The 144,179-nt window shown below is 46.0% G+C and overlaps 1 protein-coding gene and 1 non-coding gene across 3 annotated transcripts; one reads left to right on the top strand and one right to left on the bottom strand.

Moving 5' to 3' along the window:
• Positions 1-36,353: 36,353 nt before the first annotated feature.
• On the bottom strand, positions 36,354-36,460 carry LOC142847503 (U6 spliceosomal RNA). The gene has a single exon (XR_012910248.1). It is a non-coding gene; the product is annotated as a U6 spliceosomal RNA (small nuclear RNA).
• A 7,319-nt stretch (positions 36,461-43,779) lies between these two features.
• On the top strand, positions 43,780-143,787 carry Frmpd1 (FERM and PDZ domain containing 1). Of its 2 annotated transcripts, none has more exons than XM_075967299.1 (16): positions 43,780-43,909; positions 85,741-85,845; positions 98,422-98,579; positions 99,432-99,534; positions 102,902-102,947; positions 110,633-110,740; positions 114,830-114,925; positions 127,461-127,586; positions 129,300-129,419; positions 130,736-130,872; positions 132,339-132,465; positions 132,602-132,697; positions 134,583-134,765; positions 135,479-135,626; positions 138,695-139,507; positions 141,338-143,787. In XM_075967299.1, the coding sequence occupies exons 2-16, from the start codon at positions 85,745-85,747 to the stop codon at positions 143,656-143,658; spliced, it is 4,683 nt and encodes a 1,560-aa protein (XP_075823414.1). In that variant the 5' UTR covers positions 43,780-43,909; positions 85,741-85,744; the 3' UTR covers positions 143,659-143,787. The 2 variants fall into 2 exon arrangements, with proteins under 2 accessions (XP_075823414.1, XP_075823415.1); XM_075967300.1 differs by lacking the exon at positions 43,780-43,909 and adding an exon at positions 62,233-62,726.
• Positions 143,788-144,179: the final 392 nt, after the last annotated feature.

Genomic DNA, 144,179 nt, shown 5'->3' with positions numbered 1-144,179 from the left:
AGGATGTTTCCTCCAAACAGTGGGCTGTGGTTGCTCCTCAAATTGCATTACAAGGACAGGTGCTGAAAATGCAAATTATGGGCCCTGCTAACTCAGTCTCCAGGGCCTGGGCTCTGGAATCAGATTCCCATGCAGACTGAGTTTGGGAAGCGTTGGTTTAGAGAGCAAGTCCCTGGCCTCGATTCTCTTTCATGTACTAGAGCCGTGCTTGCTGAGACTGCTGTGATTATTGCCGGGCCTTCTGCCTCCCAGGCCACCTTTTCTGTGCTTACCCAGCGTGACTTGTTCCACTCGCACAGTGCCACAGGAGACTCTTGCCTTCTGTCCTAACCCCTGGCCCGACCCCCGGAACTGCAGAATGCTTCTTGCCTTCTGCTTTCTTGGTCCAGGACGCCTCCTTGCTTCCTTTTCTTGCTCGGTCTCCACCTTCTTCAGATTCTGAAATAGCTCTCCCAGCAAAATTATAAGTTTTGTTCTTTTTATCTCTGACACTATTTCATATCATTGTGGAAGTGAGCCTTAGCTGGGCAAGGGGGCACATACCTGTAGGCACAGCACTAAGGAGCTGAGGCAGGAGGATTGCTCCTAATCACTTTCATGTGGGGATGCTGGATAGCTGAGGATCCAGCCTGATCCCTGATGCTTTGATGAAGTTGCCAGGCTTTGTCTGGGATTATCTACAGCCTGTGCTGGCCACAGAGTTAATGGCAAGACGTGAGGCCCTGACGGTTACTGGCGATCCAAGTGGCCCTAAGCTCAGCTCAACTAGACTAACAGTAACGGGGATGCCTAAGCAAGGGATAGGATGAGAACCATGGTTACAAGAAAATAAAGATCAGACGAAAAAACAACACACCACCAACAAGAACAAGGACTGGCAGTTCCTAACGAGGCAGACCCCTTCGCACACGGCAGGCTCCTAAGAGACTGAGTAGCCTTCGCTCGTGCACCCTTACCACCAACTGCTGTGAACCGTGATTCCTCAGAGTTGATGGAGCTTTGGTGCTGGGCGGTGTGCAGGGGGCCAACCCAGCCTCATCCTCTTCCCCTGCCTCTGTGGTAATTGGTGGGGCTGCAGCCATGGGGTGTTTTACTGGAAAATGTGAAGACGCTTGGACTCGGGACAAAAGAGAACTTGTAAACATATCTTAGTCTTTGGGGAAATCTTCGTGCAAATTGCTCTGAAGGATGTGGACACAGAGAAGAAGGGGGAGGAAGGGGAAATGAAAACTTTAAAGCAAACAATAATAGGTTTAGATTAGGGAGTTTGTTTCATTAATTGGCCCCGTGGTCTAACAATTCTCTTTTGATCATTAGTGACTAGGTTTAAATAAGACAAACTGTGTAGGTACAGGGTGCTTATCAGAGCTCTGTTGCTTCTGCTGGGAGGTGATTTGAATGGAAGACTTTGGCTCCGGCAGCTTCTTTTTAATCTTAGTATAGGTCTTTGTCAGGTCTCCTTCCCTTTTAGCGCTCAAGGTTTTATTCCCTGACACAAAGTTTAAACCAGATTCCAGAGTGAATGTGTGGTCCCTGAGCCAGCATCAGTCAGCACCCCGTAACGACTTAATAGATGTCCACAGCGCACCATTGGAAGCTCTGGGGTGGGGCCCCGCAATCTGCCTTTTAGAAAACCCCCCTCCCCCCCACCAGGTAACTCTAAAACCCATCCAGGTTTGATACACATGCGGCGGACTCGTCAGTCTGTGTTTCTGTAGATCAAATAGTGGAAGCATCTACACGGCAGGTGTGAGAACAGAGGCAGAGACACTAATGCTCAGCTGCTGGGATAGGGCAGAACTGGGGCAGCTTCACGGGGAGAGGGTGGGGTCCTGCTCCCAGGAGACACCCTACATGCGCGCTTGGGAGTTTCTTCAGAAAACATTTGATGCTGGATGTTTTCCCGAAGACAGTAAAGCCTCGCAGGACAAGGCAGAACTTTATATTTAGCTTCTAGTTTGGTGCTTTAAAAATAACAGCAATAAAACCCAATGTCTTACTGTGTAGACCAGGCTGCCTCAGCCTCTTGAATGCTAGGATCATGGGCATGTGCCACTGTCCTCTGCTCAGCTTAGCACTTCTTTTTCTGTAATGCGGACCAGTCTCATTCCTCTGCATAAATAAACCTAGAGATAATTCAAGATTTTCTTTTATTTTTTTATAGTTCTTTCATCAAGCATTTAGATACCTCATTGCCCTTGTAAGCCGGTTGATAATTATTATTGTTATTTTATTACTGTTATTACTACTACTACTACGAGACAGTTTTACTGTAGGGAGAATTTAATTAGTCTTAATAATTAAAACCTGGAGTCAGATATAGGGATAAATGTTGGAAGATCAGAGGAACAGAGCAGCAGCCAACTCTTTACCTCTACTGAACCCTCGGGCTAAATGGGGTATCCTGTTTCTACAAGTCCTCAAATTGAATGTCTTAAACTCCTGTCTTCTCCCGTCTTATAGTCCTCTCTCCGCCCAGCCATCTCCCTTTCTGTCTCCATCTCCCTAGTGCTGGGATTAAAGGTGTGGGCCACCACTGCCTGGCCTCTGTGGTTAACTAGTGGCTCACTCCACACTCTGATCCCCAGGAAAGCTTTATTTGTTACGGCACAAACAAAATGTCTCCACATTTCAATACGTAGCTCTGGCTGGCCTGGAACTCACTATGAAGATCAGGTTGTCCTAACTCTTAGAGCCCCATCTGCCTCTGCCTCAAGGGTGCTGGACTGAATGTGTGTGCCGCTGCACCCAGTTGCAAATTAGCTCTGCACTGACGCTAGCTTCTTACAAACACATCAGTTCTTTATGTGTATGAAATGTGAGCTCGTTAAAAAAAAAAACTATAAGCAAAAGCCAAAACTGAAATGAAAGACATCACACAAAAATAAGCATTAGGAGCTGGGTGGTGATGACACACACCTTGAGTCCCAGCACTCAGGAGGCAGATTCAGGTGGAGCTCTGAGTTTGAGGCCAGCCTGATCTACAAAGCGAGTTCCAGGACAGGCAGAGCTACACAGAGAAAACCTGTCTCAGGGGGTGAAAAAAAGCTTTAAGTTTTTGAGATTACACACCTGTCCCCTCACAATTAAGATTCTTTTCCGCTGTGTATGCATGAGCTCCTTTCTACTTTGCACGTTTTACTCTACGATATGGACTGGACATATTTCATTGCATATGCATGGAACTTTCAGGCTGAACAATAACTTGGAAAAGGGTCAGACTCCAGCGAGACGCTGGTGCCAATGAAGCTATCTAAAATGAAATATCGCTCGGAAATGAAAATGAAGGAGAAACAGATCAGGAAATGCTTCTAGAAAGAAAGCAGCAGCAGACTTCCATATCAGAGAGGTTTCGAGCCCGAAGCACAGAGTTCAGGCACAGTTTCAGGGACGGCTTTACTTCCAGTACACCAGCACAAACCTAATTCTTTCTCTTCTTATCTCTCTTGTAAGCCTTTCCAGCTCATTTGCTCCTCCTGTGGTTTCTTCAGGGTGCTGGGAGCCAAACTTTGATTCTCTGGAAGAACAGTGAGTGCTCTCCTAACTGCTGAGCCATCTCTCTAGCCCCAGATGTATCTTTTATGATTTTTTTAAAGTTTTATGTATGTATGTGTGTATTTGTGGTGGTTTGAATGAAAATGGCCCCATAGGCTCATGGGGTGGTACTATTAGAAGCTGTGGCACTATTAGAAGTGTGTCACTGGGATAGACTTTGAAGTTTCAGATGCTCAAGCCAGGCCCCGAGTCACTCTCTCTTCCTGCTGCCTACTGATCCAGATGTAGAACTCTCAGCTACCTCTCCAGCACCGTGTCTGCCTGCATGCTGCCACGCTTCCCGCCATGATGATAATGAACTAAACCTCTGAACTGTAAGCCAGCCTCGATTAAATGTTTCCTTTATAAGAATTGCTATGGTCATGGTGTCTATTCACGGGATAAAACCCTAACTAAAACAGTATTGTGTGTGTGTGTGTGTGTGTGTGTGTGTGTGTGTGTGTGTGTGTGTGTAACTGCTAGAGAACAGTGTCAGAGTCCCTGCAGTTTGTGGTTGTGAGCCACCCACCATGGGTGCCAGGAACTGAACTGGGGGCTTCTGGAAGAGCAGCAAGAACTCTTAACTTTGAGCCATCTCTGCGACCACTGGAGTCTCTTTAGATACCTGAGGATTGATTCTTTCTGCAGCTTGTGGTCCGTCCTCCAAGGATAGCCTACATCTGCCTTTCATGTGTTCTGTGGCTTCGCTTCATTTCCTTCACAAGAGTCCCTCACAGCCCAGACCATCTGCAGGGCTCAATCAGGAAGTAACTCCTTTACGGAGAGGCCCTGGTGCTACTCACTGCAGACAGGAGCAGCTTCTCCTCAGTAGCTTTACTGCTGAACAGTAACTTGTATTCTGGAAGACAGTGTAGGGGTTGAAAACTCTTCACACTCGCACCCTAACCCCAAGGTGGTCATTGTAGCAGACATAACACAAATACCAACAATACAATGTAACATGCCAAGGGCTCTAACAGAGGCCAATAGAAATTCTAAGAAGGGTTAAGCTAAGTCTGTCTGGGTTTAAAAGGTGTGGCTTTATGGAGGAGGTGACCTGGACTAGCTCTTTAGAAAGAAGAGGAGGCTGCTGGGTGTGGTGATGCTAGCTTGAGGCAGAGGCAGGTGGATCTCTGTGAGTTTAAGGCCAGCCAGTGAATATATACCGCACTGCAGACCAGCCAGGAATACATAGTGAGGTAAAAAGAAGGAGGAGAACAAGGAGGTGGTGAGGACGACAAAAAACGAAGGATGGAAGGGAGGAAGGGAGGGGGGAGGGAGAAAAAAGAGGCAGAAGAGATCACTGAGTGGAGAATGAAGGGAAGTACATTGCAAAAGCACGCACGGGGATGCTGGGATGGGGCACAGCTGATAGCGTGCTTGCTTGGAGCCCTGGGAACCCATGACTAGGTATGGTACTGTGTGCCAGAAAGCATTTGAGAGGCAGGAAGTGCAGGAGTTCAAGGGTCATTCTTTGCCGCATAGTGAGTCTGAGGCTAGCCTGGGATCCATGAGAGCCTGGTTTTTGTTTTATTGTTTGCTTTTGTTTAAAGCATTTAGGATAAACTTGCGATAAGTAAAGTATACTTCAGTAAAGGCTGATTTAAAAAAAATTAAAGGAAAGAGCTCAGGCATTAAAATGCAAAACACATTGGGAAATGGCATGAGAATCTTTGCCAGTCACAGGGGTGTGTGTTTGTGAGTGGTGAGGACCGCAGAGAGGTTTGGTTGTAATCAGACAGTGTGGCTTTGGATGTCATAGAGAATTTAACTGGGAGGACATTCCGGAGACGGGAAAGCCACAAACAGAGGTGTGAAGGAGGGGTGGACCGTGAAGCTGAGAAGCTTGTTACTGGTAGAAAGAGTTGCTGTCACCTACCACTGAAAGCAAATCACGTTTTATTGACAGCTGAGGTGAAAAGAGATGCATGATGAGCTAGATAGCGTGGGTTAATGGAGAGAGAGAAGCTTGTCGGTCTGTCAGAGGAGACAAGTGCCTTCATAGCAGTAAACTCAGAAATGTTTTCAGGGCTGGTGAGATGGTGCAGAAACCAAAGCCACCAAGCCACCATGTGCTGGCTTGCTCTTTCCTTCCTTGCTTCCTTGCTTGCTTCCTTTCTTCCTTTCTTTTTTCCCCTCTTCTATTTTTATATTTATGGTTGTGAGCCTAGCCTTTAACGGCTGAGCCATCTCTCCAGCCCTCCCCTCTTCTATTTTTTCTTGTCAACTTGACACAAACCTAGACACATCTGGGAAAATGAAATCTTAATTAAGAAAGATGACTACATCAGATTGGCCTGTTGGCAAGTCCGTGGGGGCATTTTCTTGATTAACACTGGATGTGGGAGGGCCCCGGCCACTGAGGATAGTGCTACCCCCGGTGGAGTATATAAAAAATCAAACTAAGCAAACCAGTAAAGAACATTCATCCACAGTCTCTGCTCCGGTTCCTGTCTCAGGGTTTCTGCCCTGACTTCCTCAGTGATGGGCTGTTAGTTGTAAGATGGAATAAACCTTTTCCTCTTCAAGTTGCTTTTGGTCATGGTGTTTTACACAGCAGTGATAGTGCCCACATAGTGGCCCACAACCATCTGTAATCCAGTCCCAGGTGATCTGATACCCTTTTCTGACCTCTGAGGGTATCAAGTACACGTGTGGTGTACACACATACATGAAGGCAAATATATGTGTACAATAAAAGAAAATCAATCTAAAAAAGAAGAATAAGATAAAATAAAGTTGCTGGCCACACTGGTATTGATCATACACACAGAGAGAAGATTTTGTGATTTTGAAAGTAGCATTATAACTATGTCTGTTAGGATCAATTTTTGTTTTGTTTTGTTGGAACAGGATCTTGCTATAGAACTTGTGTGGGGTCAGAATTTGCTATGTAGATCAGAATGGCCTTGAAATTGTGGCAATGCTTCTGCCTCTGCTTCTGAGTCCTGGGATTATAGATTTACACCACCACATGCAGCTTTTACTTACAATATTTTAAGACTATTTTAAACAGCATTGTTCGATAATAGTGTCTGTTGTACCATCTGATGGTGGTACGATAACTTAGCAATGCCCTATTGCTAAACCAGCATGCACTTTTCTAGTATTATGTATATGTTGATGGTTATCCCTGCAAATAAGCTACGTGATTATTCATGGAGGTTTTGGCTGGGAGAGGGGATGGGGGGGGCGGAATGCCAGAAATTGGAGTCAGGTATTTAAAAGCTTTATCTATTTATTTATTTTATATCTATCAGTATTTTGCCTTTTTAGATATATGTGCACCAGAGACCGGGGGTCAGAGTCCCTGAAACTGGAGTTACAGTTGTTAGCTACCATGTGGGTGCTAAGAATTGAACTTGGGAACTTGGGGAGTGCTCTTAATGGCTGAGCCATCTCTCCAGCCCTACCTGGGACTATGCCCATCCCTGAGCCAGTCATGATGGCAGGGCCAAGCACTAGAGTTGGTGCACTGAGATCGAGTTCTGAGCCCATCAGGTGGGTGGCTCAGCTGTTCCAACATCATTCGGATAAATAAGATTACTATTGGATAAGGGAGGAGTGAGTCCTCAAAGGAAAGGATGTTGGTCAGACTCAAATCAAATTTCCTCAACTCAGATTTCTACAACAGGGCTATTTCAGCCAAAGGAAATACTTCCCGGCTCATGCACACTGTGGTTTTCTGGATGTCCTGCCGTTTCTGGTCCCACCACTGTCTGCTTCCCCTAAACTCAATGCTGCCTGGTCTCTTCTGTTTTCTTTCTTTTTCGGTTTTTTTTTATTTTATTTTTTATTTATTATTCATACAGTATTCTGTGTGTATGCCTGCAGGCCAGCAGAGGGCACCAGACCTCATTACAGATGGTTGTGAGCCACCATGTGGTTGCTGGGAATTGAACTCAGGACCTTTGGAAGAGCAGTCAGTGCTCTTAACCTCTGAGCCATCTCTCCAGCCCTCTTTTTTGGTTTTTATAAGACAGGGTTTCTCTCTGTGTAGCTTTGGAACCTGTCCTGGAACTCACTCTCTAGACCAGGTTGGCCTTGAACTCACAGAGATCCTCCTGCTTCTGCCTCTCAAGTGCTGGGTTTTCAGAGGGAGTTCCAGGACAGCCAGAGATGTTACACAGAGAAGCCCTATCCTGAGAAATCAAAAACAAACAGAACAAAACAAAACAAAAATTGTGAATTTTTCTGTTTTCTTAAATTTACCTTTTTCGTCTTGGTTTATGTTATTTTCAGCCTGTTATATTTTTCACACATGTGTGGCGTGTGTGCACCTGTGCGCATGTTCATAGGTGTGTGCGCATATGCATACAGAGGTGTGAGGTGGAGGTGCCTGTCTTCCTCCACAGCTCTCTACCTTATATATCAAAGCAGTCTTTGATGAACCCAGAGCTCAGAGTTTGCTTTGGGGGCTCACGACCTCTGTCTCACCTGTGCTGGAACCACAGACAGGCTACCACCACCCCGCTCACTCAGTTTCTAAAGCAGGCCTGGTAACTTGAACTCCAGGCCTCACATTTGCACAGGAAGCACATTATTTACTAAGCCATCTTGCTAACCTCATTCATTCATTCATTCATTCATTCATTCAAGAGACACCCTCCCAATAGTTTCCTAAGGCAAGCTGTGTGGAAGATAAATTTTGTTAAAAATTTCGTTGTTGGTGGTGTGGGGGTGGGGGTGGGGGTGTAAGGGAGGGGCCATGGTCGAGGTAGGGAGGTCAGGAGTATCTCTGTTGAATCTTTTCTCTTCATCCACTTTTACACAGTTCCCGGGGATGGAACTCACATCCCAAGGCAAGGCAAATGCCTTTGTCCACCGAGTTGTCTCACTGGACCCAATCTGAAACGTTTTAGAATATGGAAATATCTTCATTCTGTCTTCCATGTGACTGGTTGTTTGGTCCCAAGGCAAGGCAAATGCCTTTGTCCACTGAGTTGTCTCACTGGACCCAATCTGAAACGTTTTAGAATATGGAAATATCTTCATTCTGTCTTCCATGTGACTGGTTGTTTGGTTGTAAGGCATTGAATGGAAAGCGTTTTCCCAGATTTGTGGAAACCCCGTCTGTCATCGTGGGGCGCATCCTCACTCTTCAAGAGCTGCCGGAACTGCCAGTGTGAGCGCGGACAAATGACAGCTCATTTTAATCTGCATTTTAAATGAGCTGTATGATCCATATTCTGGCTGTCCCCTCTGTGCAGCCTCTGCTTTATTCTATCCCTAGCTTTGAGGAAAACACTAAAGTTTTCCTTACCTGTCCCCACTAAAGAGAAACCACACTGTAAATGTTTAATGTTCAACGTGGAGATGCGTGCTGTAGTCTAAGGGAGACGGAGGTGAAGGGTCACACTGCCTGTATTGGGCATAAAACTTATTTCCTCACTAGACTAGACTGTTCTCTCACAAACTTTTTTTTTTGATTGGTTGGTCATTTTTTTTCATTTTTAAAAATAAAGATAAAATTACATATAAAATTCACTCATAACTAGGCACGACAGGCCTATAATCCCCAGCCCTTGGAGGCTGAGGCTTGGGAACTTTAAGGTCACAATGAAGTCTTGTCTTAAAACAACAACACAGAATCGTGGTGTGGGTGTGAGTGCAAGCAGCTTGCTCGGAGGTCCAAGGACAACTTTCTGAGGTGGGTCGTCTCCTTCTATCACTGTTTTATACTAACTCTGTAAGTCAGGTAATATGAGTCCTCCAACTTTTTTGTTGTTGTTACTTGTTTGGGGGACAGGATCTCATGTAACCCAGGCTGTCCGTGATCTATCTCACTACGTAGCCAAGAATAGCCTTGAATTCTTGACCTTCTTGCCTCGACCTGACAAGACCCGGCATTATAGCACTGCACCACTGTGGTGATTTGAGAGAAAATGGCACCCAAAGGGAGTGCCACGATTAGGAATTGTGGCTTTGTTGGAGTAGGTATTGCATTGTTGGAGGCGCTGTGTCACTGTGGGGGAGGTGGGCGTTGAGGTCTCATATATGCTCAAGCCACACCCAGTGACCCAGATTACTTCCTTTTGCCTGCCTATCAAGATGTAGGACGCTCAGTTCCAGCACCATGTCTGCCTGCCCACCACCATGTCCCACCATGACGATACTGAACTAAACCTCTGAAACTGTAGGTCACCCCAAAGTTGCCATGGTCATGGTGCCTCTTCACAGCAACAGAAACCCATACTAAGATAGAAGTTGGTACCAGGGATTGGGTTATTGTGATAGGCCTGGCCATGCTTTTGTTTGAAGGAATATGGACCTTGGAGCTGTGGCTTAGAAAAGCAGTTGAATACTTTATGTGCTTCCTATGGGCCACACTAGTAGGAGAGTGGATGGTAACGGGGCTGAGGGTGATTTGAACTGTGGGATCCTGGATCAAGATATTTCAGAGGAGATTATTAGTATGTGGCCTAGAGACCAGTCCTATGATATTTTGGTGAAGAACATGGCTGCATTTTTCCCTTGTCTGAAAAGTCTGCCTGAGGCTAAAGTGAAGAGTTTTGGATTAATTCCATTGGCAGAGGAAATCTCAACACAGCCTAATATAGACTCTGTCATGTGGTTATTAGTGTTAATTCTGGTGAATATTTATAATGAAAAGGAGCAAACTGAGAAATTAAAAATACAAAATGTACAGATTGAGAAAAGAGGAATAGAGCTAAATCCTGTGTCCAAGGAGATAAATGGATTAAGAAATGGAATAAAGGGAGCGGTGACCTCAGGACAAGATCCTACCCAGCTAAGTTTCCAACTTGTGAAAAGAAGCTAAGGGAAAGTTTAGAGCTGAGTGTGGCAGTGCACACCTTGAATCCCAGCACTGGGAAGTCAGAAGCTGAAAGATCTCTGAGTTTGTGGCTAGCCTGGTCTACAGAGCAAGCTCCAGAACAGCCAAGCTTGAGTAATGAAGAAATCTATGAAAAACAGAAAGCTGGTGAAGATGCAGTTGACTGAGGGGACCATGTTCCAGCTCCAGCAAGCAGCAGAACTTGGCAGCTTTGGCTGCATGGTTCTGGCTTTAGAATCAAGCATAGAAAGAAGGGACTATTTAGAAACCATAGCTAAGACAGCTACCATGTCCAACTTCAAGTTTTAAAAAATATTTATTTTGTACATATATTATATATATATATATATATGGGGTGTATGTGTACATAGTCATACATGTGGATGTAAATACCACATGGAATCAGAGGACAGCCTAGGGTGTCAGCCCTGGCCTTTCCACTTGCTTTGAGGCAGGGTCTCTCGTTTCTTGCTGGCTGTGAGCTTATGGAGAACTCTGTCTCCTCCTCCACAGTTGCAGGAGCAATGGGGTCACAATGCCACATGCTGCTTTGTGTGGCTTCTAGGGAGCTCCAACATCAACCATGAATTTTGCACAAGTACTTTTACCTGCTGTGCTTTCTCCTGGCCCTTAACTTTGGTCTTTTTTTTTTTAAAGTTTGTTTTTGTTTCTAATTTCGTAGTCATTTTAGTATCAATCTGATGATTTCTACAGAAATCCAGCTGGGGTGTTGGTTTTAAGACACTGATTCCACATGTCTATCTGAGAGAACCGACATCTTGGCGTTTAGTATCCCCGCCTCTGGCAGGGGCTATCATTTCTTCTGTTCATCTCCTTTCGTCCCCATCAGTGTTTGACAGTTGCTAGTGCTCAGACTTGCACATACTTAGAAATTTAACCTTATGTTTTTATTTTTGGTGGCATTATAAATGTTACTTTTAGTCTGAACTTTTCACTCTTTCCATGGCTAGTGTAGTGTAAGGCCGGTTTTTAAAATACTGATCTTTGAGTCCAGTGTCCTTATGACTTATTAGAGCTAATAGCTTTTTTGTACAACCCTAGGAATTATCTATGTAAAGAACATGTAATCTACAAATAAATATAGTTTTCTTTCTTTCTTTCTTTCTTCCTAGGGTTAACTTTTTTCTCTTTTTCTTATCTTATATCACTAGTCAGAACTGCTAGCAGGTTTTGGGCAGAGTAGTGAAAACACTCTACCTTTAGGAAGAAAACACTGTGTATTTAAGTATTTGGTGTGATGTTAGCAGTGGTTTATCATGAATGTCTTTTATTAAGTAGAGGTGATTTATTTCTAGGCTTAGTTTACTGAGAATGTTTATCAGCAATAGATGTCTTAGTCAGCTTTTGGTTACTGTAACAAATACCCCGGAGAAACCCACTTACAGAGAGAAAAGGTTTATTTTGGCCCAGAGCTTCAGAGGCTCTGCTCTGTTACTAATTGGCCTTGATGCTTTAGGCCTGCTGTGCCTCTGGTAAGAGGAATGCCGGACCAGAGCTAATTACTTCATGGATGGCCTGAGAGAGACTAGTGTCCTAATTAAGTCCCGTTAGATGGCATACTCCCAGAGACCTGAAACCTGCTGGCTCCCCCCACCCTATCACTCAGGCTTTCCCATACCTGCTACCAGCGCCAAGCTGGGGCCCTGACCTTTAACACATGGCCTTTGGGGACACTTCCGACCCAAACTGTGCCAGATGTCAAACTTTATCAAATTCCTTTTCTGTGTCGAGATGAACATTTGTTTTTCTTTCTTTTTTAGCTTTCTAATATGTTGTATTATTGATTTTCCCCCCAAATGTTGTGCCAGACTTGTATGCCCAAATAAAACTTGATGGAATCATGAATTATTATTATATTACAACCATAAAATTTCAAAATTATTTTTGTGTAAGAGTGTTTGCCTGCATGCATGAATACCATGTATGGGCATGGTGTCCTGGTGACTGTGGAAGCCAGAAAGGGTGTCAGATCCCCTGGAACTGGAGTTACAGATGATTTTGAGTGTCATGTGGGTACTGGGAATCGAGCCTGGACTCCTTTGGAAGAGCAGCCAGTGCTCTTAGGAGCTGAGCCATCTCTCTAGACCCTTACCATTTTTTTTAAGGTTTGATTTTATTTTTAGTTATGTGTCTGTCTGTGAGGGGGGCATTTGAACATGAGTGTGTTTTCAGAGGCCCGCAAAGGGCATCACATTGCCTGGAATGGAGTTATAGGTGCACCTAGTGTGGGTACTGGCAGCCAGCTCAGGTCCTCTGCAAGAGTATATGCTCTTAAGCTCTGAGCCAGCTCCAGTCTCTACCTCTTTTTTTTCCCTTAGAATATCTTGCTTTATAGCCCAGGCTAGTCTTAAACTCACTGTCCTGTCTCATCTTTTAGAATGCTGGGATTGCACACCACCCTTAGCCTGAATTAGCGTTTTATATCATTGTACCCCTGCCCAGTTCCCTTTTCCTCTCCCTGGACAATACTTACTTTGCTCTCTCTGGATTTCTATGCTTTGGGATCCTCTCCAGTTTCTCTCATTTCCATGTAAGAAATTTAGCTTCCTTATGGCTCCTCGAAGCAGAAATGTTGGTATCTATCCCACCTCTCACCAACTAAAGGACCCCAAACCAAAATGGGCCTGCTAAGAAAGGAGATGGCAGGAGGGAGGTACAGGCTTTTTATTCATTTAGGAGTCTTATTGTGAATTATTTATCCATTTTTTATTGGATAGTTATCTGGTTCTTATTTATTTATAAGAGCTCTTTATTAAATCAAATTTCTACAAAATTATTTCTATGGAGCAGCAAGATGCTGTCTCTTTCTTGTGGGCTGCACTGATGCAGAGGCAAGGCTTAGAGAATTTGAGGATGAGTGAATTCTCTCAGTCTTTACCTTTTGTAAAGTAAACCTGTCGTTCTCAAAGGCACACTGACCTTCATGGTTGCTTGGTGGAGACAGACACTCGCTCTGTTTCTTAAAATTGTTCGTTATTGCCGGGCGGTGGTGGCGCACGCCTTTAATCCCAGCACTTGGGAGGCAGAGGCAGGCGGATCTCTGTGAGTTCGAGACCAGCCTGGTCTACAAGAGCTAGTTCCAGGACAGGCTCCAAAGCCACAGAGAAACCCTGTCTCGAAAAACCAAAAAAAAAAATTGTTCGTTATTATCATGTGTGTGGTGCCCACATACCATGGCACACATGGTCGTCAGACTTGGCAGCAAGCCTTTACCTGCTAAGCCCTCTTCCAGGTCCTGGCAGTCTGGGTTTGAAGAGAGGCGGAACTGGGTGGCAGTAGCTGTTCACAGCCCTGTAAGATCCAGGAGTGGAGTGCTCTTGGGGACATCTAAAGCCAGTGCAAATATCACAAGGGTGAACTGAGCCAACCCCAAGGTCTGAAGAGATGGAGCTACAAACTCCAGACTGGAAATGCCAGATCAGAGACCAGCTCAGAGGCCAGGATGGGACTGAGAGCACAGGGAAGCCAGAGGACCAGAGCAGACAGAACCATGGAGACAGGGTGGCTCAGAACGTCATGGGGAGGCACCAACTGAAGCTTGAGGACAGACTAAGCATCCGTCTGTCCTTGATGTCTCTGGTGAGGGAGGCTCACCCTGCTGACGCTTCTGTTGTTGCTAAGGAAGCCTTCTTCATCTGTCACCTAGAACATGGCAACTATGGAACTCAGCTCGATGACCCCACAAGCTCAGCTCAGTGTATGCTGATAGGAGGACAGAATGATTTTGAGACCAGGGCTTGGTGCTCGGTAGCCTTTGCTTCCCGGAGAAGAGGTTGGTCCAACCCCCAGCAATAGGCACCTACGTGCCGTTCAGGACCATTGGGCCAGGCCACAGCACAGGCAGCTTGTCAGGAAACCTTGGGTTCAGTTGGGCTGCAGATGATCCAGGATCAGCCATGAGGACATCACATCTCTATGCATTCATTTTTCCTCTTCTGTGTTCACTCAATGAATTCACCCCTGAGACCAGCAGTGTGGCAAGAAGTCAGCTAAGCTGAACGCTCTTTGCCTCCTTCCAGTTCTGTGACCTACTTAAGTATAGCTAATGTCTTTCCCTGAAGAAGATGCAGCTTTGCCTGGATTTGAATTTTCTTAAATGAAGTAACTGTATGTATTGTTCTGGTTAGTGTCTGTCAACAAACGTGTGCCCTTGGGAATAAGGAACCTCAGATTGGCCTGTGGGCATTGTCTCAGTTGCTTATTGATGGGGAAGGACCCAGCTCACACTGTGGTGCTACCTACCCCGTGATGGAGGTCCTGGGTTCTATAAGAAAGCAGGCTGAGCAAGCCAGGGGGAGCAAATCAAAAAGCAGCTCTCCTCCATGGTCTATGGTCAGCTCCTGCCTGCAGCTTCCTGCTTGAGTTCCACCCCAGCTTCCCTTCATGATGGACTGTAACCTGTAAGCAACCCTTCTTCTCCAGTCACAGGGTCTGTCACAGTGACAGAAAGCAGAGAAGCACACACACCTTGTATTGTTTATCATTACTTTGATGAGTGTAGCTAAAGGGTACAGTGTGATAATCAGATGTGTGTATTCAGTATGTAATGAGAAAATGAGGGTGGTGGGTACTTCCTTATTCTCCCCCGCCCCCCCATAGGGGGTTTCTCTGTGTAGCACTGGCTGTCCTGGAACTTGCTTTGTACACCAGGCTGGCCTTGAACTCAGAGATCTGCCTGCCTCTGCCTCCTAAGTGCTGGGATTAAGGGTGTGTGCCACCACCATCCAGCCCATTTATTTTCTTGTCTTCCTTCCTTCCTTCCTTCCTTCCTTCCTTCCTTCCTTCCTTCCTTCCTTTCTTCTAATATATATATATGTGTGTATGTATATGTATACATGTATATATATACATATATATGCACATACGTTTGGGTGTACACTGTGTGCCTGGTGCCCTAGGAAACCACAAGACGACATTAGCTCCCTAGAACTGGAGTTATAGACAGTTTTGAGTCACCATGTGTTTGCTGGGAATTGAACCTGCATCCTCTGGAAGAGCAGTCTGTTCTTAATCACTGCCATCTCCCTAACCTACAACTTAATCTCCTTAAAAGTATTCTCCTGAGTTTTTTTCTTTGTGAGATATTTATTTTTTCGTCAGGTTCTCACTCTGTAGTTCAGAACAGCCTGGAATCACTATATATACCCCATGTTGTCTTGAATTCATGACAATCTCTTTGCCTCAACCTCTTGAATTCTGGGTTCTGGGCACAAACCACTGTTGACTGGCTCCTCTCACTTTAGAGATTGTATATACATATATGAACCAATAATGATTAAAGAAGAGGTAATGGATTTGAAAGGTGATATAGCGGGGGGCACAGGAGAAACTAGAGGGAGAGGGAAGGATGGAAAGGGCATAAACACAGTATCCATGTTCGAGATTTTCCCCAAATTTATAAACTCGAATTTGTGCCACGGCATGTGGGCACCATGCACATGATAATAACGAACAATTTTAAGAAACAGAGCGAGCGTCTGTCTCCACCAAGCAACCATGAAGGTCAGTGATATAGTGTCACTGCTTTAGTATAGACGCAACTGTAAGTCAAATTCTTGATGGCTCCATTGAGGAGAGATGGGATGACAGGTGGGGAAAGCATCCAGGAGTTGTTCTCTTCAGCCAGGCGGTGAAGTGAGGACCAGTGGGGGGGTGGTGGTGATGGATTGACCACAAGTCAGAGCTCAGTAATATAACTGTTAATACATGTTGACTTTCTATGTCAGGTGAGGAAATCGGGCATTCAGGGATTCTGGGCACCCGGATGTGAGGAGAGCTGGATACAATACCATTGGACGGGGACTAGTCTTCTTGTCAATGGTTCAAAGTCAGGCACCACCACTGTTGCTAGGCAACTTGGCTGAGCCCCTTTCTGACCTCTCCTTGTCCAGGAGAGGAGGCCCTTGGCGACCCCCCTGCCCAGGGAGCCTTGGTGTTAGGTGTCTGAGCTTTAATGCCTAGGAGGAAAGTGAAGACCTTCTCTATGTGCCCCTCCAAAGCATCCTTGCTTGGAAACATCAAAGCCTGGCTGAATACCTACTGGTCTCCTTTCCATTAACTCCAGATCTATTTCCTGACCACTTCATCCTTCTCTTCACACCCTGATTCCCCTAGACATGTACTGATGCCAGTGTGCCTAAGAAAGCACAGCTCTAACCTAATTCCCCTCCTGTGAAAAACCTTCGAGGAACTTGTTCATCCATTCATTCCAAATTTATTCGTAAAAAAAAAAACCCTGATTGCCAGCTAAGTGTTCTATCACTTGGAATATAACGAAAATGATAAAGAGAACAGATATTGCTCTCATTTTGTGACATGTTCAGTCTGTCTTATATTCATGAGCCTCCCCCAAAATGACATGCCCATCATTCTCAGTTTCTCCCTGTATCTTCTCCACAGGAGGATTCTAAAGGGCCTTATATCACACGGGCTTCCAGAGAGCTGAGAACAACCATCACCTCCCTCTTGGTCTGATTGATCCCCTCTGTCTGAAACAAGGCCTTCAGCAGAGGCAAACGTCCCATCACACAGTGACACAATGGCTGCTGGGATTTCCCCAAGCCCACCCCCACTCCCGTCCCGGGGCCCCATCTCCACAGCTCTTTTCTGGGTCAGCCGAGCAGGATCTGTCATGAATGACCTCAGGGATGACTGTGTGGATCTCCTTGGATAGGGTCATGCTTAGAACCCTTGTTGTTTGGGTACTGTCTACTCTAAGTGGCCATTGCAGACTAATAGCCGTAACTTGCCCCTCCTCCCAAGAGTCGTTTCCCTTGGAGACAGAAACAGTAACTGTAGCTAAGGTCCTCTGCCCCAAGAATCTCAGTGGCCTCTTTTGTAAAGTGATGGAGATGTCCTTGAGACATTTGAGCCTGCTTCAAATTCCAGAACAATTGAGTCTGGAGCCGGAGACTGAGCAAACAACAGTATGCAGGCATTCCAACTCCAGTCCAGAACTAAGTGAATGCCTCTTGGATCAGTTACTGCTTGTGCCTGTAACCTCAGTATCTGATGTTGGCAGGTTATGGTGTAAAAACCCAAACGAAGACGGTCCTGCAGCTACTGTGCCACTACAGGACTGGTTCTCGAGCCAGGAACTGGCCTGGAGACTTAAAAACACACGCACACACAGACAGGGACACAGGGACAGAGGTCATCCTTGACACAAGAGTGCCAAATGCCCCCTTTATTGTGCTCAGGGGCAGCTTATATAGGGATCCTTAGCCACACCCAGTTCTCGGGATCTTTCAGCTGCAGGTCTCCTTGGCCTGCAATCAGAGTCTCAAACTCCGAGCAGCTGCAGGCAGAGAAAGTCAGGGACGACCAGGGATCTGCAACTTGTAACACACGGGGGTGAAGATTCACTGTGGTTCAGTTTCAGAAGGTTTAGTTGTGGACTTTTGGTACCACGAATTAGGCTTCACGTTGGCAGGAGCATGTAGTAGAGGGGACCTGGTCGATTCCCTGCCAACCAGAGCTGAGAACAAGGAGCAGCCGGGATAATAGTGGTCTGCCTGTCCCCAGTCACCTGATTCCCTCAGCCAGGCCTCCACAGTGGGAGTTTCTATAGCCTTGAAAAATGGCACTACCAGCTGGGGACCAATCTCTGAGATGTGAACCAGTAGGGAGGAGGACCAAATCCTCACCTGGCCTCTTCACCTGGTCTCACCCAGAATGAAAGGGAAAGTGTCTTCAGGCCTTTTCAAATGGTCTGATTTTCTCACTTCTAGAGAGCACTTGATATTATCACAACTTAATAGTAAATCCATCTTCTGAAATAACTTCATCTCGGAACCCTTGCCAGCTCTGTTCACCTCCTGAAGGAGCGTGGAAAGTACTAGAACCTGCAGATCCTAACAGGCAGGCAACTGTTTAGACACCTGTGGGCTTGGAGGACATAACCACACGAGGTACCCATAAACAACCTTCATGACAGCCATGAGAATATTTCCCGAGTTTTGACAGCGGTAATATTCAGCGGCCACTATGAACGGATTGTGGTGGTTTGAGTGAGAATTGTCCCCCAAAGTCCGGGGTATTTGACCCTTGGTTTGCAGCTGGAGGTGCTGTTTGGGAGGTGTGGCTTGGTGGAGGAAGTCTGTCTCTGGAGGTGGATGTAGGGATAAGTCCCGCCCCTTGTGGGGCGTGTTCGCCTCGGGCTAATGTTTGCCTATAAATTTGGCGAGCGTGCTCCCAGCCTTGCTCCTGAGACCAGGAAAAGAAGAAGCAGCAAGGGCTGGGAGCACGCTCGCCAAATTTATAGGCAAACATTAGCCCGAGGCGGACATGCCCCCCAAGGGGCGGGACTTATCCCTACAGGTGGACTTTGAGAGTTAAAGGTTGGCACCATTTTGAGTTTGCTCTCTCTGCTTCCGGCTTGTGGTTCAGGATGTGAGCTCTCGGCTTCCAGCTCCATTCCCCACACTTGCTTCCGGCCACACTTCCCTGCCATGTCAGACTCTTATCCTCTGGGCCATAAGCCAAATAACCCTCCCTCCTCTAAGTCCCCTTGGTCCTGGTGTTTATCACGGCTATAGAAGAGTAACTAACACACGGCTTTCTGAAACCTACCTAACATCCAGCTATCTGTAAAAAAATCACTGTCATTGCCGGGCGGTGGTGGCGCACGCCTTTAATCCCAGCACTCGGGAGGCAGAGGCAGGCGGATCTCTGGGAGTTCGAGGCCAGCCTGGTCTACAAGAGCTAGTTCTGGGACAGGCACCAAAGCTACAGAGAAACCCTGTCTCAAAAAACCAATAATAATAATAATAATCACTGTCATTATCCGTAACTGCTTCTTGCCCTGTTCTTCCTGGTTAGATTACAGATGTACACAGATAATTCATACGAGAATATCTAATATTGGGCTAACAGGATGGCCTAGGAGGTAAAAGTACTACCTATTTCGGCCTCAATACCTGCATTAGAGCCCCTCTATCCCATTGTGGCGAGGACCAGCTCCTAAAAGTAATCTTCTGCCCCCCCCCCCATGTACACATACATACGCATGCGCGCACACACTCACACTAAACACAAAAAATAAATGAAATAAAATTTAAAAATAATTTCAAATATCAATAAATACGTATAGATTAAATAACTAAATACGTATAGATAAAAAGTTAATGTATGAGTTGACATGTGTACCTACTTAATTAGCAACACTTTTTAAATGATAATCTCTGTCTGTAGAAGATGAGATGAAATGGGAATCCATATATATTCACAATAAATTCATATAGCCCTACTGGAACACATTTTAGTTTTGAGATCGGGTATCTCTGTGTAGCCCTGGCTGTCCTGGAACTCACTCTGTAGACCAGTGGCTGGCCTCAAACTCAGAGATCCACCTGCCTCTGCCTCCAGGGTGCTGGGATTAAAGGTGTGCACCACCATCTCCCAGCTAACAAGTCCTTTGACTCAGGAATTTTGCCTTTAGAGTTTACTGAAAAATAATCAGGAAAGCAGATACTGACATGGTCATCAAAGTGGTGTTTAGGGAAAAGTAGAAAATAAAATATCAAAAATAGTTGAATGGTTGAATCTATATCTTAATGAAAAGCCATCCTGAAATAGGACAATCATCTGTTTGAAAAACCATTAACACAAAGAAATATTAGGCTATGATAATTCAGCTGGAAGGTCTGAATGTAAAATTATACCAGTCACTAAATTTTGTAAGAAAATAAAATAGAAAAAATGATGACTTGTGGTAAGATTGAATATTCTTTTCTAAAGTTTTCTGTATTTTCGAAATTGTGTCCTATAATATTGTTCCCCCCAGAGATCACATCAGGTTGCACTCCCACCAACGAACCATACAGGAGTTCGTGTGTGTCTGCGGATCCTCGACAATACAGTGTGGTTTGGGATATGTTTGCTCTTTGTTTTTATAACTGATAACACATGACAGCTCAAAGTCTCTTTGACTCGAAGAAAATGTTAATTTACTTGATTTGGGTGAATGTTTTGCCTGCAGGTATGTCTGTGTACCACCTGCTTGCTGCGGCTGTGAGCCCAAAAGGGAGTGTCTGACCCCTGGGGACTAGTTACAGACAGTTATGAGCCACCATGCGGATTAGAGCCTACATCCTCTGGGAGAGCAGCCACTGAGCCCTCTCTCCAGCCCTGACCTGAAACTTTTTATGAATGAGGTTGGGCACATCTACAGTTACTAGAGCCCCTCTTAATTGTTTCACTATAAACTATTTCCTGTTGTTTGACCCTTTCCATTTTCTTCTTTTTACATTTTAGTCCCTGTGTGTGTGTTCAAGGACAACTTGGGCACAGACAGTTTGCGGGATTGGAGTCAGTTTTCTCTTCCCACCACGTGAATTCTGGGGATTGAACTCAGGCCAGGCTCAGTGGCAGGCACCTGTACTGGTGGAGCGATCTTGCCAGCCCTGATTGTTTTTCGGATGGATTGGTTGTTAATCTTTTCATTTTGGTTATTGCAAACTGGTCGGTTTAAGAGTAACTTCTCCAAGCCACTCTGAACTCTGCCCACACAGCAGAGGGCATCTGGCGTGTCCTCTGGCCCTTGACTCAGCAGCGTTCCACTGCCTAGACTCTCACTAAACAACCGTCCCAGGAGCCAGTAATTGGGACAGAGTACATGGGGGCGACTTGACTCCATTATGTGTCATCCTGGGCCTCACCTGGGAAGACGCGGGCTGGTGGTTGATACCCTGAACCCCTAATCAGATATGTGGAAAACTGGCTCGCACTGCCTGGGGAGAGCCAGTGGGCACTCTACCCTACATTCCTCTTGGTGGCAACTTTAAGTCTTGAGACCAGCCAGTTCCATACAGTATGAAAACTGGCAAAGACTCTTTCAAAAGCCAGCGCTATACTGACGAAGAAGCGTGCCTGCTCACACGCTGACTGGGTTGGGATTCCAACTGAGTGGAAGGGTGGCCTCTCACGGAAGGTCTCTGGGGAAGCTGGCCTGCACCTCACAGCACTGATGAGGCTCCTAGTGTGAAGAGCCTTGGGACGCCAGTCAGAAGCGAGACTCATTCTGGTACCCTGACTTGGTCAGTTACATAGCATCATTCTTAGGGTAGCCACGAGGCTGCTCAGATTTGTGGGGCGGAGGTGGACATGTCTCTTCTGCTCATAGGGAATGTCAAGTCACATTAGCAGTCTGTGGGGTGGGGAAATTTGCCCTAGAAAACGCTCTCTTATGACTCTTCATGCTTCTGGAAACCTAAAAATTTTCTAGGTGCCGCAGGAAACAAAGTATTTTGAGACCTTCATGTATTCCTTTCTGTGCTTGTTCTCTCTGCGTCTTTGCCTTTGTCTTACTTTCCTATTGCTCTGAAGAGACACCGTGACCAAGGCAACTTATGAAAAGGCATTTAACTGGGGGCTTGCTTACAGTTTCAGAGAGTGAGGTTACGGCCATCATGGTGGAGAGCGTGCCTGAAGGCATGGTACTGACGCAGAGGCTGAGAGCACACACCTGATCTGTAGATTAGAGGCAGTGGGGAGAACTGCCTGGCATGGGCTTTTAAAACCTCAAATCTCTCCTCAGTGACACCCCCCCCCCAGTAAGCCACACCTCTTAATCCTTCCCCAAACAGCCCACCAACTAGGGACCAAGCATCCAAATATATGAGCGTATGGGGGGGGTCTTCTCACTCAAACTGCCACGCCCTTTAGTGGGTCATACCAGCGGGTGCCGGCTGTGACCAATCCCTGATGAAATCAGTTTAAGGGATGAAGGATTTATTTGGGCTCATGGTTCAGGGAGACAGTCCATTATGGTGGGGAAGATACGGTCACTGGTACCTCATTCTGTGACAGTGGGAGCATGAGCTTGTTACCCAGAAGCCTGAGCTGGAGTCAGGAGCGGAGTTGGCCCGTAACCTGCCAAATGTTCAACCAGTCCGCATCCAAAATGTAATAGTGAGAAGTATGCCTGTTTATTGAGGAGACACCCCTTCTCTCCTGCCCACCCTTTTCTGCTTTGTGAGTGTGGCCTTTCATAAAGCGCTCAGTAACTGGTAGAGGGAGTGGGAAAATTTCAGGAAGTCAGTCTCTCCAGGTCTCGCTTTGCTCATCTGTGAAATGGCTACATCAGCACACTCCTCTGCTTTCCAGATTTCTCATGAGAATGGAAAGATGCACCGGGTGTGGAAGTCAGAAGGATAAGGTGCTACTCAGGGGCAAGCGATGGCCCTGAGGGAGGATGAGTGGAAATGAATTGAAGAGAAAAGAGGTCATTGGATGCTGGCTTTTAAACAGACCACAATATCTGTGGGTTTTTTTTTTTTTAGTTTTAAAGAATTTTTATTTTGTGTGTGCTTTCCTGGTGCCTGTGAAGTCAGAGACCCTCAGCTCCTTCAGACATGGTTGTGAGCCGCTCTGCCGTGCTGGGCACCAAACAACAGTGCTCTGTGAGAACAAGTTCTCATAACAACAGAGCCATCTCGCCAACCCCATATCTGTGTTCTTTTGTTTTGTCATTTGTTTGTTTTCTTGAGACAGGGCTTCTCTGTATAACAGCCCTAACTGTCCCGGAACTCACTCTGTAGACCAGGCTGGCCTCGAACTCACAGAGATCCGCCTGCCTCTGCCTCCAGAGTGCTGGGATTAAAGGTGTAGCCACCACCACCCGGCCTTGTCTATGTTTTTAATGAAAGGATTTACACTCCAGGCAGCCTTGCCTGTGTGGCCAAGTAAAAATGAATAACTAGGTTTCATATATGATGCAGTTAGACCCAAAACTGTACTACTACAGTTTTGTAGTATTAGTTATTTAAGTCCTAGTAACTCTTAGGGAAAACAGTGCAATCCATTCAAAACGTTTTATCTCATTTTTTAACTTAAAAAATATGCATATGTGTGTGGTGGGCGGCGTGGGCACATGTGTGCAAGGGTCTTTTAGGGCTGGAGTAACAGGTTGGAATGGAGCCAGGGACCCTGGCCACCTGCTCCTAAGTGCTGAGCCATCTCTCCAGCCTGTTTTATCCCACTTTTTTTTTTTCGGTTTTTCGAGACAGGGTTTCTCTGTGGCTTTGGAGCCTGTCCTGGAACTAGCTCTGTAGACCAGGCTGGTCTCGAACTCACAGAGATCCGCCTGCCTCTGCCTCCCAAGTGCTGGGATTAAAGGCGTGCGCCACCATCGCCTGGTTTATCCCACTTTAAAGTCACCATTTATTAATGGGATTGTGTGTCTGTCGGAGCGTCGTACTGTCTTAAGCTCCAGAGTTTGACTGGCTGTTGCTTTGATTTCCTGTTCCATTCTGTCAGAGCAATCAACAAAAATCCAGTTTTTACAGCGACACAATCGCCTAGGAAGACGGGCGTGACCAGTGTTGAAATGGGGAAGTCCCTGGAGCTATTAGTTCACACAGGTCCTGTAGATCGTGAGTGCTGACGTGTTGCCTTTGAAAACGGAAAACGTCCTCTAGTAACTGGGTAAATCAGCTCCCCCATTCTGGGAGCCACAACTGCGGTTTGGCCACAGTTCCCCTGTTCCGCCCGTGACAATGGCTGTATTCTGCTCCTGTGAAAGCTACCTGAAAACACAGATTGTGTTTCTCGTCACAGCCTTTGAAAGGTCAGGGCCATGTCTAATTGGTCTCTGTGCCCTCCGCAGCACCTCTCAGTGACAGTAGCTAGCATTTAGTGACCTTTACCAGGGGCAGGACATACAGGCCACATGAATCCAAACCCCATTCTCTTCCTAGGACACAGCTTGCTCTACCTCGGCGAGCTAGCATAGTACCTTGCTCATAACACCTAGTCAATTTTACTTAAAGAAACCTGTGTGTGCTTGGGGTAATGTTTTGTTTGTGCACTAACAAATAAAGCTTGCCTGAAGATCAGAGGGCGGAGCTAGCCACTAGTTAACTGTAGAGGCCAGGCAGTGGTGACACACACCTTTAATCCCAGCACTTGGGAGGTAGAAACAGGAAGACCAGTTTAAGGCCACACTGGGCTACGTGAGATTTAACCAGTCTAAAAGAGAAACAGAGCTCACACACTTGATCCCAGCACTTGGGATTTCAGCACTAGGGAGGTGGAGACAGGAAGTGATATGGCTGGGCAGGGAGATGAATATAAGGTGGGAGAAGACAGGAGCTCCCCCCCTCTTGGGTCTCAGGATTTAGCAGAGGTAAGATGTCTCTCTAGTGGCTAACTTCTTTACTTCTCTGATCTTTCAGCATTTACCACGATATCTGACTCCAATTAAAATTCGTTCTACATGTGCTTGCTTTGGTCCATACCTCAATTCCTTCCAACACAGCAGAGCAATTCGTAGGTCCCAGTCAGGGGAGCCGATGCCTCTACACATCAAGTGTGAGGTGGGGCTCAGCACGCTGGATATGGCTCCTCCCTCGCTTCTGCATTCAAGTGAGCATTTCCACTGTTCCTCGTCTAGGAAGGAAGTGTGGTAACAGTACGGAGGTCTGTAAAGCTGAAGGCGATGCTGCCTGCCCAAGGGCTTTGAAGGACATCCAAGTGGTGGACCTTAAAGGATTACAGCTCAGCTGTGCACCCACAATCACGGACACACCCTACCCATGTCTTCCTGATTGGATTGATGGAGGAGGGGAAGACTAAACGGAAGGGACTAGTGGGGAGGGGGCAGGCCTATAAGTAGCTATTTCTGATTCCCAAGTGGCCATGCTTTAGGCTTAGGCTGAAATTCCCCGTGAGCTGCACTAATGGAGAAATTAGTATCAGTTGACAGAGGAGCATATGCTCTGAAATGTTCTCCCATTAAGCTTCATGAGAAAATGGCAGGAATTCCTGGTCCATTATAGGAAATCTGCCGCGATGCTAGCCTCTGGGAAAGATGCCCTGATGTCCCCTAGGATCTGGAAAGTCAGCTGGTAACTCCAACTTCTGGAGGATGCACAGAGCTTTGCTATTTTAATTGGATATTGTATTATTTCTTTACAGTTCCATACAATGTGTTTTGATCATATTTGCCCTCCCTCCCCAACTCCTCCCAGATCTACCCCTCCTAACCCGAGTGCACATCCTCTTTGTCATTCTTGTAAGAGTCCAGCTAGTCCAGTTTGTGCTGCCCAAATGCTCTTGGGTGTCGGGCCGTCCCCTGGTCACCCTACCAGGTGACATTACCCTTAAAACTGGCTCACCCTCTCACCAAAGCTACCAATTGCCTGCAGTTCCTTTTCCCATGGTTGGACTTCATGCCATGCTGGGATTTTGTCCAGCTCGAGCTCGGGCAAGTCTTGTGCTTGCTGTCAACGGGAGGGAGTCCACACGTGCAACTACCCTATGGGTGTCTGGAAAACATGGCTCCACTGGAGTCCACCGCTGCCTCTGGATTTGACGATCTTTCTGTGCCCTCCTCTGGGGGAGTCCCTGAGCACTGGAGGAGGGGATGTGCTATAGATGTCCTAGTTAAGGCTGAACCCTCTGCAGTGTCTTGTTGTCTGTATTGTGGACCTGTTACGGGTCCCTGATGAGGGTTGGGAGATGCACTAAGCCATGGGTATAATGATGAGTCATTGGGAGTTAGTTTACTACTATATTCATTTGACAGAATAATAGTAGCAGGTTTGTCTCTAGCAGCTACGACCTGCCCAGCTTCTCAAGGCTCAAAATCTGGGAAAGAAAGTCGTCTTTGCGTATTAACACAAAACTGGCCAAAACAACCCTTATTTTTTGGAGGAAAAAAAATACTGTTTTAGTGGAAATGAACATTCCAAAGCAAATGTTATTCGGACAGCTTTGTGAACGCTGCTATTTGTTTTCAAGCTAGTCGGCATGTGTGATAATGACTGGCCAGTCCTGACATTTTAAAAACATGGCTTCACTGTCATGGGTAAGTGTGTGCCCTTTCATGGACCAACAGTTCTATCATGGAACCATTAGCACCGATTTGCAAAAGGGTCCATCTCTTTTGATACTGGTAAGAATGTGTAAACAAAGAAGGAAGAAGGAAAGACACAAGCCTTACAGGCTGCAAGGCAGACAAATGCCGTGAGGACCCAGGAGCCTGAAAAAAACAAAATAATAGCTGCTGTTTAGGGAAAGCCCAAGGCATTCCAGCTCCACAAGGGGGCCGCTCACCCTCCTGAACCCTAAGGGCTTCCTCAAGGCCTGCATCATCTCTATGTTAGGATGAAAAACCGAGCCCGCAAGGACACGATGCTTGAAAGGGCTTGAGTTAAGATTCAAGCCATGTCTGACCCAGCAGCCCAGATCCTTTCTAGAACATTCCTCTGATTCAAAGAGCAGGCTGAAACACAGTGTCACAGTGCATCGTGACCACACACGAACAAAGCCTTGTTTTTAAGAAAATCTAGGTCACCCTCCTTTCTTCTGTTCTACAGAGAAGATAGGAGAAAACAGTCACCATGCTGGGGGTTTCTCTGGGCCCAGCTCTCAGAACTTAGGGAGAGACACTAGCCCATTCCCCTAGTTGAGACCGGCCCAGTTTGCACCTGTCTTTGTCACCAAGTGGAGGGGCCCAGCTCTCAGAATGTAGGGTTAAGGAGGTTCCTTCCTTCCTTCCTTCCCTCCCTCCCTTCCTTCCTTTCCTTCCCTTTTCTTGTTTTCCTTCTTTCTTTCCTTTTTTTAAAGACATATTTTTATTTACATGGTTACATGTGTGTCTGTGCACAGGTGCCTGTACACAGGTGTCTGTGTCTGTGTGCACCTGCATGCTGGTGCCAGTGGAGGTCAGAAGAGGGTGTCAGAGCCCCTGGGGCTAGAGTTACAGGTGCCCATGAGCCCTCTGACATGGGTGCCGGGAACAAACCTCTGATCTTCTGGAAGAGTAGTGCGTGCTTGTTTGCTTAGGGCTTCTTTGTGTAACAGCCCTGACTGTCAGGGAACTCACTCTTTAGACCAGGCTGGCCTCGAACTCACAGAGATCAGCCTGCCTCTGCCGTGCTGGGATTAAAGGTGTGCGCCACCACACCTGGGGTAATGTGTGCTCTTAACCACTGAGCAGTTTCTCCAGCCCCTTCCTTGAGGTCTCACTTTCTGGGCCATTATAGAGCAACTAATGACAATGACAATCCTGTGGGGACGTACCCCAAGGCCATTCTAGCCTGTGATCTATCAGGGTGCCACGGAGAACCAAATTTAAATTGTGACTCCTTAGCCTGCTGCCTGGGTGGTCTTGCTTAACCTTGCTGAGTCTCTTCATCCACAAGCTAGACACTGTAATGCCTGCTTGTTGGAGCTTTGTGAAAGTTAATAGCGTATTGAAAACATACCACACAGGTGAGGTTTCTTTCATTCCTCAGAGCCTCCAATAGGCTCTTTGTTCTCTGCCTGGAAGGCGTATCTCTTCTCTCTCTTCAGGTGGCTAAGTTGGCTGCACTTGTTTAGTATCCTTCCGTAGACAGCCAGAAGGCGCTCTGCTACTGACTAGTCGAAAGACCTCGATAAGGTTGGCATTAGTTTTATCGTCTCTAAGATAGAGAGAGGGCTCAGCTAGTAAGGCACCTGCTGACCCAGCGTGAGGACCAGGGTTTGAATTACCAGAACCCACGTGAAATGCCAGGTGTGGTGGCATCTGTAACCTCAGATTGGGAGGGGGTGGGGGGGAAGGAGTTGGAGACGATTCCCTAGAGCTCATAGCTCACTGAGCCTTGCTGAATCACTGAGATCCTGCCTCAGAAACTAAGGTGGATGGAATGGGTGTGGTGGCGTATGCTTTGTTTGCTTGTTTGTTTGGCTTTTGTTTTGTTTTCCAAGACAGGGTTTCTCTGTGTAATAGTCCTTGCTGTCCTGGAACTCACACTGTAGACCAGGCTGGTCTTGAACTCACAGAGATCCTCCTGCCTCTGCCTCCTAAGTGCTGGGATTAAAGACAGGAACCTACAAGCAAGTTTTTTCCTAATTATTCTATTTTTAATTGCTTGCAAGGGGGCAGTTAGTGCACATGACATAGGTGCCTGCAGAGGCTGGAGGTTGCTGGACTCCTGAGCTGGAGTTACAGGTCATTGTGACCCTGGTGTGAGTGCTAAGATCCACACTCCAGTCTCCGGGCAGAGCAGAAGGAACTCTTGGCCTTCTCTGCAGCCTGCCTGTGGATTCTAGAACATCTGCTTGGATCTCCACAGCTGTTTTTTCCCAGGGGTGAGGGGAGCAGGGGCTGGCATTGTGCGTTTTCATTTATTTCAGAGAAGTCCTAAATGTATGTTGAGCATTTTCAAGACAACCCCAACACCTAGCAAACGTGCATCTCGGCATCTGCTCTCTGTCTTTTCTTATCCAAACTGAAATTGTTCTTGTTTTTGTTATGGGGGTTATCTTTTTTTTAAAGCTAGATCTTGGACATTTAAGTTTTATCCTGAGATCTGAATCTCACCTCAGCCTCTATTGCAGCAGGTGATGATTGGCTGTCAGGGGAAGGAGAATATCACCACAATGTCACCAGGTGGGAAGAGTGGTTGGCTGCCCCATCAGGTCACCCTGGTGCGGTGTGCAAAGCAGAACCAATCGTAAGGAAGGAAGGGGAACCTCCCACTGACCAGGGCAGAGGAGTAGCAGGAAAAGGGTGTGGGCAACTTTTCCCGTGGTATTAGGCTGGAATTGGGGTATTATCACCAACCTTTCTGTCTTCTTAGGCTCCTTTCCCATCACTTTGGCTACAGAGAGCAGAGTCTGTCTCTCTTTCTGTCTCTCTGTGTGTGTCTCTCTCACACACACACCCTGCTTGTTGGTTTCTTTAGTGCTCTGTCTGGAATTTGTAGGAAAGAATTTATCACTCTGAGTCCACAAGTTCTCTGCTCTTTTGCCTTCTCTCTGTAGTGTTCAGTGTCTTCATGTGCTGTTTATATATTATCCTTAGGGGTTTTAGCTGTATCTAGAAGGAAAAGGGGGGTCTCTCATTTTCTCTGGGACTAGACATCCTAGGGTTGTGATTTTCAATTAATACAGTGACCTTTTATCTGGTAACTCAAGTTTCCTAAAACCCTCCCGTTTTTCCTCTGTGTGACGACTCTGCATCCTTGTTAGCTTTGCTCTGGTTTAGATTCCTGTTGTTGGCAGGTCTCTGGCTACAGCACATCTGTCGATGCCTGCACTGACAGTTTGCTTGGCTTTGTACCTTGCTTGCACCGTGAGATGCTTCTCCTTTCCTCCTTCCAGATCCCCGAGTTAGTCTTCGGTGGTGTCCACTCAGATTTTCACTTCTGCATTTGAAGTGGTGAGGTTTTTATTTTTATATTTTGATGGCTCAAGTTGAACTCCAGCTCACGATCCTACTACCTTGGTCTTCTGAATATTTGAATTATAGTTGCATGTTGCCGAGATGTTTACATTTAGGAATTACCTGTTGGGGGCTGGAGAGATAACTTAGTAGTTAGAAGCACTTGCTGGTTTTGTTTGTTGTTTTAATGTATCCCTTTGCCGGGTGTAGTGGCGCAGCACTTGGGAGACAGAAGCAGGAAAACGACACAAATTCAGTGTCAGCCTTGGCTATAGAGCAGATTCCAGGCTAGCCTGGGCTGTGTGGGACCCTGTCTTAAGAACAAAATCAAACCAAACTGCTCTTTCTTTACGGGACAGGATATCTATCTCCACGTGGTCCTAGTTACCGCCTCTCCCCTAGACACCAGCTTGGTGTTATCCCTTCAAGGACTTGACTCCCCTCAGTGTTACTGCCCTGCCTCGCCTGTTCCCATCAGTCCCTGTGTAGGCCAGCCTGTTGTGGCCTCTTTGTAGCAGTGTTGAATTATGGAGCCGTGGGGCTACTTTCCCAGCACCCGGCCGCCCGCATGGCTAAGAGCGGCAGGTCAGGCTGTGTCCCGCCACCCGGCTAGCTTTACCCCAAATAATTACACGGAAACTGTATTCTTTTAAACACTGCTTGGCCCATTATATTTAGCCTCTTCTCGGCTAACTCTCGCACCTGGACTAGCCCATTTCCAATCAGGTATGTAGCACCCCAAGGTGGGCTTACCGGGAAGATTCTAGCCTACGTCCATCCTGGGTCGGAGCTGAATCGCATCTCCCCGGGAGAGCGGAGCATGGCGTCTCTGTCTGAGGCATCTTACCACGAGAGGAGAGCTGTCCAGTCTGAGCTCACTTCCTCTTCCTCCCAACATTCTGTTCTGCTTACTCCACCCACCTATGTTCTAACCTATGAGGGCCAGCCAAGCAGTTTCTTTATTTTTTTAACCAATGACCTTCCTCCATCATAGCAGCAGTTCAGAATCAAGAAAGGGAAGAAAGACACTATTTCTTCAGTGGTTTAGTGGGGAGCAAGGTGTTTTGTGAACCCACTAGGCTAAGACGCAGTTGGAGAGACTTCTAGGGTCTCCAGACAGTGCCCGGATGAGTGGGCAGAGGCTGGCCACTGTGTGCCACCGTACTGTCTGCTTGACAAGGGCACCTGGTCAAGTGTACGGGCAGGAGCTAAAGCCAACTTGCTAAACTGGGTACCCTGGTGAAGGCGTAAGTCACAAAACAATCCCACACCAGTTTGGAATTATGATTATAAATAAAATGGTTATTTATTTAAAGGAAAAACTTTCAGATCACCATCCTAGACAACAGCCCTCTGCAGGACCAGGAAAAGGGGTCTAGTAGCCAGAAGCAGAGTCCTAAGAAAGCGAGAGCTGCAGGGTTACGGTTGCTTTAAAAAGCAGCAGAGACCACGCCCAAGTGGGCTGGTATCTTAAAGGCTATTGGCTGAAGGAGTGGAAGAAGCTCCCGCAGCACCCGGAGCTGTATTGGCCTAAAGGAAGGGAGCTTTATCAGCTCATTTGCACAAAGGCATCTAAGAGTGAATGCCTTCGCTTTTTCATTTTTGTGTGTATGCGTGTCTGCATGTGTGTATACGATGAGTGTCGGGGGGTGGTGCCTGTGGAGGCCTATGGAGGCCAAAAGAAGTGGTTGGATCCCCTGGAGTTGGAAATACAAGTGATTGTGAGCTACCCAATGTGGGTGCCAGAAACAAACTCAGCTCCACTGGAAGAGCAGCAAGAGCTCCTAACCGCAGAGCCAGCTCTCCAGCCCCTGGATACCCTTTTGTAATCCACATAAAGATGCTGTGCACGCTGGCAGTGGCTCTGGGAAAGGCGGTTTTGCCCCCTGGTAACACTTCCCTCTTGGGAGGCAGGTTGCAGTAGAGTCATGCTCACAAGAGGACAGGGCCGTCTCTTCGTTCGTTCTTGTTAATAGTCCATCTCAGTTGGAATAGGTTGGGCCCCTGGACTGCTCTAAGATCGACAGCTTTCACTCCAAGCATACTAGCGAGGTAGGGCACTGTCTAGTTACTTTTCTAGCGCTATAATAAAACACCATGGCCAAGGCAACTTCTAAAAGAAAGCATTTAATTTGGGGCTTACTGTTATAAAGGGTTAGAGCCATGACCATCATGGCAGGGAGCATGGCATTAAGCAGGCAGGCATGGTGCTGGAGCAATAGCTGAGAGATTACATCTAGATCCACAAGTTTGAACAGAGACAGCTAACTGGGAATGACATGGGCTTCTGAAACCTCAAAGCCTGCCTCTAGTGACACACACTTCCTCCAACAAGGCCACACCTCCTAATCCTTCCCAAATAGTTCCAACTAGGTTCCAAGCATTCAAATATATAAGCCTGTGGGGGCCAGTTTTATTTATACCACCACAGCCATCTCCTAGGGTGATGGATCTTGATTCACCATGAAATTTCATACAGTGTGGTGTAGCAGCACATTCATCAGCCCTACAGTGACTTTCTTCCTGGGCACCCCCCCCCCAGATGTTCTGTAGTCCCCACCTACAGGCTCCAGTGTCCTGTGTCCTCTAGTCACCTCAGCTAAGCTGTGGGGAGCAAACTCCCATCTGAAGAGAATGTCCCTGGATAGTCACCCTAAGATGACTTAAGGAATGTCTCCATAATGTGATTTGGTTGCAGCCATCTTTTTCATGCACAAGATAGGGCGATGGTGGCGCACACCTTTAATCCCAGCACTCGGAGGCAGAGGCAGGCGGATCTCTGTGAGTTCAAGACCAGCCTGGTCTACAAGAGCTAGTTACAGGACAGGCTCCAAAGCCACAGAGAAACCCTGTCAGATCCCTGCTACTCAGATAAACTCAGACACTCATCATCTGGCTCAGCCCCAGGGAGAGTCTGGTGGGTCCAGCTCTGCCCTCCCCTCTTTCTGCAGAGAACTAGCAGACGAAAATTTGCCACTGTAGAAAGAGGACTATGGGTAGTGGGGAAAACCACATTAGGAACACAAGAGAGTAACCATGACCTCTAGGGCATGCATTCCTGGGAGCTGATCTCCCAAACACCAAAGTAAGAGGAAAGGGAATTTTACCAAGAAATAAAAAGGACAGCATAGGAAACACTGGATCCATTCCTCTGAGTTCAACACTGTCCCCCAAATCTATTACCAGAGGAATGAGATCAAAGTGTGCCCGGTGAAGGTCATAAAGACCTAGAATATTTTTTTAACTTGTGGGAATCATTCTCAACCCTATGCAAATGTCCAGATTTCTCCCTCGTTTCCGAGTCATTAAGTCCACTGCATTAGCAAATGATTAAAATTCCAGTGTTATCAAAGAGCATCAAGAAAAGAAATATATGCGGACAGGTTTATGTGAGAGCTAAGAAGGCAACCCTGAAAGGAGATGTGTACTCCAGACCCAAAAAGAAAGGGCAAGGAGAGCCGGGTGGTGGTTGTGCACGCCTGTAATTCCAGCACTTGGGAGGCAGAGGCAGGCGGATCTCTGTGAGTTCGAGGCCAGCTTGGTCTACAGAGAAACCCTGTCTCGAGAAAACAAAAAAGAAAAAGAAAAAAGAAAATGCAAGGAGGTCCCCATTAGTGGACGATTGTAGTAACTAGGACGGTTTGGATAGTATAGAAGACTGAGACGTCTACTAAGAAAGACCTGATGGCCAGGAATGGTGGTGCACGCCTTTCATTCCAGCACTGGGAGTCAGAGGCAGGTGGATTTCTGAATTTGAAGCAAGATTGGTCTGTAGAGCTAGTTCCAGGACAGCCAACGCTATGCAGAGAAAAATCTATCTCAAAAACAAAAACACAAGAGATATTGGACTGATTAATTTCCTATCACTGTGACCAAAATGCCCAACAGAATCAACGTAAAGAAGGAAATGCTAATTTTAACTCATAGTTTCCAAAGGTTCAGACCACAGTTGCCTGGTCTCAGATGCTTAGCAGAACAACATGGTTGCAGCAGTGTGTGACAGTGGACAGCTGTTCATATCTCTGTGGAAGAGAAAGCAGAGAGCATGCTGGAACCCGAGGCCAGCCTACAGCAGTTCCCTGCAAACAGTACCATCAGCTGGGAAATCAGCACTCAAAACACGAGTCTGCAGGGGGCATTTCCCAGTCACACCATAACAGGGATTTCTAGTCCAACTCTGTTCCTAGGACATTATGACTGGATGATTCATTCTTAAGAACGGAACAGGAACGTCTGCATCTTCGTTCTTGAGTCTGGGGAGTTAAGAGCTGCTGCTTATGATGCCAATACTTGTCCCCGCAGAGCAATAATTCCTTCTCAGGCGTTCGTGCAATCCTCTTGACGGTGCCTGGTTGGTTCCGCCTACAGAGCCCAGGAGCACCTCTTGTTGTGACTAGATAATATTAACTCTGAATTCCTTAATCTCAGAGAGCAATCGACAAAGGGCTCCCAGGGTCTTGACTGTCATCAGGTACCATTCCTTTCTTATTATTTATTTATTTTAGGGAGAAGCTGTAGCCAGAGCAGGGACTTGTCACATGGAAAGGGTCATGAACTCTGGCATAGATGTCATATAGGGTGTTTCTTTGGTTATTGTGACCTTGGGCTCCTTATCGTGCATCCTTGTGAGTTCAAGGCACAGCTGTGCTCCGCTACACCAGCATGGGACAAGCTTATTTCTCCTGCAACGTTCTTAACACTTTGTGGGTCTTAGTTCACCAGAGTCTGTTATTGGACTTTTTATTATTTTTTAACTCTTTTGACTCTTTGTGGGGGGGCACCACACAGCTCCCAAATAAATCACATGGAGACTTATTATTACTTATAAATGCCCAGCCTTAGCTTGACTTGATTCTGGCCAGCTTTTCTTAATCTGTCTACCTTTTGCCTCTGAGCTTTTACCTTTCTCTCTATATCTTTTCTTTCTTTCGTACTCTGTGTCTGGCTGTGTGTCTGGCCCCTTTTCTTGCTCCCTGATACCCTCTTCCCAGAGTTCTCCTATTTATTCTCTTTGCCTACCAGCCCTGCCTACCCTTTTTCCTGCCTGCTATTGGCCATTCAGCTCTTTATTATACCAATCAAGTGTTTTTGTCAGGCAAAGTAACACAGCTTCAGAGTTAAACAAACACAACATAAAAGAATGCAACACATCTTTGCATCATTAAACATGTTCCACAGCATAAACAAATGTAACATTTTTAATATTCCACAACAAGAGTCCCGATGCTGCAACTACCTTTATTATAGTTCATTAAAAAGAATGTGAATATTAGCCAAACTATTGAATTCTTTTATCCAGTATGGATCTATATTAAAATCATCCCGCTTTAAAGGGCTTAGGCCCATGATGGGCACTCATCAAGGCTGAAGGAGTAACGTAGAGCAGAGAGACCCGAAGCTCACTGAACCTTACTTCTCCTTTCTACTGGGTCCCCCAGCATGAGGGGATTTATGAAAGCAGAACTCTATGCCACCCTCCTTCTGTTCTACTTCAAACCACTGATGTCGTTTGCCCATCCTGTTTCTCAGTGTTTTGATATGCAGGTATTAAAATTGTCAGTATGCTTGCATTCCGGTACACAAATTAAACATTTTTAATGTCCATGAGAGTTGATCATTCTGAAGAATACTCCGTGTCCTAAATCACTGTAGACAGAAAAACTGAAATTTGAAGCAGTAAACTATTCTATTTTGGGAACAATAGTTGTGCATGAAGTCAGGAGGAGCTGGGCATTCTAAGAAGGAAATTGTATAGAAGAGCTCACTATTAAGTCAGCTCTTAGGAGTATTTGAATGCAAAGAAGGTTAATACAGAAAAAGGGAAGGTATAGGCACTTAGCAGATGACAAATGGCACCCTCGCTGCCACCGAGAGAACAAACTTTGAGCTAAAATGGTACTTATGGGAAATAAATTAAAACCTCAGATGTTTTAGTCAGGAAGCCTCATCAGGATGCGACATAGAGCCTCATTATGGGTTATTATACGGTGTCACTAAAACAGGGAGAGACATCTGAGAGGGACAAGGCACAACCGAATAGCAGTCTTGCTCTGTCTGGTTCTGTGTTAACATGGCAACATCTGATGCTGCCCTCTAATCAAAAATGACACTTCTGGATGACAGAGGAGAGGACTGAGTGATTTATATTGAAATCACATCTGTTAGGGCAAACCTCTTCTGAGTACCTTACATATATTTTATTTGCTGATTTATTCATTCGCTCAGAAGTATTTATGGCATGCCAGGAAGACAAAACCCAATAAGGTATTATCTTTTTCAAGGAGGTCCCAAGAATAGACATGCTAGCAAACATGAGTGTGGGGGTGGGGGCTTTACCTGACAGATGTGCAGGATGCACGGAGGGAGCCTGGGAGGGCTTGAGGAAGCAGAAAATAGTTAAAGGGTGTGTTTTCCTATCAGGCAAGGCAGAGGTGGGGAATTGAGGAAGCCTTCCAGTGGGCAGTGAGCACTTAGGCCAAGTCTTTAGCTGGGAGAAATTCTGAATTCCATGTGAATCTCAGGGCAGCTGCTTTAATTATTGGTAGGATATTTACTCTTTGGAGGCTCAGCTTCTTTCTCTGTGGAGTGAGCAGAGCGAGCTACACTGTTACAGGCAGTTCAAGCTTATGGCTAGAAGCATCACTCACAGCGCTGGCTCCCAAAGCTGGATTTAGATCACTGCCAGGGTGCAGGTGTTCCTGCAATGCTCCCTTTCCGGAGGAAGGAACCCAGAACCGAGGTTCTAGAACTTTCCCTATAATTACACAAGGTAAAAATGTGTGATTAAGCCTAGGTGCCTTGCCTCTAGTCTATATTTTTAGCACAAAGCTCATGTTTTTGTTTCTTTTTTTTTAAATGGAATGCTTTATGAATTTTTGTGTCATCCTTGTTCAGGGACCATGCTAATCTTCTCTGTATCTCTCCAGCTTTTTAGTATATGTGAAGCCAAAGCAAATATAGCTTGTGTCTTTTATTTCATGATGTAGCCTGGGTGTTTGGTGGGCGATAGGTAACGAGTGGCGATAGGCCTGCAGCTGTAGTAGGGCATTAAGACGTAATTACCAGGCATGGAGGCACACGCCTTTAATCTCAGTACTTGGGAGGTAGAGGCAGGCGGATCTCTGGGAGTTCCAGGTCATCCTGTCCTACATAGTGAGTTCCAGGCCAGCCAGGGCTATGTAGAGAGACCATGTCTAAAAAAGGGGGGTGGGGGAGGAATAGCAAAGGAATCTTCAGGAGAGGGGACATGTCAGATTGCGTTAGAGACCGTGGCAGCACAATGAGGATGAAGAAGAAACTGGTGAGGTAGGGATTACCACAGTTCTGGTCAGAAGCAGTGAGACTGAGCTGGGCAGACAGCGCAGTGAAGAGTGTATACTGCTCCTGCAGACGGCCTGAGTTCAGTTCCCAGGAGCCACGTCAGGTGACACAAAACAGCCTGTTATTTCACCTCCAGGGATCCAATGCTCCTGGCCTCCATGGGTATCTACATGTTCATATGTATGTTCATGCGTGTGCATGCATGTGCGTGCATGTGCGTGCGAGCATGTATGTTCATGCGCATGTGTGTATATGTACGTGCATGCACACACACTCACACACACACATATTGCAATTAATCTTTCTTTGTACCGCCAGGCCCCAAAGTATGAAAGCTTGGCTTTAGCTTAGGCTTGTTAATTTAAATTAACCCACTTATATTAACTTAGATTTTTGTCCCGTGGCTTTTTACCTTTCTTTCATCTTGTATGTCCAACTCCCTCCTAGTCTCGTTAGCATCTCTCTGCACTTCGGTTTTCTCCTCTGACTTCCTGTCTCTGTGCCTGGAAGTTCCGTCTATACCTCCTGCCTAGCTATTGGCTATTCTGCTTTTTATTACACCGATGACAGCAAACATTTTCACACAGTGTGTAAACATTCCACATCTCCCCCTTTCTGTCTAAATATAAAGGAAAAGTTTGAATTCTAACTTATAAGGAAAACTTATACAATAAGAACAATTATCAGGTAAGAATTTCATTTACAATGTCCAATCTACCTGAATTTGTCAAAGTCCAAGAAAATATACATTATGTAGCCTATCTTGGTGTGTTCAAAGTTTTGTACCTAATTTACCTTTTATCCTAATTTGTATTACCAGCCCAAAACTTCTTTTTAGATTTCAAAACATTTTCTTAGATAAACACCCTATATATTTTATATCTCTTATATAAGTTTCTTTTCTGAATTTGGTAGTAAGACAATTGTAACTAAGCCAGGCTGTGGTGGCACACACCTTTAATCCCAGAATTTGGGAGGCAGAGGCAAACAGGTCTCTGTGAGTTCAAGGCCATCCTGGTCTACAAGAGCTAGTTCTAGGACAGGCCCTAAAGCTACAGAGAAATTTTGTCTCAAAACAACAATAACAACAACAAAAAACTGTAACTGTAACTATCTTGTCTTCAACTCCATCAAAGACCCAAGAAGGATATAATATTGCCTGAGCAAACAGGAAATGCAGAACAAATAACTGCCAAAAGTATAGAAACAACAGAGATACCTGGCTCTCTGGCCAGTCACCCAGTGTTCCTCTGCAACATTGGAGCATCCATCTTCAGCCTATAGGCCTAGAACATCTGACATATTTTTCTGTGAAGCAGGAATTTTGAAGGACTGTCCTACCTTGTCTTGGCAAATTATGGCAGTCTCTTTCTTTTATGTTCTGCTTATCCAGTTGGGACATAGTCAAGGCAAAGGCAGTTTCTTTCCCAGTGGCTAGCTCTGCCACAATAAAAGTAAACTCCATATGCCCATCATCCTTTTTTGAAGTATATTGGTACTGCCAGAAGCAGATGTGTCTCACTGTCATTAAAAGTCTTAGGTTATTAAAACATCTTAAATGTCATATTCTGTAGGTCTTTGTAGTGTTTGAAGACCACTTATCCATCTAAAATATATCTGTTTAATCTTAAAAACATACCTAACATAATTACAAGTTGTATTATTATAGATGACCGACTACTAATCTATATTTCTTAGTTATATATTACATTTTTAAATGAGCAGCATAGGTACAATATCTTAAACAATAATAGAAATATATATATATACAGTATAACAAAATAACCTTAAATTGATATCAATATATAAAAATCCATATTAATGTAAAACATTTGAGACTAGTGATTACTCAAAAGTATACTAATATACAACATTTAACCCCATAATTCTATGCTATATGTACCCTTTTTCCCTTTAGAAAGAGATCCTTGAATCCAACGTCCTTTGCTTAGTTTCCTTCTTTACTATGATCAGTAACAATTTGCAGTCAACCCCCCTTAATGATCACAAACATCCATACCCCACCAAATGATCAAAACTCACCCACCCACCTCTTAGGAATGTGGGCATCATATTTCTGTTGTTTGGGGAAAGCAATGGTGTCTTTACATGACCCTAAGAAAATTGGGATAATGGTCAAGACCTGGGAAAACTAGTTGTATTGTTTGTTGTCTAGTCTGTGTGTGAAAGTACAAAACTTATCTGAAGTCTTGGATGGATAGTCTATATCTGGACCACCTCAGATAGCTGCTCTGGATACAGAATTTTGAGGAAGCTGTAACAGAGGCTGTATTACCTGGGCTACTTGTCTTCACTGGCGCTTGGCCCTTTTTTTCTTTCTGAAAACACACAAAATTTTAAAGGTAACATATATATCTGTACTAACACAAGAATGGGATGTTGGTGTGTACAAGTCAGCTAAAGATTTTATGTTTGAGCAGGTAAAGGGTATCTGCCAACTTCATAAGTCTGAACTGCATAACAAAGCGGTAATATTTATCTCCAGCCATGCCATATTTAGGGGATGGCATGCAATAATAAGTCATGAGTGCGGCGGACTTCTTGACCAGCGAGGAAGAACGACCACCACACCAGTATTCTACTCAGAACACGCTTTACTGGAGTGTCCTTGATTGATGGGGAGCAGGAAGCGAGAGGGGCAGGAAGGGAAGGGCAGGGAGTGAAGGGGAGAGAGAGCATAAAGCGAAGGGGCGAAGGGCACTGAGGCAGCTGCTTAAATAGGGAATTGGCACACGGGTCGCCCTGTGATTGGCTGCCACCAACAGCTGACACCAGACCGCATCGGGATAGGCTCAAGGACCCTTATCCACGGCGCATGCGGGAAGCACGGGACACGCAGCTCTCAAAGGCATAGCCAAATATGGAGTTGTTTATTTCCAACAAGACAGAATGTCGGCGCCATCTTGTAATGGCGATCCTGTCCGGCTCACTACACATGAGGTAGCCAACAATTTCTCATGTCTCATCCAGTCTCAGAGCTGTCCCATGTCAAGGGATCAGCATATATGTCACCTGTCCTGTAGTCTTTCTTGTTTTGTTTTTTTGTTTTGTTTTGTTTTGTTTTTCGAGACAGGGTTTCTCTGTGGCTTTGGAGCCTGTCCTGGAACTAGCTTTGTAGACCAGGCTGGTCTCGAACTCACAGAGATCCGCCTGCCTCTGCCTCCCGAGTGCTGGGATTAAAGGTGTGCGCCACCACTGCCTGGCTTCTTTCTTGGTTTTTTTCTTTATGTCTGTAGTCAAGATTTTCAGGGGGTCTTCCCTGATCAAATCTGGTCTCTATTAATTTTGAAGGAATCCACAGGTTTTCATTTCCTGTGGAAACAAAAGCATAACCTCTCCCCCAACACATTTTTCATTCTGAACTTCCATTCTGAAGACAAGACATCGCTAAAGTATATATGCTGGTTTAATTCAGCAACTCTTTCCCCAATCCAATGTCTCTGAATAGCTGTCATTTTTAGTTTATTAGCATTTAAAAAATTCAATCCTGACAAAGCATCATACAGAATCCAGAAAGCCTGTGTATTTCCCATATTTATGTGGCATTTAAAATATTACTTTACCTTCTTTTTTAAAGACTTCAGTTTATTATTTTTAATCTATTTTTATGACTGTCTATACCCATTTTCTTTCTCAGCACCTAAGCCCATTTTGTAACATACTATATCTGCTTAGAGGTTTTCTCGGTCTAGACCTGACTTTTTGTGTGTCTGCAGCGTTTTCTGACCACGAGACAAATCTTAAACTGCTAAGTGGCCACTGCCTGGCTCTGGCAGCTGGTCATGCCCCCTTGGTTTCGCGAGGGCCCAGCCTTATGTCAGAGGATACTGGGTGGGAGCTGCATTTACCACCCCAGCACAGGGGACTTTGTTGAGTCCGAGTGTCAGACATTTTTACCTAGTGCGCAGGCTGCTGCAATGCTCTACTGTGCTACAGAGACTCTTAAACGAGCCATGCATCTGTATGCTGTGAGAAGTGGGCTCTTTGTATGTGCCCCAATCGGGCACCAATTGTAATGAGTCTTTCTCTAGCCCCAGCTCCCACATAACAACAGGCAGACTTCCTATTAATTGTGACAGCTCAGCCCCAGCTTGGGCTTGTTCCACTAGCTCTGATAACTTAAAGTGACCCCCTTATATGACTCTACATTTTACCTCACAGCTTTTTACCTTTCTTACATTCTGTATGTCTGACTCCTTCCATGTCTCTGCGCTCGATTACCTCCTCCTACTTCCTGTCTGTGCCCAGAAGTCCTGCCTATACTTCCTGTCTAGCTATTGGCCATCCAGCTTTTTATGACACCACTCACACCAATACATTTTCACACAGTGTACAAATATCCCACAACTCATAATCCTTAAAACACAAACCAAGATGTACCCTGATGTAAGGGCAAGGGGGGTGAAGAGAAGGGCAGTGTGTCAAAGGGGGTAAGGAGACAGGGCGGGGTGGACCTGGTGCCCACTAGGGATGAGGTTCAGGAAGAGTAGGATGTCCCTTTGGTTTCTGGGTCTGCACAAGTAGAGACAGAGAAACATAATTGAGGGGAAAGATGTGAGTTTGGTCCTGGCTCTGTCGAGCTGGGACCGTGGAGGGGCATTTGGAAGGTGTTCAGGCAGTCATTTGGGTGTCTGGGTTTGGAACACCGAAGAGTAAGTGGACCTGAGTCACCGGGCCATAGGCATCAATGCAGAAAGACAATGTTTTCTCTTAGCTGTAATTTAGATTCCATATGTACATATAGACTTGGAAATGGGAGAGTGTCTGGGAAGATAAGGAGAACCACCTAGAAGGGAGAGGACACGAATGGGGTGGGGAATGTGGTCAGACCATGAGGTGCTTGACTGGAAATAGCCTAATGAAGCCCATCACTTTGTGCAATAAATATGTTCTAATAAAATTCATAAAGTCAGGCGGTGGAGGCACATGCCTTTAATCCCAGCACTTGGGAGGCAGAGGCAGGCGGATCTCTGGGAGTTCGAAGCCAGCCTGGTCTACATAGTGAGTTCCAGGACAGCAGGACTGTTTCACAAAGAAACCCTGTCTCAAAGAAAAAAATTAAAATAAATAAATAAATAAAATTAAGAAAAAGAATTGCTCCACAGAGTGAAAAGAGAAAGAAGTCAAGCAGGCAAATAATGGCTGGAACTGTAGGCTCTTCCGGGGAGGAACGACCCAGGATGCTGTCGGGATGGCGACCCACACAGGGTGGGGGCTCTGCAGTCAAAGGGAGCCCTGTTTGACTTCTGACCGGGGCAGCTAGGAAATTTGCGAAGGACAGGATCAGACATAATGGGAAAATTCTGTCCTTGGTGGACAACAGGGCTGGGCTCTTGTTCCCCTGTCTGACGCATGCCCTGTTTGGTGTTTAATCAGTCCTGTGGGCATAATTTAGTTATTGATCTTCATCTGTGGCATAGTCATTCAATTAAACTTTATTATAAATTGTAGGTTCCTATGCAATTGTGAAATGTATTTAATTTTCTTAAAGCCGACTTTATACCCACCATGGCTTCTGAATCTTCCATATTTACCCACTTCTCTGAGTGTTGCTTACCCTGGGGTATAACTTTGTACACCCTGTCTAGAACAGAAACAGGGAAGAAAGGCACCCGCCGGTTGAAATGGACCTTCCAAAAATGGAGCCACTCATGAGAGAGTGGCTCGGGTTTGGGACTGGAGTCTAGGGAGCTGGTGGGTACTGGGGTGTCCAGGCCCAATTGGTTTCCAAGAGCCAAGGGCTGACCTGTTGCTTCTCCCACCCGACCCTGAATTAAGGATCCCGTCTGTTTGTGCTCCATCCAATTCCCAGAATAGTCAAGCTTGGCAATCTGGTGGCGCCCCTTCCATCCTTAAAACTCCTCCTATGAACCAGCGCCACTAATAACACAATATTACAGCTTTTGGTCAGGAATAGCCTCCTCTAACTGTTCGATTCAGCTTCACTCCTGCCCCTGTTTCTGTGAAATCTATGACATCCTGGAGTCTTCATTCTGGTCCTCTAGCTGAAATGCCTGCCTTTCCACACTCTGTTGACCAACTCCACTTAGTGTTCCAGTTTGTTGTTCAGAGGGCATTCCCTCCAGCAGGCCTTCAGCAGGGGGGATGGTGCTATGGGTACCAGATCAGCGCTATACTAAGTCGGCTAGGCTGTGCGGTCTAGGAAACAAGGACCATGTTTCCTGGAGGCCTCTCCTCCAGCGTCTAGCACAACTGTAAGACTGGAAGTGTAGCTCCTGCATCTTAAGACACTTGCTTGGGGAGAGAGAGGTGGTAGGATTGTAACACAGGAGCTTGGTGACTCGGCTGGGGGAACCCAAAGAAGCATGAGTGCAGAGGCCCGGGGCACCCCAGCAGTTTATGGTTTCTAGGTTTTCTGAAGCCCCCCAGAAGAACAGAAAGATTGGGGAGTATGGCTACTCAGGGCAGAGGCAGGGGTAGTGGTCAACAGTACCTAAAGTGGGCCCACTCCCTTCTACTTTCCTTAGCAGGAGAGACTAGGGACCGAGGGTGGGAAGACATAGGGAAGAATGAAGGTCCTCTGTTTCTCCAGGGTCTTCTACCTCGAGGTAAAAGAGCTGGGAAGGCAGAGGTTAGAAAAGGTTCGTTCTGGATTCCAACTCAGTCCGCGGGTCTGGGTGACCTTGGGGTGTCCCTTTCCCCACCCGGCCTCAGTGTCCCCGCAGGGGGTGAGCTGGGGAAAACCAGTAGAGGCAGGGCCCGGGTGGGAGCAGGACCGCCCACTGCGGCGGGCCAAGACCTCCCGAGCCGGCAGGGGCTGCGCGCAGGGCTCCTCCCCCGGGGCGGGGGTCGTGGCGCCGGCAGCTGGTGGCCTCGCAGCTGCACCCTCAGCACCTGCCGCCGCCAGACGGCGCGGGCGCAGCCGGGCCGGCGTCTCTCCCCCCCCCTTCGGCTGCAGCGGCGGCGCGGGAGGCGGAGCCGGAGCCGAGCCCGAGCCGAGCCGCTGCCCGAGCCCGGCCCGCTACCGTGGCCGCCGCTGGGCGGGGCGCCCCTGTCACTGCTCCCGCCGGCTCCGCGTGCGCGCGGCGGCGCCTCCTCTGCAGGTAAGGGCGAGGCCCCCGCGCCGCTGCAAAGTTTTGGGGAGGTCCTGAGTCCCCACATTCCAGGCCTGCGCCTCCGGGAGCTACCCCTTGGCTTCTTCCGCGCCGCCCTCCACGCTGTCCTCCCGGGTGACCCGCGCCGCTCCTCATGTCCTCACTCCCAGCGCCCGTGGCTTGGCCGCCGGCTTACTTGGGACCTGCAACAGCTAACTTTGTATCTGGGATCTGTGTGCCTTAAGTTTCCTAGGTCTGCACGGTGTAGTTAGTGGGAGGAGCACCCAGCCGGGAGGCAGACCTGGGTTCAGGTGCGGTCGCTGCAGCCAGTGCCAACTTTCTGAGTGACCTCAGATGAGCCCTTCCTGTCCTCTCTCGACGGCCACATCTGGATCAGAGTGGGTTGAGCTGTTCGCCAGGGCGATCAGCTGAAGCGTCATGTTCTGTCCGTATTGCTCTGTTTTGAGTGGAGGGGCACCCAGAGAGTGTTTCAGCTCCAGGGCTCATAGGGGCATGGAGAGAAAGGTTGGAGACATCCAGAAGTCAGTATTGGGGGAAGGGGATCACGTCACTAACCCGCAGCAGCCTTGACTGAGCTTTAGGATGGGTGTGGTGACAGCCTCTGGGACTGGAGGTGCTCTAAGGGCTAGGTGTCCTGGAACGGTCTAGGCTGTGTGACCTTGGGCGAGTCCACCGATTTTGGCAGGTTTTGGTGCCTTTCTAACAGAGGGTGGAAGTAGTGATCATTGAGTGTACATTGAGATAGATTAACTATAAGGTCTACAGAGGGGGATTCTCTGAGCTCTGCTATGGAGGGTCAGTTTGGGTGGAGCCATTAATTCATCAAGAATCTATCCAGCACTTATAAATTGGTGTTTGGAAGATGAGGGAAGCATTTGGAGTTTACTCCAGGAGTCTCAAAATAGAGTGGCAAGGGTTGGTGAAAGCGCGCCTTGCCTCCTCTAGTGCATTGGCCCATCATAAAATATTCAAAGGCATAATGATTTGTTTTTAAAGTGGCTTATAGATCAGGAAATGTTTCTGTTTGTGAGGCGGTTATTTTTTGCAAAAACCTCACAAAATTGAGGGAGGAAGATAATGCACTCTTGTAGGGCCCTGAAGGTTGCTTAGGGAGGTTTATTTCCAGCCTAAGTTGAGGTTGGGATGCTTTATAATGCAGGACATGGAGACTCAGTCTAAACCAGGAGCCCCCTGGTGGGTGTGGCCTGCCCAGGGAGCTGAAGAGAGCCACAGTTCAGAAAGGACAGGTCCTGACTTCCAAGACCGATGAATTCTGGTGCAGCCAGAGCAAAGCTGAGAATGAGATACGGGACCCTGTGTGGAGGAAGGCGAGCATTGTCTCTTTGCCCAGTGTCTTGTACTGCAATTAGTCTCTCCCCCAGTGAGAGGCATCTCATGGAAGCAATTTTACTTGATTTCGTCCCTAGACATCCTGGTTTTGGGTTTCAAGCTTGAGGAAGTCAGAAGGCTGGGGGATGCGCTTTGTGCCTGGGTGGGGTTGTGATACCTAAGCTTGCCTTTCCCGAGTGATATTCTTTTTTTTTTTTTTTTTAAATATTTATTTATTTATTATATATACAGTATTGTCAGTATTCTGTTTGCATGTGTGCCTGCAGGCCAGAAGAGGGCACCAGATCTCCTTATGGATGGTTGTGAGCCACCATGTGGTTGCTGGGAATTGAACTCAGGACCTTTGGAAGAGCAGTCAGTGCTCTTAACCTCTGAGCCATCTCTCCAGCCCCCCGAGTGATATTCTTGAGTTTGAGACTAATTAGAGCCCTTTTATTCCCCAGAGGCATTCAGACTCCAGCTTGACTTCCCTTTCTTAATCCTCTAGTGCTTGGGACTCAGGTACTTTCTTACCAGTCCTTGGGAAGAAATGAGAATTCCTGACGGGTTCTCTCACCGCACCAGCTGAGGTTCTTGGGAGGTGTGCAGAATTCCACCATGGGGCTTCTGGCCTCTTTCAGCTGGGGCTTGTGAAAGTGGACTGTGAATTCGAGCTGGAGGGTGGGGGAGCCCGACTGCAGGAAGGTGGAGGGAGGGGGAGGATCGCAACAGGTGGATAAGGGGGGCCATTTTTTTTTTTTTGGTTTTTTCGAGACAGGGTTTCTCTGTGGTTTTGGAGCCTGTCCTGGAACTAGCTCTTGTTGACCAGGCTGGTCTCGAACTCACAGAGATCCGCCTGCCCCTGCCTCCCAAGTGCTGGGATTAAAGGAGTGTGCCACCACCGCCCGGCAAGGGAGGCCATTTTTAAGGCAAGGACTGGGATGATCACAGGAGAGCAAGGGTCAGGTCATGGAAGAGCAGGGAGCCTTGCGAAAGCAGGCAGAGCCCTGTGAAAGCAGAGGACGGTGGGAAGTGTGTCGGTCTCCCCCGGCTGTGGGATTTGGGTCCTCTGAGTCTTGATTTTTCTCCTTTGTCAAAGGAGAATAAAGCCGATCACCAAATGCACCAGATAGATCATATGTAAAAGCTACAAGCATGGTGTTTGTATGTAATAGGTGTTTGGTCAGAGTTGGTACCTTTTTTAGCATGGTCACAGGCAGCGGGTTCAGTGTGTTGCTGTGCGTTGGTGGGATATAAAAATGGTGTCTTTGAGCTCGTACATTGGTGTAGAACCTGTCTCCCAGGGTAGAGCTCCGGTGACAGTGTGTTCCTTCTCAGGGAGCCTCCTGATCCCAGAGACAGGCGCTTGGTATCTGGAGGGGCCTCAGATCTGATAGGGATGTCCACAGCTTCCAGTGTCCTGCAGATAGGGAAGGTGGTGGAGGCTACAGATAGAGATGGATTAATCAGAAGCCTCAATCCCTGCCCTCCCACAAGCTTATCACTGTGTGCTCAAGGACCCAGGCAGGAGGATTTGACAGTCAGTTGTGACAGCAGTTTTGTCCCTAAATGCCGGGAGCTGGGCCCTGGCTCCCTTCTGCTTTTGTGTAGGATGCTGAGCATTGACAGTGATCAGAGAAGAACAGAAGAGGGTGAAGACCAGCACTCAGTACACAGCACAACAGAGCGTCCGCCACAGTCTCTCCCTTCCTCATTCAGCAGTTATTCATAGGCTGGCTGCTGTGAACCAGAGAATTGGTCTAGGATAACAAAAGGCAAGGTCTCTCTGCCTTAGCGAAGATTATGTTCTGCTTAGAGAAACGGAAAAAAAACAGCTATATACTCAATTAAGGCAAATAAAGGTTGTGCTGGGAGGGCAATGTGAGAGAAAGTGATAGGCACAAAGCATGGGACTTTAGGGCCACTTGTCTGGGTCTCTCAATACTACAGCAAAGGAGCTAGGAAGGGCTGGGCTAAAGCTTCTTGGAAGAGAATACAGATTTGGGCCACACTACCTGGATTCGTATTCTTGTTCTGCATGTATGCTACCTTTAGGTTATTTAGTATTCAAAAATCTATTTGTTGTGTGTGTGTGTGCACAAGTGCGTGCCACAGTGCATGCGTGGAAGCCAGAGGACAACTTGTGGAAGTTGGTTCTTTCCTTCACCACCTGGGAATTGAACTCCGGTTGTCAGGCGTGGTGGCTGGAGCCAACTCACCACCTCCAGGTTATTTGAGCTTTTGAGATTCTATTTCCTAATTTGCATTCTAGAGAGAGTGTTGTACCTACTTGATAAGGCTGTTGGGAGACTTAAATGTGTTGATACCTGGAAGGTACTTAGAAGAGGGGCTCTCCAGGTAAAGGCCTGTGCTACCAAGCCTGTTCCCAGGGCCCACATGGTAGAAAGAGAGAACCAGCTCCCAAAAGTTGTCTCTGACTGCCATGTGCATGCCTCAATGTATTTACACATGTGTGTGCACACACAAATAAATCATTTATTTTATGTGTTATATATATATATATATATAGATATGATTTATGTATATGAGTATTTTGTGTTGATGTATCTATGTCTGTGTAGCATGTGTCTGCCTGGTGCCCTTAGGTCAGAAGAGGGCATTGGGTCCCCTGGAACTGGAATTGTGGAAGGTTGGGAGCTACCATGTGGATGCTGGGAATTGAACCCCAGTTCTCTTCAAGAGTATCGAGTGCTCTTAACTGCTGAGCCATCATCTCTCTAACCCCTAATTTAAAAAGAGCCCTCAGAAGAGTGGCATGTATGTGATAAACACCAAATAAAAGGGAATAAGGACCATTCCAGGTAGAGGGACCATCCAGTCCCAAAGCCTGGCGGTCTCAGCGTGTTGAGGGATAAGACAGGCTGTCTGCACAGCTGACGTTCCCACAGTTACTGAGCATGTTCTGGACCAAGCTTCTGGACCTGCAGTGGAGGACCATTCAGGAGTTAAGGAGAGGAGTCACCAGGTCGCAGCGGCTGCTGCTGCTGTGCTTGGGGAATGGCGTGGTCAGTTGACATTCTTCAGACTCTCCCGTCCTCTCCCCTTCTGTTGTCCTCCCCTCTCTTGCCCCTCTTTCTTTTCTCTTACGGCCTCCCTTTCTTTCCCTTCCTTCCTCTCCTCCCTATTTCTCTTCCATTCTCACCATAAGCCCCTCAGAGTAGTGCCCTTTGGTTGCTTCCTGATGAAGGAAGGGAAGACTTGAGTGGGGTTGCTTGCCTGGCAATACCAACCCTGATACCAGATCGCTGACCCTGCTTTCTGGCCGTAGGATGGCCATTAACCTCCTCTTCCTCCCAGGCTGGAGACTCCCAGCAGGAGAGGATGGTAGGCTGTTGCTTTGAAGATAATCATCTAGGACCTTATCTCTTGATTGTTCTCTCTTTGTTGTGGTCACCAGTCACCACGCCCTTCCAAAACTTCCAAAGTCTCAAACTTCCCATATTTCCAGTCTCTCTCTCTCTCTCTCTCTCTCTCTCTCTCTCTCTCTCTCTCTCTCTGAATATCAGGTTTCTTCCTAAAGTGTGCCTCTGATCATTTCTCATAGACTTCTTTGGATGTTGTGTGTGTTGATGTGTTGGAAGTTCAAAGTCCCCCAGCCTTGTAGACATGACGTAAACCCTTCCCCTTCACCCTCTTAGTCCCTGATCCCTTGTCTCTAGGCCTTTTCCGCGCTTACCTGGTGTCTGCCAAACACATGCCTAGCCTTAGGGGGCTTGACTCGTCCTACCCCTCAGGGAGCTCAGGGAGCGGCCACCTTCTCCGAGGTGTTCCTCAATCGCTGTTCGCACTGCCCTTGGTTGCTAGGTTTTGTGTCTGGTCGCCTCTGCTTGTAGAGAGAGCCCACAGGAAGCCCCCAGAATGGCAGCTGCAGTGTCCCACTTCTCCCCACCCAACCCTGCTGTTGCGAAGCCTGGCTGTCTGTCAACACACATGCTGTTCAAGACTGACGAAAGCCTGCGATTTTCCTGAGATCAGAGGTGACTTGAGTGAAGCCAGAAGCGTGCTGCTGCTGCTGCTGTTGCTGCTGCTGCTGCAAGGGTTGCATGTAGTCCTCTGCTGAACTCTTGCAGTTTTCCCATCTCTAAATTAGGGCCTTATTGGGTAGAGAGTTGATGCAGCCTCAAAATTAAGGAATTTTGAATTTAGCTTTTCAATGTGACTACGCTAAATAAACATGTCGTGCGTGGTTGAGCCTTCACTCCTTGAACAATATTATGAAAAGTGTTCTTTTAAAAAATTATTTATTATTGTGTATGTGGGGGGGATAGCTAAATTACCGAGTTTTCCCAGTCCTCACCCCACTGAGCCATTTTGCCAGCCCATAAAAAACATTTTTTACTATACCAAGAAAAGTCTGAGCCAGTAATCTTTCAGGTATCATCCACGCCCATCTGCTCAGCGCCATCCAAGCCGCAGTTTTGATGCATGTATGCTGCTGTAGTTTTCCTAGAGTCTAATGCAGACAGCGAGTAGATGCTCGCAAGCAGCAGCAGTAGCAGCTTGTGTTTGTTTGGGTGAGTATAGATCCCTTTTTGCAGCTCTGCAAACAGGATGGTTTGTTTTGCTTTGTTTCTAGATTAACTCTCTGCCTGAGGGACAGTGAGAAGCCTGGTGTGGCGTTCTGCCAGTGGATGGGAAGCTGTAGCTATTATTTCACTGACATGACATGATGTTTGCAGGGACTCATCTGATATTTGTGGTGGTTAAAAAGGGTTCAGGCTGCCAACCAGTTAGTGGGCCAGCTGACGAGTGATGATGGGTGGCCTCAGTGAGGGTTCTTTGGGGGAGAGAACACCCCCACCCGTCTCACTTACACACACAAACACATTCACATACACATTCACACACACATACACACACACACACACATACACACACACACACCACACACACACACACCACAGCACACACACTCACACACACAAACACATTCACATACACATTCACACACACATACACACACACACATACTCTCTCTCACACACACATACACACACAGACACACCACAACACACACACTCACACACACAAACACATTCACATACACATTCACACACACACACACATACACACACCACACACACAAACACATTCACATACACATTCACACACACATACACACACACACATACTCTCTCTCACACACACATACACACACACTACACACAGACACACCACAACACACACACTCACACACACAAACACATTCACATACACATTCACACACACACACATACTCTCTCTCTCACACACACACACATACTCTCTCACACACACACATACACACACACATACACACACACAGACACACCACAACACACACTCACACACACAAACACATTCACATACACATTCACACACACAGACACACACACACAGACACAGGCTTGAAAAGAGGTGGCAGTAAAGATGAAAGTGTATTCTTTTAACCTCTCTTGAGGAATGATCTAAGAACCCAGCAGTTTCTGTAAAAGGGCAACATGGCAAATCTTCAAAAATCCTGAATGGAAGGAGCTTCAGAGGAATTCATCCGGATGTAACAGCACTCCTCTTTCTGAGATTTTGACTTAAGAGAAGACAGATGTGCAAGCAGATGAAAAATGCTCTACTTCCCGTCCACAGCATCCAGAATATGGACCGGGTGTAGGCCACAGCCTCTTAACCTTTCCTAACAACCCACCCCCGACCCAAACACCCACCCCAAGTCTAATTCGGACATCGATATGTTAAGGTGGTGAGTTGCTTCTTTGCTGTGTTCTTAGTTGCAAATACAGAGTTCAAAATGATAGTCTACAGCCGCACTACCCTGAATGCACATGAACTCACCTTAGAAGCTAAGGAGGGTCAGGCCTGGTTAGTACGTGGATAATAGAATTCAAAAGGACGCGAAAGAAGAAGCAATTATCGAAGATGGATGTTCTTTATTTCCTCTTAAGATAACCGAGCTGTTACCTGGAGTCTGTGTTCTCTCTGCTTTTCCTGGGAAAAGAACATCAAACTCGGCTGCGCAAGGCTCCCAGGCACCTGCTCAAGTGCTGTTTGTTGGCTGCTGGTCAGGTTGGAAGCCATGTCTGTCTGCAGCTCATGCCTTTCCGCCTTCTTCCTCTCTGGGGTCAGGGAATGTTGTTTTTTTTTTTTTTTTTTTTTTTTTTGGTTTTTTCGAGACAGGGTTTCTCTGTGGCTTTGGAGCCTGTCCTGGAACTAGCTCTGTAGACCAGGCTGGTCTCGAACTCACTGAGATCCGACTGCCTCTGCCTCCCGAGTGCTGGGATTAAAGGCATGCGCCACCACCGCCCGGCTCAGGGAATGTTTTTTGTATATGGGGCAGTATATGAGTGTTTCTGGGGAGTTTCTCTGTTTAATTTTTTACAAAAGTCATGTAATAATAAAAGTGAGAATATGCTTTATGCCAAAAACCTAAATTCACACAAACTTTAAGGATATTTTAGCTATGGGTCACAGACACCAAGGACTGCCAGCTGGTGAAGTCCACCCTTTGCCTGGTGCAGGAACTGGCCTAGCATACCCAGCGATCTGCTTGGGCCTGACCTTCCTCCAGTCACTCTGATCTCACCCTTAGTCGACTCTGATTATTAGGAAGTTTTTTTGTTAATGCTGAGCCAAAAACCATCCTTGGGCAATGGACGCCCAATTGCCTTGATTCTGCTCTTTGAGCCTCCCCACCCCAACTCCCACATCTATTTCTTCATTCCTACAATAGCTGTGTAAGACATTTAGACATGCAGAGTCTGGGATCAGGTCCCCAAGTCTTCATTTCTCCAGGCAAAGTATATTAGCTTCTCTGGTGTCCCGAAAGGACTAAGCCAGGGCGCAGCTGTGCAGGGGTCTGCTCAGCCCAGGTGCAGGGTTACTCACCTTACTTCAGGGTCTGTTTTTGTGTTGTTATAGTTGGAATTAGAGTCAGGGCCTGGCTTACAGCAACCCCAGCAAGCAAGGCTCAGCCACCTGTCCTGAGACTCTAATTACAGAGATAAGGGACTGGGAAAAGCAGAGAGAATTATTTGATATAAATTGGTCCAGTGACCCTTTGTCCCAAGACCATCATTGGAACACTGACGTGGGCTTTCGGCTTAAACAAAGGAAGAACTGGGGCAAAGGGCAAGAGGTATGTGTAGTTAAGTAAGCCTGGTTTAGGTATGGTTTCAGTGGTCATAGCTTTGGTCTTGCAAGGGTGTCCAAAGAACTTCATATTGATTGAAAGGACAAGTTGTGTGCTCCACGGTGTGGCCCCGCCCTCGTGGATCATGTCCTCAATTGGGAGGTAGATTGTCCCTTGAAGTTCTCTTAATCCAATTTAACTCTAAAGGAAAAAAGATCAATGACTTACCTCCAACCTTTTACCCCCTAAAGGGGGACATTCCTTGGGTGATTTACACACAGACCTTCTCCCACTAAGCAAGTGACCCACAGTAAATGAGACACAGACCCAAAATGAAGGACTTTCTCCTGCTTTTAGCATCTTGTGGGCTCGAGAGGAGCCCATGTGGCTGACTCTCTGGGCTCAGCCTTCTCTGACTGCTTCTGAGGAGCTGTATTAGTTACCTGTGGATGCTGTAACTCCACCACACCGTGGCTTTTAAAGCTGTGGAGATCCACAGAAGGTTCCAAATGCAAAATCAAGATGTTGGTGTTGCTGTCTTCTGTGTGGAGGAGGCAGAGGCAGAAGTGGGGGTGGAGCAACCTTCCTTGCCTTTTCAACTTATGGAGGCTGTTGTGTTTCTTCTTGGAAGAATCTTATTGTTTTTGCTTTTGTTTTCTTGAGACAATGCTTCTCTGTGTAACCCTGGCTGTACGGGAACTCACTCTGTAGACCAGGCCAGTCTTGAACTCACAGAGGTCTGCCTGCCTCAGCCTCCTAGTGCTGGGATTAAAGGTCTGGCCACCACCGCCTGGCTGCTGTAGTTCTTGACTTGGCTCCCGTTTCTGCCTTCTTGACATCTGCTTTCTGTGTCCGATCTCTCAGCTTTGCTCTTAGAAGGACACTCATGATGCATCTACCTGGACATTACAGGTAAACTGTTCAACTAAAGCCCAGTAACAGAATTCTGTGTCGACGAAAAAAGACCTTTTGTTCCCAAATAAGAGAATATTACAGATTCCTTATTTTCAGATTTGCATAGATATTTCTTCTAGGGGATGCAGATTTTACTCAGCTCTTGGCTTACATTCTTTTGTTTAGGAATTTTTTAATTTATTTATTTATACAGCATCCTGCCTGTAGGTCAGAAGAGGGCACTAGATCTCATTATAGGTGGTTGTGAGCCACCACATAGTTGCTGGGAATTGAACTCAGGACTTCAGGAAGAACAGTCAGTGCTCTTAACCACTGAGCCATCTCTCCAGCCCCCTGTTTAGGAAATTTTTAAATTACATTGTGTGTGTTATCTGCATGAGGCTGTACCACGTGCATATCATACCTGGTGCCCTCTGTGAGCCACCATGGTGGTGCTAGGAATTGAACCCAGGTCCCCTGGAAGAGCTGCCAGTGCTCTTAATCACAGAGTCATCTCTCCAGCCCCCTGGTGGATATATGGTGGGATTGCTATGTAGACCAGGCTAGCCTCAAAGTTTTTGTCTCCTGTCCTGACTCAGCCTCCTGATGCTGAGATTATAGGAATGTCCCAACACACCAACCCTGTCCTTTCTGTTCCCATGTTTTCATTCTTTCCTTTGATTCAGCAACCTGGCTGCTCTTCTACTGGGTGCCTGTGCTCTTCTGATATCCATCTCCCTGTTTGGGGGTTGGGGGTGTGGCCTCTGAGGATGAGGCTGCCCAGAGAAGTGCAGGTCTTTCTGGTCCGTGCCCTCATTTCACCAGCGTGCTTGAGCTTGTCCGTGGAGTTTTATCAATGGGAAGAGGCTGCTGCTGTTCAAATATTCATCAGCAGTTCTTAGACGCACAGACGTCCCCCAGTGAGCATGCTCTGATGGAAGAGACAGGTTGGAGGAATCTATGTCCTTGTACTTTTTTCCCCCCAATTTAGTCGTTATTGAACTTGTAGAAGATCATTTGTTTTCTCGGGGCCCAAATACATATCTATTTCTATAAAACAAAGCAAAACAAAAAAGCAAAACCAGGAAGTGTTTGTTGGCAACTCCAAAAAGAGTGTTGTTGTGTGAAAACTCCTTCCCCCTTCAACACACTTCATGCAAAGCCCTATGGTCTTTTAAACGTGATTCACAGTCTGCTGCTGGCTTCTGTCTAGAGCACCCAAAAGCCTTGGGGCGAGCAGGAGAGGTGGGTTTTATATGCAGTTAGCAGAGCTGGGGGAGGCTATAATCTGAAGAGCTCCAGATTCTGCTCAGCACTGTCCCCTTTGCGCCCAAGGTTGCAGCCTCACCTCTGCCCAAAGCACCCTCCAAGGCTGCTACTCCATCCTCAGTTCACCAGGCAGGAAGCAGAGGAGGGAGAGAGAGGAGGCAGATGAATCATTCAAGTGCCTGCTGCACCTGATGCGACAGTCATTTGGCTCTGGGCAAGGTGCGATACAGAGACCCTTGGGCATGCGCTGGGGGAAGATCTCGAGAGGCTTCCAGAAGGGACTGGCATTTAAACCAAGCCTCCATGGGTGAGTAAGACAGAGAGAGAAGCAAAGCAGAACTACTACAGCCTCACCAGGGACCCAGCCTGATGTCCAGGGCCCATGGGTAGATGCCCAGGGGCCAGGGTAATGTGCAGGGGCCAGGATTATGGGCCATAGCTGGGTCATAAGAATCTCAGGTTTGAAGGAGGCCTTTGGCTCACATGGCAAGAAAGCTGTTCTCGGGGAGCTGTTTGGAGCCCAAAGGGCTGGATAGGAGCAGGGCAGAGATCTCTTCTGGTTTGGCTTGATGGTTCTAGAGGATGAGGACTTTCCATCTTGACAAGGCTTGTCTGTTGTAGCTGCTCTGAGACGGCTTCATTTTACCTGTGTCTGGGATGGGTTGCCTTTACAGGGCAGAGGGAGCCTCCCCTTCTGCCCCTTCCCAATTCAAGATGACACTCCCAGAATTGCTTGGTCATGGGGGATTTCTATAAACCCTGTACCATTTGAGGGGACCTTCTCCCAGGTAGACACTGAGCCCTGCAGGACACAGGCTCACCAACTGTGTTCATTGAAGCAATGAATGAGTGAATGCTGGTGCCTGTGACTGCTGGCCCAGCTGCATCTGCCTGGCTTCCTGCCATTCCATGGCTCATTTTATGGCCACCAGGTATGTGGGCCTCTGGGGTTTTGTGAGGTATACCTGCTCCTGGAGTCAGTTTGCCCTGTCAAGCAAGTGCTGGCAAGAACTCAGGTGGTACTTAACTGCTCCAGCCTCTCAGAGATGGAGAAACCTCAGCCTGGCTTCCAGCTTTCTGAACTATGCCTTGTTGTCCCTGTCATGGCCATGTGGTCCAGCTGGCTCCTCTTAGGGCCCCTTAGTCTTCATACTGGAGTCTGGAGGTCTGTGTGATCCAGGGGAAAGTGTGTGTGTGTGTGTGTGTGTGTGTGTGTGTGTGTGTGTGGACTTTTTACTCCATCAGGCCAGGTTTTTCAGGCTTGATGCACCAGTACCTACTGTTTAGTTGCTCATTCATCTGATTATCAGGGCATGTTACAACTATAATAAAGAAGAGTCAGTAAATTCTCATCTCCCTCTTCTATTTGAAGAGCTGTCATGGAGAAGAGAGACAAGACTTGTTTGGTTGGCAGGGCATGGTGGCACATGCCCAGGCTCCTGATTTTTCAAGCCCAAAGCATTGGTGATATTTTTGGGTTTTATTCTTTGTGTTTGTTTTGTTTTCTGAGATAGTAGCCCTGTTCATCATTCATTTTATGGTCATCATTGTTCATTCATTGCTTCAATCAACACAGTTCGCTGAGCTTGTGCCCTGGGGGGCTCAGCTTCTAGCTCCCAGAATGAGCTAGGAGGGCTTGGCACCTACCTGGGAGAAGGTCCCAGGAAAAATGGGACAGGTGATATAGAAATTCCCTTGTGACCAAGCAATTCTGGGAATGTCCTGTAGTTTTCTACGTAGCCCTGACTGTCCTGGAACTGGCTCTGTAGACCAGGCTGGCCTTGAACTCACAGGCCCTCCCAGATGCTTGGATCTTCTTCTTTCACCAGTGGGCTGTCACCAACTTCTGCGAATCTGGAGGATGCTTCCGTGTCTGGGCCCGGGTGACTTCTGGTCCTTGTAGCTTGCAGTGTTTGAGGCTGCATTTAATGCCTCAACACAGGTTGCTAATCCACTGCCCAGAGAGTTCTTCTAGGCTTGAGAAACTTAGCCTGAGGATCTCTATAGTAGAGATGAATTCCTACTCCAGGGAATCTGATGAACTTGGAGAATGCTCAGCATTTTGGCCCTTGGGGAAGAATTATCTAGACCTGTTTGCTGCCTTCAGGAAAACACAGATGGGAAAGGATTAAATTTTTGCCCTGAATTGGAATTGTCAGTGTGGAAAATCCCAGGGGAGATGGCTTGTGTTAGGGGCCTTTCTTCTTCTGACTTTCTGCAAAGGGAAAAAAATTCAAATCTCTAGAATTGATTGACCTTTGTGTGCAGAGGCTCTTGGGATGTGCAGTTCGGTTGGACAAGTGCAGCTGTGTGCCTGAGAACCGGCTGTGTAGATGCAAAATTCACACCTGAGGAAAATTACTCCACCCTTTAATACGATTGTGCTCGGAAACTAATTTTCAAAGACAGTTTCAATTTTCCCAGCTGTCTGGGCAACAGATCCATACAGTCTGTGTCCAGGCATCCCCTCTCTTGTATTTATTCTGCTCAGCTTCATTTGGTTAGATTCCCTACACGTTATAGATTGCCTCTGACGTAAGCTCAGGCGGGTGTTGAGAGCTTCAGGGTATGGGAGAATATATCACCAGCCAGCAGTCTTTTCTAGCCAGGCTCCCAAGACTTGTGCCCAAGAGTCGTGGAATAGGCCCTCTGCTCACTGGAGATTGCTGCATAGATTGGTATGCCAGCCAGAATTCCTGCCCCAGGCACTGAGGTCCGGATGGGTGGATGCTGAGGAGGGTTCTGTGGGGAGGGCTCTTAGATGAATCTGCAGCAGAGATGGGCCAGGCGGGGAGCATGAGTCTAAACTAAGATGCTGGGGAAGAGAGTGGACCACAGGCGAGGTACTCAGTACGTTTGGTCCGTGGCTGGTGCTCTAGCAAGCTTCTGGACTTTGCTCTTGCGACACCCCCCCCATCTCCCCTCTTGCTTAGCCCTATTTTTCTTCCCAAGCTCATTACTGACCCTGGCCTGCCTTCTCTCAGCACTTTGGCTATTCTTCTCTCTTAGCACGGTGCTGGTGGCGTCACAAACACCCTGCCTCCCTCCCGAGAGAGATAGCAGGGGGATAAAGAAAGGCTAAATGAAGTGACTGAACTGGCTCACCTGCTGAAACTGAAATGTTTGCCGAGAGAGGCATGGAGGTGAAAATGGTATTCTGGCCCAGAGTGGGGAGACCACTGAGGTGTCCTCGGAGGCGGGAGAAGAGCAGACTGCCAACTTCCTGAGGATAGGAAGCAATTGTAAAAATACTCCGAGGAGTGCGGTAGACACTCAGTGTTTTGGGGACATCTCCAGTAATTAGAGAACTGCAAATAAAAGCACTGACACTCCTGTATTTTTTTTCTTTCTTTCTTTTTAATTTTTTGAGACAGGGTTTCTCTGTGTAACTTTGGAGCCTGTCCTGAAACTCACTTTGTAGACCAGGCTGGTTTCGAACTCATAGAGATCCGCCTGCCTCTGCCTCCCGAGTGCTGAGATTAAAGATGTGTACCACCTCCACCCGGCTCTATTTTCTTATTTTTGAACGTCTCTGTAGCCCGTGCTGGCCTCAAACTGTCTCTGTAGCTAAGGATGACCTTGACTCTCTAATCCTTCTGCCTCCACTTCTCCAGTGTTGGGATTACAGACGTGTGCTGACGTACCTGGTTATACTCAGTGCTTGGGATCAAACCCCAGACCGCGATCATGGTGGACAAGGACCCTACCAACTGGGCTACACCCCCAACAACAATGTTCCCTTTACACGTCTGTCAAATTAAAGGACAGTGAGCATTTGGAGGAAGTGGCTCTCACAGATGAGGGTCTGTCAGCTTTCAAAACTCAGCTGGGGCCGGGCGGTGGTGGCGCACGCCTTTAATCCCAGCACTCGGGAGGCAGAGGCAGGCGGATCTCTGTGAGTTCGAGGCCAGCCTGGTCTACAAGAGCTAGTTCCAGGGCAGGAACCAAAAGCTATAGAGAAACCCTGTCTCGAAAAATCCAAAAAAAAAAAAAAAAAAAAAAACTCAGCTGGGTTTGGTGTACTTGTAATACAAGTACTCAGAGGATGTGTGCGTGTGTCTGTGAGGGTCAGGATTTAATACCATCCTTGACTACATAGCCAATTCAAAGCCAGCTTGGGCTACAAACTGTCTCCCCAAACAAAACCCAACAAAAAGCTTTCTGCACTGGCATGCAGTCTTTCACCCGGTAGGTCAGTCTTAGGACTAACCAGAGTGTATCCGGCAAAGATGTCTGTATCAGCATTGTCTGTAAGACACTGGAGAAGTACCAGGAGTCCAGCAATAGGCCACTGCTTCCTACAGGATGCTTCTACGCATAGGACATTTTAAACTGTTGCAGAATAGCCAAGGCACAGGGGAAGCCAGGTTGTAACTCATCTAAAAGAAAAATTCTCAAGTTATGTTGAAAAATGTGTTTTCAGACAAAAAGGAAGGATAATTAGTACCTTGGAGATTTTAAGAGAATATTTTCTTACTTCTAAAAAGATGAAAATTTTTTCTGCCAGGCACATGTACTGCTCTTCTAATCCGAGAGGGAAGATGATGTTATTTAAGAAGAGCAGAGACACTTTGGGGAACATGGTTTGAGCCCGGGTGCCTTGAAAGCCAGCCCAGCACGTCGTCTGTCTTGCAGATTTCCAGACAGGTAGCGTTTTCGAAGGCAGCGTGGTCCCGGGTCCATTTGTGTGTGTATTTATAGAAGTGAAAGCCTGGGGTGGGGAGGAAATAGATTGATTTTTTTTCCCCTTGAACTTTTGAAATTATTTTCTCCACTCCATTTGTAATTGAACCCGCACAGCTATTCTTATTTCTTCCTTTCTTGAGCGCTACGCTGGGCCTAAAAATATTAACTGGCTTAGGATGTGGGTTTTGCTAAAATAATTCCCCTTGAAGTCGTCATGGATCCTCTCCTGCTTCGAAATGGGACCCCAAGGAAGACTACCCTCTGACATGTATTTTGCCCGTCTACTTGATGTATTTTGACCTTCATTGTCTAGCAACCTTAGACTCTCATGAAGGAGACCAGTCCTGGATGGCTGGGATAATGGGCCCCATCAACCATAGAAGGAAGGGACCCAGGGGCTGCATAGCAGGGCTGGGCACTGTGTGTGGGCAGGTTGATGTGGGAGCCAATCTGTCATCACCTTATCCGTAGAGGTAACATCAGTCTGCAGAAAAGGAGATCAGAGGCGGGGAGTGTCTCGTTAAATATTAATTCTAGTGATGTCTTTCGCCACGCATCTTCAGAGAGTGCCGGGCATTTCACAGACATTACCTCATCATTCATTCTTGGAAGAAGTGTTCTTGGGTGAGAAGTTGATGGCAAGGGTGATGATCCTCTGTGGGGGCAAAGCATAGCAAATATTTTATTGTATTACTTTATTTATATACAAGGTGCTAATTATACTTCCAGACTTTTTATGTATATATATGTCTGTTTTTTCCCCCGCTTTACTAGTGTGTGCATGTGCCTGTGTGTAGGCATGTGCACCCCATGTAGAGGTCAAAGGGCAACTTTCAGGAATTGTTTCTCTCCTCCCATATTGGGATCTAGGGATCAAACTCGGGTCAGCATATATGCCTGGCAAGCGCTTTTACCTGCTGAGCCTTCTCCGTGGCCCAGTTTATTTTGAAACAGGGTGTCCTGTCACCTGGGTAGGCCTTGAACTCACTGTGTATCCAAGACAATGACTTTAAACTTCCGGTCCATTTGCCTCCACCACCGAAGTGTTGGGATTCTAGGCATACCCCACCACCCACAGTTTATGCTGTGCTAGGGATCAAGAACGCTAGGCAAACACCCTTCTGACTGAACTTCATCTCTAGCCCCCTGCTCTCTCTCTCTGAGATAGAGTCTTACTCTGTAGCCTTGGATGTCCAGGAACTCAAAGTCCCCCAGCCTCAGCCTCCCAGAAGGTCACTACATCTGGCCTCCCAAACTGTTAAACTTGGTCAGGACTGGGTAACAATTGATAAAACAAAGCAGAGGTGTTTTTTGTTTTGTTTGATATGCCCTCCTTCTTCAGGGTTGGGCTGCATTCCTCATGAATAAAATGGCCTCCCTGCTCTTCCCCCCACTAACATAGACAGCTGGGGTTATTCTGGGTGTAAAATTTAACCTCCTTGTTCCACACTTAGGATGTTTGTGGATTTGGCATCTCTGTAACCCCTACCCTCATGCTTTAACTCCACTCACACTCCCTTTGTTTCTCTCGCTTGTTTTTTTTTTTGTTGTTGTTTGTTTGTTTGTCTTTTTGTTTTGTTGAGACAGGGTTTCTCTGTGTAGCCCTGGCTGTCCTAGAACTCACTCTGTAGACCAGGCTGGCCTCGAACTCACAGAGATCCCTCTGTCTCTGCCTCCTGAGTGCCGGGATTAAAGACGTGCACCACCATGCCCACTACCCTTTGTTCCTTACCACCTGAACTTTGGGTTTTGAGGATAGCCCAGTGCCTTACCCTAAGTACCTTCTCTTTGCAGTGTCTTTCAGCCCAGCTCTGCAGGACTCTCTGCTATGCTGCAGAGATGGGTCTCTTCCTGCACTGGGTCTCCCTGGCATCTAACTCTACTGTGAGTCCTCATAGACTCCTGGGCTCCCTACCAGCTCTGGGCCTTGCTGCCTTTCACTTTGTGTGTTGGTATCTTGTGTGTGCTCCTTGATGACATTTTCCAGCTGGGTTTTACTGCAGAGGCAGGTTGATGTCTCTCTTAGCACCTTGCATACACTCCATATGTATGTAAGCGTTCACTGAGTACAGCGTGAAATGGCCAGTTTTATGTTGACAGAGGTTTCTGTCCCGCCCAGTCCTGCAGTCGTTAAGTCCCAAAGAATCACACAGAGGTCTACATTAATTATAAACTGGTTGTCCTATTAGCTCAGGCTTCTTATTAACTCTTTTAACTTATATTAGCCCATAATTCTTGTCTATGTTAGCCATGTGGCTTGGTGTCTTTTCCAGTGAGGCAGTCACATCTTGCTTTCTCTGTGGCTGGGTCAAAACAGCAGACTAAAACTTCCCTCTTCCCATAATTCTCATTGACCCGCCTCTACTTCCTGCCTGGCTACTGGCCAACCAGCATTTTATTAAAAATAATACAAGTGACAGGATAAAAGACCATTGTCCAACAGCAGTTTTAGGCTAGGGGTCTGTGGATTGTGCCTAGTCCCAAGGGTTGTGAAGGACAGAGGTTACCGATAGACTTCCCCTTGGCCTGACACTCCTCCTCCCATCCCATTCACGGCAGCCCTTGCCCGCTACGCAATGCTCACGTGTTGTCTGTCTTCGCTCATGGTGTTTTAGCACAGGTAAACAGACAATGAGAGCAACTCTACAGTTACCTCACATTCTTATTTTTCTATTCTTTTCCCACCTCTTGTGCTAGGCGTCCATAGTGCACAGGATCCTAGAATTTTAAAGAGCTTTATCTGGAGCCTTCTCTGTTCCTGAGAGCTGGCATGAAGGCTCCGGTGGTTCCGTGCCCCACCTGGGGCAGGCTGCGTGCGGCTGGGCAGGTCATTTAATCTTCCCGTGTCATCATTTCCCCATCTGTTAGGGAGGATAATGTGCTTGGTGGTGACCTGCCCCTCTGCGCTCCCTCCCGTGAGGCTTAGTGAACTAATGCTCCCTCGATTAACGTCAGCTGAAGGTGACTGGGCAGAACCAGCTGGGGACCGGGTGTTGGGTCCCCAGAACGGGTGTTATCGTCTGCGTCGTCCTTGACACAGGCCAGAGGAAGCCAGTGTGCCAGTCAAGAGCCTCTAAGGCTTCCTCCTCTGGCTGGCTCAAGTGGCTGAGGTCTTGGGGGTGACAATGGCATCCAGAGGACTTCCAGGCTTGGTGCACTGAAAGGAGAGAAGCCAAGCTTGTACTGAGAGCCCTGCTGCAGCCCAGCAGCAGCAGCTAGGAGGACCCAGTCTTGGGAGCAGTGGCGCCTGGGCCGGAGACTCTGCCGCTGTGCCCACATGGCCTCGCCGTTCTCTCCACTCCTCCTTATTGATGAGCTTTGGAAGCGGCATTGGGTACTCACACGCCTCTGGTTGCAATCCTGGGAATGGTGGCCTTTTTTCTTTAAGACCAGCCTGGGAGCGGTGTTCTGGGATGAAGGGGAGGTGTTCTTGTGGAGAGGAACTGAGGGATTCACGCCTTGGAGGAGCTCCTTCAGCTCAGACTGGTGAGTGGTCATTTCTCACTCAGAAACAAATCCTGTTTTCCCTAGACTGCTCTCAGAAAGGGAACCACTTTGTCTATTCTGTAAGATTCTGTACATGTGTTTAAATATATGTGTGTTTAAATAAATATCCATTTCAATAGCATGCTTGTTCTCAAACATTCCTTAAAAATCTGTCTGAGTAAAGGCCCCTTTTTAGTCTTAATGTCATTATAATTATCAAAGTTTCTTCTCAAATATATCTGGTAAATATCTTATGTCTGTGTGGCAAACACTTGTATTGTTAATCGTTTGTATGTAGATAGCATAATTATTAAATACTTATGGCACTAAATTCCTCACCGGTTTTCAAACTTATGAGATTGTGGGATGTAAATACCAAGAAGATTTTCCAGGTTCTTTCTAGGGTTCCTTTGTTTGTGTGTTTGTTGTGGGAGTGGGGCATGGGTGCCATGGGGCAATTGTGAGGGTCAGAGGGCAACTTTCCGGGAGTTGGTTTTCTCCTAACGTGGTGTGGGTTCCAGGAATCAAACTCAGGTTGTCAGGCAGCAAGCTGTCTTGCCTGCCCCCTGAACCGCTCGGTTTCAAGTTCAGATCCCCACTCTCTTGTCTACACCTCTTTAGACATTGTAGACGGCAGCCTCTGAGTTACACATAAGATGGGGAACATTCAAGGTTTTACTGAACTTTTCTCTGTGCCTTGATCTAATCATAGTGAAATTTCTAGTCTTAGGTGACCCTGCCTTACCGTAGCTAGTGCTAGTTCCCTTGACCTGACCTCGAGTCCCTGGTTGACCTGACAGTCTGCTGGGTGTGTTTTGGTAGTGGAGTTCCCTTCAGGGTCACACGCCTGTGGTTCAAGTGCTTGGGATCTGGAGCAGGAGGAGCAGGAGTTCAAGATCATTATTGGTTGCATAGTGATCTCACAGTCAGCCTAGGCTACTTGGACTGTCTCGAAAACCAAAAATAAAACAGAGGGGCAGAGAGGTGGGGAGGGGTAAGGGAGGGAGATTGGGGAGGAACTCACTATGTAAAACAGGCTAGCCTCAAAATCACAGAGATCCCCTGTGTCTGCCTCCCAAGTACTGGAATTAAAGGCGTGCGACACCATGCCTGGATGGAGAGTAGAGTTTTGCTGTGGAAGATTTGGGGCTAAGTCAGTGCGTTCTAGGCAGAGGGAGAACAGGTAAAGGCGCGGCAGGAATGCGTGGGTAGCTTTGAAGGTTCTCTGAAGGTGATGAAGAAAATGATGTGGGGTAAGCAGGCTGGTACCCAAAGCAGGAGGCTCTTGTAGCCACCTAAGAGTCGTTCCTCATCCTGGAGGCAGTAGGGAGCCGTTGAACGGTTCTCATAAACTAGGCCTGCGCAGAACTGTGTTTCCAGGGGGCTTAGCAGGCAGTGTGGGGCGGGGGAGTATGAGCGGAGCCTCTTGTTTATCTTGCTCTGTAACTTTTGCCTCCGTGTGTTGATGGATTGGAAATTGTCTTAATGTTTAATTGGAAGGTAATTGCTTTTCTTATGATGGCCACTGGACTTTGAGAGGGCATAGATTATTGTCTGGGGGAGGCAGCTCTAAATTTTATAATTGGGCATTGCGCAGGGAAATAGAAGCTGCTTAGCAGAATGACTTTGTAGGAAACGTTGATAACAAACTGCTTCCTTCCTTCTTTTCTTCCTTTTTAATATCTTCTTTTATCTTTTTGTGTTCGCTTCACCCAGTAATGATCTGGGGATGCCAGACTCCATAAAATCTGCCCGTAGTGAACACCTAAAACATGGGTTTGTTCTCCTTTTCCAACTCTTGTTCGTCTTCCCTCTCACTCAAGACTGATTGTTCGGGCGCCTGAAGGAGGCTCGCCTTGCAAGGCTCCGACACGTGGTGGTGGTGGTGGTGGTGGCTAGAATAGGAGTGGCTCAGGAGAGAATGTCATCTGTGCCATTACGGGTCATATATGTGGTGGAGATGTTACTGTTGGTCAGTTTGCACCATTGGTGCCAGTCACTCAACCAGTGTTTAATGAACATCTATCTGGCCCTGAGGAGTCATGTAACCCAGAGAATTTTGATATAAGGTATCTTGTCAGGCGTGTAATAGTTCTGAGGGAGGGGAGGTGCTGGGTACTACAGGGGCACCTTGCTCAGAGTCGGAGGTCTAAAATCATTTGGGGGTGGATTAGCAGTTGCCTAGAGTTGGGGACATGGGGTCATGGGAACACCTAATTATATGAGTCTGGGGTTGAGGGGGGAACCATGAATTGCCCTGAAGTTGATTGTGATGGCAGATGCTCAACCCCATGGCTGTGCTGAAAGCAGTGACTTGTGTAATCATGGCTCAAATAAAGCCGTCTTGGAAAAAAAAAATGACTCAGGGACTGTGGATGTAGCTCAGGAGTAAAGCGCCTGCCTAGTGTGTAAGCCTTAGCTCTACGAAAGAAACAGACAAACAGAACAATAGCAACAACGATGATGGTGAGATCTAGAGGGAGGACTATTCCCAGCTTTGAAAGGTCCCACTCTGGGAGCAGAGCAGGAGGGGCCTCAGCAGGACTGGAACTCTCTGGAATGTTAAGGGAAGAAAACGGGAGGCTGAAGAGAGACTTAAGGGGCCTGAACAGTCAGGGCCTTGACGGCCTAGAAACAATTACAGCAGCTACCGTTTGTAGCTTCTCTGCTAGGCACGGCGTGTTCTGAGCCGTTAGGCGCATTCCTTCCTGCAAGAGCACAATAGCCGCTGGGGCAGGTGCTGCTGTTATCAGCACTTTATCAGCAGGGAGTTAATCTGCCCAGAGTTGTCCCTCTAGGAAGTAGCAGGACTGAGACAGAGCCCAGGTCTGACTGCAGAGCTCACAGTGAGAACCTAATAAATCACCCGCCAAGTTTTCAGGTGGCAGTATTTTATGCAGGAGAGGAGGGACAGTGTTCGTCTTAGAAGTTCATTCCGTGATATGTGGCATAGATGACAGAAACTCCAAGGCCAGGGACCAGATACTGCAGTGGTCCACCTCCTAGGCCATGCCAGCTCCACCATGCACAGGTGGGAAGAAGCGAAACCCTGAGATGGCACATTCACAGGAGCCGAAGAGCGGCTGAATTTTGCTGATGTTCTGCTTTTTGTTGTTTGTTTTGGCAAGTCTGGAGGAGCTCAGACCCAGGGCCTCATGCTTGGTGAGCCTGCACTAACCACCAAATTATATCCACAACCCCCAAACTCTGATGGATGCCCCCACGCCTGGGTTCTGGGCTCAGAAAGTACAGTGGGGAGGGACTTTGGTTGCTGTTGGTACAGGTGCCAGGGTCCTTCCCTATGTGAGCTTACTAGCGGCTGCTTATGACAGAAATAAATTCAACATCTGACTTCTGCCCATCAGATTCTTAATGGAGGTACAGGGCTTCCAGATGTATCTATACTTTAGGGCGGAGATGAGGGTAGAGGAAGAAGGGGCCTTCTGAAGCTCCTATGGGGCGCAGAATTGGAGTAACCTGAGGTGTGTACCCGCTGCTTCTCTGATGAGCGTGCCTTCGTTTGGCACATTCGCACTCCATCCCTTCCCAGAGACCTCTCTGATCCTTAGAAGAGGGTTTCCTTGTGACACAAATAATAACAGCCATTAAAGTACACATTCCTGAAATTTACTGCTGAAACCAGAAACTCTACGTGTTAGGTCAAATCTGTGTTTCCCACTTGCCTTGGTCCAGTGCGACGTTGGGTTTGGTTCCTCCAGAAGAAAATGACCTCACAGAATGTGGTCCTATAGGTATATCGTCTATGGTTTACAGCCTGCGTTAATTCAAAGTGTTTGATTTGACAGCAGTTTCTGGAAGGCTCTGAGGGTTCTGGTTGGTAGTATTTAAGAATTCAAGAAAGAGGGTGTTCAGTGGCATGGTCAGTCACCCTTTCCTTCCTGCGTACCTCAGCGGGCATTTAGCTTCTCCCCATGGGCAGAACTGGGCACTGCCGAGGCTAGAGACAGAGCTTCACAAGGGCTGGCTTTCTACATTTCCGGGCCCTGTGGTGTGGGGGCTCTGTGAATCCCACTAGCATCCATTCATAGCCATCGGCGCCACTCCTAACGGCTGCCATCGCCCAACAGCTGACCCGATTCCCTGAATCGTTGGCTGTGAACAGTGCAGTTCTACGAGAGGGAGAAGGGTTCCGAGCAGAATACTTAATTAGGGCTTAATTAAGACAGCTAGAGTAACCCTGTGGCCTGAACCTTGTGCGGGGTCCTGATTGGCAGATGGCACCTGGCACTCTTGGCTGTCTGACAGCAACCAGGCCTCATGTAGGGATGCACAGGCCCATGCTGCCCTGAGGAGTTGCTCCTTAGCCTTTCAGGATGTGAGGCTCGCTTTTTCCTGAGGATCCCACACTCTGACTTACATTTGGCTAAGAATCATCTGTGTAGTTTTGTTATTGGTTTGGTTTTTCGAGACAGGGTCTCTCTGTGTAACTTTGGAGCCTGTCCTGGAACTCACACTCTAGACCAGGCTGGTCTCAAACTCAACAGAGATCTACCTGCCTCTGCTTCGAGTGCTGGGATTAAAGGTGCGTGCCACCACCACCCAGCCTGTATGTTTTATATTCTCTAGAACATGAGGAATTCTTCAAGCGCAGGGACCATGACTGGGTAACCTGGGTCCCTGCTACGATGCCCAGCGCAGGTCCCAGTGAAAGAGGGGGTTGATGTGGTGGAGTGAGTCATTCTGTCACACTAAGGTCCCTTTTTAAGCTTGAGATGGATAAAAACTCTTCAAACTCGAATCTAAACCCTAGGTTATGATTTAAAATATACAGATTAAGACCATGGCCAGGATCTCCTGTGGGAAGGGTACAAACTTCAGACAAGGGATCGCAGGGGGGAGTAAAGCCTTGGTGTCACCTGCCCTGGGTCATAGCCCTGTGGAGCATACCTTGGGCCAGCTCTGGAAGCCTTTGTTGCTCTGCTATGCTTAGGTTGTGGTTGGTTTTGGTCGGATAGGACTGGAAGGCCACCTAACTTCCTCGACAGACAGACGTGGAGTCACAGTGGGGTCTGCTGGAGTGGTGAGCCGTGGCTCCAGGACCCCTTGGTCGAAAGTTCCCAAGCAATGCTGTTGCAGATTTTGATTTTGGTGCTTATGGTATCAAATATGCCCAGAGGGTTTTGGAAATTTTCTGGCGCCTAGTAACATCTGATCAATCATTTCATAGGAAAAACACAGATCGAGATCTTAGTCCTCACTGCACAATTTGGTTGATTATCCCCAGGTGGTCATCAATACCTCTATCACTAATGAGAATGAAGACATTTGTAATAACCAGCGTGTCTGTGGAGAAGGAAGAGACTCTTACTCAGTGCCTGGGGGACAGCAGACACCACCAGCTCTAAAGACCGCTGTGCTGGGGAGGTCCCTGTGGACCCCTATCCCTGCTCATGGGCACTCTGTACACCTGTGTAGTATCGAGCCCTGCCCGGAAAGGTCCTGACTGCTGGGTCTGTGGTTCCTTACAGGATGGCTTTTGTTGGCTTCTTTGTATACATTTGACCTGGCCAGTTACATACTTTTTGAAATAGTCAAATGCATGACAGGAATTTACTTTTTATTCTTTCTCTCATTTCTTTCTCATTCCGTGTCTCTGTGTGTGCATGCGTGTGCACGCATGTGTGCATACACAGATGCGTGCGGAGGACAGAGAACGGATTTTGGGAGTCGGGTCTTCAGGTTTGGTGGCAGGCACCTTTACCCGCTATCTCCAGCCCTAGCCATTTTAATGGATGCAGTTTGGTGGTATTTAGATGTCTGCACAGTGTTGCATAATCATTACTGCTAACTAGTTTAAAGTTTTTAGCATCCCCCAAGTAAATCCTGTACCCAATTAAGCAGCATTTTTCAGTCCCTCCTTCCTGCCAGGCCTTGGCAGTCACCAGTCTACTTTCTGCCTCTCTATAGACTTGCTAACTCTGGACATTAAATATCTTTTGCGTCTGACTTCTTTCAGTCCTCGTGTTTTCAAGACGTATCCATGTCATAACACGTAGTGGTACTGCGTTCTAAAAAGTGACTGAAACATATTGCATTGTACGAATATGTCATGACGTCTTTATCCATTTATTCATTGATGCATTTTTGGGCTGATTCTGCCATTCAGCTATTATAAATATCGCCCCATGAACATTAGTGTACAAACTTGACCATTTGTTTTCGGTTCTTCGGTTCTTTGTATACCAAGGAGGGGACATGCTGGTCAGCATTATTCTAAGTGTAACTTACTGAGAACTCTCTAAACTGTTGATATAATCCCTTTGAACCTTCTCCTGGGTCTTCTCTAGGCTTCTCTAGTTATCAGGCTCCCTGGCTGTCTCTTCTCACTCTCTTTCATGGTGTCCAAGCTTCTTCAGCACCTGAAATGACCGTCGCACCCCTTCCTCCCTCAGCTCCACTCAATCTCCCTTGGGGGTGCCCAGTGATAGCTGTGCATTGCAGCACCCAGGGTTCCTTTAACAGCACAAGCCCACCATTGTGTATGTGATGTAATTACTGTCGGGTGGGAGAGATGTCCCATTTCTCTGGTGACAGGCTCTGGGTACCTTACGGTAATTTCCCAGCTACATGGTGGGTGAGAGTCGGGGTCCAAAGCAGGACGTCTGCTCTTGACGTGAGGGTCGCTGGGGAAGACCTCTGAGCCCAAACAGAAGGGGAAAGGTCGTGATATGACACCAGATGAGAGCATCCGAGCCCATGGAGCTGCTTGGAAGCTAGAGGTCTCCAGCAGGTAGGTGGTCCTTCTGTACCCCTCGGAACTAGGTGGTATGTTTCTCTGGCTCCTCCAGGATTGTGATTGCACGGTCTCTGTCTTGCATCCTCCTGCTGCTCCGGGTCAAAGGAAGATGTAGAAAGTAGAGCCGGCTCGGGGAGGAGGAAAGCGAAGTGGTGGTGTTTGTTGAGGCATGTCACAGCTAAGTACCCTAGTACAGACTGACCCGGAAAATTAGAAAAACAGGCAGAACCCCAGGGCTCTCTGGAGATGTACGCAGAGGAGCCGCAGTGAGATCTCAGAGTCATGGCATGCGGTGTGAAGGCACTGAGCCTGATTCCACCTCTATTCCCCTAGCATTCCATCTTGTAGCATTTCTAGATTCCTTCACTGTGCTTCGCGTAATTGGAGCCCCCATCAGAATGTATGAGGGGTTAGGGTTTTGTTCCCAGTGTGTCCCAAGCCCTAGAACAATACCTAGTACAAAGAAGATTCTGTATTCTGGATTTTCATAGGAAACTGTAAGCAGGGCTGGGCGTCAGCTCCGTAAGTTAAGAATGCTTGTGGTGCAAGCATTAAGTCCCGGGTTCAAATCCACAGCCCTCACATAAAAAGCCTGCATGGCTGAGTGCCTCTGGCCTCAGCACCGGGGGATGAAGACACCCACTCCTGTAATATAGTCATGTTTTCAGAGTTCATTCACACAAATCCTTCACTTTACGGATAGGAACACTGAGATTTGAGGGTGAAGGGGTGTGACTTGGGTCCTGTGTCTAACTGGTAACAGCACCGGGGGGGGGGGGGGGACACCTGATTGCAGTGTTTCCCTATGGAGAGTGCCCTGTCCCTCGCCCAGTAAAGACAAGGGGCTTGGCAGCTGCATGTAATTCAACAGTGACATTTGCCTAGATCTCTGAGGGTTGCCTCAGGGGCCCTAGGACAGCTGAGGTGAGGTACAGGCCACACTGGTATTCAAGTCAGCTCTTTCCCACATCCTTCCCAGGGCTCACTCTCCATCTGATAAGGAGGATGAATTGTGTGGACTAACTTCCCATCATCCCCTTGGAGTGGCCTGGGCCCCATGCCCCCAAATCACTGTTCAAAAAAAAAAAAAAAAGGCACAGCCTGAGTTCCCATCAATCCTGGCGGCTGCCTTCCTGAAGCTCCCAGAGGGCCATGCAGAGGCCATCTGCAGAGCGTTAGATAAGAAGCTCATCTCTCTCTGAGATGCCCAGTCTTGTCAGGCAGATGTGGAATCTGAGGACATGTGATCCCAGGATACCCTGGACCGTCATTTCCAAGAACACTGTGTTTACACTGCGCAGCACTGAGGATGATTTGGGGTGATGATATGAATGAATCATAGTTTCTGTTAAAATTGTTGCATGTGTATTTTTATTTGATTAGGGGAAAGTCAGGCCTGACCAGAGCATGGTTTGGTGACTATTAGTGTTTAGGGTGCCATTAACTGGGGAGGCGCCCCGCTGTCGTGTCCTCTCCACGTATCCCGTGTGCCGTCAGGACGGTGCTCTGGCAGTTTGCTCATGCCGAAAGGTCGTTTGGGAATGCTGCCACGGATTGTGGTGACTCTGGGTGCTTTCTCGAGAGCCATCTCCTGTGTCTCGTTTGCACCTGGTTCAGTGTGAGATGCCCAAGGATGCTGACGACCAGGGCCCAGTACACTCCCAAGTGTAGGGTGGGAAGTTAATCACGCAGCTTATCATGAGCATCAGATGGAAAGTGAGCCCAGGAAAGGGTGCAGGGAGGGCCGTGTCTACCACTCGTGCTACGGGGGATAAGGAAACCTAGCTAAGCAGCTGGGAGCCACTGGCTTTTCTTTGATTCACGGTAAAACTCCTGTTAGGCACTCGAAGCCCTTTTCTGTAAAACAAAACGTGTTGAGGGAGATAGTTATTGGAAAGACAAGCTGAGGAAAGGAAGATGGAGGAGCCACGGGCACGGAAGAAATGAAATAATTCCGTGCAGCTTTTCCCAGATTATTTTTATGGCCCAGGTGAAATGACTTGTGAACAGATTCTGTATCAGACCCGAGTTGACTGGGATCCTTCGAGGGAGGAGATAGGAAATGCCTTCATGGGGTCCTGGTGGCCACTGTACTAGAGCAATGTCACATGGTCTCTTCAAATTAGCGCACGAATCTGTAGGTAAAAATGTTAGTTTCTCCTCATTAGGCTTTGAGCACTGTGTCCCCTAAAAGGCTTGTGTATTGAAGCCTTCATCGCCAGGGGTGGGATTTTGTCAAGTGATTGGGTCCCCAGGCTCCAACCTAATCAATGAGTTAATCCATTGATGGAATCATATATTGGCGTTATTAGAAGGTGGAACCTCTTTGGACTAAGTAGTCACTAGAGAAGTGCTTTGAAGGACATCCTGTGTTCTCGGTGAGGTGAACAGCTGCTGTGTCTACTGCCTGTGACGTTTCAGTCTGGAGCCAGTCACGTACTGGAGACTCTGAACCCAGACAAACCCTTCCTTACAGCCCATCGTGAACTGGAAACTGAGCTCAAACCAACCCTCTCTCTCTCTCTTAAGCTGTATTCTTAGGTATTCATCAGTCATGAGAAACTAACCCACCTCTTCCCCCCAAATTTGTCATGAGAGCAATCTTTTGGTAGATGATAGAGTTATATACTTGCAAAAAGCTTAGAATTTAGAGATAAGGAACCCTAGAGGAATAAAAGGATGGCAGCATTTCAGGTCTGTGAAAATTGCTGGTGAGATTAAGCAGAGATAAGCCCGAGGCTTTGTGACTTTGCACAGAGAGCAAGCTGAGCTCGGCGCTCTCTTCAGGAGACCCCAAGTTTTATCTAAGAACCACGATAAAATGAGCAACTCTCAGACCCCACCTGACACCTCTCAGTCAGTTCTTCCTGGGCTGTGGTTCTCGTGTTTCCTCTTTTTTAAAAAGACTTCAAAAATTTTTATGTGTGTGGGTGTTTTGACTACCTGCATGTCTGTGCACCGTGTGTGCCTGGTGCACGTGGAGGGAGCTGGACTTAGAGATGTTTGTGGACTGCATGTGGATGCTGGGAACCGAACCGGGTTCTCTGGAAGAACAGGAAGTGCTACCAACCTCTGAGCCATCTCTCCAGCCACCTTCTCATCTCTTGTTCATGTTCATTTACTCCCTAGCAACTCCATTCCAGTGAATACTGTTTTATTTTCTCCTTTAAGCAAAATATTTCTACTCTTGTTTTTAAAATGGCGTAGAATCACATGGTGTTTCTATGTTGTTTGACACAAGGAAATTGGGTTAATGTAACAAGTGACCTATAGCTTACAATGTATAGTATTATATGCATTTATATTATTCTCATTTCTATTTATAAGATAAAATATATTAATAATTTTTTAGTTGAAGCTTTCTTAGGATAATACTTAATTGTGATATATAATCCCTATAATGTTGAAGTTTGTTAGCAATTTTTAAATTTTAGAACATTTATTAAGAAGAATTTTATAAAGGAAAGGAATGGGTGCAAAGAATATGATAAATGTGCATGAAAATGGCTTTGGGGAGCCATGTGTAATAAAATGTAAAGATTAAAATCTATATTAATTAAAAAAGAATAACAATTTAAATGTACACAAAAACAGAGTAATAAAGTGAACCTTATGTATCTATTTTTCAACTTAAGAAATTAACATTTTCTTACTTGGTTCCTATCTCAGAATTGTGTGAGTGATTCATGAATAAAAATTGGTTTCTATATCCTTTCTTTAGAATAATCTTGATATGACTTTAAACTTATGGTTATCCTTGCATCATTAAGGCAGCCTGGTTATATGCTCTCCTTTTCTCCGTTGAAGAATATTTTCTATTAATTCTGAGGACAGAATTTGATTTTCTTACAGTTATCATTTTGTTGTTATTTCTAGCTCTTTCCATGGGGGAACAAGGTCATTGAACTCTTCAGTTTCAGTAGATGAGGCTGAAGCTGATCGGTCCTCATGGAGCCGATTAAAGAAGTTAGTGCAAACCAGAGAAGAAATGAGCCAAGATGTTGACTGCCCTGCCCGGCCCCTTTGCCACTGGGTAGAGCGCTGTTGGAGAGCTGACGTCTCTTGATTTAGGAGCTCTTATCTTTTGTTATGCGTGCGCGCACACACATAATTAAAAAAAATGAAAACAGAAGCCTAATCTCTTTCAAAGATGATCATTTTCTTTTTGTTTTTTTAAAATAAATTTTAAGGGTAATCTCTCTCTCTCTCTCTTCTCTCTCTCTCTTTGCAACTCAAAAACATAGTGTGTGAGGAGCCTTTCTTGAAGCTCACCCCAGAATTGCTTTTTGTGTCCTTTATATTTGAAACATACTTTTCAGCTCAAGACCTTTCATTATGGTTTTTGCATTTCTTTGCTGTGTTTTCATCTCCTGAGCCCCTTGTTGAAAGTTGAACACCCTCTGCATTGTTCTTGTCCGCTTGGATTACCTACCATCCAGCTTCCAAGTCTATCGCATGGGTAATCTCTGCCCTTCACCCTCGCCTTTCCTTTGCCCCCTGTCGTTAATTTCTCCATAGCTTGTGCCAGCTTTTAGTACCACCCCTCAGCTCCCGTTTGGGTGTCTACATTCTCAATTTAAAGCCTAATTGTGTTTAAGATGACTGTCCTCTTGTAATACTCTCTTCATACTCAGCTCAATCCACACAGCCAGGAACGGGTTCTGCTTGAAAATGTGGCCGTTTAAGGGGTCAGTGCTAAGATGGTACATAACCTGAGAGGTCTGGTCTAAAGCAACCCTGGACTGCAAAGAACTGTAAAGGAACTGAGGATGCTTAGCATGGGGCAGAGGAGACCTAAAGGCAGGGCGCAGAGGCCATAACTGGTGTGTCACGGGAGCACAGCCGCAGGAGACCCGGGTGATAGAGAGGTGGGGTCAGCTGCAGGGAAGGGTACTGTGATGCAAGGAGATGGTGCCAGCAGCGAAGAACGGAGCCATCAGAGGCCAGATGATTCTTGGCATTGCGATTGCAGCAGAGATCCCAAATGGTTGGGGATTATCTGCATCTTGCTTTTTTCCATTAGCCCAGCAGCGCAGGCGAATATTAAAGCCATTAGCAGGTCGTTCTCTTGACTTTAAATGGTCCGGCTTGGACCTTGCTGAGTCAGGGAGCACTTTTAATGGCTTCATTGATGTAACCATCTGTCTGGTCTTTGGAGATTCCTAGATGAAGGCCCGGGCTTACCCACAGTTCAGATATATAATGCAAATTAATTATTTTAATTAGAGTCATATACGTTTATAGAAATCAGTTAGCTAAACTGTATTTGGCAGCAGTTTAACAATCTCTGTAAGTAAATGCTGCAGTTGGATGACCTTCAGCGGGAAAGGAAGGCTGGTCTTCAGTTCTTGTGGGTATGCGTGAGATGTCAGAAAATTCTGCGGTCCTTCAGAGAAACACCTCTGTGATCTGTGGTCACTTCAGAATTTCCAAATACGCACTGTAGGATTTTAAACCAAAAGCAGAGGACAGCAAACGCCGGTTCTCCTGGCTCCTACATCTGTCCAGTGGAGACTCCAATCGCGTGGCTGAAGGAACTACAGAAGCTGCCTGGGTCTGACTCCTTGCGAATTTCTCTCTCATATCCTTTTTACAGTCATGTAATCTTTCAACTTCTGCTTGAGTCCCTTCATGGACCAGAATCTCAATTCTTAAGAAAGCTCACTCCATCCTTGAGTCTCTGTAAAGGTCTTGACTGAGAGCGAACTGAAGCCCCTCCCTCTGCGGCGTTTCTCCGTCAACCCGGATCTCCGTCCATAGCATATGGATATGCACTGTCCATAGCAGCCTTTTGGCTGTTTGTGAGCCTTGATGATGCAGGCTACCTCCAGGTTTAGTCCAGTAAGCATTTTCATATTGTTTTCCTCCCCCTTTCCATGCTGGGAATGGAATCCAGGGTCTCGCCCATATTAGGCATTTGCCCCTCATCCCTAGCCCGGCATTCTCTGATTCTCAGGGAGTTGTCACATGGCTTGATTTTAAACTCCCTTACCGTCCTAGTTCCTTGAAAGTATATTGCGCGCGCTCACAAGAGTGTTAATATTCGTACTCCATGACTTGCCGGCTGACTTGATTCCCTGGATGGACTCGTGGCGGCAGTTACCCTTGGGACCAATATCCCGGGGACATCACTACACATTGACTTTCCTGTCTCTGTATTGTTGGAATCTAAGACCCACATTCTTTTCCTTCTATTGTATCTCAGAAACCCACTGTGAGTTTTGTGCCTGTGGCAAGGGAACATTAAATAACCTTTATTATAAGAGTATTTATTCTAAGTAAGGAGGGTAGACATTCCAGTAGGAAGCCAGGGAAAGCCATCAGGAACAAAGGGACGAAGAGTAAATATGAACAAGCAGGGCCTATGAGAAGCATTTAGATGAACCAGTCACCAAGTAACTTAAATCTCATGGTACCGAGCCCTTGTGATGGAAAATGAACACCATGTTTGTACAGCTTAGAAGTGCAGAGTCTTGGGGAGCAGAAGCAGGGAGATCTCTGTAACTCTGAGGCCAGCTAGGGCTGCATAGTGAGACCATGTCATTAAAAAATAGGGGAGTAGAACATCCTAGTGTTTGGAAAGCATACTTTAATATGTAAAATATGGGTTTCTGTAAACTTAGGTGGGAGTTAACATATTGTTAATAGATGTTGATCATGTGATCATGTGACCTCTGAGATGCTTGAAATGGCATGGGTATTTTGTATTATTTTAATGTGATAGGGTGATGTTTTCTGTACTTTTTCAAAGTATGTTTGAACCAATAGCCAGACATAACTTTCTCCATCCTATTAGAACATATTCTTAAGGGATAAGTTGAGTGTTTATGAGAGTATGAATATTTAATTTTCACTTTCTGTATTACCCAAATTTTAAATACTTAAAAATTGTTTCAGTTATTTATTTTTATTTTCTGTGTCTGGGTGTGTTTCACCTGCTTACATGTCTGTGTGCCACAAGTGTATGCTGCCTGCAGAGGCCAGAAAAGGGTGTCAGATCCCCTGGAACTGGAGTTAAAAACCCTTGTAAATTGTCATGTGGGTATGGGAAACCACACCTGATCCCCTGGAGGAGCTGCTAGTGCTCTTAACAACTGAGCCCTCTGTCTGGCCTCCGGGAATATAAGTGTTTGGGTCAAGACTTTGGCACTGTTTTCATCATGTTGATAACGAAAAAAATAATTAATGTTTATAAGTTCCTTTCTTGCAGGAGTGTGCATTGGTGCTTTCTTAGAAGCAACATAGACTTCAGATTTTTTAAGTGACAATATACCAGCAGGGCAGTGGTGGCACACGCCTTTCATCCCAGCCCTTGGGTGTCAGAGGCAGGGGGATCTCTGTGAGTTCTGGACCAGCACTGTATGCATAGTTCCAGAACAGCCAAGGCTGCATAGAAAGACCCTTTCTCAAACAACAACAACCAAACACAAAGAGTATGTGCTTAAAGAATGCTAGATACTTATCTCAAGAAAATAACTGATATCTATTTGCCATGAATAGGATTTTCATTTTGCAAAGCTCTGTGTGTGCATGTGTGTACACATATGTACAGCGTATATGTATATGATGACTGAGGTTAATGTTGAGTGCTATTCTCTGTCTTTTTCCACATTAGTTCTTGAGACCAGGTCTCTCACTGAACCTGGAGCTCACCATTATGCTAGACTGGCCAGCCAGTGAGTCCCAGGAATTCTCTCTCTCTGCCTGCCTGTACACTCTGCCCCGTACACGGGTGCTCAGCTCCTCATGGTTTTGTGGCAAGCACTTTACCAAGAGACTCACCTCCAAAGTTTTGTAAAAGTGAAAATTAAAAACAATGTTTGATGATAGATTTATTGAATAATCTGTAATCAGAAAAAAGACTATACTATAACACCATTTGAGATGACAGCATAAATACTCATATTTGATCTAGAATGGTGTCCATGAAACTATAAGAGAGTAAAGATGGAAGTTACAAGATAATCCCACATTAGCTCAGAACTGCGTATAATAAAGGGTTAGTTACAAAATAATCCCACACTAGCTCAGAACTGCATGTAATAAAGGGTTATTTATGTAGGGGTAGAGTCACACATCACAGTCCTCTGCACAAATGGGGAACAGGAGCCAAATCCAGAAGCTGAGGGAGAGAGCAAGCATATGCTTTACATTGGCATGTATAGGATAAGAGGCCCTGCCCAAGTGGGCTGGTGTCTTAAAGTCTACTGGTCGAAGGAATTCCTACAGCACCCCCCCCACTTTTGTTTAAATAAAAGAGTTCTAAGCCTAATACAAAACTATATATAATAAGAATATCAAGTATAAAAATTAGAATTACAACCAGCATAAACAATATTAAGCAAGCAACATATGCTAAATGTTTCAATAATCATTCTATCCTAAGCAATCTAAGACTTGTATTAGAAATGGTGTGGCTAAATCATAAGAGGAAAGTAACTAGTCAACCCCACTGAAGGCCTGAGAAGGGGGAGATATATTACTTGAGTAGGCAGGAAGTGCAATCAAGCAATTTCCAAAAGGTTCAAGAAATGACAGAGACAACTGGCTGTCTGGGCAATCACCCAAAGTCTCATTTGCAACAGTGAAGCAAACAACTTTGGCTGAGGCCTAGAGTAACTGACAGACCATTTTCAGAGGCAGGAGAATTTTCAGAATCGTCTTACCCTGTCTTGGCAAGGTTTGACAGTCTTTTTTCTTATATCCTGCTTATCCTGTCTGGACACTGCATTTTGTCAGTGGTCAAGGCATGGACAGTTCCTTGCCCAAAGGCCAGTCTTGCCAAGAAGAGAACAAGCTCTAAGTGCTTCTGGGCTCAACATTCTCTCGGGAATAGATCTGTGCTGCCAGGAGCAATTGTATCTCATGTCAACAGAACTAATTTATTTAAATGCCATATTCTACAGTTCTTTGAAGTGGTTAAAGATTACCTATCTATGCAAAATACAATCTCTGTATCTAAAGAGCCTGATTAGTCTATTATATGACAAACATGAATGGCTATTGACCTATAATTCTTAATACCTATCTAACTTAAAGACTAAGACTTCATATTAGAATATCAAACAATCTTTAAATAGCTGTGCAGCAAATGAGGGCAATGACCTCAAAATGTAAACAATGTTTAAGTATCTTGATCAGAAGTAGAAATGTGTAGTGCAATATGATAACTATATCCTAAAATTGTATCAATATACAAAATGTCTTAAGCAGAGTTAGAAGCATACATGCATACAATATGACAAAGTAACTTTGCATAGGTACACAAATATTGTAAACAGAAATAGCCTATTAAATATAATTTGAATTTGATCAATATACAGGAATCTATATTAATGTACATTGTCTATAAAAAATAGCCTACATGTATTCACTTTATTATTCACTATTATTATTAGTGTGCATAAGCTCACACTAATCTACCTATTATCCCATCCAATTTCCTTTTTTTAAAGAGACCTCTGAGCCTACATAATTTTCACTCCAACCCCCAACCCTGTACCAGTTATAATCAACCCCCAATTGATGTCCCTAACCCTGAGGAAAACTTTGTTGGGAGAGGAGACATCATCTTCTAGAATTACTTCCAGCTATCATGGAGGCGATGTTCTTTCTATGGGATCCAGTAAAAGTAAAATGATGGTTAAGTTTCATGATTACTGTATAATTGCATATTCTCTGAGTATTTGGTAGGGTTTTTCTGAAGTTCTTATTTGGAATTCTGTCCAGAACATTGTAAGAAGGTGCATCATTTTGGCTAACCAAGTTGGAACCATCTTGAGCAGCTGGTACCCCAAATCAGTCTTAAAATAGCACTATCAGCATCATGACATCATATCAAAAGGTGGAATCATTGTGGGGCCCCATCTTCTTCCTGGAAATTTCAAATATTACTGCAGGAAAATTCATTGTTCATTGTGGAAAACTCAAACATTATTCATATAGACATATATTCAATGAAAGATATGATATAGTCAAAATAGGTATAAAGAAAAGTAAAATTTTCCTAAGATCTTTCTTCTTTCTGTCCAATACCAGGTGACTCCTGACATGAGATAGAAACTCTGAATTTTTCTTTTAACAACATGCTTGGATTTAGAGAAGGATACATATTGTCCAACTCCAAAGCCAGCTTTGATTTTTAAGTGAGTTTATATTACTACTGGGATATATATATAGTACATGTGAAATTTTACCTTGCAAATGACCTGTCCTCATCTCATATCTCATATTCCTCTTTGTTCAGTGATTCTTTCTGGACAGTTATCTTTTCCTCATTAGGCATTCAAACATCATTAGGTTCTCTTGACTTTTTGAAGATGAGTATTTTCCTGCAAAGACAAGAACAGAACCCTGCCCAACCCCTATGAGGTTTCCTTACCTCCTGTATGCTTGTCACCTCTGTGGATGAGCTGCCATTTCTCTGTCTCAAGTGGTTTCTCCTTTTCAAATTGAATCTTTATTAATTTTGATGGTATCCATAGCTTTTCTTCTCCTGTGGAAATAAGAGCAAAACCCCTTCACCAATGTAGCACATTTCCCGGTTTCCATTCTGAGGTCAACACATCCTTGAAATACATTGACTGACTTAATTCAGAAGTCTTTTCTTTTATCCAATGTCTCTTGCTGCCATTGTTCGTTTCTTATTAGTATTAAGAAAATTCAAGGTTAATAAAGCATTATGCAGTTTATTTCTGGGGTATTTTTCATCCCTTTCTGTTTGTTTAACATGTCCTTTATAGTTTGATCTTTCTATAACTGCCTGACCTGTAGGATTGCTTGGTATACCTGTAATATGTTTTATATTATAATAAGCAAAAAAGTCTTTCATTTTCTTAGATACATATGCTGGACCATTGTCTGTGTTTATTTGTGCAGGTATGCTGATGATGGCCATAAATTCTAATAAATGAGTGATTACTGAATCCGCCTTTTCTGAGCTCAAGGCAGTTGCCCATTGAAAACCTGAATAAGTGTCAATGGTGTGGCGTACATATTTTAATTTTCCAAATTCTGTAAAGTGGAACACATCCATCTGACATATTTCATTCCTTTGAGTACTCTTTGGGTTACTTCCTGCAAGTTATAGAAAGAGCAAGTAGAAAATCTCTTTATAATTTCCTTAGCTTGTTGTCATATAATAGGAAACTCACAGTCCTCTGCACAAACTTGGAACAGGAACTGAATCCAGAAGCCAGGGAGAGAGAGAGCAAGTGTGTGCTTTACATTGGCATTTATAGTATAAGAGGCCATGCCCAAGTGGTTTGGTATCTCAGAAGCTACTGGCTGAAGGAATTCCTGCAGCAGAGGGAAAAGTATAAAATTTCATTTTAATTTAAAAATGAGCCAGGTGGTGGTGGTGGTGCACGCTTTTAATCACAAGTGGTCAAGAGGCAGAGGTAGGTAGATCACTGAGTTCAAGGACAGCCTGGTCTACAGAGGGAATGCTAGGACAGCCAGGATTACACAGAGAAACCCTGTCTCAAACAAAAAAGTACATGTGTAAAAATAAAAGAATGACAAATAAAAGCTAACACTGGAGAGTGGGATTAGAGGTGATTTTACTTTCACTGCCCTTCCTAATACTTTAAGCCTATCTTATTCAAGCCTAAAAATTAAGTGAAAATAATTTAAAATTAAAAAGCATTTTAAGCCGGGCGTTGGTGGCGCACGCCTTTAATCCCAGCACTCGGGAGGCAGAGTCAGGCAGATCTCTGTGAGTTCGAGACCAGCCTGGTCTACAGAGCTAGTTCCAGGATAGGCTCCAAAGCCGCAGAGAAACCCTGTCTCGGACAAAAAAAAGCATTTTAAATATAAAAATGTCTAGGATAAATCGGTAACTTTCAACCCCTAAAAACAGCATCTTTAAACTCTTCCAGTTGTTTCCTCTGGTATTTTACTGCATATTTTTGAAAATATTTTTCTTTTTTTTTTTTGGATTTTCGAGACAGGGTTTCTCTGTGACTTTGGAACCTGTCCTGGAACTAGCTCTGTAGACCAGGCTGGTCTCGAACTCACAGAGATCCGCCTGCCTCTACCTCCCAAGTGCTGGGATTAAAGGCGTGCGCCACCACCGCCCGGCTAATATTGTTCTTTTTTGAGACAGAGTTTAGTCACGGCTGGCTTCGAACTTCCTGTGGAGCTGATAATGACCTCCTTATCCTCTGACAGTTAGGATTACAGGTGTGACCACTTTGCTCAGTTTATGTGGCTTTGGAGGCTAAACCCAGGACTATACATTCCTAGGCCACTACTGTACCACTATCAGCCCCATAGGAAATGTTCTTATATTGCTATTGCGTATTTCGTTAATTTTTTGCATGATTTATTAATTATGATAACTAACTATCATGGTAAGTAAGGATTAATTCTTACTGTATGAGTCAAATAGTGGCCCATACTTTCCTTTGTAAAAAAGATTTCTATTTATATGTGTATGTACATATGTGTATGTGCAAATGTGTGCAGGTGCCCTTGGATGCCAGAAGAGGGCGTTGGATCCTTGGAGCTAGAGTTACAGGTGGTTGTGAGCCTCCCTATGTGCGTGCTAGAAACTGAATTCGGGTCCCTCTGCAAAAGCAGCCAGCATTTGTAATATTTGGGTTTTAAGTCTAATGTCATTTTTATTCTCAGTTTTTATATTTGATCTGTTTTTTTTCTACCAAATTGTTTAGAAGCTCTTTTCTGTTTCTGTTTTTTGTAATCATCTGTGTGTCAGTGTGCCTGATTTTGAGTGAGGGCACGTGTATGTGTAGGTGTGTACTGGAGTCAGCCTTGGCTTTGCATCTTTTCATTGAGACAAAGACTCTCAGTTGAAGCCAGAGACCACTAGTCTAACTAGCAAGCCTACACCAAGGGTGCCCTGTCTCTGCCTTCTGAGGCTGGAATTACAAGCAGGCTGCCATACCTGCCAGGCACTGATGTAGGGTTTGGAGAGCTGAACTCCTGTCCTTGTTTGGCAAGCACTTTACCCACTGAGGTCAATGAAGGAGTCATTGATGGCAACAATATGCAGGTTGCCAGAGTTGGGGCAGCTGTGGTGACAGGGTGGCCAATACCGCCAAATCTGTTCACTCCGATCTTCACTATCATGTCTGAGTGAGCATGCCACAAAGAGATGTGGCTGTCTCTGGACGGTGGAGGATCACGGAGCCTAGAAAATGTGTTTCGTTGTAGCCTGTCTATGTTTACCTTTTGTTCATAGCTTGTTGCTTGCTTCCATTTATTGAAAAGCGTATGCCTCCAGGTTTTCAAGGCTTGGTTTGGGGGTATCCTAGCTCTCTCTCTGAACCCCTGGGAGATGCCCCCCTGTCACTCTGTGAGTTGCTCTGGATTCAATTTGATGATCATGATTCAGTTTTCACGGCAGGGTTTCTCTGTGTAGCCCTGGCTGTCCTGCAACTCGCTCTGTAGACCAGGCTGGCCTGACCTCGAACTCAGAGATCTGCCTGCCTCTGCTGGGATCAAAGGCGTGCGCCCCCACCACCTGGCCCTTGATCGTTATTTTCCAGATTACTGACTTTTCATTAGTCATTGGGAAGGCTACACTTTCGCCTCACTGTGCCATTTTTGTCAGAACTGGTGTGTGGATTGCGCTGGCCCTACCAATTGGAAACTCTCCTATGCAAAATAGCATTGGGAGAAGTAAAATGTCTGAATCCAAACAGTATCCTGCATTGGGTCCTGAACAGGAAAGGAGCACTGGGGGAACTGGCGAGATCTTAATATTGCCTGCAGTTTGCTTAATAGTATTATGCTGATGCTAATGTTTCAATTTTGCAAAACGATATTAAAGATTATGTAAGATGTTATTTTCCAGAAAGCTGAGTACAGGCAGATAATAAGTCTGTGTGTTATCTTTGCAACTTGTTATACATCCCAAATTATTTCTAAGTAAAAAGTGAAGCTTCTGTTTGGGATGTGTGTGCATGCATTTTGAGACAGGGTATCATATAGTCCTGTTAGGCCTTACGCTTACTGTGTAGGCGAGGGTGGTTTTACACTTGAACTTATGATTCTAGGCGTGTGCCAGCCACCATACCTGGTTTCCGTGGGATTGATCTCTCAAGGTCTTGTGCATGCTAGGCAAGCAGTCTGCCTATTGGGCTATATCCCCAGCTCTCAAAAATAAATTTTACATAAAATAAAACCTCATCTTATATATTTGTGAAACTCACCTGTGAGCCTGTCCTTGCTGTCGGGGGAGGGAGGGAAAGTAAAGCTCTTTAACAAATCCATATGGGAACTGGCGTTTTAGATTTCCTGCCCTTCCTGGGGCCATCTTAGATGGCTTGCTTTTCTTAATAATTCTCTTTGTCAGCCAGGTGGTGGCTGCTCACGCCTTTAATCCCAGCACTCGGAGGCAGAGGCAGTGAGTTTGAGGCCAGCCTGTTCTACAAAGTGAGTTCCAGGACAGCCAAGACAGCACAAAGAAACCTTATCTCAAAAAAAAAAAATTCTCCTTGTCTCCAAGGTTTTCTTGAGCAATTGTATGGTGTTAAACAGCATAATCACTTATAATTTGTTTTTATTTGCTTTTGTACCCAATTTTATTTTCCAATGTTGTATTTTTATTTTCTATGGTTGTTTATTGGGTTATGATGAAATTACTTTGGTGAATTGAGACTAGTGTTTTTAAAAAGTGAAATGGATTAGACAATAGAAATATCAATACATATTGATTTATGAAACATCAATCTTGAAGTATGTCTCTTTTCTTGGTGACCTGACAACATCTATCAAAGCACAAATGCATGCAGCTTTTGACCTATCACTAGGGCATCTGTCCAATATGCAATTGTATACATGCAGAAATGATGTATATACTATATAACTCACTGAGTATTGCTTATAATAGCAGAAGACTGGCAATAACCCAGTGTCTATCAACAGAAGTCTACTTTTTAGATTACAGTACAGTCCATACAATGGAATAATCAGTTGGCAAAAAAAAAATGAAGGATGATGCTATGTGCTGATGTAGGAAGATATCTAGGGTATGTATTCCAAAGAGAGGGAAAAGGCCTGGTGCAGAGCAGCGCTCGTGGTGTGCTCCCTTTGCAATGAAAAGAAGAAGAAAATCTTTGTATTTACTTGTACAGGCATAAAGACACTCAGAAGGAGAGAGAACAGTACGGGCTTAGGAGCCAGGTGGAAGGGGGTACTTACTGGATAGATATTTGTTTTTATTATGGTAAGAAGACTTAAGGGTTACCTTATAAAATTTTTTCTAAGACAGGGTCTAATGTAGCCCATGTTGGCCTGAAACTTGCCATATAGTTGAAGAAAACCTTTTACTTCTGATCCCCCTACTACCTCCATGTCCTGAGTCCCGGGGTTAGAGGATTGCACCATTAGGCCCAGTTCATGACGTCCTGGAAATTAAACCCAGGGCTCTTTGAATGCCAAGCAAGCACTCTGCCCACTGAGCTACAATACAAAGCCCGCGTATCTTTATTATAAGCTGGTATGGAATTATGCAGATGAATTAACTATTTAAAAATTAAGTATAAAACACTGAGCAAAAAAAGCAGTCAGAAGAATATGCCAGTCATGTGATAAAGAGTGCTGCTGTGGGCTACGGAGGCTTCTCAGCATCTCAGGGAAGAGCACTGGCTGCTCGTCCACAGAACTTGAGTTGGATTCCTAACACCCACATGGCAGCTCACAACTCTCTGTAACTTCAGTTCATGTGAATTCAACAGCCTTTGGGCCTCGGTGGGCATAAAGACATGCATATATTGTGTGTGTATAGCAGGGAGCAAAACAACACTCCTACAGATATAATGAAACAAATCTTCAAAAAAATAAAAAGGAAAAGAAATTCTGTTGTGTCAGGTGTGATGGTGCATACCTGTAAATCCAGCACTTGGACGCTGAGACAGGAGCTTCACAAGTTCAAGACCAGCCTAGGCACATAGCAAGACACTATCTCAAAGTAATAAAAACAAGCAACAAATCTGGAAAAAAATATTGCCACATGCTGGCAGGTCCTGGTGGCAACTCAACAGTGAAACCTTAGCTTTTCTTTCTTAATAATCTTTATGTGGGAGACACAAAGACATTCTGTCTACTACAAGCCTGGATTCTTCAGGCCAGATGCTGAGATGTTTGCTCTGTGTGGACTGTGAGGATCTGAGCTAGAAGGGGACTATTTATTACCCAGTGAGTCTACATCCCATGGATGTAGCAGAGAGAGTCCGTACCAGGCTTGGGTTCATGTCCTAAGGATGTTTTTCTCTCATTCGTACCATTTAGGTAAATGGAAGAGCTGGAGGGCGGTTTATCCCAGACTCGGAAAGCACACAGAATAGAGCAAATGGTGGCAAGATGGCTTCGGCGCTCCCGGGACAGCTCAGCCCGGTAAGGCTCCTGGGCTGCTAGAGGAACGTGCTATAGAGGTTTGGTGCACCCCCCCCTCCCCTGTGCAGTGCCTGTTCAGAAAGGACTTTGGGCTTGGTGTCTCTGCTTTGGCTTTGATTGTCTGCCATATGCAGAGAGATGGGACAGGGTAACAGTTTAAATGGAATGTCTTTCTTTCCTTATGCTCCTGCCCCAACATGCACCCATGTACAGTCACACTCACCCCAAACACACACAGACATCATCATCATCTTCACATAGACTTATACACATGTGCATACACTTTCTGGGCACTTGCTGTAAGAGTTTATGTTCTTTCCACGTCCCCATTCCTGGCAAGCTGTTCCTTTCCCACGGTCCCTGTTTCTTTCTAAACAAAGTAAGATGTTATCACATACAGATCTGAAATGGCTGCTACGAGAAAACTTTAGAATAAAATTTCAAAGCCTTCGTTTTCGTCTGGGATTCCCCATCTGGTCCTGCCACGGCACTGAAGTGACAGTGTCAGGTGTTACGGAGACATAGCCCTCTGAAGGAACTCCGACAGCTGTCTGCTGCTGACTGACAAACTTACTACAGATTGCACGGCTGGAGCCCGGGTTCTCTGAGCCTCGTTATGGCCATGTGATAAGGCCGGTAGAATTAGCTCACTCTAACAGCTCAGTCTCGGAGAGAGGCTTCCGAGGGCCTTACATAAGACCACTCTCAACCCATAAATGTATGGGTGTTTTGCCTGCTTATGTGTCTGTACCATGTGCATGCAATGCTCACAGAGGCCATCTGGCCAGATCCCTTGGAACTGGAATCACAGATGCTTGTCAGCCACCATGTGGGTGCTAGGAATGAAACAAACCCAAGTCCTCTGGAAGAGCAGCTCGTGCTCTTAATTGTTAAGCCATCTCTCCAGCCCCTACCTGATAGCTTTTCAAATAATGTTTTTATATTTATAGTAATGAAAAAAGCTAAGTGTAGTGTTACATGCTTTTAATGCCAGTACTTGGGAGGCAGAAGCAGGCGGATCTCTATGAGTTTGAGGCTATCTTTGTCTACATAATGAGTTCCAGGCCAGCTAGGGCTACATAGTGAGATTTTATATAAAATAGCAGTTTTATCAATTTATATTTACTGTACATAACAGTGAGTTTCACTATGTATTGTCATATATGCACGTAATGTATTCAACACACTTCCCTTCTTTTGCCCCTCCCACTTCCATTGATCCCCGTCCTCCTCTTTCCAGATACTCGCATCTACGTGCTGTTTTTTTAATGTTCATTTTTATTTTGATTTATGCATGTGCACATGCGGGCGTGTGTGTGTGTGTGTGTGTGTGTGTGTGTGTGTGTGTGTGTCCCATTGAGTTTCCTTAGGGTTGTTCGCAGGAATGTGGATAGCATTGTTTTACAGGAAGATGGGCCCTTACCACTGGCTGCATGACTGAAGAAAACATTTCTCCCTTCCCATCAAACTGTAACTGCATGGACACCTTCAGGGAGAGACCCTCTTGTCCCTCCTACTGTTGAGACAGGGGTCGCTCCCATTTCAGGTTGGGCTTGATGCCTTCCTCATAGGACAGAATTCATGCCTGATCCCATGAATCTGGTCAAAAGCCTCTGGCTGGGGCTGCTGTTGGTGGTTTTGCAAAATAGACATGATATGCCTGTCAAATTGCCTGGTTTTTTATATTGGTGTTGTTGTTGTTGTTATTATTATTGTGTGTGTGTGTGTGAGAGAGAGAGAGAGAGAGAGAGAGAGAGAGAGAGAGAGAGAGAGAGAAGAAGAAGAAGAAGAAGAAGAAGAAGAAGAAGAAGAAGAAGAAGAAGAAGAAGAAGAAGAAGAAGAAGAAGAAGAAGAAGAGGAGGGGAGGGGAGCGGAGGGGAGGAGAGGGGAGGGGAGGGGAGGGAAGGGGAGGGGAGGGGAGATAGATCCTGGGCATCAAACTTGGGTCCTCAGCTCTGGTGGCAGGTACTTATAGCTACTGAGCCATCTCACCTACCTTCCTTTCTTTCCCTTTTCTTTCCTTTCCTATTTCTTTTGTGATACAGAATCTCACTAGCTGACCTTGAGCTCACAGAGATCCCTTCCTCCTCTCCCTCCCAAGTGCTAGGATTAAAGGTGTGCTCATTTGTGGCTAGCGTTAGCTTTTATTTTGGTTTGTTTATGTTTTATTTTGGTTTGTTTGTTTGAATTTGTAGACAGGGTTTCTCAGTACAGCTCTGGGTGTCCTGGAACTTGCTTTGTAGACTAGGCTGCCCTCAAACTCACAGAGTTACAGACAGTTGTGAGCTGCCATGTGGGAATTGAGCCCTGGGTCCTCTGGAAGAGCAGTCAGTGTTCTTAACTGCTGAGCCATCTCTCCAGCTCAAATATTTTATTTTTTAGTTTTAGTTTTATTTTACACATGTGAGTGTTTTTACCTGCATCCGTGTTGTACAACATGTGCATGTCTGGTGCCTGCAGAGACCAAGAGAGGGCATTGAGCCCTTTACAACTGGGGCTACAAATGCTTGTGAACTGCCATATGGGTGCCGGAACTGAACCCGAGGTCTATGGAAGAGCAGACAGCGCTTTTAACCAATAAACCATGGAATTTTTTTTTGTTTTGTTTTTAAATTTCCTATCTCCTTCCAAGAGGACTTCTGGATGGCTTACAGTTTTAAAATGCTAAAGAAACTGAAATAAGGAATAGGGATGTTAAAAATACATTACAAATAAAAGCCCAGGACTTAGCATGTGAACACTCACATTAGCTCTGGGTGTCCTGGTGGCCGGGGCCAGCAGTGAGAAGAATTCCCTGAAGTAATGTGGTCCAGGAAGCAGCTACCTGCAGTCACTCCATTTAGAGTACATATTCTCTGGGGTTTTTTTGCCCCCAGATTTTCAAAGACTGAATAATTCTCTCTTGTCTTCACACCATTTTCCACATAATAGTCAGATCTTATGCTTGGCTCCAACTATATTACCTAGGAGTGAATCTGCTAAACTATGAAATAACTGGTACTTTAATCACTGGTGCAAAGTTACGCTTACGTAACCGGTGTTTTTCTGCAGGGAGTGTCAGCTCTCAAAGCTACTCAGGTTTTCTGGGTGTTACTGCTGCCTCTTTAGTCAAAGTCAGCTGTAGTATTAGATTCAGATGCACATACCTCGGCTGAGGGAAGCCTAGGGTGGTTGTAATTCCAGGAAGTGCATTGAAGCTGGCTCCCTGGTGACCACTTGACTTTATATTCCACTGTGACAGTATGCTCGGTATCAGCGTTCTTTTAGAAAGAGCTAACCCGTGGGGCTGGAGCAATGACTCAGGTTAAGAGCTTGTATAGCAGAGGACAATCCCCAGCCCCCACAGCAGGTCATTCACATCCACCTGCAGCTCCAGCTCCAGGAGGTCAGGCCTTTTCTGGGCTCTGCAGATACCTGCACTTGGGTACCCACACATACACATATCATTTTATGCAGTGGATGGTGCCCTCTTGGCAGGGGTTCTTGGGTGGTATCAGAAAGCAAACTGAGGCTCTAAAGAGATTGGCATTAGCTGCTCTTCCAGAGGACCCAGGTTCAATTCCCAGCAACCGCATAGCAGCTCACATGTCTGTAACTCCCGCTCCAGGGCATCTGTTACCTTCACACAATCATACGGGCAGACAAAACACCAATGAACATGAAATAAAAATAAATTATGTTTTAAAAAAGAAAGAAAAAAGCAAATTGAGCCATAAGGAACAAACCAGTAAGCAAAGTTCCACCATGGTCTCTGCATCACTTCCTGCCTCTAAGCTCCTGCCTTTAGTTCCCACGCTGACTTTTTGGATGGTGGGCTGTAATGTGAAACTGTGAGCTGAAATATAAACCCGTTCCTCCCCAGGTTGCTTTTGGTCATGGTAGTTTATCATGGCAATAGAAACCTACTAAGACAAGTTTGAATTTATTTGTTTGTTTATTTTAAGACAGGCTCTCACTGTGCAGCTTTAGCTGGTCTAGAGCTCAGTATGTAGAGCAAACTGGCTTTGAATTCACGGAGATCCGCCTGTTTCTGCCTCCTGTGCTGGCAGTAAGGCGTGCGCCACCATGCCTGGCCCAGTTTATTCTTCTGTCTTTGTAGGACTATAGAAGTATTGTCTTTGCTTTTTCCAATAAAAAGTTATTATTTTATATACTCAGTTGTACTTCTTTTCCTTGGAGTTTCTTTATTGCTTCTGAATTTAAAATAATCTTGACCTGGGGCCAGCAGGATGGCTTAATCGATAAAGTGCCTGCCGCGCAAGCGCAGAGACCACAGTGCAGGTCCCCAGCACCCATGTGGAAGCTGGGTGCAGCAGGATGTGTCCGTAACTCCAGCAATGGTGGGTCCCTAGAACTCATTGGCAGCCAGTTCACCCAATCAGTGAGAGATACCATTTCAAAGAAAGAAATTTTAAAAAGACTGTCTCAAAAAAGGAAACAAAGGGATTTTGAATATTCTCTTGGAAAAGAAAGACACATTACCTAGATTTGAACATCACATGATGTATATAGGGGGTATTGGTACCCCATAAACTTGTACAGTATGTGTCATATATGCAAAAGTGTATTACTTCAAAAGGGAGAAAGTCAGGTGGATTAGATTCAACCTCTGGCCTCCACACTCACACACATGTACAAAGAAATTCTTTTCAAAATCTTCACCTAATGAAAGCTTAATTTTTAATTCAGTATAGTTTAAGATAGTCCATTATTTTATACTTAGTTCTTCAATGTGGAATTTATTTTAATATAATCTAGGAAATAAACATATAGTAAGCAGTTGAAGCACCGTCGCTGTGTCTGTCCCGACGTCCCTGCAGACCTGTTGCTGCATCCTGACATGGGAGATGGGATCCGTTTCTGGGACGCTGCTCTTACTGCGTTATATAACTGTGTTAAAATTACGTATATTAATTATATCATGCATCTCATTTTCTGCTAAACCAGGCTTTTCCTAAGCTTCGTTTTCAGAGCTTCTATGCTCAATTGCCATTTCTACTGTACAGAGTAATCTCACTTGGTTATTAAAACAAGCATGAAATTGAATTTTCTAATCTTTGGAGATGAGAGCTCTACACAGCAAAATTAGTTTTATCTTTAAGCTCAAAAAAAAGTTTCTTTCAGCCTAGCTTGACTCTAGAACCGAATGCATTGCATATATGTACACATACATGAACACACATGACATCTCAGTAGTCACAAGCCCTTCCTATTGGTTCTATCCACTTTCCAGATTTACTTGTTTACCCCCTTGATAAGTAGTCTACTTACCATAAAAATAGAGGCAGTTTTGTTTGTCCTTTCTAATATTCCAAATGATAAGTTGTCTTCCAGGATTTTCTATTGCTTCATGACCTGTGAGCAAAAGTTGAAACATTTGAAACAGTGTGGAAGGCTCCTGACTTAAATCTACAAATTGCTTTTTTTGTTTGTTTGTTTGTTTTTTTGTTTTGTTTTTCGAGACAGGGTTTCTCTGTGGTTTTGGAGCCTGTCCTGGAACTAGCTCTTGTAGACCAGGCTGGTCTCAAACTCACAGAGATCCGCCTGCCTCTGCCTCCCGAGTGCTGGGATTAAAGGCGTGCGCCATCACCGCCCGGCCCCACAAATTGCATTTTTATCTACACTGTTTGCCAAACTCTCTGCTTGAATTTTGTGAACATTGTGTTGTTCAGGTTGGCTGGAAACTTGGGATCTTCTGCCCCAGCATCCCAAGTGTTGGGACTGCAAGCTTGTACCACCATGTCTACCTCTGAATCATGTGTTTAAAGTAATAACAGGCCTGGGGAGATACAATAGAGTAATATAGTAATACATCACTTCCCCAGTGTGTGTAAGGCCCTGGGTTCTATCCCTGATACCACAAAAATAATAAATAGTAATGATGGAAGTTCTCCCCTCAATTGTGGGGGTGCTATACATACAATATCCACATTGACTGACCCCTAGATATTGTCATAGCATGGGAATATCCCTCCGACTGTGACAACATGCTAACTCCCTTCCTGATACAGATTTGCCTCTCTTTCAGCTTTTTCTGAATACATTTCAAATTACAAAATCTGGTTTAGACCAGATTCAGCTTTTAAAGCCACTCCAGCTACACATACTAAGGTGTTTAAACATAGATTTAAGCTGCTTCTCTGAAAGCTGCAGGAACGTCAGAGTCCGCATAGAGGTAAAATCCGGTTTCAGAGAAGGCTGCAGAATATCTGAAGTGTGATCTATTTCCACCTGACATTTTCTCTTTTCAGTGTTATTGATCGGCTCAGCATGAACTTATGACCTATAAGATTTAGCATTCGCCTCTACAAACTGTTCATGATAAATTGAATGTGTTTTCTCTGCTCCTACCTTAGAGGTAAATCCAGTTATCGGATGGGAATTTCATTAGTATAACGCATCTTCTGCTCTTTGGGTGTAAGCTCACAGAAGTGGCCTCAGATTTATGACTGGCGCGTACCAGGCATTGCCACAGTGGTAGAAAGATATTTTCTGATCCCCACTTAGTTTGCTATTTAAAAGATGTCTCGGAAGAGGACATTTTGTTATAGAAGCCATTTCTTTCAGCCACTGTCAAATATTAAATGTTCCCTGCGAGAGAGGCCAGTTTGGTCGTGTACTTAGATAATCCCTTTGCAAGCAAAAGCTAGACGTGGCCTTTGGGGAAAATGTCAACTCCAGACTTTGAGCCAAAGTCGCTGACGCCATCCAGGGATTAATGAACACAGCGGGCCTTGTTTGTCTACCATTGTTAGAGCGTGCGCCCTCTGCAGGGAAAGGGTCAGATAGCTGAAGCCCACTCATTTGGAAAGTGGATTCTGTTGAAACCCTATGGTAAGAGTGTTTGTTCTTTCTTTTATTCTCCAGTTACTGACACTCCCACTGGCTCTGAGTTCCTCCCGTGGATTAAGAGAGGTTCAGCTCTTGCAGTGCACACTACAGCCTAGAGAGGACTACAGCTTGACCATCTTACATATGAGGGCTGTTTGAAATAAGGATAGTGTCTGGGTGTGATTCAGGCCTGTAATCCCAGCACTTAGGAGGTAGAGGCAGGACGACCATGAGTTCAAGCCCATCTTCAGTTACATAGGAAGTCTGAAGCCAACCTGGGTTCAAATGTCATAAGACATGCTCAGAAAAACAGAGATATCAGGGAGATAGCACCATGGGTAAAAGTGCCTGCCGCACAAGCCTGACAACCTGAGCTCGATCCCTGGGTACTCTAAGGAAGCCAAATGCAGTGGCACAAGCCAGTCAGCCCAGAACTTCTATGGGGAAATGGGAGGCAGGAGAAGTGATTGGAAGCTTGGGGCCAGCTGTCCTGAAGCATGTAGCTGGTGACAGAAACAAGAGAGAACCTGCAAACACACACACTATTAAAAATAAGGGGAGGGAGAGGAAGACTTCTGGTTCTTTGGGCACATCCAGCAGCTGGAGATATTACTATCCAAATCATAAGACTGAATAGGAGTTGGAGAAATAGAGCACATGGTAGGATATAGTGGGATATATTGAGAACAAGAGTAGTGTGTGTGTGTGTGTGTGTGTGTGTGTGTGTGTGTGTGTGTGTAGAACTCAAAAGAGACCAGTTCAGATGGAAACAGAATAACAGAGAATGGATGACTTGGTCTTGGAGGCTGGAGTGATGGGCAGGAGTTATCTTGAGCCATATTTATAAGTCTGAATTAGGTCGGACAGGGGAGACACAGGAGCAAGACAGAAAAGGCTGAAAAGTGGGGCGACTGGTTAAGAGCCTGTTGGCAGAAGTCCACGCAGGACTGAAATAGAACAGTCGCCGTGGAGATGGGAAGACACGCACTCTTTAGAGATCTTTTGGTATTGGGGGTGAGAGCAGGACCTCTGGGAATCAGGTCTGAGAAATTACTGTCACCCCAAGGATACCACTGACTGAGCTCTGGGACATGGCTAGAACAGTGGTCGTAGAGCTGAGTGACACCCAAGTCAAGCAAACGTATAGGAAAATGAACAGCAATGAGTTATCCAACATTTTCATATCGCTAGTTACTAGTGATTTCATATACATTTATACTTCTTGCTAATTCGTTGACTTCGTCGGATCCTCACCTTGAGGAGTGTCATGACTGACTAATGAGCACTATCATGCTACATATCTATAGGATTTTGCTCTTTTCCTCACCCAGCAGCCCTGTCACTTACATACTGGAGAAGCCTCGGTGTTTTCTGTGCGCTAACATCTTCACCTGGTGCTGTGAGAAGTACACAAGCTGGCCTCTGCGTCCATGGAATCGTGTCTACTTCGAGTAATGATATTTGGGTTAAACAGCTTTCAAAGGTTCAGGTGCTCTGTGGTCTAAGGAGGAGAAGACATGTCAGTTGGAAGAGTTGAAACCTAAAGGTACAGCTAGCGTAGGTGGGATGATCAGGCTAGACTGAAGGGCTGGGAGGGTTCGTAGGTCCGTGGATCTGGGCCAGCACTTGAAGACTGGGGATGGGGGACACAGGGCAAGGCTTACTAATGTGAGTGGTTGGGAGATATGGTGTGTGTGTGTGTGTGTGTGTGTGTGTGTGTGTGTGTGTGTGTAAAACACAGAGCAAAACTTATGTTCTGTGAGTGGTTGGGAGATATGGCGTATGTATATGTGTGTGTGCAAAACAACCACTGGTCCATAGAGAGTTCCAGTTATAGCTTAAAAGTTGTTCAGTCTCTTTATAAAAGCAAAAATACCTCATGTGCTTATTATGAGGGCTAAATGAATGTTACATATAGAACTATATTCCAGCACTCCTTCACTGATGGCTATGCTCTTGCTGTTACTACTACCGCTATTATTGCTCCCATTAGCTAATACATTTTGTTTTCTTCTTTTTGATGTTCGAGTAGAGTCTCGGGTGGCCCAAGCCAACCTCAAATTCACTGTGTAGCTGAGGATGACCTTGAACTCTTGATCTGTCTTCCTCTACCTCCCAAGTGTTGGAATTACAGGCATGTGCCACCATGCCTGGATATACTTTTCTAAATTTATTTTTTAATCTGAGAGAATTTCTAATCCATATGACCTTAAATCTACGTTTTAACTGAGTGCTTTTGTTTTCCTACATTTAATCCCCAACCTCCACTCCAGGAACCTAGTTTAACCTGTGCCAGATTTGCCTTCCTTTATGGCTTCAATGACAGTTTCGTCATTCCCCTTGAATAAATCTCCCTGACCCTGAGCTAATGAGTACACACCACTAATTTTGTTGGTTGAATCCTCTGGTGCTGTTTTCTAATTGCCTAGCATTAGTTCATTAAAAATGCCTGGCACCAAATACACCTTCAACTAATCTGTTTTTAATGAGTTGTTGGAGTCTTTCTGTGGCTTTTTTGTTTTATCCTCCAACTCCAATGATTTCCTTTGTAACCTTGGAAAAAGCTGGTGGGCCAGAGACATGGCTCAGTGCCTTAACAGTGTTTGCCATGCAAGCCTTCCAGCTTGGGTTCAATCCTCAGAATTAGGAAAAGATGGAAGAAGAGGATCGAAAGTTGGCTTCTGACCTCCATGTGTATGCAGTGAATGAACACACACACACACTAAATGAACATGAAGAAAGGTTGATTAAATGTTAAACTTTCTTTTGTAACATTAAATAGGTATAATTACACCCCCCCTTCTTTTTTGTTTTTTTCAAGACAGGGTTTCTCTATAGCTTTGGAGCCTGTCCTGGAACTCACTTTGTAGACCAGGCTGGCCTCGCTTGAACTCACAGAGGTTCACCTGCCTCTGCCTCCTGAGTGCTGAGATTAAAGGTGTGCGCCGCTGCCACTACCCAGCTATCCTTTGCTTTTTTTTTTAAAGCCCAGATGATTGTTATTTTATGTGTATAAGTGTTTTGCCTGCATAGATGTATATATGTTCACCTTGTGTATGACTAGGGTCAGCATAGGCCCGCGGACATCACATTCCCTGGAAGTGAAGTCACAACAGTTGTGAGTTGCCATGTGGATGTTAGGAACTGAACTCCGGTCCTCTGCAAAAGTAGCCAGTGCTCTTAACTGCAGAGCCATCTCTCTAGTTCCAATGTTGAGAGCCTTCTCTGTGTGTGTGTTTGTGTGCATGTGTGTGTGTTCGTGCAACTGTGTTTGAATGGGTGAATTTTGGAACCAGAGGTTGGCATCTGGTATCATTTTCATTATTATTCTTATTTTTTGATATAGTGTCTCACTGCTCCTTTGGCTAGCAAGTCCCAGGGGTCTGCTTATCTCCACTCCTCCAGCTCTTGGGTTGAAGGGTTTATAGGGGTTTATGCTACCTGGATTTATATGTGTTTCTGGAACCTGAACTTGGGTCCTCATACTTTCCCCATGGTCATCACAGTCCTCAGATATTGAATTTTTACTTTCAGTGTAAAGTATGTTACTTATTTGTAGAAAGACCTTTTATAGTCTGGATAGTTGTGTGGCGGTGTGTGTGTGTGTGTGTGTGTGTGTGTTTTCCTGTGTTACTCGGGCTGGCCTTGAACTCCTAGGCTCCACTTTCTTCCTGTCTCAGCCTTCCAGCAGAGAACAACAGTTGTGTTCTGCAACCTTTTTATAACTGTAAAGCCTGGAGAAACTGCAGTGGTTAAGAGCACTTGCTGCTCTTGCAGTAGAATGGAGTTTGGGTCTCAGCACCCACCTTTGGGTGGCTCACAGCTACCTGCAAATCTAACTCCAGGGGATCCAGCTCCTTCTTCTGTTTCCAAGGGTACTTGAAGATGTGTGTACATACACACAGATATCCGTGCACAGACACATGAATTAGAATTTTTATATTTTTTGCTGTTTTTTTTTCTGAGACAGAGTCTCGTGTGGCCCATGTACCGCACTGTGGCCTTGAACTCCTGATCCTCCTGCCTCCTCAGACGGTGCCATTGCAGGTATGTGCTGCTACCCCTAGTGTTTTTTGTTTTTGTTTTGAAGTAGGGTGGTCTTATATATCTCAGGCTGTATGTTATCTTGTGTCTCGTCCCTCTCCAGCCTTCTGAAAGCTGGAATTGTATGTATACTCACCGTGCTTGGCTTAAAGTTTGGGTCTTAAAAGTCTGGACTGGCTATGGATTTACGTGACGTACATTTTCGTGATTTCCAGTTTTATGGTCTTTCTTGTGTTAGGTCTCTGTGCTGGTTCTTCCTCACGGTAACACGTTCACTTCCTGAAGGAAGAGCCCTACTTCTAAACAGTGGTGCTTGGGTCCTCTCTCCAGTCTTGCTAGGCTCCTCCATCAGTGGGCTCCTGGACAAATACTGCATGGGGTCCGGAAAACTGGCTCTGGAAGGCACTGTTTAATACTTCCTGCTTCTTGGCGTAACTTTGAGTCATTATAAATGACAGAGTCCACTGGGTAAGGTCCTGTTGCATCAGGCGGAGTTCCTGACAGGATTTAGTAAACAGACAAGAATCAATTATAGACACTGACTGCAGAGGCCTGGGGAAGCTGTTACTTCTCCACAGCCCTCGTGTTTGTAGTAATGATAAACACCTCTGCTCATTGCTCTTTGCCCTTCCTCAGAATGAACTGCTGAATGTTAGGGCAAAAAAAAAATCATTTGCTGCAGACAGATGAAAAATAGTTTGGGGATTTGCTTTGTAGTTTTAAGGGATAGAAAACAACCTGCTTTAGATGTAGTGAGAATAGGTATGGTTTTAGAGATTAGTACTGAGGCAGTCCTGGCTGGCATCTCATGCAGAAATCCTCACAGTGACAAAGCTTAGCAGAACAAAAGTGCATTCTCAAGCTAAGTAGGTAAACCACCTAAGGAACATCCTTTTATAAGATAAGCTGTCATCAAACATCTAAGTAGATTAGACAGCTCAGAGGTTAAAGCACTGGCTACTCTTGCAGGGAACCAGAATTCAGTTCCCAGTATCCGTGTTGTGTAGCTCATAACCTCCTGTAATTCCAGCTCCAGGGACTCCAATGCTCTCTTCTGGCTTCCACGAGTCCCCACGCTTGTGCACATACACACATGGGCACACACAGACACATTAAATAAAATCAAAATGAAACCTTTAAACAGAGTGGCTCTCGCTCCTGTACTTCCTGTGTGTTCCCTTCTCTGCTCCAGCAGTATTGTCTACTGGAATGGCCGTCATTGGTCTCTCTGTAGTCCAGAACCTGGGCTGTTTCTCTAGGTGCAACCCAAACCCTCCCTCTTCCAGGCAGGATTCCTGTCCCCATCCCTGGAAAGTGAGAACTGCTCTTCCACCTTCTGAGTGCCCACAGCATCTCGTGACCTCACCCCCAGAGCGTGGTGCTGAGTCCTGTTTGGTATTGTCACCAGTATTGCGTCTCATCTCTCCCAACACTTGGAAGGCAGAAGGAGAAAGGTGTCGAGGTGGAGGCCAACCTAAACTGTATAACCGTACCTTATATCCCAAAACCAAGTGCTGAAGATTTAGCTTGGTGGCCGAGCTCTTGCCTACCACGGGCAAAGCCCTGGTTCGAGCCTGAAAGAAAAGGCCTGGTGTCTACTTAGCCTCAGCTTTCTCTGCCAGCCCTGGAGCTGTTGGTATCCACCTTCTGGAGTTCTGTTTTGTTTTGTTTTGTTTTTTCAGCCTACTCCTTCTCTTCTAGGGCTAAAGTTGCTGCAGCTGATGAGTCACCCGGGAGCCCAGCGCAGGCTCTCACGACAGTGAGGCACACTGTCACACTAGACAAAGATGCCCTCCTCCAGAACTACGGATTTCACATTTCAGAGACACTGCCTCTCACAGTGGTGGCTGTCACAGCAGGTAGGGGCTGATGGGGAAACTGGAAAGGATCTAGGCCTCTTAGGGAAAGTAGCTTCTCCCTCCACACCCCATCCCCGGCCTGTAAGAAAGACAGAAAATGCTACCTGGGAAACTGGAAAATTCTGACCTCATTCTGTCTTGGACTTTTCACCTGATTTTTGTGCCAGAATGAAGTGGCCCTGGGATCACTCGCTGCTCTGAGCCCTAGTCTCCCACTGGCCTTGTTTGGCCCAGGGCTCTGGACTCCTGTGGCTTTCAGACCAATGTTGGGCAGGGAAGGTATTTGGCTAATCTGGCCCTCCCTCCTATTTGAATCCTGCAGGTCCAGGCTGTGAAGTTTCTGAAGGGAGGAAGGAAGGGAGGGAGGGAGAGAGAGAGGGAGAAAAAGAGAGAGAGAGAGAGAGAGACAGACAGACAGACAGACAGACAGACAGACTATTGATTTGTTTACTCTTGAGTCTCTGTGAAATGTAGCCTGTGCCGGAAGGAGAGGCGCAGGCTGGAGCACCCAGTGCCTGTTTGCATGCTTGAGCTATGTGCTGGTGTTAGATTTGAGGCTGGTTAGAATATATTAATTTCCATTTATTTACATAGGAATGTACACACACTCAGTTCCTTGGAGGGGAGGAGAACAATCCCTTGGCCAGCTGTGATGGTTTGGACAGTTCTGTTCCTTTTCTTCCTGCGGACAGGCTCCCCTATCTCTTGAAACTGATGGAGAACTGTGGCTTATAATGAGGAAAATGACGCTGCATACGAGCCAGTGCTCAAGGGACCTAGGCTGTGGTACACTGTGACTTGTGGGGTTTCAGCCTTTCTAGCCTGAGCAGTTACCGATTTTCTACCCAACAGGCGGCTCTGCTCATGGCAAGCTTTTCCCCGGGGATCAGATTCTTCAGCTGAACAATGAGCCAGCCGAAGACCTTTCCTGTGAACGAGCGGTTGATATTCTCAGGTATTCACCTGTCTTCCAGCAACCAGAGCCACACAGGGGATGTGGCTCACCCTGCGTTTAGACAGGCCCTGTCCCCTTCAAAGAACAGGACTAATATTTGGGCCATGGCTGTAGTATGGTCTGCTGGCTTCCACCTGCCTGCGGATCTTCAATGGGTATAGGATGCTTACTTATCAAACCATCACTGTGCCCAAGACTCCATGCTAAGCACTGTGGGGAGTGTACTGGTGGACACTCCATTGGTCCTGTCCTCTAAGGATTGACGGTAGCATGTGCCAAAGCTTGAACTAAATAGACGCCGGTGTGTTTGCTCATCTTTAACCCTGTAGCTGTCTCCTTGTCTTCCTGTGGCAGCCTGAATGGCGTATATGCGATTTCATTGGTGTGACACCCACATCTCTCTCTCTTGTGTTACTGCGATTTGCACGACTGCTTCCCTGTCTGCCTGAACCTTCCCACGAGCAAGACAGGTGTGCATAGGACGTTCAGTAAGATGAGAGACTGTGTAGCACTGGGAGTCAGCCCCTGGGTTAAAGGTGGCCAAATGAGGGTAGCGAGGTGGGGGAGACTAAGAGACAGCTTCAGGACATGCAAGCTCTGGCTTCTCCTTTTCTACTCAGCGCTGTTCTGTGACTTTAATATTAATGGAAACAAGAAGCAGAGTTAGGGGAGGGTAGTGTGTGCCTTGTGAACTGGCTGGCTTGGCTTTGCGGGATGCTCTTTCTTGAGCAGATCCCAGTGAGCAGAAACCCACACAGCCAGAGGAGGAAGGACTGAAGATGCAGAACCCCATGTCCACCCTCAAGAAGCACAGTTACCATGGAGACAGACAGACAGACAGACAGACAGAGTTCAAGTTAAGATTCACGAAGAATCTATGAAACCAAGCCCAGTATTGCTTCAGGAATGCCAGGGCCTTAACTGAGTCTGTGAAGAGGCAGGGAAGGATTCGGTAATTTTAAGTAAATATAGAACTTCAAAGTTTGCTTTCTAAGTCATTGGGCTGTTTTCCTGAAGAGGACTGCTTCCAGCAGATTTTTCAGTGCCGCTAACTCTTCTGTCAGTCTTAAACTCCAAGGAATCCACGAATGTATTTATAACTTTAAGTCACTGTCTAGAACTGGGTGTTTAGGTAACAGTTGGCCCCTATCTGCTCACTGAGCGTCTAGTCTGGGCAAGAAACCCTCGAAGGCAGAGGCAATCTGCTTGTAGCCACTTAGAACCCTGTGCTGGTCCATGTGTGTACACCTTTCTGGGATGAGGGTGAGCAGGCATGAGAAGCAAGGCTACAGACACAAGAGCCTCCAGCTTAGGAAGAAGCCACAATTTGATGAAGCAGAGAAGAGTCCAGAAATAGCTTCAGCTATACCTTTTTAACTTTATTTATCTCTGTTTGAGAGCAAGTCTCATAGTCCAGGCCTTGAACTTTGCATCTTCCTGTCCCCACCTCTGCTGTGTTGGGAGACAGGTGTGTGTTACCACGTCCAGTTTATGGGATGCTGAGGAGTAAATCCAGGGCTTTGTGTCTGCAAGGCAAGCACTGGGCCAGCCTCTGCGGTAGGACCTTTCTTGCTTGGGTGACGTTCTGGGCAAAATAATAAGCTGAGGCAATAGATGGGGAACAGGGGAGTGCTGAACTCTGACCTTTGCCTCAAGAAGTGTTCTGGGGCCTGGCGGTGGTGGCGCACGCCTTTAATCCCAGCACTCGGGAGGCAGAGGCAGGCGGATTTCTGTGAGTTCGAGGCCAGCCTGGTCTACAAGAGCTAGTTCTAGGACAGGAACCAAAAGCTATGGAGAAACCCTGTCTCAAAAATTAAAAAAAAAAAGTGTTCTGGGAGGTAAAACTCAGATTATGGAAGGTCCTGGGTGTCAGGTCAGCAAGATCCAGTGTCATTCACTCGAGAAGAGCCACCATGGTGACCTTCTGACTGGCATGTTGTCACCCTGCTTCCTGAGCATGTGGGAATCCCAGCAGAGACTGCTGTTACAGCTTGGCATCCTGTGTCTAAAAGCAGTGCTACTCCTTTTCATTGAAAAGGGTAAACAAGCAAAACTGCTGGGAGGTGGTGGCACACACCATTAATCCCAGCACTCAGGAGACAGAGGCAGTGGATCTCTGTGAGTTCAAGGCCAGCCTAGTCTACAGAGTGAATTCCAGGACTGGCTCCATAGTTACTGGGAAACCCTGTCTCAGAAAAACAAAAACCCAAAAAAAAAAAACTCTAATCTGACAGTAACAGCAACAAAATCTCTCTAATTTCTCCAAAGATTTTTTTTAATTTATTTATTATGTATATATTGTTCTGGGCACCAGATCTCATTATAGATGGGTGTGAGCCATCATGTGGTTGCTGGGAATTGAACTCAGGACCTCTGGAACAGCAGTCAGTTCTCTTAACCTCTAAGCCATCTCTCCAGCCCCTCCAAAGATCTTTTAAACCCAAAAATATCCTTAGTAAAGGACCTCCAGGACCTTGCATTTGTGTGATTTACCCCTGAAAAGGGCTGCGCTCACATGAACTGGAGCAGAGGCAGCCCCCAGAAAGTGGAGATCCTCAGGTTGAGCTTAACCATCAAGGGAATGATGTACCCACCTCTCCACTGGCCTAAATGTTTGTATTGCAGGAAAGTCAAATCAAAGTTTACAAACTGCTTCTTCTTGTGGGTAGGCGTGGCAAAGTGGGGTGGAGATCTGCCCTAGCTCCTGCTTCTTTGTTAAGGAAAGTGGAGGTGTGACAGGTACGTGTTTGATCGCTTTTGAAATCTCCAAGATAACTTGAGATAAAAATGTCTATTCAGTGTCTTGATTATATGCTTTGGGCTCATTGCAGTGACTGTGTGTGCCCAAACGCCACAAAAGAGTTGGCTTTTAGCTGATAGATGTTATCGACAGAGGAATGCTTAGCCTGTGTGTTTTGAAATGATTAAATTACCTGTGTTATCACTGTACTTTTAGAAATAAAATTATCTTTGGACATAAAATTAGCCAGTATCAACTGTATGAGTCCCTACCATACGAGACTAAAGGAGGAGCCTTCAGGTGGTGGCTGTGGAGTGTCCACATGGCAGAGGCAGGCATCCAGGCAGAAGGAGCACTCCCAGGTCCTCCTTCTAGAGATGCAGCTTTATCACAGTGTACCACACAGAAACACAACACAACACACACACCACACACACATACCACATATACACACACCCCATGAATACCACACACACACATACACAGCACGCCACATATACACACACACCATGCGCACACCACATACACATGTACACCACACACACACCATACACACAGCATGCCATACATACACACCACACACACACACGAATGACTGTTTTTCTTTTATCCTCTTCTGTTTTTCAGGGAAAGTGAAGATGCTCTTTCAATGACTGTTGTTCGCTGCACATCGGTAAGTCTCTCTTTTTTTGTCTTATATGTTAGTTTCACTCTCCTTGACCCTAAGACTCTGATGTTCCTTGAGGATATCCCTTATGAAGGAGGGCAGAGGGCAGAGGGTGGCAGCTGCCCGGCAGGGGATGGCTAGTCAGCCAACATCACCTGAAGTTGCTTGACCACAGGTGCTATGGAGGAAACAGATATGTCTGGACCTTGGGGATCTGTCGTTCGGGGAAGAGACCATGTGTAATGCAGGGTAGGCTCATGGAGGGGCAGCAAACCGGGAGCTCCAAGGCAGGCTTGGGGGGGATGACTCTGGACAAGTCCCTCCTTCTGGTTGTCACTGGGTAAAAATACTGGGTGACAGCAACTGCCTTGCCTGTCTAAGAGGTCATTCAAAGCACCAAATGAAGTGTCGCCTGTGACAGTTTTACCAGCTGAGGCCCACCACAAGGTAGGGCATAGTCAGAAAATGGCAGTCCTGGACCACCAAAGGGGCCCTTGGTACAGGTCCAGGGAAACTCCTGGGATAAGCTTGTGAGAGGAAACTAACCAGGGAGGACACATAGACAAAAATTCACATTTTAATAATTTGGCTACACATAGATCAAAAAAGGAAGAGGGAGCAACATAGGGAATTTTAATAATGTATTTAATAACCTAATTGTCTATATATTAGATTAACAAGAATATGCAGTAACACCCCCCACGGTGTGAATATTAGTTGAAGATGTGCTACATTTGTTTATGCTGTGGAACGGTTAATGATGCAAAGATGTGTTGCATTCTTTTATGTTGCATTTGTTTGACTCTGTGAAGCTGTGTTACTTTGCCTGCCTAAAACACCTGATTGGTTTAGTAAAGAACTGACTGGCCAATAGCTAGGCAGGAGAAAGGATAGATGGGGCTGGTGGATCGAGAGAATAAATATGAGGAGAAATCTGGGAAGAGAAGATTAAGGAATGAGAAAAGGAGAGAGGACCCCAGGGACGAGCCACCCAGCTGCATAGCAAGCAACAGAGTAAGAAGTAAGGAAAGGTAAATAGAATAGAGAAAGATAAAGCCCAGAGGCAAAAGGTAGACAGGATAATTTAAGAAAAGCTGTCTAAAAATAAGCCAAGCTAAGGGCATTCATAAAAAAGAGTAAGCCTCTGTGATTTAGGTGGCAGGTCCCCAAAGAACCAAAAGAGTAAAAAAAAAAAAAGAAAGAAAAAAAAAACAAAAAAAATTACACTCCATCCATTAAAATTACAATAAGAAAAGTATGTAGGTATGGATGTGGAGGCTTACACTTAAACCCCAGCTCTCAGGAGACCAACCTGGGCTTCAGAGCAAGGTCCAGGCTATCTTAGGTTATATATGAGACCCTATTAAAAAGTACACACTCGAAAAAATTTAAAGCTATAAAGGTTCCTTTTCTTAAATATACCTTGAAATAAAAACTAAGATGAGTGTGGTGGCACACACATTTAATCCCAGTACTCTGAAGAAGAGGGAGGAAGGGAGGTCTGTGGGTTCGAGGCCAGCCTGGTTTTCATAGCGAGTTCTAGGACAGCCAGGACTACATGGAAGAGACCACATTTCCAAACAACAACAAAATTACTGTGTTGAAGCTGTGATCAGGTAAAATTCATAGCCATAACCGTTTATATTATTTAAAGGAGATATATCAATTATAAAAAAGAAAATACAGCCGGGCGGTGGTGGTGCTTGCCTTTAATCCCAGCACTTGGGAGGCAGAGGCAGGAGGATCTCTGTGATTTCAAGGCCAGCCTGGTCTACAAGAGCTAGTTCCAGGACAGGAACCAAAAGCTACAGAGAAACCCTGTCTCGAAAATCAAAAAAACAAAAACAAAAAAAAAAAAGAAAATACATCAATTATGTATTTGGTGAAAAGTTGGAAAAAATGAAACTAATAAGATAGCCAAGTGTGGTGGTACATGAAATGGTCAGGCAGAGGCAGATGGGTCAGAAGTTCAAAACCCGCCTCAGCTGCATACCCAGATGGAAGCCAAACTGGGCTAGATGAGATCCTGCCTCAGTAAACAAAACAATCAACTAAAATGATTAAGGAAATTAATAACAATCAAAATCTACATTTATAGTGGATTCTTCTTCCTCGGCCTCCTTCCGAGTGCTGGTATTATAGGTGTGAATAACTACCTTTAACGGTTTTAAGTAGTTAGGATGCAGGCAACTTTATCACATACCATATGGTGTTTGAGAATATATATAGCTGTCATTCCTGATGACCTGAATTCAATGTCTGGGACCCAAACAGTGAAAAAACCAGTTCCTCCAAGTTGTTTTCTGACCTCCATGCAGACACTGTGGCATGTGGTTGTCACCACACATACACACACACATGCACACATGTGTGTACACACAATAAATAAATGTAATTTTGAATAAATAAAAATAGGTTGTAAACAATATGGCTGATTTGGCTGTCAGACCATTGACTGTTGAAGGATTTCCTTTGCATATGGGGATAGGAAAAGGCATTGTGGGAGAAATGGCCCTTCAGCTGTGTGAAAATGTAACATTTCTGTGGTCTGAACAGTCCATAAACGAAGACTTCGTCTCCTCTCCCTGCTCAACAAGTGCTTTCTTTTTATTTCTTTGAGAACGATGGGGGAGCAGGGGAGTCACCCAGTTAGGATTAAAATGTTTGCTATAAATATGACAAGGTGGATGTTCCATGCACACTAAATGGAGACTTTTCTATGCTAGCCAGAGTTTGCCTATGAAATAATGTGAACCCAATCTGAAAGTGGGAATAGCTACTCAGTGTCAGTAACAGTGCAACTGGTGAGCCATTCTTTTATTTAGCTGATTATCATCTCAATGGGAAGCATCTTAATCTTAATTAGGCCAGGGTTTCCCACAGCAATTCCACGAACTGGACAAAATAGAACACTTGGTCTGTGAGGCAGAGAACAGCGTGTATTTTATTTTTTAAAAACTGAAACGTAGGGAAGGAAAAAAGTCTATGTTCCAATACCAAGCTCTCTAGGTAGAATGTGAGTACCACACTCAGGAGAATCTTCAGAAACACTCATTTCTGGCCAGCAGGATCCCTGAGAAATGCCCTGACCATAGGCTGACCTTCCAGGCCACCATCAGAAGTGTTCCAAAGCATTTTACAGACAGTTCAACATGAGCAGACATGACAACAGGGAGGCTTGGCGTTGCTGTGGTCATGGTAGATTCTTGGAATCCTCAAGTAATTTAAACAGATTGGGAATAATAAAATCCAAAACTAGCTAGGACACAGAGTTTTTGGAAAAATATATTCTGACTTAAAATTTGCATTTAGAAAAGTTAACAGCCAGGCGGTGGTGGTGCGTACCTTTAATCCCAGCACTCAGGGAAGCAGAGGCAGGAAGATCTCTTAGTTTGAGGCTAGCCTGGTCTACAGAGTGAGTTCCAGGACAGCCAGAGATACAGAGAGAAACCCTGTCTCGGGGGGGAAAAATAATCATTGTTATTTTTCTTAAATTATGTGTTTGGGTATGTGTCTGTGGGGGGTTGTATACGTGAATGCAGTGCCCAAGGGAGCTGTAGTTACAGGCAATTATGAACCATCTGGTGTGGATGCTAGGAATTGAACTCAGGTCTCTGGAAGAAGCAGCCAGTGCTCTTAACCCCACTCAGCCATCTCTCCAGCCCCAAAATGAATGATTTTTATTAGAGTTTAAAAGAAAAGTCCCGGGGCAAGCGTGCTCTGAGCCTCAGCAGCTGCCTAGAGGAAGAACACGGAGGAGAGAGGGGAAAGCCACACCATTGACGCTGGCATGGCAGTCAGACACATGGCAGGCTAGCAGCTACATGGCAGAGGCAGGAGGCTTTAGAGAAATAGAACCCTAAACATTGGTGGGGGAGCCCAAAGGGTTAAAGAAAGCATGCTGAGAAAAGGAAAAGGACACCGTGCTCTTCCTAAGGGCAGATCTATACCACTTGCCTTCAGTGAGCTCTTGCCCTAGGAGCAGGGATTCAGGGAAAGGAAGAGAACAGTATCTCATTAGAGAGCTAGGTACACTGCCTTGTTAGTATGGCTTAAGTTGAGCCTCCCTCCCTAGGTGGTCCCTTAGCCAGAGTGACTGAACCAGCCCAACTGAAATTTAAGTCTACCCAGGCCAGAGAGTCCATTCCCTTGACCAGCATTTTTTTTTCCTTTTTCTTTTTCTTTCAAGACAGGATTTCTCTGTGTAGCCTTGGCTTTCCTGGAACTTACTCTGTAGACCAGGCCAGCCTAGAACTCACAGAGATCCACCTGTCCCTGTCTCCCAAGTGCTGGGATTAAAGGAATCTGCCACCACACCCAGCTGATAGTTTTTTCTACTCTTAACACTTTGAAGCATTAACTCTGCAACAAAAACACATTTTATCAGTGAGCCCAGTGAGTTCAGAAATCCTAGGATAAATGGTAGTTCATATCATCTGAATTTTTCCTTTAAAGTATCAATGTACTTACTTACACAAGTGGTTAGCGTAATATGACTGATGCTGGGTGCCTGGTTTGCAATGCTGGCATGCAGATGTGAGAACATAGGAGCTGCCGTGTGTTGGGCTTTTCCAATGGGTCCATTCTTTCTCAAAGCAGCTAGTTTCATGGTTCCAGAAATGACAGGCCCCATTTTCTTGTAACTCCCAATGACAATCCTAGATCAAAATAGTCTACCTTATCTGAGATAGCTCTTCTGAGATTTGACAATATGGCTTTCATGTCTTCAAGCTGAACAGTTACTTCTCATCAGTGTGTTTTGTGAGTTCTCACTCTGCGGATGATGTTCTTGGTGGATTACAATCTTGTAGTGATCCTTGCTGTGGTAATCTCATAGAAAGTAGCACTGTTTGGAGGTTTGGCTTTGTTGGAGTAGCTGTGGCCTTGTTGGAGGAAGCGTATCCCTGTGGGGGCGGGCTTTGAGGAGGAAGTGTATTCCTGTGGGGGCAGGATTTGAGGTCTCCTTTGCTCAAGCTTCTCTCAGTGTGGCACTCAGTTCACTTCCTGTTGCCTGCAAGATATAGGACCATTGGTCCTTCTCCAGCACCATGTCTGCCTGCACACTACCATGTTGCACCATGATGATACTGGACTAAACCTGTGAAAACATAAGCCACCCCAATTAAACATTGCCATGATCATGGTGTCTCTTCACAGCAATAGAAACCCTAACTAAGATACTTGCAAATGGTGCCATCCAGAAAGGTCCAGGATTCCACCAGCAGCCAAAGAGTACTCCTGGGAATGAAGGGTCACTTCTGATGTGCACCAAGCCTGCTAGTGGAGCTCAGAAATGGATTAACACTTGGCAAGGCCAATCACACTGTTGGCTTGGGTGTGATTTGTGGTCAGTGAAATAGTGAGCTGGTTTTCAAATAAATAGCTTCTAAGCTGAGCCCTCCATCCCTTGCTTGTCCAATTGATTTTCCCCCTCAGAGTCACTCTTCCTATTAATCCCCGTCAGGTTATGTTGCCTTGGCGGGTGTTTTGGCTGTGCTTTTATGGTCCTGAGACTAAAAGGCTAATTTGTAGAGTTGCCAGCTGTAATCATCGTCCTTTCTTGTCAAGGAGCCTCCTCTTCTCTGGTCTCCTCCACTTCCAGTCTCAGCCAGCTAATTTTCTTTAACACATTTCAGGTCTATCCCTAACTCTTAGGAGGTTGCCCTCCCTAGCGTGAGAAGCTGTGATTGCCTCTTGTAGGTCCCTGCTTTCCCTCCCTCTGCCTCTCTTCTCCTCTGTCCCTGGGTGCTCCATCTGAGTCTTTAGTGTTGCTGCTTCCCTGATGCTTTGAACACTCACTGTTGACAGCCCTGTTCCTCTGTGCTCTGTGACATTTGCTCTTGGGTTTTCCTGGACTTTGACTCATAGCTTCTCCTGATTCTCATGGATCTCATTCAGTTTCTTTTGCTTGAGATCTGATAACCTCCTACAGTTCTGCATTCGTAAGTTCTTCCTCTGTCTCCATCCAAGACATAGCTAAACATCAACAAGGAGGATTAAGCCAAAGGAAGCCTGAGTTACTAAGGTAGAAACCAGGACTTAGAGCTGAGTGGTAGATCTCTTGTCTAACAGGAGCAAGGCCCTGGGTTTGATCCCCAGCACAGATGAGGAAGGGAAGGGGAAAAAGAAAACAGGACTCTTAGAGCACAGATAAACCATTGCTGAATCCACCTGATGGCTCTGCATCTGGCCTTCTCCACAGCAGGGTTGTGGGGGAGATTATTAAATGCTTTGCAAGAATGAAGGAATTCTGCTGTATCCACAGGACCCTGGCCTGTCAATCTTGAATGTTCTCTTCTAAAGAGAAATGAACTCGGTTGACTCTGACTTGTCCTTGGTAACTCCTTAGTCGTTAATGATAGCCTTCTGCAAGGCTCTTAGATTTTTACCAAGAATTAACAACAGTCTTCCCAATATGTGCTTTTCTGAATCTTAATGTTCACTGTGGAGAACTTGATAGTGGCCATCTGTAGGCTTTAAGTATGTCTTCATTTCTCTGATCTCGGGCAGTGCCAACCATGGCATCTTCTGGTTCCATGAGCACCCAGATTCACCTGGATCAGAGTCATAAACTTTCTCAGGTAGTCTGGTCATCTCATCACTAGCTTTGGGTTTTGACTTTTTCTTTTCCTATTTCATATATTCTTTTGAACTGGAAAACCAAGAATTTCTACATGTGTTTCTTCCTGGGAGCAGAGCTATGCTTCCCTCTCAGGCTCGAGTTTTTGTTAGTATTGTGATTTGAAAGCAAGCTATGTCTCTGAGGTGCTGAGTCACAGCTGTATGTCCTGCCACACCAAGTAACGTCACTTGTTAAAGTTCCGGGGTCATTTGTTCTCTCCATGTACTTCATGCATTGGCGTGTTGATGTCTAAGTTCCAGCAAGTTCCCCATTGCTGTTACATATCTCTTCCCCTGGCTACAGAGTGGCATCTTTGGACCCTTATATACTACAGACGTCCTAAAAGTTGGCCTAAAAGACCCGCTAGAGTGTTGAAGGGAATGTGGGACGCAAGCTGGGAAATACTCCATTGAGCAGGCAGAGCACGTCCTGTTGGTCTGAGTCATAACACTGCTCAAGTGTCACAGTTTGACCTGATAAGATCTGTATAAGGGTTTGCCATTTAATCTTACCTACTAATGTGAGTCTTTGTACTTCTGGAGAAAGAGAATGCCAGTCACATGTCACAGAGGCCAGAGCATCAGGGCGCTCTGTCTAGCTCTCATATGTGTGCATGAAGAGACTGAAATTCAGAGAAAGCTGAAGACAGCCAAAGTCATCTGGTTATTTTTAAGGTTTATTTTCTTATGTGCGCACACACACACACACACACACACACACACACACACACTCACAGTTATTTGTGTGATGTTTCCATTGCTCCTGAGGTAGCACTTGGGTTAAACTTCAGGTCTGTCCCTTCTAGTCCTCTTTTCTTCCTTGTCTCATGAGAGCGTGCTGCCATTTTGAGATTCCAATGTCCAGACATACAAGAACATTGTCTAGGCTGGATTTCTTATATCCTAGGAAAAGAAATCTTTAAACGGGGTACCCTCCTTTTGTGTGGGCTTAAGTGAATCTACATTAGCCTTGAGGCTAGGTTTTTTATGGTTTTTTTTTTAAGAATGAGAAGATGTTAATGGTTTTATGAATGCGCTGCTCCAAAGTGTGTCATGTTAATACTTTTCAGGGAGTCCCCAAGTCATCCTTCTTGACTGAAGAGAAGAGGGCCCGGCTGAAGACCAACCCTGTGAAGGTGCACTTTGCTGAGGAAGTGCTGGTCAGTGGGCACAGCCAGGTGCGTCACTGGTCAGTGGGCACAGCCTGGTGTCACTGGTCAGGGAGGGGAGAGCTGGTCAGTGGGCACGGCCTGGTGTCACCGGTCAGGGATGGGAAATGTGGTCAGTGGGCACAGCCTGGTGTCACTGGTCAGGGATGGGAGAGCTGGTCAGTGGGCACAGCCTTATGCACTGGTCAGGGATGGGAGTGCTGGTCAGTGGGCACAGCCAGGCGTCATTGCAAACCTGTCTGTACCTCATCCTTAGGCATCACTGTGTCCTGCAAAGGAGGAATTGTAACAAAAGAACAAACAGACTTAGATTAAGAGAATTAACCACTGAATCACACAGTAAGAAAAAACAGGAACCTGGGTCTCTGTGACTTCATTTTTTTTTCTAGACATACTCTCTTGTCCTTTTTGATACAGAGAGATCCAAGGTTGATGGAAGAAGGCTGGAAGTATGTGGTGTCAGAAGATATTTGTTAAGGGAAATTTGGCCCTTCAGATTGATGGTTTTAATTTTTATTTATGTATGTGTACCTTTGTCTGTATTGTGTGTGTGTGTGTGCACGCACGCGTGTGTGCACGTGCGTGCGTGCACATGCGCCAGAAAAGGGCACAGGATCCCTGAAGCTGGAGTTAAAATTGTGAGCACCCTGTGGGTACTGAGAGCTGAGTACTCAGGTCCTCTGCAAAGAGCAACAGTCTCAACCACAGAGCAATTTCCCAGCCTGAGGTTGATGGGTTTTTGTTTGTTTGTTTGTTTGATTGATTGATTTTCGAGACAGGGTTTCTCTGGGCTTTGGAGCCTGCCTGGAACTAGCTTTTGTAGACCATGCTGACCTCGAACTCACAGAGATCCACCTGCCTCTGCCTCCCAAGTGCTGGGATTAAAGGCGTGCACCACCACTGTCCAGCTGAGGTTATTTTTAATATGGATTTATCAATTAAAAACATATTTACTCATAATTTATAAAATTCCTGGTAACTATTGCCATTCTGAATTCAACAATCAGTATTAGATTTTAAAACTTTCAAGTCAAAATTTTTTGTCATCCAGAGAAATTGAAGGAATGGAGCCCATGGCAATTTAAACAAAGGATCCAGGTGGCCTAGTCCAAGTATTTTCTCTTTATTTTCTCTCTGCTCTGCAATGTGACAGGCACCTTCAGTTAGACCTGAGAGAAAGATGCAGTTGTTCAGGAAGGGCCCAGTGGAGGTCCAAAGCATCGATCAGTAACCTGGGTTGCAGCCTGTCCACAATGGTTTGAATCTCAGTGTGTTGACACCTGTGAAAATGGGTTGAACCTCTCTGAAGATTACATTCAGATTCAGCATGTGCATTCACTTAATCTTAGTCAAAAGGCTGAAAAGCGATGGACTTGCGAATTGCAGAGCAGTGAACACGATGAGTAGTGGGGATAAGAAACAGCCCAGGGCAGGGGGAGTGATGGCACCACAGGTGTGGACCAGGTTGCCTGGACTGTCACTTTAAAATGGCCATCATCCCTCATCCCCTGGTGTCTGTTCTGAAAACACGAGACAGGGACAAGTTTTGAGACCCAGACAGGCTACTGAACTGGATAAGGGTTTGGGTGGGGATGGGCAGTTTAGAGGACCAGTGCTCCCCAAAAGTGTCTCTGGGAAGCTTGTAGGTTGGGACCCCAAGAGCCATTTATAGGCATCTACACCAGCCATCCATGGGAGGGGCTGTGAGGCCAGTGAGCGCTCATCACTACCACCTGCCTCTCCTTCCTCACAAGTGTTTAGAAGCTGATAACACTGGTCCAGCTTCTTTTGGAAAATGAGAAGACAGCTCTCATTCTAGAGCAGCAGTGCTTAGCCCTCCTAACACTGAGACCCTTTAATACAGTTGGTGGTAATATAGTTGGTGACCCCAACTATAAGTTATTTCATTGCTACATCATAACTGTAATTTTACTATTATTATGAAACATAATGTAAATATCTGCTATGCAAGATATCTGATACTCGATTTCTGTGAAAGGGCCATTCGACCCTGCAAGGGATCACAACCCATTGGTTGAGAAACACCACTGCAGATTGTTCTAGAGAGGTAAAACCGAGCCTTGGAAATGGGTCTGGCTTGGCTCATGGTTAGAGAGAGACACAAAGGGAATTGTTAGGAAGTGATGAAGCTGGTGAGCTCCCAGCTCATTAGTAAGTGAGCACAAATGAGGGAAGAAAATGTCAGCCTGGATACTGAGAAAGAGTTACAATCGTGCACCCACTGGGGGCTCTGTGAAATAGTTTATAAACTTACGGGGGAGGTGGAAAAAGACACAGCTCAATGTCTGCCATGAAATATGGCCAAGACATCTAACTTCTATAAATTTAGAATATAAGGAAATTCAAATGCAAGAAATGCATATACAAAAAGATAGCTGTAGTATCAGTATTATAAATAGCCAAAACCAGAAAGATGTCGTATGCCTAGAATGGAGAGATGGTTATGCCAGTTCTGATATATCAGTTCCTTAGAATATATTAAAGCTTTTGCGATAATAAATAGAAAACCTACGTAAAATTATATATGAAACGTTGAATAAGAATAAAAGAATGTAGAATTGTGCGTAGTCTTTTCTCAATTCTCTAAAATCTATGTACAGAGTTAGATAAAAATGGAAAGAAGCTGTATGGAAACAAATGGTAGGAGCTATGTGACATCAGGACTGTATTCTTTTTGTAAGCCTTGTAAATCAGGACTATAACGTACAAAGGAGGAAAGTCCCCAGGTGGGAAATCCAAAATGAGATTTCTACATACAGAGCCAGAAATGCGAAGTGACAGGAGAAGGGGCTGCTTGAAATCCCACACCTCAGCTGAGTGTGATGTGGTATTGGAGCGCGTCTTAGCTAGGGTTTCTGTTGCTGTGTTTTAACACCATGACTGAAAGCAAGTTGGAGAGGAAAGGGTTTACTTCATCTTACAACTCCATCACTGAGGAAAGTCAGGGCAGGAGCCTGGAGACAGGAGCTGAAGCAGGAAATATGACGTCAGGACTGGTTTTTTTTTTTTGTAAGCCTTGTAAATCACAAATTATAACATAGTTTATATAAACTTGGTTTGGAGAACGCTGTTTACTGACAGTTCCTTCCTCTGACTTGCTGAGCCTGCTTTGTTATACACCTCAGGACCACCCACCTATTCAGGGAGACACAGGCTGGGTCCTCCCACAATCATTAATCAAGAAAATGTACCAAGTACTTGTCTACAGTCAATCTGATGGAGGCATTTTCTCAACTGAGGTTCTTCTTCCCAGGCAACTCTAACTTGCGATTTGTGTCGAGTTGACAAAAGAAACAACCAGGACAGAGTGTGACCCTATCCCTTACCTCCACAGATAAAAACACCGTATCCAAAAAACAAAACAAAACAAAAAACTGAGTTATGATATTTCATGCTAGAAAACTCTATGTTCTCATAGGGGAAAGGTGGGGTTTTTTTTGGGGGGGGCGGGTGTGTGTGTGTGTGTGTGTGTGAAAGAGAGAGAGAGAGAGAGAGAGAGAGAGAGAGAGAGAGAGAGAGAGAGAGAGAGAGAGAGAGAGACTTCTTGCCCAGTTGGGATTCCTACCCAGATTCTCCATAGAGACACATAGATACCCCTGGTAGTCTTGGTTCAAATCCTGGGAACTCGAGAATTTCTCACTGGTTCTCACTTAGCTTCAGCTCAACTCCGAGGTATTTAGATCCCCTTAAATGCTGTCCTGCTCCCAGGAATCCTGACTGGCATTGAGCTACTAAAGACCAGCCCTATAAGAGCCCTGTAAGAATGGCAGGGTCTCTTCGAGAAGTGATCATTGGGGTCCGTGGAGGTGCAGGGTTTCTCTCTCTGCCCCCTGCTGTTTCACTGCAGAGCTCCAGCAGTAGAATGGGGAGGGGGCTCTAAGGAAGCTTTCCACCTCCACTCCCACCCCTATTCCACGTCACCCCACATGCGAGGGTCTGAGAATCTCGGAAAGGCCCCTGTGAAGAGCGCAGAATATGGCACATTAGTCATCAGTTGTGTTCCTGAAGGGTGGCCTGCAGTAGGTAGACATCAGGGAACGGGATGAACCCTGACAGCTCCGCTCTTGTGTTTTCCAGGGGAACGCTCTGCTCTGTATGCCCAATGTGCTCAAGGTGTACCTGGAGAATGGACAGACCAAAGCTTTCAAGTTCGAGGCAAACACAACTGTGAAGGTATTGAGAGTAAACCTGGACCTTTCTTCCATAGAGAAGTTGCTAGCTTAATGGACGGCCAGACAGCTTGCCCTCTGTTTGCCTCAGCAATCTGCCCACTCCGGTCTGAGTGCCCAAGAAAAGATATGTACTGTACTATCTCATTCGGATGGTGTTTCTGTCACTTCCTGCAGGGGAGGGACTCGGGATTCCAAGAGGTAAAGAGGCTTGTTCAAGGTCATATTCTGTCTCCGGTGCCATCACCCTTAACCACCAGGCTTTCCTGCTTCTTGTCTCCACCTCCACCAGCTACCCAATTAGCTAAACACCAAGGCAAGATGTGAAAACAAGCCCAGGCCCTTGCATGTCTTATACATAATAAACTCCCCATTTGAGGTTCTCCGAGAGCAGTTATCCAGTCTAGTCAAGGACTGCGGGAGCCATCAGTCAGGATTAGAGAGGGTGTGCATCCCAGAAACCCCAGTTGTCCAGAACGGTGTAGAATGAAGCTACCAGGGATGGGATGAGAAAGTCGTGCAGGTGTCACTAGGATGCATCCTCCTAGCGCCAGCACCACGTCCCCCGGGCAGGGAAAGGAAGTGTGTTTGAGCAGCTGTGAAGGGCCACCAAGATTCCCACCAGGGCAGACAGAGGATGAGGTGGGATGAGACTGGGGAAATGGGCATTATCAATGAAAAATCCAGCGGGAGCACAGGCTGTTCTCTTAGGGAAGGGAGGGGGAGTAGCCATGGCTCCGATGCCAGAGATAGGAGAAATGGCTCTAGGTGTTCTTGAACAAGGAAGGAAGAGTCAGAGAGGCTGCAGAGAGGAAGCAAACTACTTGAGTTGTTTTTCAAAACGCCAAAAGGCGCAAGAACTGAGTGTGGTGGCACAAGCCTTTAATCCCAGTACTCAGGAGGCAGAGGCGGGCGGATCTCTGTGAGTTCAAGGCCAGCCTGGTCTATATGGTGAGTTCCAGGAAATCTTACACAAACAAATAAAAGACCGTAACACATACACACACATATACACACACACACACATAAAAGTGGACAATTCAATAAGGAGCCTATGCCTTTAGGGGCTGAAGAGCAGGTAGAGGTGGGATGATGTGGTTGTAGGTTATAGATGGCAACCAAGACACATGCACTTGTACAAGAACACACACGCACACACATACATACACACGCATGCACCTAGGAACCTACCTAATAGTTTGCTCTGGTACGTTCCTTTCGCAAATTCTCACCTGTTTCTTCCTTAGTGTCACTTAGAAGATAGAGAAAGCCCTTTGCCACCCAGGAAGCTCCAGGCCACTGGAGGAACAAGAGGGAGAAATGGATGTGTTTCGTTCATGCCAGCCGCTCTGCTCAGCTCTTCCTTGTGTACTATCTAATGGAACGTCTGGCTAACCTTGGGAGATGACCAGCACTGTCCCCACTTTGTACAGGTCCCCTGCTTGTCACGATCCTCTGCCTTATGAAGATCAAGCTTGCTCTGCTGCTGAGCCCTGGGCTGGGCTCGCCTCGCCCCCATTATTTTGCTTTGGAAGGGAAGTTTTGTGAATGAATTAAGCAGGGTTCTACTTCTGTCATCTTCGATCAAAGTAGTGTGGATGAGGGCAAGTGAGCCTTCCATGACATCCAAACATACCTTGAGGGGATTTACAATAAAAGTTCATATCAGAGGAATTAAGAAGATGGAGTTATGACAGTGAGCAAAGGCTGAACCAGTATAATCCTGGCTAATCTTATCTTCAGCAGCCGAATTTTATAAAGCAAGTCTTTTAGGTGGGTATAGACAAATCCAACCAGCGGAAAAAGGAAAGCCCCACGTGAGCTCGTTGGGAACTTCCTGCCCACTCCCTTACCAAAACAAGCAAGAAAATTCTTTATTCTCCCTGTCTTTCTCTCTTTTAGCTTTTTTCAAGATGGGGATTCTCTGTGTAGCAGCTCTGGCTATCCTGGAACTCTCTTTGTAGACCAGGTTGGCCTTGAACTCACTGAGATCTGCCTGCCTCTGTCTCCCAAGTGCTGGGAGTAAAGGCATGTGCCACCACACCCAGTGGGAGTGGGAGGTGGGGATCTGAAGGCGTAAGTCACAAACAATGCCAATTTGGGATTATGATTAATAGGGTGATATTTATTTAAAGGGGAAAAACTTACAGATCACTTTCAGCCCTCTGCGTAACCAGGAAGGAAGTCAAGTCACCGGCGGAGCAGGAAGTGAAGAGAGCGAGGAGAGGGAAGTGGCCGCTTTTTTAAAGGGAGAGAGACCACACCCCAAGGGGCTGGTATCTCAGCGGCGATAGGCTGGAGGAGTGGGAGGACCTCCCATAACACCTCCCCCTTTTGTTTTAATAAGAGAGTTCTAAACCTACTATGAAATTATATACAATAAGTACAAATATCCTATTCTAACTAGCTTAGGTCTTGTATAATAAATAACTTGGCCAAGTCATGAGAGAAAAGTAACTACATCTATATAGTCTTCAACCCCATCGAAGATCTGAGAAGGGAAATAATGTTACCTGGTTAATTAGGAAGTTCAGTAAAACAACTTCCAAAACATGCAACAAATCACAGAGACAACTAGCTACCTAGGCAATCACCCAAAGTCACATTAGCAGTGTTGAAGCAACCAACTTTGGCTAAGGCCTAACATAACTGACACACCATTTTCAAAGGCAAGCAACTTTTCAAAACTATCTTACCCTGTCTTGGCAGGATAAGACAGCCCTGTTTTATCCATTGATGCATGCTCTGTATCTTTGTCAGTGGTTGAGGTATGGGCATTTCTTTGCCCCAAGGCCAGTTCTGCCAAAAGGAAAGGCTCCAGGTGGAGTGTCTTTGGTGCTCAACATTCTCTCGGGAATAGAGTGGTGTTGCCAGGAGCAATTGTGTCTCACTACCACAAAACTCTGAGTTAGATTAAAGGCCATTTTCTACAGCTCTTTGAAGAAGTTGAAGACTATCTATACTGAGTATAATCTCTATATATCTAAAGAACCTGATTAGTCTAATTATAAATGACAAACTTAGATGACTATTAGTCTATATAATTCTCAATATCTATCTAACTTAAAGATTAAGACAATAAACAACTGTGAAACAAATGAGGACAATGACCTCCAAATATAAACAATGTACAAATATACATTGCAGTAGGTAAATATATATCAATACACAAACATTATATAAGTATCTTAATCAGAGGTAGAAATGTACACAGCAATATGGTAAATACATACAATACAATATATGTCAATACATAAAAATGTTTTAAACAAGGTAGAAACATGCATGCATCCAATAGTCATTATAATTTAACTTTGTATCAATATACAAGAATCTATACCAATATATTTGTCTAAAAACAGTAACTCACAATTACAAATCTATTATCCCATCATCCCTCTTTTTTTTTTTTTTCAAAATGATCCCTGAGCTTATAAAATTCCTCCCCCAACCCTCAATCGTATACTAATTATAATCAACCCCTAAATGATGTCCCTAAACCCAAGGGCAAACTTTACTGGGAGAGGGGACGTCGTCCTCTAGAATTACTTCCAGCTGTCATGGGGGCGACGTTCTTTCTGGGGGATCCTGTGAAAGTAAAATGATGGTTAAATTTCAAGATCAAGTCTTTTAATATTGCCAATAGTCTCTGAGTATTTTGTGCAGGTCTGGCCAAAATGTTGTATAAGATGTGCACCATTTCAGCTAACCAAGTTGGAACTGTCTTGTGCAGCTGGTACCCAAAGCAGGTCTTGTTGTAGCGCTATCAGTATCATGACGTCATATCAACCAGGTGGAGTTGTTGTTATGGGGCCCCATCTTCTTCCTGGAAACTTCAAATGTCACTTCAGGAAAAACTCATTGTTCATTATGAAAAACTTAAGCATTAATCATATAGACATATATATATATTCAATGAAAGACATGATAGATATATTCAATGAAAAGTATGATAGATATGAAGAAAAGCAAAGATGTTTTCTAAACTCATATTTCTTTCTGTCCCACATCATGGCTCTTGACATGAGACAGAAACTCCAGAAACTCTGGGTTTTTCTCTTACTAACAGGCTTGGAATTGGAGAGGGACTGAGCCAGAGTCCAACTTCAAAACCAGCTTTATAAATTTAGAAATATGGTTTAATATTACTTACACATCCCATTCAGTTTTCTTGATATTTCCTATCGGGCAGGTATTTTTCCATCTGTCAGTATCCAAACATCCAGGGTCCCTTGAATTTCTCAAAGATGAGTGTTTTCCTGTGGAGATAAGAACAGAACCCTGCCCCCATTCTATATGTTTTTCTTACCACCTGTATGAATATAATCATTGTGGATGAGTTGTCATTTCTCCTTTCCAAGAGGTTTCTCTTCTTCAAATCGAAACTTTATTAATTTTGATGGTATCCACAATTTTTCTTCTCCTGTGGAAACAAGAGCAAAACCCCTTCCCCAACGTAGCACATCTCCTGGCTTCCACTGAGAGGTCAGCACATCTTTGAAATAAATCGGTTGATTTAGTTCAGCAGACTTTTCCATTATCCAATGTCTTTCTGCTGCTGTCGTTCCTTTCTCATTAGCGTTAAGAAAATTCAAGGTTAATAAAGCATTATGTAATCTATTTCTGGGGGTATTTTCGGTCCCTTTCTGTTTGTTCAGCATATCCTTTATAGTACGATTTGATCTTTCTATAACTGCCTGACCTGTAGGATTATTTGGTATACCTGTAATGTGTTTTATATTATAATAATCAAAAAAGCGTTTCATTTTCTTAGATACATATGCTGGACCATTATCTGTCTTTATTTGCGCAGGTATACCCATGATGGCCATAACTTCCAATAAATGTGTGATTACTGAATCAGCCTTTTCTGAGCTCAGGGCAGTAGCCCATTGAAAACCTGAATACGTGTCTATGGTGTGGTGTACATATTTTAATTTACCAAATTCTATAAAGTGGAACACATCCATCTGCCAGATTTCATTTCTCTTAGTGCCCTTTGGGTTACTCCCTGCAGGCAACGGTGTTTGATTATAGAAAGAACAAGTAGGACATCTCTTTATAATGTCCTTAGCTTGTTGCCAAGTAATGGAAAATTCTTTCTTTAGGCCTTTACTATTGACATGATGCTTCTTATGAAATTCTGAGGCCTGCAACACACTTCCAATCAATAATTGATCAATCTCAGCGTTGCCTTGGGCTAGAGGACCAGGCAGACCTGTATGGGACCGGATGTGTGTTAGGTACATCGGACAAAGCCTGTTCCTGATTATGTCTTGTACCTGGATAAACAATGAAGTCAACTCTGTGTCATCTGGTATAAATTCAGCGGTTTCAATATGCAAGATAACTCTTTCTGCATATTGTGAATCTGTAACTATATTAAGAGGTTCTTTAAAATCCCTTAGCACCATAAGAATGGCATATAATTCTGCCTTCTGGACAGAATTATAAGGGCTTTGTTCCACCTTACTCAATTCATCTGACTTGTAACCTGCTTTCCCTGATTTATTTGCATCAGTATAGAACGTACGGGCTCCAGTTATTGGAGCATCACGTACAATTCTAGGAAGAATCCAAGAAGTTCTTTTTATGAGGTTAAGTCTACCACTTTTGGGATAGTTGCTATTAATTTCTCCCAAAAAATTAGCACAAGCTCTTTGCCACGGTTCATTGTCTTCCCATAACTTTTTTATTTCTTCAGTAGTAAAAGGCACTATAATTTCTGCTGGGTCTATACCTGCTAGTTGACGAAGTCTCAGCTTACCTTTTATAATTAATTCAGAGACTTTTTCCACATAAGTTTTTAATTTTTTACTTGGTTTATTAGGTATAAATATCCACTCTAAAATAATATCTTCCCTCTGCATTAGAATCCCTGTAGGAGAAATTCTGGAAGGCAATATGACTAGGATGCAGCTAAGATTTGGGTTCACCCTATCCACATGTGCCTCCTGTAATTTTTCCTCAATCATTGTCAGTTCCTTTTCTGCTTCAGCTGTCAGTTCTCTTGGACTATTCAAATCTTTATCACCATCTAAGGTTTTGTTTAAATGAACTATTAGATCAGGTGTTATCCCAACAGCTGGTCGTAGACTGGAAATGTCTCCTAACAATCTTTGGAAGTCATTAAGAGTCTTTAACCGGTCTCTCCTAATTTGTGCCTTTTGCGTTTTAATTTTCTCTAACCCTATTCTGTAACCTAGGTAATTAATAGAATTTCCTCTTTGAATCTTTTCAGGGGCAATTTGTAATCCCCACCTAGGCAAGACTTTCTTTACTTCTTCAAACATCCTTTCTAAAGTATCTTTATTTGAATCAGATAACAAGATGTCATCCATGTAATGATAAATAATGGACTTGGGGAATTGTTTACGAATTATTTCCAATGGCTTACTTACAAAATATTGGCACAGTGTAGGACTATTGAGCATACCCTGTGGGAGGACAGTCCATTGATATCTCCTATTGGGCTGAGAATTATTATAAGTAGGCACTGTGAAGGCAAATTTTTCTCTATCCTTTTCTTGTAACGGTATAGTGAAAAAACAATCTTTCAAATCAATAACTATAAGAGGCCATCCTTTTGGTAACAGAGAAGGCAAAGGAATTCCAGATTGTAGTGAGCCCATAGGTTGAATTACTTTGTTGACAGCTCTTAGATCTGTCACCATTCTCCATTTACCAGATTTCTTTTTTACAACAAACACAGGAGAATTCCAAGGGCTGGTTGATTCTTCAATGTGGTGAGCATCTAGTTGCTCCTGCACCAGCTGTTCCAATGCCTGTAGTTTATCTTCAGCTAGAGGCCACTGTTTGATCCATATTGGCTTCTCAGTTAGCCATTTTAAAGGTAGGGCTGTTGGTACCTCTAAAGGTTTGGTATTTGCTGTATGTTCTTGTACAGCCTGAATGGCTAGTGACCTTTTCCCATAATACCTCATCATATACTTCCCAGAATTATGAGTTCCTGGAACTACAGGAATGTTAATCTGGGTATTCCATTGCTGTAGCAGGTCACGGCCCCATAAATTTATGGCAATATTGGCTATATATGGCCTTAGTCTTCCTATTTGCCCTTCGGGCCCTATGCATTCAACCCATCTTGTGCTTTGTTTTACACGAGATAGGGTTCCAATTCCCAGGAACTGAACATCTACCTCTTGAAGAGGCCAATTCGGATGCCAAGATTCTGGGGTAATGATACTTACATCCGCACCTGTGTCTAATAAGCCTTCAATAAAAGTGCCATTTATACAGACTCTTAGCTTTGGTCTTTGATCATTAATAGAAGTCTGCCAAAATATACGTTTACTCTGTCCAACTGGTTTTTTTGACTCATCCTCCACATGGATTTCATCATTTAGACCAGTATTACTTTTTACAGCAGAAATTGGAGCTTTTAATTTTCTTGGTGAGGCACGTTCTCCACTGTGACTGGGAATGACTGGGCCACTGTTGGCTTGGGGGCCTGCGAGAGGCCCCTCAAGGAGTTTCCCGACGGTATCGGGTTGCCTTGTTTGTCTGTTGTTGACCTGCATTCATTGGACCAATGTCGGCCTTTACCGCATCTCCTACATATACCTGAAGGCCTAGGTCTCCTATCTTTGTCATTCCCAGAGGAGATAATATTCCTAGAAATTCTGTGCCTGCAATCCCTTTTCAGATGTCCTAATTTACCACAATTAAAACACCTGGCAGTTTGATGTCTCCTCATTGCTGTGGAAATCGCTTCTCCTACCCAAGATTCATCGTTATAGCTAAACGTCTCAACATTCATCGTATGCTGAATCCATTCATCCATAGGTGCTGATCTAGACTTTAAAGGCCCAATTATCTTTTTGCATTCTATGTTTGCATTCTCAAAAGCTAGAGATTCAAGAAGTATTCGTCTAGCTTCTGGGTCTGTTACCCCTATGTCCAGAGCCTTAATTAATCTTTGCAAAAAGTCAATAAAGGGTTCTCTCTGTCCCTGCCTAATTCTGGTATATGATTCAACCCTTTTTGCTGGATCTTGTATCCTATTCCAAGCATTTAAAGCTGCTTGGTGACATAGACACAGTACTTCATCATCATAAAGAGCTTGGACCTGTGGATCAGCATATTCTCCTGCACCAAGAATTTGATCTTGGGAAACCTCAATACCTTTTGCTCTTCCTTGCTGTTCCATATGTTTGGATTCTTCTCTGAAATAAATTCCAAACATCAAGGAAGGTCCATTATCTAAAACTGCAGACACTAACTGATGGAAATCATGGGGGGTAGCTCTAGCATTAGAAGCCCAAGTCCTTATCATTTCCTTTACGTATGCAGAGTGCAAGCCAAAATTAACAATAGCTTGCTTAATTTCTTTTAGATCATTCATTGCTATTGGCGTCCATCTAGCTTCTCTGACTCCCTTTGAGCCTTTAGAAGTTGACGCTTTGTCAGAATTAAGTATAGGGTATGCTGCTAAAACCTTTGGTAAGCCAGTTCTAATAGCTGGTGTTGGCATTGTATTCTGTCCTTGTGCCTTATTACTCTGTTCACCAGCTCCAATCATTTCTTCAATCATTTCAAGTCTTTTTATTATTGTCTCTTTTGAATCCTTAATCTCCTGACCTGCATGAGTTTCTAGTAAAGATTGTATGGTTCTTAGGAGTGCCATGATCTTCCTAAATGATAGAATATGCAAAAAAATACTGAAACCTAGTAACCAGTAAATTAAGTTATCCCCATAGTCATATAAACCTTGCATGATATAACCCATTGTATTGGTAACCAGAACAGTAAAATTCGCGTTGGAAACGAGAACTGCCATATTACCTATTATCCAGCAGGTGGCGCTGTTGCCAAGTCTCGACGAAAACACGGTCCTGTTTCAGAGTCCGCCTAGTATTCGTTAAAAACTGGAAAATGTAAGTTGCTCAACAAAGTAAATGTAATTAAATCAATTCCAGAGATGGAACCAGAAACCAGAATCCAGGGGTAGGGAAGAGCAACCTGGAAGCCGCTTATGCCTCCACGTGACAGAGTCACCCTGAGGGGTTGCAGCTTTCAGCAACCACGTGCTCTGGTACGCGCCACTTAAGAGCTGTGCTTGCAAGGGAGATCTGAAAACGACTCAGAAAAGAGCAAATCACGCGGGCAGAGACTTCGCGGGCCTGTGTAGTTTAAATCCACAGGCAGCGGCTGAGGAAGCAACTGCTCCCGCCAAGCTGAACAAGCGCCCGCCAAGCCGAACTTGCGGCCGCCAAGCCGAACTTCCGGCCGCCAAGCCGAACTCGCGGCTGCGAGCCGGGAGAGGTTCTAAAACCAAACGTTGGGCGCCAAATGAAGGCGTAAGTCACAAACAATGCCAATTTGGGATTATGATTAATAGGGTGATATTTATTTAAAGGGGAAAAACTTACAGATCACTTTCAGCCCTCTGCGTAACCAGGAAGGAAGTCAAGTCACCGGCGGAGCAGGAAGTGAAGAGAGCGAGGAGAGGGAAGTGGCCGCTTTTTTAAAGGGAGAGAGACCACACCCCAAGGGGCTGGTATCTCAGCGGCGATAGGCTGGAGGAGTGGGAGGACCTCCCATAACAGGGATCCTTTTTGGAACCAAAGATATAGCTCAGCTGATAGAATTTTTGCCTAACTGACACAAATCCCTGGGTTTCAGCCTCTAGAGCATTGGTTCTCAACCTGTGGGCCGCAGCCCCTTTGGGGGTTGAATGACCCATTCACAGGAATCGAATATCAGATATCATGCATGTCAGGTATTTATGATTCTTAACAGGAGCAAAATTACACTTATGAAGTGGCAAAAAAAAATTTATGGTTGGGGGATCACCACAACACGAGGAACTATATTAAGGGGTCACAGTGTTAGGCAATGAGAACCACTGCCTAGATCCACATGATAAAAGACCAGACAGTAAATGTTTTAGGGCCATCAGGTCACTTACTCAGCTTCTCTATCATAGTGACTGGCATGAGCTTGTTCTCATGAATTTTTTTTTTGTTTTGTTTTGTTTTGTTTTGTTTTTTTTTTTGGTTTTTCGAGACAGGGTTTCTCTGTGGTTTTGGAGCCTGTCCTGGAACTAGCGCTGTAGACCAGGCTGGTCTCGAACTCACAGAGATCCGCCTGCCTCTGCCTCCCAAGTGCTGGGATTAAAGGCGTGCGCCACCATCGCCCGGCTGTTCTCATGAATTTAATGACAAAATCAGCAGTGATCTGGGTTTGTTCCGTGGCTGTGGTTCGACATCTCCTCTCTGGATGGAAGGTGGCAGACAACTGGGTGGCAGGAAGGTCCATTGGACAGCATGTTACCAATATAGGAAATACGTGTGTGCTTTCAAGGCAAGGGAAAGATGGGAAAAGGACCAACAGGGTTAAACGGTAGGCTTGCCAACCAATCAGAAAGCAATAATATGGACCAGTGAAGTGCCTCAGCCAGTGAGAGCATTTCCCACCTAACCTGACAGCCTAAGTTTGCAAATTGACCTCTGACCTCCACAGGCTCACTGTGGTGTGGCGTGTGCACAGCTACAACCGTGCACAGAAAATGAGTGAATGAAATGTAACAAAATAAATTTTTTTTTCATAAATCAAGCAGTCAGTCTGCAATGCCAAAAGTGTATATTTCATAACTGTAGAGTTAAGAGAGAGTGACGGGGGTTTCTTTCAGGGCACGCACAATGCCTGGCACCCAGCAGGTGCTGAGTTAGTGCTGTGGAATCTCAGAAGCAGTTACCCTCTTCAGGACTCAGTCACTACTTTAGTTGTGGGGAGTGACGGAACCAACAATGAGAGGACTGGGAGTCAGGGGTTACAGGAAGCAGGCAGCACTTTCTGGTTTGGGGCTTACTAAGTCTGAGGTTCTGACAGGAGCTCTATAGTGCGTCCACGGTCACTCATCAGGGGGCGCTATGCTGAGCATCTCCTAGGCCCCAACACTAGCATAGAACAGACCCCAACTGTGCTGGCTAGTTCTCTGTCAGCCTGTCACAAGCCAAAGTCTGAAAGGAGAGAACCTCAATTGAGAAAATGCCTCCATAAGAGCCAACTGTAGGGCATTTTCTTAATTAGTGATTGGTAGGTGAGGGCCCAGCCCATTGTGGGTGGTGCCATCCGTGGGCTGGTGGTCCTGTGTGCTGTAAGAAAGCAGGCTGAGCAAGCTACAGAGAGCAAGCCAGTAAGCAGCACTCCTCCCTGGCCTCTGCATCAGCTCCTGCCTCTAGGTTCCTGCTCTGTGTGAGTTCCCATCCTGACTTCCTTTGATGATGAGCAGTGATGTGGAAGACTTAGCCAAATAAACCCTTTCCTCCCCAGCTTGTTTTTGGTCATGGTGTTTATCACAGCAGCAGAAACCCTGACTAAGACTCCAGCATAGGTGAGGTTTACACTGGCAGAGAGTTGCTGTCTGTTAGGGTAAAAGGTAATGAGCACGAAAAGAAATGGTAGAGCCGGGCGGTGGTGGCGCACGCCTTTAATCCCAGCACTCGGAAGGCAGAGGCAGGCGGATCTCTGTGAGTTCGAGACCAGCCTGGTCTACAGAGCTAGTTCCAGGACAGGCTCCAAAGCCACAGAGAAACCCTGTCTCGAAAAACCAAAAAGAAAAGAAAAGAAATGATAGAAGTAGAACACTGATCACCAGGGAGTGTCCTAAGTGCCTTCTGTAGGGAAGTGAATACACAGTGGTCCGGTTGCTGGGTGTTGATGCTCTACCAATACTTCCCGGTGCAGAGAGAACAATCAGCATGTCCATGAACACACAGGGAAGCAAGGATGAGCAGTCTCACTCTAGAACCCTATCGTAACCTGCTATACTGTCTTCTATGAAAAGAGCATAATTTATTAAAGAAACGGGCATTAAATAATGATGGGGGATACTGAACATGCCCCAGGAGCTGGGGACCTAGGTCAGCAGGAGAGCTCTCGCCGAGTATGTATGGGCCATAGGTTCAATCCCCAGAAGGGAAAGCAAACAAAGATGGCCCTGGAACTGAGAATAACAGGCAGAGTGTCATTTAGACACAGTAGCCACACAGTGCCTCTCTGAAGAGGTGACATGTGAGCTCAACTTGAAGGGAGAGAAACAAGCTCTGTGAGGAACGAGCGAAAATTTGTGTAAGTCAGAGGGAGCAGCATGTGTGAGTTCCTGAGGCATTCGCCATGACAGGAGAGAAAGGGTGAGGGCAGCCTGGCCGCCATCAAACCTTGGCATAGCGTTATTGGCCATGCCATCTTGACAGCCTCCCTGGAAGTCTGTGGGCATTGTTTCTTCCCTTTCAGAAGAAACTGAAGCCAATTTTTCTCAGTCTCATGTGGTAGCTGGTAGGATTCTGTCCAGGAAGCAGTTGATCTGAGGCAAGAGACTAGAATCTCCCCCTGTTGCTGCACCCGCTGAAGAAAAGCTAGATAGGCTGGTGATGTGGGACATGGGTCCCTGCCTGTGTTAGGAGGGGACGCAGTAGCGTCAGCTTCTCCCTCCCAGATGTCGTGGGGGAGCTGTAAGAAGGCTCGGGGAGTCTGCCCACTCACCAGGTGACCTTGTTCCCCTCTGCTGCCAGGACATCATCCTCACAGTCAAGGAGAAGCTGTCTATCCGAAGTATCGAGTACTTTGCGCTGGCCCTGGAGGAGCAGTACAGCGTCTCCCGCCTGCACCTACTGCATGAGGAGGAGCTCATCCAGCAGGTAACCACATTAGGGCTGGGGTCTTCTTTTTTTTTTTTTTTTTTTTTTGGTTTTTCAAGACAGGGTTTCTCTGTGGTTTTGGAGCCTGTCCTGGAACTAGCTCCTGTAGACCAGGCTGGTCTCGAACTCACAGAGATCCGCCTGCCTCTGCCTCCCAAGTGCTGGGATTAAAGGCGTGTGTCACCACTGCCCAGCAGGGCTGGGGTCTTCTGCACTCACTCAGCCTGGGGATAGCCGGGCAAGACTCAGGCGTGGTTTGCATCCAGAGTCCAGGACGCCCTTCTAACAGATGTGGAGACAGAGGGTTAGCGGGGTACGGTGGCTGTTTCTGATCACATCTGATAAAGCCTTTTGCTTCTGGCTCTGATGATCTTTCCTGGTACCGACTGTTTCAGAACTGTGAGGGGACATTGGCTGTTATGTCCAGGACCGCTTCTGTGGCTCTTGCCCCACTGAGCTGCACCCCCGTGATAGGACAGGCCAAACAGCCAATCCATCTGTGCTATCCAATCCTTTGCCCATGCAAAAAAAAATGGTTGTCCTGACTCTTTCAAGTCAAACATAGGTCAGTTCAACAAACCATTGTAGGGTGTCTACTATGAAAAGAGCAGTAGACACTACAGTTGGGAAAGGGAAGGGTTTCTTCAGCAGGGGAATAGAATGGGAAGCCTTGACCTTGGAAGTCACTCAGCCTTCCTCATTACAAGTGAGTTATGACCCAGCCACCACTCACCAACTGCTGCAAACCGTTTTTAATTAACATATATTTTAAATTAATATATATGACAATATAAATATATTCTGGCATTTGCTTTGGGAAGAAAAATCATACTAAATCACCAACATAGTTTACGTGGGGGAGGGGGGAGTAAGGTGCAGAATTGTACAAACTCCATCGTTTTGTTTTGTTTTGTTTTGTTTTTTGAGATAGGGTTTCTCTGTAGCTTTGGTTCCTGTCCTGGAACTAGCTCTTGTAGACCAGGCTGGCCTTGAACTCACAGAGATCTACCTGCCTCTGCCTCTGGGATTAAAGCACTGGGATTAAAGATGTGCGCCACCACTGCCCAACTGCAAACTCCATCTTTACTTGTGGGCATTGACATTCTTATGCATTCCTTTCCTCCTGGCTGTGATAAAACCCCTGGCAGAAGCGACTTAGGCAGACAGAGAGGACTATTTTATCCCAGAGTTTAGGGGTCAGCACTGGGGAAGACATGGCACCAGGAGCATTTCTCCATGGTGGTGGGAGCTTGTGGCAGCTGGTAACATTGTGGTTGGCCGATAGGAAACAGAGTCCGCAGGCAGAAGCAGACCCGAGATATGCCCCCAGGGTTTTGTATCCCTGTCTCAGAAACCCACTCTCCAACCAGGCCCCACACACTAAAAGCTCCCCTGTCTCCCAAAATAGCCCTGCCTACTGAATTGCCCAAATGTTTAAACATGTGCTGGACAGTGGGGAGTTCACATTCAAACCACAAAGCGAGGAGTCCTCGGCTGTCCCTGGGAGGGTATTGAGATGGACAGGGGTTCCTCTGACAGAAGAAATATCACCCTTTTGAATCTTACACATTTTATACCATGGGAAAGAAATCATGCGGAGACAGAAGTCTGGGGAAAGACGGAAATAGACCAGGGCCGCCCTTGCTCTCTTTTTCCTTGTAAGCTGCTTTATAGAGAGCCCCGAGATCACAGTATCTTCTTTCCCCTGGGCAGGTGGTGGAAAGGGAAGAATCACAGGACTCCCGCTGCCTCTTCAGGGTGTGCTTTGTCCCCAAGGACCCCCTGGACCTGCTGAAAGAAGACCCGGTGGCTTTTGAGTATCTCTACCTGCAGGTGACTGGGCTGGGCTACCTGGGATGACAGTGTCCTCAAAGATTCAGGCTGGGTTATTCTGTGTTGGTGGCCACTAAACAACTCTCCCAAAGGAATTGTATTTTTCTGGGGACAGTGAGTCCCATTATCCCTTCTTCCAGGGTTCCTGCTCCAAGTTGCTGTAATGGGAGATTTGCAGTAGACTAATCAAATTGAGGCTTAGTTCTCAATGTAGATAATACACTTTTTCTAATACTATTAAGCGTTGTTATCGTTTCCATTTTTATTGCAGAGTGGGGCTTTAGTGCTTCGGAACTCATGTTAGAGATGCTGTAACTGGCTCTTAGAAGGAGCATGCATCTGAGGTCCCCCACATAGTAGTGGAACCATACCTAATTGCTTCCTTTCATTCTTTCTTTTTTTTTCTTTTTTTTCCTCTTTGTTTTTTCTTTTATTTTTCATTCTTTGTTCTTCCTTCTTTTTTCTTCCTTTTCTTTTCTTCCTTTTTTTTTTCTTTTGTTTGTTTGTTTTTGTTTTTCGGGGCAGTATTTCTTCTTTGTAGCCCTGGCTGTTCTAGAAACAGCTCTGTAGACCAGGCTGGGCTCAAACTCAGAGTTCCACCTGTCTCTGCCTCCTGAGTGCTGATATTAAAGGCATGAGTCACCATGCCTGACCAGAAACCTGGTTCTTTGACTACCAGCCTGGTCCTGCCCTCTATTGCCTGGACTGAGATTAATTTTGTTTTTATTTGGATGGGAAGAGTCATGTGAGAGGTGTTACCAGTTCACAGAAGAGGGAATTCAGTGTGGTAGGTTGACTAGCCCAAGTCTTACAGAAATGGTACCAGGAAGTAACAAAAGCAGCCTCGTTACCACCAATGTGTTATATCTGCATTTGTATAATACTGTGTGCTTTATGCTGGCATTCCTGCATATTGTCTTTTCTATTCAATGTACATTGGTGTGAGGGTGTCAGATCCCCTGGAACTGGAATTACAGACAGTTGTGAGCTTCTGTGTGGGTGCTGGGAATTGAACCCTGGTTCTCAGGAAGAACAGTCAGTGCTCTTAACAACTGAGCCATTTCTCCAGCCCTTATTGTCTTTTCTAAAGCCCACAGAAATTAAGAAACATAGATCAGATAGTTAGTATGCACTAACAATGGAAGGCCCCGTGCTCAGAGATTCTTAATGTAACATGTAGCTGAGGTCACACAGCCAAGACCTGTCAGAGCCAGCCCGCAAAGCCGACTGCTGGCCCTGCTATCTTTGGCCTGAGAGACCAGGGGGCACACTATGCATTCTCTGGTCGCCCAGCCATTCTGTGCAATCTCTTGCAGAGCTGCAGTGATGTGCTGCAGGAGCGCTTTGCTGTGGAGATGAAGTGCAACTCCGCCCTCCGGCTTGCAGCCCTGCACATCCAGGAGCGGATCTATGCCTGTGCCCAGCCGCAGAAGATCTCACTGAAGTACATAGAGTGAGTGGCAGGGGCGACCACTGTGCCACATCTGTGACTGCTGACTCCTAGCCAGGATGGCCAGATGCCACAGAAAGCTGATAGTCACCCGTCTGCCTTTGTCTCTCCGTCCATTTCCCTTCACCCAGCCTGGCTCCCGATCCAAGTAGAAGACACTTCCACAGGGTCCCTTTGGAAATTTCCAGTCCCTAGAAGGAAATCTGAGGCAGTCAGTTGACAACTTCTAAGGGCAGGGATGTCTTCCAACAGGTGTGAGCAAGCTGCTGTTGTATCACACCCCCCCTGAATGGGGAGGTTTTAAGTCCTAAGGTTCATGCACCTCTTGATTCTTAGTTCTGAGCACTAACACAAAGTTATACTAAGCCCCTCCCCAGGCCTCAGCTCTAGCTTGTCTACGTACCCAAATCACATGGAGAAATAAAATTTTAAAAATAGAACAGATCCTCGGTTCTACCCCTGGTATAGGAGCAGCTTTAGGGAGCTTCTGAGGCTTCTAGGCATTCTAAAGCTTAGCTTTGGGGATGGACAGGTGTTCTCCATGGCAAGGGTGTTTGGGCAGCAGACATAGCTGGTGGTAGAGAGCTTGCCTGGCGTAGGCAAGACGCTGGGTTTGTCCCCTAGCAGAGGGTGGGAAAGTTGTTCTTATGTAGGCATGATCATGCCACATCTTGTTATTAAAGGGACTGAGAACAGACCTGTGGGCTGGCTGAGCGGTAGAGGCTCCTGCTGCAAGCCTGACGACGTGAGTTCCAGCCCCAGGACCCACAGAGTGGAAGGAGAGGACTGATTCCCACAAGTTGCCCTCAGATCACCTGACACATGAATACAGTTGCTAAAATGCAACATCTCAGACTCTCCTTAGTAGTTTGACTTAGTAGACACACAATAAAAAAAATTAAAAGATTGAGAACTTCTTTTTTTTTTTTCTTGGCTTTTCGAGACAGGGTTTCTCTGTAGCTTTGGTGCCTGTCCCGGAACTAGCTCTTGTAGACCAGGCTGGCCTCGAACTCACAGAGATCCACCCGCCTCTGCCTCTCGAGTGCTGGGATTAAAGGCGTGTGCCACCACCGCCCGGCAAGATTGAGAACTTCTGCTTTGATTCATGAACTATCGTACAACACCAAGACCAGTCTGTTTCCATAGTCGGGAGGTCCTAAACATGGAATATGTATGATGTGTATCATGTATCTATGGGGGGGACCTCCACTCTCTCCTACTCTCCTTTTATGGAGAAATATGCATATATAGATTAAACATAGATATAGACAGATATCCCCTTCATCTTTCTTTCTCTTTCTGTGTCTATACCTCTGTCTCTTGGCCTGTCTGTATTCCTCCCACTAGAGAAAGGTACACAGAACTGCCTTGTACTCAGGACTCTAGATCTGAATTACATGTCATTTGCTCTTCGTTAGAACCATGTGCACTGTAAACATGGGCCCCCTTGTCTTTAATGTCTCACGCAGGAAAGACTGGGGAATAGAGAATTTTATATCTCCAACTTTACTCCGAAATATGAAAGGCAAAGACATCAAGAAAGCCATTAGTTTCCACATGAAGAGGAACCAGAATTTGCTAGAACCCCGGCAGAAGGTAAGGTGACCATAACCTCTGCTAACCCGTCCAGTAATGTGTTGTGAAGCTTTGGGGGGGAATTTTCAACATTGCCTGGGATTTTTATGCAAGTGAATAACTCTGGTGTCAACACTTTTTTTTTTGTCTAATAAAGCAACTTATTTCTGCTGCTCAGCTACGCTTAAATTATCTTCAGATCCTTGGAGAACTCAAGACATATGGCGGGAAAGTGTTTAACGCTACTCTGATGGTATGTACCAGACCACCATGGACTCCTGCTTGCTCGGGATCTTGACTGTTTACAGATTGGTGGATATTTATCAGGCCATGGCTTTGTGTATGGAAAATGGTAGGGGGAGGCAGAGCTAAATTAGTTACGATTTCTGCCATCAAAGATAAAATAAGCTGTCCCACAAGACAAGGTCGTGAGGCAGGGTATGGCTCCCGTTGTGGGGTGGGAAGATAGACACTGCCATTGCTAATAATCTGGACCCGAGGAAGAGAAGGCTTTCAGATGGTTGAATGGGGCCTGACTCAGAATGGGAGAAAAGCACTGGGGTGAAGTCTGTTGTAAGGAGCACCCGTGGGAGTTTGGATGCATAAGGACAACAGCGAAAATGGGGCATCATGGATGAGAATGTGGGCCGGCTGCCAGGCTGTGCCCCGATGGTGCAGAAAAACGAACCGAGGCAACCAGCCTCTGCCCTGAGCCCTCTCTCCTGCTTCCTCTGTGGAGACGTCGGTGCTCATGGTGTGACTTAAGGGACTCTGTACACTATGCCACCAGCCACAGGACGTGCCAGCTCAGAACCAACTGGCCAGTCAAGGTCTTTTCAAGAATAGTAGGGAGAGAATTCAGGGGTTTTATGTATTTTCTTATTTTCAGTCAGACCGCTGACCTCACAGCACAGACGTGGATAGTTGGAGGAATGGGAAAATGGGCAGAGTCTGTGTGTAAGGACAAGGCCCCGACGGTGGGAAAGACACTAGATTTCAAGAACAGAGGGCTTTGAAGGGACTGGGAAAGCTTCTAGTGTTCTCACAGGCTCTAACCCCTATCCCAAGCCTGCCTTTACTGTTCCGGTCCCAGGAAAGGCAGCCAGTTAGACAGGACTGGCTTGGGGCTTGAGTCCAAATACAGGCTAATACAGACTCTACCGTCGAAGAACTCAGTGTGTAATATGAAATCTTAGTATAAGTAATTGAAATCAGTAAGGTGCGCCCAGTGTTCTCGGAGACATACAAAAGTGGTGTAGGCTCCGTGCAGAGGAGAGAGGCTGTCCAGGCTGAGGAGGCTGGGGCTTCCCTAGGCATAAAATGCTGTTGTTTGTTTATTTTGATTTGTTGAGTCAGGGTCTCATGTATCCCATGCTGACCTCAAACTTGCTGTATACCGGAGGACCACCTGGAACTCATTCCCCTGCCTCTGTCTTCTCCGTGCTGAGATTAGCACTACTAATGCTGGGTGGCTGTGGGGTTTGGTGGGAGCGTTTAAGGAAGGGTCAGGACTCCTGTGAGTAATGATGAAAGTGAGATCCCAAGAGAGGGATGCAGTCTGAATTCAGACACATGGGTGACAAGGTGAGGTGACGGTTATGGGAGAGGTGACAGTCCTCTGTTAAAAAGACTTAGAAAGGGCTCTGAAGGAATGGCTCATGGGTTAAGAGCATGCACTCAGTTTCCAGCACCCATATCAGGCCGCTCACAATTGCCTGCAACTTTAGTTCCAGGGAGTTCAATGCCCTCTTCTGGAGTACTAGACTCATGTACACAGAGACACACATATACACATAATTTTAAAATTGTATAAAGTCAACTAGAGAATTTATAGGAGATGAATTTATTTTTTAATTCAACTGTAGGTGGTCCCCATGCTGAGGCATTGTCTTGGGGAATGATGATGAGGGGCTAACACAGGAAACAAACTTGGCAGAGAGAGAAGCCAGGCATGGCACACATTGTAATCCCAGCACCCAGGAGACCGTAGCAGGAAGACCATAAATTTGAAGCCAGCCCGTGCTACACAGCAAAACCATTTCCAAAACTACCAAAGAAGAATTTGTTGAAAGGAGGCCACATGCAGAGTGTTTTCACCAGCTTGCGAATAGACACTAATTGCCTTCTCTCTTCTGCAGTTACAGGATAGAGAATCCTACATTGCCCTGCTAGTTGGAGCCAAGTATGGCATCAGTCAGATTATCAATAGCAAACTCAACATCATGTCCACCCTGGCGGAGTTTGCCCACATCAGCCGCGTGGAGCTGGCGGAAGAGTCTGAGAAAGTGAGCATGGTCAAGGTGTATCTTCAGGATGTTAAGGTAACAGAGGAAGAGATTCTGAGTTTGGCCTCTGGGGATTTGGCGTGAAATTATTCCAGGGTAGTTAATATGGGCTTTGAGTGATAATAAAGTCCACTGTTTATATAACTGGCAAAGTGAAGCCATCTCAAGTGGAGCATGGCAAACAGGATGCCTTGTCCTATGAGGCTCCTGGAAAGGTTTTGTTCTGTTTATTGGGCTAGGTGTTTTATCGATGAAAAATTCTGGACCCAGAGTTTGTTGGGTGGAAGTTAAAATGGATAAATAGTTCAGGGTGCCTCCAGAGCCTTTCTGGAAGGTTCTGTATTCACTATTCCCTCCTTTGATTTCATTCAGTGTGCTCAAGAGTGTCCCTCTGTCTTTACCACTCTTTTCTTCAATCTCTACTCATTCCTCCTCCTTTTCCTGTAACTGCTCAGGTCATTAAAGGACTAATTGTATGAATGAGTAGGGTGGGTGGGGCAGCTAGGGTATGGTGGCCTTGAGGAGAGAAAGAAAGGATGAGGGACCCACAGTGTGTCAGGGTCCGCATGCGTGTTTATATGTATGTGCATGCTTGGTCATTTAGATTTAGTTCCTCGATGTGAAAATATTGGCTACTTGGGGCCAGACTGTGTACCACGGTTGAGTATACTTATTATCTCTCTTTGGCCCTGTAAGCCTTATTGTATCTTCACCATCTACAAACAGAAAGGTTCTGTTTGCCTTCACAGGTTCTGACCCTGTTGCTGGAATCCAACAGTGCAAAAGACCTGGCATGCTTGATTGCTGGATACTACCGGCTCTTTGTGGATCCGGCTAACTCAGTTTTCCTCTGGTCTGGAAACAGACAGCAGATTCACCGAGTGTCTGCTGAAGAAGGTGAGGTGCTGAGTCTTTCCCCAGGAAGGACAGGACCATTTATTTTCAACCACACATTTGATCTTTGTTGGATATTAGAATCTTCGGGATTCTCCTAAATGCCAAGAAATGCTAGAAGGTCTCTGATTCCCACGGAGTTTCCCGAAGTCATCTTTAAGGTCCATTGTATCTTATTTCTCAGCGAAAGGAGGTGTCCCTTTCTCAGAAGGAGGGTGACTTGGTCTCACCCGTGCCTCTGCACTCTTTCTCATTCTCTTGTTTGTGACAGAAAGTCTCGGCCTTACATAGTTAGAGGAAAGGGCACCTGGGGACAAAAGAGACTTAAAATTATGCCATGTAAAGATTGAAAGGGGGCTGTTAAAGAGCAGGGAAGAAAAACAGGTTCCCAGGTAGCTTCCGCATCAGCCTGTTCTATTGATGCAGCTTTTCCGGGGGCATCCTGATAAATGTTTAATAGCTGTTGCTGCAGGGGGAAACCCCTGGCCTGAGACAGTTGTCTAACTCGCCTCCCATCACCCCATTTCAGACTGCCAACATGCTAGACGGAGGTAGGCAGAGTACCTTACCCTTATATGATGTTTCCTCCACGCGGGCAGAATAGGCAGAGATCACCCCAGGAGAACAGATGGTTGGAAAGTGAACCGCAGCCGCCATGGCATCTGTGGTGGCCACAAGGGACCGATCCCCACAACCTAGGAGCTTACTGAAATTCACACAGGTTCAGTCCTTTCTATGAAATGGTATATAATTTATAACCTGCACACAGCCTTGCATATGCGTCAAGTAAAGCGCTAAGTTACCCACTGTGGATGTCATGTATGCGTTTCATACAGAGAATGGTCCATGAGAGCCTTGTTTTCGGTTTTGAATGAATGAGTTTATTAGTCTATAACAAGCAAAAGTAAAAGAGCAAGATAGCAAGCCATAAATATATAGTAGGACATCAGAGTTGGCGCTTACACCATCCAACAGGGATGACTGAAGGAGCCTTGTAAAATAGCCATCTGGGGCTAGGTGTGGGGTGCACACCTTTAATGCTGGCACTTGGGAGGCAGAAGCAGAACTCTGTGAGTTGGAGGACAGCCATGGCGGTCACCCAGAGAAACCCTGTCTTGAAAAAACAAGCAAACAAAAAGTCCTCTGAGGACCCTGATGGATAAAGAGTGTGACAGGCCATGTCTTCTTCATGGAGGAGCTTCTTGTTTCTCGCTCCCACTATCCATGTTCTTATGCCATGGGATAAACAATACTAATCTTGGTTTGGAACAATCTGCCTTCTAGACGTCCTCAAGGATACAGTTTTTCTAAGACCCTTGGTGGTTTGCTCTTTTCCTTTCTCCCTGTGACTGAGCGAGCTTGGGGCCAGCCGGACCCAGGGAGAGTACTTTGGGGGGAAATTCAAAATAAACATGTCTGAGTGGGGCCATCTCTTGTTTCCTGGGTCAGGAAACACAAGTGCACATAAGCACATGACAATTTATTGATATAATTTATATTATACCCCCATAGTTTATATTATAGTGTGCCATTATTATCCTATGTGTTGAAGAAAGGTTTATGCGTGTTCAAAACGAATGCATTTTACTCTAAGTATTTTGAGACTATGGATGGATGCATCCACACATAGAAACTTGCAGATTTGGAGGGCCAACCGTAGTAAGGAAGTGATGCACTTTGTTTATGTTTCCCGTAGCAAGTCTGTCCCACCAGTGAGATCTCAGATAAACACAGGGAGACTTCTTATTAATTAAGGGCTTGTTTCTAACTGGCCCTTGTAACTTAAATCAACCCACACTTTTATTAATCTACGTTCTACCATGTGGTTTTTCCCTCTATTCCTTTTTGTCTGGTGTCTCATTCTTTCTGTGTCTATTAGGCTTCTCTGCCCTTCTTCTTCCCAGCATTCTCTCTGCCCCAAAAATCCTGCCTAGCTCTTGGCCATTTAGCTTCTTATTAAACCAGTCATAGTGACATATCTTCACACTGTGTAAAAGAATATTCCACAGCATTTTCCTTTGGTTTGGCCAAGCATCTGTGAGCGCGGACCAGCTCGAGGCTGGTCAGGAGAACACGTAGGAGTGCTGCTGTTTTGGAGGGTGATGGCAGTAGGAGCCGCCACCATGGTCAGAGACGGTGCTGTAGAAGAACACCTTAGAGCTAAGCACATAAAAAAGGAAAGATTGTTTGAAAAGAGGGAACATGGAGGCACGGCATGAGAGGGTTGGAGAAGGCTGCAGAGGGCAACCAGTCTGCTGAGGTTCGGACTGGCTTCAGCCTGCTGGGATCTGGACCAGCCATCCTGTGAGGGCTGTGACAAAGGGGGTCAGAGCCGCAGTGTGAGGGCACACTGTGAGAGGGATCAGAGCTTTTCTGCGGTAGGAGCAACAAGGCCACACTCTGAGACTCTTTGCCCTTCATGAGGGAGCTTCTGCTCTTCCCTGTAGGGAGGGGAAGCCAGCAAAAAGGGGGGGGGGGTTCACGCAGTATACAGAGATGTTTTTAGGAACGTATTCCAGAGGCTAGTTGGAGAAAAATAGGAAACCTAGGCGAATGTTGCTTCTCTCGATCATTTCAGTCTTTCCAGGTACCCACCGCTAGATACCTCTCCGCTCTCCTAACTGTCCACGGCAGCAAAGGGTCTCTGAAGCCCCTAGCAGCCTCAGGCCCCACTCCCTTGCTGTCTCACTCCATATTAAGGGTAGGTTAAGGATCTATTTTTGCGTTTTACATTGGGTTCCCTGTGTAATTTTGATGTTCAGACAGGACAAGGGAGATGTTTGAGGAAAAGCTGAGCACACCAGGGAGATCCAGGTGAATATTCACCAACAGGCAGATGGGTCTCCTTAGAAGAAGAGATGGGCTCATCCTGTGTCCTTAGGTGGCTCAGACGGATGGGGAACAGGTAACCCAATGGTACGACATCTTTGCATCTTGTATCAGTCAATCTACTGTGATTTGGGTCGATTACTTCCTGTCTTTTCCCTCCAGCAGGGTGACAGGAAACAGGACACAGAGCCGTGTGTCAGACTTCGATGTCAGTTTGTAACTCTGTGTCCCGTTTGTCCTAGGCTACGAGTCTAGAGCCTGCAGTGACTCGGAGGAGTCCTCTGAGGTGGATTGCGTCCTGGAGCCCCTGTCTGACCGACGCCTGGTGAGGCTGAGCCTCTGTAGACCATTCCTTAGAGAGGAGCAGCCTCCTGGAGACAGTCCCACCCCCAAGGTGACCAGGAGCAGCCCGAGCACCTGCGGGGCCAGCAGTATGACAGACAGCGCTGAGTCCGAGGCGTCTGACTCAGCCAACACCGAGAGCCGAGGCTGCAGGACCAGTGGCTCCAGCGAGTCCATGGATGCCCTGGAAGAGGATGACTTAGATGCCTGCTCCTCCAGCGGGACCAGCTTCTTCCACTTTGGCCCACCAGGCTTCTCCAGAGGTCTCAATACCAGCAGCCAAGAGGAAAAAAACAGGATCGAGACCAATGGTTTTCTGTGTTTACTGGACCTGGCCCAGAACGCCAACCCTCAGTGCCCGAAGACAGAGTGTCCCCAGGGCCTAACTTCGGGGACCTGCAGCTGGGGACCAGAACTGAACATGGGCAGGCTAGACCCCAGGCTGTATGAGGGCAGCCGGACTGACTACTATAACCTGTGTTCCAGCATCTCCCCAGGCAGCCACCTGAGCGACAGCTCGGAGAGTACAGCTTCCCGGCAGGGTGCTGCACCATCACCATGGTGCCAGCAGGGCTGGATGGAGGCTCAGCCTGGCTCCATGCTGGAAGCGCTGGCCCTGCACCCACTGGCAGCACGGGCCTTTGAGGATGGCAGCTCAGAGGAGGAGTTCTATGATGCCGCTGACAAACTCACGCCTCCAGACACACTCTCAGGTGAGCCCCCCGCCCCCAGCTTCCGCAAGCCCAGGGCCGGCCTGGGTTCAGTGGGCCAAATTACAAACATCATGGCCTTGAGTCAGGGCTGCAAGGGAAACTTAGAGAACTGTGGGCAAGGGTTGATGAGAGGAATTCATCCCACCGTGGAAACCAGGGAAGGCTTCCCAGAAGAGGTGTCAAGTGGGCTGGGCCTTATCAGGTGGACAGAACTTGCAAAAAAGGAATGGAGCACACAATAGAGAGAGTAGCTGTGCTACTGCAGATCCTAGGAACAACAAGACAGGCTGTCAGTGGTGTTTGATGGCCTTTGGGGAGTCTGCTGGTCGCTGATATCAGAAGAGTGAGGCTGGGTTCCTCATATAGCTTCCAAAAAAGATTGTGAAAAAAATTAACTTACGACCCATGATATACCATCTCACATAAACAAAACACCAATACGAAGTCTTTCCACACAGATAGACTTGCCAAGCTAACCAAAAAATCTTGTGTGTATCCATATTCACACATATTCTTACTAGTCTCCCAGCTCAGCCCCAGCCCTCTCCTGTGCCTCTCTGATACTGCCCTCTAGTGGTTTCTCTTGACAGAAAAGCCAGCTCAGCTCCTGAGAGCAGCACCCTGTGAGGCTCTCCTTGGTGGCCTCTGCCTGCCTTCCCCCCCACCCACCCACCACACACACACATCTCTGCAGGCCTTTGTTTCTGTTACTGTCTGATCCTCAGCTGCTACCGTCCATCAATGGTCTCAGCCGAGGGTTCCGTTCTGCAGGGAACATTTTCCAGGTTTACCCAAGCAGAGCCAGGTGCCCATCTCAGTGCCTGTACCTCGGGACTGTCTGCAGTTATGTGCTCACTTGCACAGCTGCATAAAGGCTCCATGTGTGCACATGGCACCTGGGCATTGTCACTGAGTGAATGAGTGACCTCACCACCCTGTGTTGACTTGATTTCTTTTTGTTTGTTTGTTTGTATGTTTGTGTGTAATCTTTGCTGTCCAGAACTCATTATGTAGACCATGGGAACAGAACAACAATGGGTTTGCTGCACTACAGCCCACAAGAACCTGGCTAACGTCCTGCAGTGTCCCCGGGGTCCAGAAAAGGGTATCAGATCCTTTGAAACTGGAGTTACAGATGGTTGTGTGTAGACATGGGAGTGCTGGGAATTGAACCCAGGTCCTCTGGAAGGGCAGCCAATGCTCTTAACTGCTGAGTTGTCTCTCTGATACCCTTTTAAAGTGTGTGTGTGTGTGTGTGTGTGTGTGTGTGTGTGTGTGTGTGTGTGTTTGAAATTCCGGAGACTTTGTAGCTATGGGCTATGAATCTCACCACTTCAATATTGTAAATTGATATTCTATGGTTTGAGAGCATGAGTGTTGGGGTGCTCGCCTAGCATGCATAGGGTTTGATCTCTAGCACTGCCAGTTTTCAGACTGTATGAGGAGACGTCTCCTGAAATGAAGCTTATGGTACAGTGACTAAAGGTTATAAAGAGGTCTTGGACAAGCTACATAACAAATGTCTAGCCGGGCGGTGGTGGCGCATGCCTTTAATCCCAGCACTCGGGAGGCAGAGGCAGGCGGATCTCTGTGAGTTCGAGACCAGCCTGGTCTACAAGAGCTAGTTCCAGGACAGGCTCCAAAACCACAGAGAAACCCTGTCTCGAAAAACCAAAAAAAAAAAAAAAAACCCAAATGTCTACTGCAATCATTATTCCCATCTTTCAGATGAGGCGACTGTAGGGCTTGAGTTCAGGCAAGTCTTCGTGCTTGCCCAAGCACGGGCAAGCCTCTTGTACTTAATGTGATTTTTCTTGTCTTGACTTGCAGGGCCCAGAGCTGCCAATCTTAGTGCCGAGAGATTGCAGGATCAGTCTAGAACCCATGGCTCAGAGGAAAGCCTGCATCCGGGACCAGAGGGAAGAGAGCCAAGCAGGCGGGGAGGGGTGAAGAAGTATGCCAAGACTCTGAGGAAACGAAGATCCTTCCTACAGACAGACCACACCTCCCAGGTCTCCTTCCCCTTGGAGCCATCAGCCTCCCAAGAGAACATGGATGACGTTTGCTACTATGACAGAGAGCCCTACCTGACCCTCACTGCGCCCTCCCCAACCGTGTCCTCCCTGCAGGACATGCAAGGTGAGCCAGGCCTCCTGGAGACCAAGGCCTTGGGGTTGCTGGCTTCCCTGAGGCAGACAAAGAGCAAAAATCCAGCCTCCAGGATCATGGAGATGGAGCCAGAGACCATGGAAACCAAGTCAGTCATCGACTCCCGAGTGTCTTCTATCTCTGCCATTCGCCTCCGAATTGCCCCCAGCAATGCAGAGAACCTTGAGGCTCCCCCTGTGACCCTCACCGTTGGCAACTCTCCAGCAAGCAGTCCTCACAGCCCTCGCTCTTCCGATCCAAGTTCTTCCAACCCAAAGGCTGCTCAGATCAGGCCTTTCCAAATCTTATCTCCCTTTCAAGACCTAGATGGTACCACCCCGAAAGAACTCCCCCCAGAGCCTGAGGGCAGCACCTCCCCTCCCTCTGGCGCTAACCCTAATCCAGGCAGCCCAGGGCCACATCATGTCCCTCAAGGAAACACATCAGAGCAGGAAGGGGTCCAATCAGAAATGGAATTGGGGTCTTTTTTAATAAAGCATATACAAGAAGTTACCCCCAGATTCAGAGGGTCCTTGACTCCTGAGGATGAGACAAGGCATGGTAAACGTGGCGTGGGTTCAGAAGGGACTGCCTTTGCTTCCGAAGAGGGAGAACAAGGACAGCTGTCTTTGGAAAGTGACAGTAAAGTCACCTACACAAATGGACCCACCTTACTTGAGGAAGAATTTGGGAAGGACTCAGATAATGTTCCACGGGCTCTTGATATTCGTACTCCAGCTGGTGAAATCGTCGGCTCCCTCTCCTCGGAGACTCCTGGAACTTGGATAGAACAGACCCCGTCCTATTCCCTCAAAGACTCCCCAGGGAAGCAGAGAGAACCCATAGACCAGACCTGCCCAAAACAGGAACTATTGGCAGAATTGGACTTGGGCCCTGATTTCCTAGTTAGGGAGCAGACCATCCCATCAGCTGTCCCTCCAGAGAGGGCCAAGGCAGCGCAGCTTAACCCTGTCATAGGGGAAGACACAACCCCCATGGACACTCCTCAGCAAATCTGTGTCCAGACAGTACCTTCCCTGCCAAAACTTTCACCATGTCAAGAGGAACCCCGCTCAGCAGATTCAGGTCATGGCTCACCAGCGGACGGCAAAGGTGACAGTCCTATCATTTGCCTTCCACCTGAGAGGTCTTTCCTGTGTTTTGCCCCAGAGAGCCACCCTGAAGGCTCCACCGGTCTCAGCAAGGCCACCTCCTTGGGTTTTGCTGGCATGGACGAAGTGGTGCCTGCCGGGATTAGCATGGAGCATTGCAGATGCCAGTTCTCCTACGCCACGTGCTTTCGGGGCCTGCAGCCTGAGACAGAGGAAGAAGACGGAGACCCAAAGACACTTCCTGTTGCCCCCCTTACCTCACCACCCTCTGCAGGGAGCCAGGTGACTCTGCCTTGGAGGTCAGCCCGTGTCTACAGCTGTACCACACCCCTGCCCAGGAAAAGCCACGTCTGGCCAGAGTACTGCTCCAGGGCTCTGAGACAGCTGAAAACTGCCCCTGCAAGTGCCCCCGAGGGCTTTGTCCAACTCACAGAGAGCCTGCTGGAACTACAGGACATTCTAGAAGCTTCCTGGGGCGTTGGGAACAAACACCCCATTGACAAGTGTACCTGGCATTTTTCAGAAAGCCGGAGCCGCCTGTGTATGGGCTCCCAGAAGCTCCTGTCCAGCTGTCAGCATGTAATCAGAATGGACCAGTCCCCGGAGGAAATGCAGGGTGCTGTGCGTGTCACCTTCCAGCACCTGGTCCAGCTGGCTGGTCTCTGCTTCCAGTTCACAGACTGTAGCCGCTGCTCCACCCGGCACAAGGAAGTGGCCGGGAACCTGAGGGACGTGGTTTATACCTACCACCAGTTTGTGGAAGCCGCAAAACTGACCTGTGAGAGAGGCTACCATGACCTCAGTGTGAAACTCTTGGCTCGCCAATGCACGGCCCTGACAGCTGCTGTATTCTGTTTGACCCAGAAGTTCCGGGCATCCACTGCTCTGTGAACAAGTCACCTACCCCAGGCCCCTTTACCCTGCCTGGAAAGTCCTCCAAGAAGCCTCTTCTAGTTCTCCACCCACCCCCTTCAAATGTTTACTATGTAGAGTATTCGAATAAACTGCTGCTTAATCTTAGCCTGTCGTGTTTTGAGTGGTGGTAAATTTGGTTAAAAATGTTCACTCAAGCCAGGCGATGGTGGCGCACGCCTTTAATCCCAGCACTCAGGAGGCAGAGGCAGGCGGATCTCTGTGAGTTTGAGACCAGCCTGGTCTACAGAGCTAGTTCCAGGAGAGGCTCCAAAGCCACAGAGAAACCCTGTCTCGAAAAACCAAAAAAAAAAAAAAGTGTTCACTCAAGCCAGACAGTGGTGGTGCACGCCTCTAAGCCCAGCACTCAGGAGGTAGAGACTGGTGGATCTCTGTGGGTTTGAGACCAGCCTGGTCTACAGAGTGAGTTCCAGCACAGCCAGGGATATACACAGAGAAACCCTGTCTCAAAATCAAACAAAAAACGTTCACTCATATCC

Source organism: Microtus pennsylvanicus, chromosome 3, assembly GCF_037038515.1.
Source record: "Microtus pennsylvanicus isolate mMicPen1 chromosome 3, mMicPen1.hap1, whole genome shotgun sequence".
Lineage (NCBI taxonomy): Eukaryota > Metazoa > Chordata > Mammalia > Rodentia > Cricetidae > Microtus > Microtus pennsylvanicus.
This window is presented reverse-complemented; position numbering and strand designations above follow the sequence as displayed.

Bases quoted from the DNA above. Each gene is read 5' to 3' on its own strand.
- Frmpd1 (XM_075967299.1), top strand. From the start codon at position 85,745: ATGGAAGAGCTGGAGGGCGGTTTATCCCAGACTCGGAAAGCACACAGA. The intron at 134,766-135,478 runs GTAACAGAGGAA...TTGCCTTCACAG, and splicing joins TGTATCTTCAGGATGTTAAG to GTTCTGACCCTGTTGCTGGA. The intron at 135,627-138,694 runs GTGAGGTGCTGA...CGTTTGTCCTAG, and splicing joins CCGAGTGTCTGCTGAAGAAG to GCTACGAGTCTAGAGCCTGC.